This window comes from Hyla sarda, chromosome 6 (assembly GCF_029499605.1).
Source record: "Hyla sarda isolate aHylSar1 chromosome 6, aHylSar1.hap1, whole genome shotgun sequence".
NCBI classification, from domain to species: domain Eukaryota; kingdom Metazoa; phylum Chordata; class Amphibia; order Anura; family Hylidae; genus Hyla; species Hyla sarda.
Genome location: NC_079194.1, coordinates 278,890,835 through 279,023,981, shown reverse-complemented (window position 1 = coordinate 279,023,981; position 133,147 = coordinate 278,890,835). Strand labels below are relative to the sequence as shown.

At 44.7% G+C, this 133,147-nt stretch overlaps 2 protein-coding genes across 7 annotated transcripts; both read left to right on the top strand.

The window, feature by feature from the left end:
* Nucleotides 1–11,921: 11,921 nt before the first annotated feature.
* MEN1 (menin 1) lies at nt 11,922–46,692 on the top strand. 3 transcript variants are annotated; one of them, XM_056527447.1, is made up of 13 exons: nt 11,922–12,079; nt 12,902–13,131; nt 13,458–13,723; nt 15,287–16,061; nt 17,146–17,354; nt 21,115–21,270; nt 31,137–31,265; nt 34,228–34,268; nt 39,164–39,251; nt 40,847–40,983; nt 42,534–42,639; nt 42,715–42,867; nt 46,232–46,692. In XM_056527447.1, exons 2-13 carry the CDS (start codon nt 13,089–13,091, stop codon nt 46,589–46,591), a joined length of 2,463 nt encoding a protein of 820 aa, XP_056383422.1. In that variant the 5' UTR covers nt 11,922–12,079; nt 12,902–13,088; the 3' UTR covers nt 46,592–46,692. The 3 variants fall into 3 exon arrangements, with proteins under 3 accessions (XP_056383422.1, XP_056383423.1, XP_056383424.1); XM_056527449.1 differs by lacking the exon at nt 21,115–21,270 and having other exon boundaries at nt 11,930–12,079; XM_056527448.1 differs by lacking the exon at nt 21,115–21,270 and having other exon boundaries at nt 11,925–12,079; nt 42,534–42,867.
* Nucleotides 46,693–53,328: 6,636 nt separating this feature from the next.
* Nucleotides 53,329–99,841, top strand: SF1 (splicing factor 1). 4 transcript variants are annotated; one of them, XM_056527443.1, is made up of 12 exons: nt 53,329–53,952; nt 60,082–60,207; nt 70,788–70,863; nt 77,539–77,691; nt 79,829–79,918; nt 80,008–80,191; nt 85,804–85,919; nt 85,999–86,106; nt 92,094–92,286; nt 94,287–94,470; nt 94,734–94,904; nt 98,721–99,841. In XM_056527443.1, exons 1-12 carry the CDS (start codon nt 53,913–53,915, stop codon nt 99,047–99,049), a joined length of 1,770 nt encoding a protein of 589 aa, XP_056383418.1. In that variant the 5' UTR covers nt 53,329–53,912; the 3' UTR covers nt 99,050–99,841. The 4 variants fall into 4 exon arrangements, with proteins under 4 accessions (XP_056383418.1, XP_056383419.1, XP_056383421.1 ...); XM_056527444.1 differs by having other exon boundaries at nt 53,901–54,036; XM_056527445.1 differs by lacking the exon at nt 53,329–53,952 and adding an exon at nt 54,074–54,197.
* The last annotated feature ends 33,306 nt before the right edge of the window (nt 99,842–133,147 follow it).

Genomic DNA, 133,147 nt, shown 5'->3' with positions numbered 1-133,147 from the left:
CCGGAGTGAACATGCTCCGGGGACTGATTATAACGGGGTGCTACGTGCAAGATCACGGGAGTCCCCAGCGGCAGGACCCCCGCCATCAGGCATCTTATCCCCTATCCTTTGGATAGGGGATAAGAGCGCCGGAGTACCCCTTTAATACAGGTATCCCCTACCCAGTAAATAGGGGATAAGTGTCTGATCATAGAATTTCCAAACACCCCCCGCCCCCCCCCCCCCCCCCCCCTGAGCTCAGGAACTGGGACCAAGTATTTTCATTTGGAATGAAGTGGTGACACATGTGTGCTGCTGCCCCCCTGCTATCTTCAGCATCTTCATAGACAATGAATGGCGGCAGAACACATGCTCCAGAACAAGAACAAAACGCACGTCTTTATTCTCATGATCTTACACTTATCTTGTGGCTAGGAGATAAGTATTTTGGTGTCACTTAAAAAAAAATGTTCACATGTCAGACACTGACGAGAACACAGGCCCCTCTGTCCTCAAGAAACTGGAATGGCTCATCCACAGAAATATGTCATATTTAACGTTGTCCCCCTCAGAGGTTGTGTTACATTCTTTCCACTTATATAAGGAATAGAACATTTGCTTTGACAAGGGGAACCTCACAATTTACATTAGACTGTATTGTATATAGCTCAATTCAAAACTATCTTTTCAGTAGATAGACCGTTGTTAAACATTTTATCTTTAACTTTTTATATTAAACGTGTTTTTTTTTTAAATATGCTTTTTTTTTCCATATCACTCTCTATAAAAATTAATTAAATTAAAACCTTGAAAGATTGCAGTTTTGTCACTAGACACTGAGCCTCAGAATAAGCTGTTGTATGCATTTATCTTATTATCATCGTCATAGGCAGAATTAGGGTACATTCGCATTGAGGAATTTGAGCTGAATTTCTGCATGCGGAATTGCACATTGGAATTCCGTGGACCTGTCCGCTGCTGAAATTGATCCATGAAAAGAATGAACCTGTTGATTCTTTTTGCAGAATTTCATGAGCACTGCATTACCACGCAGTCTGACCGTAGAAGGGTTTTGGCAGCGCCGGCAGCAGTAGCCAGACTCAAATTGCTCAATGTGAACATACCCTTACTAGAAGAGATATCACAAACTGTAAGCAAAGGATCCACCATTGACAACAGATGATAGACAAAGCTCATTTACTTTCACTCCCTTACACAACAGTGAACTGTGCATAGGTCACAGAGCATGCCCAAAAAAGTAATTGAATGTGAAAAAGACAAAAAACAAGGTGCGCTCCTAGTGTGGATGGTACAGCAGAGTGGCTTCAATGTGCACAAAAATTGAAGGCTTACCAAATCGTGTTGTGCTAAGAGCACAACACCTCAGCAGGCATATAGACTCGCAGGAAGAAACGGAGGTCAGCAGCCACGGTTTCCTTTCCAGGTTCCTCTCGGTCGCTGGATGGGCAATGAAAAGTGGTGGATAAAATCCAGGAAAACAGGAATTACCATACGGCGCTTTTACTCCTTGGACAGATGCAGGCAGCAGTCCATATGGCAGGTTAATTCTTTATTGTGCAACTTCAAGTTTCGAGCTCGTGCTGAGCTCTTCGTCACGCATATGATCAATAACATTAAAAACAGGTGATTTAAAAGCCCGGGGAAGGAACATCTTCCGGGCCACCTCTGACCTGGTGACCCGGAAGATGTTCCTTCCCCGGGCTTTTAAATCACCTGTTTTTAATGTTATTGATCATATGCGTGACGAAGAGCTCAGCACGAGCTCGAAACTTTAAGTTGCAGAATAAAGAATTAACCTGCCATATGGACTGTTGCCTGCATCTGTCCAAGGAGTAAAAGCGCTGTATGGTAATTCCTGTTTTCCTGGATTTTATCCACCACTTTTCAAAAAGTAATTGAGTCATCGCCAGACAAGAGCTTCTTATGTCCATGTGGCTGCTATAAAGCTAATCTCTTAAAGAGGTACTCCACCCCTAGACATCTTATCCCCTAGTGCAAAAGATGTGTGATAGCGGGGGTCCCGCCGCTGGGGACCCCCGCATTCTACGATGCGGCACCCACCTGTAACGGCTTCCGGAACCGCTGGAGGCCCTCAGGCTAATACCATCCCGACCATGGGGACGTAAGATCGTGACGTCACGACTCTGCCCCCGTGTGCCGTCACACCCCGCCCCCTCAATGCAAGTCTATGGGAGGGGGCGTGACAGCTTTCACGCCCCCTCCCATAGACTTGCATTGAGGGGGCAGGTGTCAGATCACACGGGGGCGGAGTCGTGATGTCACAATCTTACGTCCCCATGGTCGGGATGGTATTAGCCTGAGGGCTTCCGGCGGTTCCCAAAGCCGTTACAGGTGGGTGCCGCATGGTAGAATGTGGGGGTCCCCAGTGGTGGGACCCCCACGATCAGACATCTTATCCCCTATCCTTTGGATAGGGGATAAGATGTCTAGGGGTGGAGTACCCCTTTAACTCCTATTTACAGAGCTCAGCCAAGACCCGGCCTCCATAATTATGTACAAAATATCAAATCTATCATCATATTATAATAACTGATAAAAGAATGTTAGGTCATATATCCCCTTCACCAGATTTAGTCAGAGATACAGAGCATTAAGGGACAGCAGTTTTGCAGCTTAGCTGTACTTTGTCATAGCCCTATGTGAGTTAGTTCCTCCCCCGTTTTCTTTATTAGAAAATTATAATAGTGTTAATACTTACAAAAATGTATAATAAAACCAAGAGAGGAAGGAACTATACAATGTTACTAATGTGTCTGTTTGGAATCCCAAAGAAATGATCACATACTCCGGTAAAATTGTTTCTACTAGTATAGAGCTTTAAGATTGCTCTGGCCTGAGGTATCAACTGTGTTATAATAGTGATTTACAGTATTAAATCACTATTAGGAGCATATTACCTTCAGGAGGAGCATATTACCTTCAGGCCTGCATAGAAGCAGGCTAGCCTTGATGTTCTTGCTGGATGTGAGCTATTAATCTTGGGGAAGGTGTGCACTTTGCAGCCATGACAGTACCATGTCTCAGCAGGAGGGGATGCTCATAATGAATCACTATTGAAGCAAGCGGTACAATTGAAACTTCAGACTGGAATGTTAGGCCCATTCCTTCTAAACAGCCACCACGCCCCCTCCCATAGACTTGTATTGAGGGGGCGGGGTGTGACATCATGAGGGGGCGGGGCTATGACATCACAAGCTCCCAGCGCTGGCTCTAAGTGCTCGGAACATTTTGTTCCAAATGCTGAGCAGCGGGGTACACCTTTAGTGGTTGTATCCATTTGCTGAGTGCCGCGAGCTTCTATCTTCTTATGCCATTTGAATCAAAAGGATACGGTCCTCAAAGTTATGTGTGTATAAACAAAATTGAGGATTGTATCCTTTTGATATAACGTCATTTATTTTTTACTCCTTGGGTAAAGGTTTTATACAGTAACCTTAGTTATATGTGGGTGTAGTGAGCTGCACTCTATTTTCTGCCATATGTATTCTTCTGCCATTTGTGATACTTGTTCTCTTGCCTCCCCGAGGATCGGAGTCATAGGAGGTAGGCTGTACAATCTGTCCCTGACCTAATAAGTGGTGAGAGTAGTTCACATCTGGTTTATCTACCTGCACATATGTTGGGCTGTACGTTGGCATCCCTTTTTGAAATCTTTCTGATGAACAGCCTGAAGTAGACCTTAAAACATGGTCGGAATACAGTCTTACCTGTGTAACTGTTATTAGAGTTCACATAAATGATTTTGCTAAAAGCATATTAATTTGAATAGCAATATTCATATTGTACTAAACATTTGATCTGCAAACAATAATCTCTAAAATATACTTATATGTTTAAAAACACTTGTTCAAGGAGAAAAACATTTGACAGAACTGGATTTTTTGTAATTTTTTTTACAGATTTACAAAAAGGACACGTTGGCATACAATAAAAGTCTAGGGCCTTGTTTAAAGGGGTATTTAGGATTAAAATATTGTATCCCTTATTCTTGTCTGATTGGAGGATCAACCGCTTTCCAGAATGGGGCCCGACTCCAATGTTTTGAATGGAGTGGGGACTCAAGTGTGCTACTGCTCCACTTATTGTCAGTGCTGAAGTGAATCAAGTGCAGCACCTGGCTCTCTTTGGCAGTTCCATAGACATTTAATGGAGTGGCGCCACATATGCTCGAGTTGCTGCTTAGTTCATAACAAGGCAGTTGTGGCCCATTGTGGAGATCACGGGGGGTTTAAGTAGGACCCCTATGATCTGACACATCCCCTATCCTGTGGAGAGGAGGATTAGATCATTTAACCCAAATACCAATTTAAAGTCCTGTTATATCTACAGAATGTTTATCCCAAGCATGATTCTTACCTAGTCTAAGACATCTTTAGTTTTTTGGGGCCTGTTATATCAAATTGACAATGGTGCTGTGCTCACTGATTTACATTACAAATGTTGTTTCATTGGTATTATATAAAAGCACTACTTATTGTATTACTTGTGTGACATTCATGTGTTGAACTTAATAAAAACACATATATTTATTATTATTATTATGCAATGTAATGATGTCATAGTTATGATTTATTAAGTGAAATGCATAGTGAGACAGGTTGATCAACTTTTTTTATACATAAATCAGAATATGTTACAATAAAACATGCTAATATTCAATGATAGTATAACATTATTTGACATTTTTTCATGGTACCGTATTGCAGTGTTTACTTTGATAAATGATCCATTTAAAGTAGTTTTTTCCCTTTGTATGTGGGAATGTACAAGCAGGTAAAGAAGTATTTCATGAGCAGGCGCTGTCTGGCTTCAGTCATTGTTTAATGTAATGTTTTACTACATTTTATGTTTGTTTATTAATTATTCCAATTCCTTTTTTTTTTTACCTGAATGAAGGTTACATGGTTACAAAAATAGTAACATATTTGTTATATATGACTATGAAAATGTTGTTATTGATTTAAAAAAACAAACAAGAAAAAGACAAAAAAAAAACTATAGGCAGCTTTGGAATTCTGACATATTTGTAATCTTCTAAACTTCACACTTGTGGGTACTCACTGAAGGGGAGACACTGGAAAATGAGTGTTCCTTATAAAGTTTTGGGCATTAAAATAAAGACAATTTTACATTGTTTCTATATGCTTCCAAATTTTCTTCAAAAAGAACAAAACGCTAAATAAAGGTATGTGGTTTTTCATCTGCAGTAGTCAATAACTATTTAAAGAATCTCTTATTTCTTTTTTAATATTTACAATTATACTAGCCTGGTACTCCTAAATGCAAAATAAAGCAACTTTCAAAATAGTCTTTGTAGTTACCGATTCAGAAGGAACATAAGCTGCAGCGACAGCTGGAGAAGAGACCTGCAGGATGGCTGGGCCTTGTAGTGCACTACAGCCTTGTAACCATTATGTCACAGGCTTTGCAAGTTTCTCCCAGGAAGGCCAGCACCAGTCATGAGAGGGCTGCACAGATGTTGTGAGGGGTTGTCAATTCCCTAGGGCACAGCCTGGTGGAGCAGTGTTAGGCTGATGGATGTTGGGGTGCCCTTGATGGTGTGGTGCAGAATATCCAAAACAGGGAGATGAGAGGATAAGATGCAACAGGCCTTCCAGGATTATTCCATGTTAAATCACTTAACCTCTACCCATAGGATACTAAATAAGTGTCAAAACATGTGGGGTCTTACCACTATTTACGCTCCATTCATTTTTTATCTCCTAAATGCTCCATTCATTTTCTATCTCCTAAATGATGCTGTCATGTTGGGCAGGGATAGAGTGAAGCCCTAATCTTGCCCACATCCTCACCTTCTTGCATACTCGTCCTAAACAACGGGTCCACTACCACAAGGATGGTCCCTTCCTATGTACGTGCAGGGGAATACAGAGTCAAAACAATAAAATACAAAACAGTCGGAGAACAGCTGGAGGCACACAAAACTAACAGAACTAAATCTAGACAAACACACAGTAAAGCGAGGTCAGACTAGCCAGGATCAATAACAGGAGTAAGCAGAGAACCAGAACACTAAGCAGGAGAGTAGTCAAAACGCCGAACCAAAGATGAAAACCTGAAGTCAGAAACACTATAAGATTGTTGGTTACTTAACAAAGTATTACACTGGCAAGGACTAGAAGCACACTGCAGGCTTAAATAGCCAGCTACACAGGTGCGATCTCAGCATGGTCAGCTGCCCAGCCCAGATAGCCATGGCGTAGTCAGCAAGCAAACACGGACGAGTCATTACAGTACACCCCCCCTTTTTACAAGAAGCCTCAGGACCCTCAACAACCTGAGAGAACAAAGGAACCGGCTTGGATACAGATGGACCATCAATCTCCTCATCTGTGTCCTCATCCTCAATGTCACACCACTCATTGGTGTCCACACAATCCTCCTCAGTAACCTCCCTGCTTTTCACAGATTCAGATACTACTTGCACAATATCAACTAGCTTATTAGCACCCCCAGATGGCAAATCAGAAAAAAATACGGATAAATGAATGCCATCCAAAGAGATGCTGCCAGGCTTAGATACTTGTGAGGCAAGACATACCTGTGTGCCCAAGTGGCCTCCACAATAAAAACTTGAACGCAGATGCTTGACACAAGACCTGATGTAGTGTGTGTCCTCTCCACAGTAGAAACACAGCCATTAAGCTGGCAAAATCTCCTGCACTCCTCTGGGGTATGGATAGACCCTATTGGCATGGGCATCACCTTGGACACAGGTTGGTGATGAGAAACAGGAGAAGAGTCAAGTAAAAAAGGAGAGGTAGAGAAAGAAGGACATTCTCATCTGTGTTCACGCAGACGTCTATCCAAGTGCACAACTAACATCATTGCTTGGTCAAGGGTGTCAGGAAAGGGGTAAGTAACCAACATGTCCTTTAAGGTGTCAGATAATCCCAGTCTGAACTGGCAAATCAAAGCTGGTGTGTTACATTTGGAGGCCACACACCACTTTCTGAAGTCTGCACAGTACTCCTCAACTGGTCTGCGTCCCTGTTTTAACGTACGCAGCTGAGACGCAGCATACGCAGCTTGGTCAGGTTCTGCATACAAAAGACCAAATCCCACAAACAATGAATCCACAGAGGACAACTCAGGAGAGTCAGGGTCAATGGGAAATACCCACTCTTGGGGACATAATAATTCCTACTCTCTGGGCCTCAGTACCAGAAGAGTAAGATCTCAAACGAAAGTATAGCTTACAACTTTCACAAAATGTCTTGAACGCTTTCCGGTTTCCAGAAAAATGATCCAGGAGTTTAACCTGCGGTTTCAAAGAAGCTGAAACAGGAACGGATGATACCAGAGTATGGACAGACTCCAGCTCCTGGATTCTGGTAAGCAACCACTGAATTAGCTGCTCCTGGTCTGTTCGGTCAAGTTCTGGATTAAATTTATCTGGGACTGAGAAGATTCATGCTGCTGAAGTCTCCCAGCTAAATCCTGCACCTGCTGAGTGAGACCCTGCATTTGCTCCACCAGAGAAGACATAGCTTACATAATGCAGGAGCAAGGCAAATGCAGGTATGTGGGCCAGTGAAAATGTCACGTTGGGCAGGGATAGAGTGGAACCCTAATCTTGCCCACACCCTCTGTCCCTGCCTACTCGCGTACCTGTCCTAAACAATATGTACACTACCACAAGGACAGTCCCTTTCTATGTACATGCAGGGTCAAAACAGAGTCAAAGTCAGAGTCGGGGAACAGCTGGAGGCACACAAAAGTAACAGAAATAAATCTAGACAAACACACAGTAAAGCGAGATCAGACTAGCTGGGGTCAATAACAGGAGTAAGCAGAGTACCAGAACACTAAGCAGGAAAGTAGTCAAAAAGTCGAGCCAAAGATGATCAAAACCTGTAGTCAGAAACACTATAAGATTCCAACAATGCAGAGAAGAATAAAACACGGTAACTCACCCATAGGACTTCTGTAACAAGGATGATTTATTCCAGCACCAGAGCAAAATCAACAATGGTGTAACACGCTACAGCATGGAGCAGGGGGAGAGTGGGGCAGGTGCCGAGACTGGCAACGTTTCACGTCAGATGACGCTTCTTCTGGCCATTCCTTCTCTTCAGTCTACGTGGATTATATACACCTTAGTGGGGGAGGTGCAGATGGGCGGGATTACTGACACCAGGCCACAGGTGAGTGAACAATCAAAAAATAGTAAAATACAATAAAAGATACGTAGATCAAAGTTGCAATTCAAAGACAGTCATAAGAATGCGCTTAACCCCTTAAGGCCAAGGACGTACCGGTACGTCCTTGGTCCTGCTCTCCTGATATACTGTGTAACCCCGCGTCATATCACGGCGGGCCCGGCGTCATAGTGAAGCCGGGACCCGCCTCTAATAGCGCGCAGCGCCGATCGCGGCGCTGCGCGCTATTAACCCTTTAGCCGCGGCTAAAAGTGAAAGTTGCCGGCTAGCTCAGTCGGGCTGTTCGGGATAGCCGCGGCTAATCGCGGCATCCCGAACAGCTGACAGGACAGCGGGAGGGCCCCTACCTGCCTCCTCGCTGTCCGATCGCCGAATGACTGCTCAGTGCCTGGGATCCAGGCCTGAGCAGTCATGCGGCAGAATCGTTGATCACTGGTTTCTTATGAGAAACCAGTGATCAATGATGAAGATCAGTGTGTGCAGTGTTATAGGTCCCTATGGGACCTATAACACTGCAAAAAGAAAGTGAAAAAAAAGTGCATAGAGATCATTTAACTCCTCCCCTATTAAAAGTTTGAATCACCCCCCTTTTCCAATAAAAAAAATAACACAGTGTAAATAAAAATAAAAATAAAACATATATGGTATCACCGCGTGCGGAAATGTCCGAATTATAAAAATATATCATTAATTAAACCGCTCGGTCAATGGCGTGCGCGCAAAAAAATTCCAAAGTCCAAAATAGTGCATTTTTGGTCACTTTTTATATCATTTAAAAATGAATAAAAAGCGATCAATAAGTCCTATCAATGCAAAAATGGTACCGTTAAAAACTTCAGATCACGGCGCAAAAAATGAGCCCTCATACCGCCCCATACACGGAAAAATAAAAAAGTTATAGGGGTCAGAAGATGACAATTTTAAACGTATTAATTTTCCTGCATGTAGTTATGATTTTTTCCAGAAGTCCGACAAAATCAAACCTATATAAGTAGGGGATCATTTTAATCATATGGACCTACAGAATAAAGATAAGGTGTCATTTTTACTGAAAAATGTACTGCGTAGAAACGGAAGCCCCCAAAAGTTACAAAACAGCATTTTTTTTTCAATTTTGTCGCACAATGATTTTTTTTCCGTTTCATCGTAGATTTTTGGGCAAAATGACTGGCGTCATTACAAAGTAGAATTGGTGGCGCAAAAAATAAGCCATCATATGGATTTTTAGGTGCAAAATTGAAAGAGTTATGATTTTTTAAAGGCAAGGAGCAAAAAACGAAAATGCAAAAACGGAAAAAACCCCAGTCCTTAAGGGGTTAAATCATTACGTTCGTTAAGTCCTAATGGACTCAAAGCGCAGCATCTACTAATCCATTTATATTCTTGTTGGAGCAGATGTACTTCGACTGGAATCGAACTTCTTTTATACTCTAGCCTTTCTATGCCTGCAAACTTGAGGCAAGAGGGGTCGGAGTGATGGACTTCCCTCATATGTACAATGAAACAGTTAACACCTTTGCCTGTTTTTATGGAGTATAAGTGTTCTCTAAAACATTTAAAGAGATGTCTTTTGGTCTTACCGATGTAAAAGAAGCCGCATGGGCAAATGATACAGTAAATTACGTCTATACTGCGGCATGTAATAAATTGTCTGACTGATATGGAGAAACCACCTAGTCTGAATGAGGATGTAGCTAATTTTTTTTGCAGAATAAACAGTTCCCACAGAAAAAATTACCAATGGGAGCAGTTTTGTTAAGCCAAGTGGAAGTACTATTGTTTTGGATATGCTTGTTTCTTTTACGTTTTATCATTTCACCGATTGTTGTATTTTTCTTGTAAGTTACAATAGGTCTGTTTATGGCTATTTTTTGAAGATCTTCATCTCGTTCTAAAATATACCAATTATTTAGAATAGCAGTTTTAACTGCTGTATTCATAGGAGTATTATCAAAAGAAAAAACAAAACGTTTATTTTCCTTCTTGTTAATCTGAGTTTTTTGTTTTAACAGTGTAGAGCGATCTATAGAGGATGCTTTATCAAATGCTTGTTCTATTACTTTATTAGGATATTTCCTATTGTGAAATCTAGTTTTTAATTCAGACGCTTGTTGGACAAACAGTTGGTGGTTGTTATTCACTCTTTTCAGGTGCAAGAACTGACTAAAAGGTATTCCATCCCTTACATGACGGGGATGGGAACTATGGTAATGCAATAATGAATTTTTAGCAATTTCTTAGCAGTAACCAGTAGTTACGATTTTGTTGTCTTGTATGTCAATCTTCACGTCTAAAAAGTCCAACTGTTTGTCACCGAAGGCAGAGAACATATTGCAGTCAAATTTGTCTCTTCCACCTTCCCAAATAAAAAAACATCGTCTACATAACGTAAAAACATTTTAATGTGACGACAAAATGGGTTGTTGGTGGAAAAGACAAACTGGTCCTCAAAGTTGGCTAAAAAGATATTAGCATAGGTGCAGGAGACGGGCATACCCATCGCTGTCCCCTGCACCTGTTTATACCAAACTTTGTCATGGCAAAAAGTGTTTTGGGACAATACAAACTGTAAGGCATCTGAAATAAAAGTGACAAAATCAACTTTTATCAGTCTTGGACAAGATGATGCACCAAGCCTCTACACCCGCATCATGGGGGATGCGGGTGTAGAGGCTTTCAACATCAATCGATGCTAAATGGTAGTCGTCTTGCCAGTGAAAGCCATAAAGTGCAGAGATTAGTTCTGTGTTTTTAAGATAAGAAAAAATATTCGGAAGTAAAGGCGACAGTAGCCATTCTAAGTAGCTAGATAGAAATTCCGTAACGGACCCGATTCCTGCCACGATGGGGCGCCCTGGGGGGTCAGTAAGGGAATTATGGATTTTAGGAAGTATGTACCACTTGGCAGGAACCGGAGCCGCTGGAATTAATTTAAAGCAGTTTTTTCATTAATTAAAACTATATCAACTTGCTTATATAGGAGAGAGCGCAATGAGGTCAAAATTTTAGCAATTTTTGCAATTTGAACACTATAAGATTGCTGGATACTAAACAAAATCTTCACTGGCAAGGACTGGAAGCACCCTGCAGACTTAAATAGCCAGCTACATAGGTGCGATCTCAGCATGGTCAGCTGACCAGCCCCGATAGCCAGGGTGTAGCCAGAAACCAAACCAAACCAAAGCTTCAGAAAGTTTAACCCTTCGGGTCAGACACAGACGAGTCATTACAGACGCGCTTCAAAGCCAGTAAATAATAGCTGCTATCAGCAACCAGGACTCATAGCTAATGCCAGAGATCGGTGATCATGCTGATATTGGGTATAACCACTTACTTGAGACAGTTAGTTTGGGGGCGGGGGCTGATCATGACCTCTGCACAGTGATTGCAGGGTCCAGATCAGCTAGAATGAAACCTGGAGGTCCCTTACTTGCCTCCATGCTGTTGAATCAGTGCTGTTGGATCAGGCTGCCGCGGAGCGCCAGTAACACTTATCAATGCTAAAGGGCGAACAGAAGTTAAACAATATCTAACTTACAGAAACTGATGAAGGAATTCATAAGAGACTTGCCCCCCCCCCCGTTGCTGTGAGACACTGGATGTAACTGCACTGTAATCATTTATATAGAGTGTCTGATTGGGTACTTATTTCTTAGGCAGTTACTATGAGAGGTTAGAGGTGTGGCCAAGCAAAACTGCAGCACACCACTGACTTCACTGACCCCTATGACCTGCAGGTGTTGGCTGGACACAGATGTGAAATGCAAGGCAGTCAGAACAAGGAATGCAGTAAGAAAAGGATACCAATGTGTACTGTGGCGTATCGCAGAGGGGGCCATCCATTTCACATGGAATGGAGTAACCTAGTTACTCAGGTAAGGGCTCCTTTACATCAATGTTCAGCTCTGCTCAGGGAGCTCAGTCACAGGGTCCATTTGGTGACACAACAGACATCAACGTGTCCTGACGGATTCCATTGACTTGAATGGGGTCCGTTGGTTTTCCATCTGTTGTCTTTCAGGAGTTGCACGGAGAAATTAACAGACCTGCAGTATTTTTTTTCTCCACTCAAGTCCCATAACTTTAACAGATGAATGTACCTTCCCTGAACAGTTTTCTGCTGGTATGCACTAAGTTAATAAGACTTAATAGCACAGCTCTCATATTATCATATATCAGTGGAAAGCACATGTTCAGTTTTGACCTGTATGTGGTTTTGGACAGGACCTAAAACCGGTTTTAGGTCCGGTCCAAAACCGGATACGGGTCAAAACTGAGCCGACCGGAGTCACCGTTTGACTCCGGTCGGCTCATTAAAGTAAATGGAGTCACGGTAAAAAACGTGTGAAGTTAGCCTAATAGATAAACCGCTACAACCGTATTTTTAAACAGTGTATATATGACTATCATATACAGCAGCGGGCTCCAAATCTGCGGACCTCCAGATGTTGCAAAACTACAACTCCCAGCATGCCCAACAGCTGTCTGGGCATGCTGGGAGTTGTAGTTTTGCAACATCTGGAGGTCCACAGCCCGGAAACAACCAATATCTAGGTATACAATACACTATTATGGTACTGTTATACCCTGCAGGTTTTCTGCCTGATTTTCAATAGAGTGCGTCATTTGTATTTAACTTAAAATATCAAAATGTGCTTATATGTCCCTTAATAACTTCCCCATTAATCTGCGTATAGCCCCACGCAATATGCACACGTCAGAGAAGCCACCCCCGTCGTGCTGTGAGGTAACACGCTGAAGCTGCGCAAACTGTTTATAAAGGAACAGCGAGCCGCGCGCCGTTCCCGCCTTTTACGCCCCCTTCCCATCCAATCAGCTACTTGTATTCTTATCGGCGGTAGAACGCCAGAGCACTTCCGGAAGATGGAACGCACACACCGGAAGTTATCTCCTGATTGTGTGGAAGGTGAGTGAATAGAAGCGCAGCTGCGTGTGAACTGCAGCCTGGGCTGTGTATATCGCGTCTGCTGCGCCTGCCTATAAGGCTTATTGTGAAGGAGCCTGTGTGCAGCCATACTGCCTGAGAAAGAGCTCCGTGTATACAGCATGACAGTGAGGAAGGGGGAGGGGGTGTGTGTCTTCTATGCATCGCGTGTAGTCATCACTGATTATATGAGGGATCTTAGTAACTATTATAAGCTTAGAGCTGAGCTTTGGCTCCTCACAGTAACATAAGGACATTATCAGGTGTAATATAAATAATAATTATAATAATGGTGAAACCTTTAACAGACGATGTGCGGCAGAAAGTGATCGAAGCAGCGCGGAGCGGCAAGTCGCAGTATCAGATTGCGGATGAGCTGAACTGTAACCAAAGCACCGTGTCCAGGCTCATAAAGAAATACAAGCACCTCGACCTGACAGATGAGAACAAAAGCGAAAGTCCAGAGAAGACGACCAATCAGAGCAAGCGGACCGGCAAACCCAAGACGCAGTCGGATGCCAAGAAGACGTCCGCCAGCCCATCTGGTGAATTAAATGATGAACACGGTGTAGATGTGAGTCACGTATTTTTAATCTATTGGTTAAATGTGATATTGATTCGTTCATTTATTTATTTTAAAGTAGAGCCCAATAAACCACAGCTCGTCATGACAATTAAAGATTTTTTTTTTTTTTTGTGGCACCTAGTTTTTTGACAGCCCTTTCCATTAGGGATTGTCCATCCTTAAAAAATTGTTTTACTTACCTTTACCTCCATTCCCGCGTGGATTCATTGTACTGCCAGCTGTGGGTGCTCAGATGACGTCCGCTTCTCATGTACCATCGGAGGCAGAACGGGGGACCAGTGTGGGAATGGAGGTTTAGGTAATTAAAAAAGTTTCCTTTGGTTGTTTTTAAAGATGAGGGGACACTATTGACCGTGACACGGGGAGAGATGAGGGGACACTATTGACTGTGACACGGGGAGAGATGAGGGGACACTATTGACCGTGACACGGGGAGAGATGAGGGGACACTATTGACCGTGACACGGGGAGAGATGAGGGGGGCACTATTGACCGTGACACGGGGAGAGATGAGGGGACACTAATGATTAATCGTATGACATGCAGCATCCTGGCTCCTTATTTATTTTTTGCTGACTCCTAGATTTATAATTAGTCAAGCTGTGTTTAAGAGTTACTTTCATTTTAGCTGACGGCAGTATACGGGTGATTCCAGAGGGGGCCAAGAGACACACTCGTAAACCGGCCTGTATGAACATACCTTAAAGGAGTTCTCTGATTCATATGACAAACTACCTGATAGTTTTATAAAATAACTGCAGGATATTCTCATCCTCTGGTCCAGCATCTATGCTCCAGATTGCCTGTGTTTATTTACCACACGGACATGTTCTCCCTGCTGTGGCAATGATCTTCCAAATCCACTGCAGCTACTAGACACAGTGGATTCAGAATGACATCAGGAGAAGGCGCATCATTGAGGTACGTAAACTGGCATCAGAGCATCAATGCTGGACTGGGCAGGGTGAGACTGAGTTTTTTAATTTTTTATAGCACTACCAGGCAGTTTGTGATGAAAGTTGCAGAATCTTTTTAAAGGAGTAGTCCAGTCCTGAAAAACGTATCCCTTATCCTAAGGATAGGGGATAAGTTTCAAATAGCAGGGTGGGGGGGGGGGATCTCTCTTATGGGGCTCCCTGCTCTCTGGCCCGATATCGTGTGTCGGCCACCGCATGAAGCGGCGGCCGACGCACACCCTCAATACAGCACTATGACAGAGCCGGAGATTGCCGAAGGCAGCGCTCCAGCTCTGCCATAGAGTTGTCTTGAGGGGGCGTGTCATCTGCCGCATTGTGCGGTGGTCAACACACCCCTTCCCATGGGCTGAGATTGCGGGGGGTCCCTGCGGTCGTACCCCCTGTTATCTGAAATCTATCCCCTATCCTTAGGATACTGCTTTTTTTATTTATTTATTTTTTTTCTCACTTATTGAATTGCATTGCATCACATTGATACTGAACTTTTTGTTATATACCGTAATTTATATAAATTTGTAAAAAATAGTTTTGTCACCCCCATCCCTTCTTTTTGTTCACATCTATACTCACACAGACTGACTTCGATAATATGGGTCTTCTGCCTACTCAAAAATCCTTTTTCCCTCTTTCCTCTTTGGAGTCACTCATCAATCTGTTCCGATGGGAGTTATCTCGTCCTGAGCCCGATCTTGCTCTGCTGTCTCTTACATTAGGCTTTGTCGAACACTTTTTAGCAGTTAATCGTGTTGTTCCAACAAATGTGACCAGCATACCAGGGGGACCCGATTTATTGCCTAAAGTAGGTGGAAAAGGAACAAAGGCAAAACGTGGGGATTCCTCTAACCAGGGGGCACGCGGTGCTGCTAAGGCAGACCTTGGAAAGAGGAGCGCTAGGAATGACCTGGGAAGGAAGGGAGTTTCTGGGGCACAAGCGGCTAAAGAAAAAGAGACCAATCCTAAAGGAACCTCAGGAAAGTCAACTAAAAAAGAAGCAAACAAATCGGTAAAAGGATCTGAGGTTAAGAAAGACAAGGAAGTAAGTGAAGAGAGCAGCAAAGAGGAGGCATCAAGGATTGGAACTGGAAAAGCTGACGACAGCGCCAAACCAGACTCCTCCCAACAAGGACATCCATATTTCCCTACTCTAGAGCTAGCTGTTGTCCAGGCACTGTATGCACGATTCACAGCGCAGACACGAGGGGCGGTGGATTTGTCTTGTTATCCTCGTGAGAATGGCGGATCTGGTCGGGAGCTAATTCGTAGGGTGTCTGACGTCATCTGGAATGGCCTGAGTCGATCATACTTCAAAGACAGAGCACATATTCAGTCCCTCTTCAGCTTTGTCACAGGTGAGATCAAAAAATGTGCACTTCAATACATAACACTATATTGTATCCAATAAATAACACTTTATTTACTATATTGTTTGTGCTTCATAGACTAATATATACAGTATATTTTTTTGCATATGTAGTGATGGTGGGAGCATATACTGTACATGCCAGTGTTTCCCAACCAGGGTGCCTCCGGCTGTTGCAAAACTACAACTCCCAGCATGCCCGGACAGCCTTCGGCTGTCCGGGCATGCTGGGAGTTGTAGTTTTGCAACAGCTGGAGGTGCCCTGGTTGGGAAACACTGGTATATGCATTGACATAAAGGGGTATTCCAGGGAAAACCTTTTTTTTTTTTATATCAACACTGGCTCCAGAAAGTTAAAGACTTGTAAAATATTTTGATAAAAAAATCTTAATCTTTCCAATAATTATCAGCTGCTGAAGTTGAGTTGTTCTTTTCTGTCAGTGCTCTCTGCTGACATCTCTGCTTGTCTTGGGAACTGCACAGAGTAGAAGAGGTTTGCTATGGGGATTTGCTTCTACTCTGGACAGTTCCCGAGCCACGTGTCAGCAGAGAGCACTTTAGACAGAAAAGGAATAACTCAACTTCAGCAGCTCAGAAGTACAGAAAGGAATAGGTTTTGTAATAGAAGTAATTTACAAATCTGTTTGGAACCAGTTGATATATAAAAAATGTTTTCCTGGATAACCCCTTTAAGACAAATTGGGCACATAATGAATGATATTTTAATAAGCAAGTTAAAACAAATCTATCTAAGGCCCCTTTCACACTGCCGTTGCTCCCTGTCGAGAACGGCCATTAAAGCCTTTTAAAAATTTCTATATATTTTTTTTTTTTTGTGACTTTAATGTCCGTTATCGTGACTGGGAGCAATGGGCAACAACTGATCTCGACGGGTCCCATTTACTACGGGAATAGCAGGAGAAACACTGCTTTTGTGGTAATTTTTCTCCCGCTATTCTCCCCAACTCCGCTGACGCCCGTCAGTAGCCTAAAAGAATAATTTACTGAAATAGTTTCTACTATAGATACAAAAATGCTAACACTTTGATGTTTTTCTCTTCCTCCTGTCCTAGGCACAAAGCTGGACTCGCCAGGTGTGGCATTTGCCGTTGTGGCTGCCTGTCAAGTACTTGGTCTTTCTGATGTACATCTAGCGCTCTCTGAGGACCATGCTTGGGTAGTGTTTGGAAAGGATGGTGAAGAGACAGCGGAAGTAACATGGCATGGGAAGGGCAATGAGGACAGAAGAGGACAATCTGTGACACCTGGTGTAGCAGAAAAGGTGGGTCTCTCTAGGACATACTCCTGGTTAGATAAATGTCAGTAGTCACTGTCAATGCCATTGGTTGTAGAGATGAGCGAACTTACAGTAAATTCGATTCATCACAAACTTCTCGGCTCGGCAGTTGATGACTCTTCCTGCATAAAGTAGTTCAGCTTTCAGGTGCTCCGGTGGGCTGGAAAAGGTGGATACAGTCCTAGGAGACTCTTTCCCTCTCTTTTCCAGCCCACCGGAGCACCTGAAAGCTGAACTAATTTAAGCAGGATAAGTCATCAACTGCCGAGCCGAGAAGTTTGTGACGAATCGAATTTACTGTAAGTTCGCTCATCTAATTGGTAGTATGCTGCAGTTTTCTGGATTGTGAATGGCTTTGTTGCTTGGCCACTAAAAATGTTAATCTGGTTCCTGGAGCAGTCTTAGGGTGCACTAATATCATGATTTTACCCTCCTACTTTTTCTCACAATTTTTTACCTTCCAATCGTACAAATTTGCATGCCAAGTCTTATTCATTGACTTCCATTCAGTAGTCGTATCCAACACATGCATCAGTTTTTATCCGCATCCAAATTTGCACAATTTTAGATCGGGGGTAAAATCGTGGTTGACCAAGATTTTTCGCCCGGATTCAAAATCGGATCGAAATAGTGTTCAATTTTTTATTATTATTATTATTATTATTATTATTATTATGGCCTATGTAAATCGTATTGGATCATGTGACTGTGCGATTTCATCAGATTTATCGCACACCATTTCTTTTTACACATGCGCAGTTCAGTCTTTTAAATAAACTTTAATACTTTTATGAAATTTTCAGCTGTACGATTTTTTTTATACAATTTTAAATTGGATGCCAAATAATAATTTAAATACGATTGTATACAATTTCAGGTAATCGGATTTTACTGTCTGTTAATCGGATGGTAAAATCGTGATTTGAACCAGGCCTAACACATGATGCATGAATACTGCTGCTTCAGAGCAATGATCTTAAAGGGGTTATCCACCATAAGGTGATTATAGTACTTACCTGACAGACAGTAATGGACATGCTTAGGAAGGATCTGAGCTTGTCTTGGGGCTAAATGGCTATGTTGTGAGATTACCATAATTCTATGACTAGCTTTTTGTTAACTGGTATTTCCTGTTTGAGTTTTTCTTTTTTGCCTACAAATCCCATAATTCCATTTTCCTCCCTCCCACACATCAGCCACCCCACCCATTGAAACATAAATGAGCTGCATCCATTCAAAAGACCTGTGGTTTTCAATCAGGGTGCCTACAGCTGTTGCATTAGTTGCAGATTAATCTCTCTCCCACCAAGCGATCGCTCCACCCATTGGAACAGACAGGCTCCCTGTCATCAGCTGACTAGTGAGATCAGGTCCGCACTGCAACCTGGGAAAAATCTGAGACCACAGTCATTTTGTATCATGTTAAAAATAAATATTGGGGTGAAAATCACATAAGAATTGTGAGAAAACCGTCACACACCGGTACAGACACTATATTATGAACTGCACTAACTTTACAGCCCCTGTAGCATAGTCAAATGAAGAAAATTCCTGGAATACCCCTTTAAACCTGAGGCTCTGAAGCTGGTGCAGAACTACAGTTCTAGTTCTGCAGAGCCACAGGATAAAGATCACTGCTATGGATGATGCCATATAAGTCCGGTGCCCTAACTAAAAAGTAAGACTTGTCCCCTGTAGCTGCACCTGTAGGCACTGTAGTCAGAGAAGTAAAGTAATGATGAGAAGTCAGCAGTAAGTGCTGCCGGAGATCGGGTGGTCTCAGTGCCAGTCCCTGGGGAGGCAATGTAAGAGCCTTCCAGCTGTAATGTGTTTGCTAATGGTGAGTACTTTCTCTGTGTGTCCTACTGGCTGACTAGCCACGCCCCCAGTATTTTGGGGCTTTTTCTTTTTTTCGGTGCATCTCTAGTTATTTTCATCATATATAAAAACCTTGACAGAACCCAGGACGCTATTGTAAGTTATACCAGTGTTACCCAACCAAGGGGCCTCCAGATGTTGCAAAACTACAACTGCCAGCATGCCTGGACAGTCCAGACATGGCTGGGAATTGTAGTTTTGTAACACCTGGAGGCACCCTGGTTGGGAAACAGTGAGTTCTACACTGGGTCTAGCACAGCGATATAAATAGAAGCCATGATGCCAGTGTGAACAATGCATAACTGTGTAATGTCAAATTATCGTTTGTACATTGTTTCATAAAACCGAATAACAAAGTGGAAACAAATTTTAGTCTGTTAAAAATAAAAAGGAAAAGTTATATATTATAGAGAGATCAAAAATGCTCTGTGTAGAAAAACAAAATTTAGTATTAGAATTGTGCATACTCGCAAAATAAAGTTTAGCTTTGTTTTATACCTCACAGCAAATGCCATGAAAAAGTATTTCAGAAATATTTGTTTTCTTTTTAAGTTCGTAAAGTTGTATTTGTGTTGTACCCCTAAATGAAAACGTATTTAATAGAAGAATAAAGCTATGACTCAATTTATGGTGACATTGCAAAATGCAACTCATCCCTTCAAAAAAAATAAAATAAAAAATAAATTAAAAAAAAGCCCTCGCAAAAAAAATAACCCTCAAACACAAAACAAATCACTGTATCATAAAGACTAAACTGGCTGTGGTGGTGAGGGGGCTAAAGTGCTTATTCCCTTCTGAACACCATTTTATGGTTTATACCTCCATTCCCTGCTGCCTCAGGGTTTCGCTAGTGATTTGCGTTCTGCAAAATGTCCTTTTGCACCATATGCTCACAATAAAAGCTGTTGGATGTCTAACAAGTTTGTCCGCTTGTTTTCAATGTCAACCAGAAAAATGATGAATAATCTAGGCTGTACATCAGTACGCGATAAATAATACAATCTTTATGTAGAGTACATTTATACATATAAACAGTGAATTGGGCTTAAAAGGGTACTCCGGCGCTAAGACATCTAATCCCCTATCCAAAGGATAAGGGATAAGATGCCTGATTGCTGGGGTCCTGCCACTGGGGACCCCCTTGATCATGCATGCAGCACCCCGTTACAATCAGTCCCTGGAGTATGTACGCTCCAGGTCTGATTACTGGCGATCATGGGGACGGAGCATTGTGACATCACTGCCCCGCCCCCGTGGGCATGACAGCTCCGCCCCCTCAATGCAAGCCTATGGGAGGGGGCATGACAGCTGCCACACCCCCTCCCATAGTCCTGCATTGAGGGGGGTGGAGCGTGACGTCACACGGGGCTGGGGCCGTGACGTCACAATGCTCTAGCCCAGTGATCGCCAGTAATCAGACTTGGAGCGAACATACTACGGGGACTGATTGTAACTGGGTGCTGCGTGCATGGTCAAGGGGGTCCCCAGTGTCGGGACCCCCGCGATCAGGCATCTATCCTTTGGATAGGGGATAAGATGTCTTAGCGCCGGAGTACCCCTTTAAGTTTGAAGAAGTTTAAAGGGGTACTCCGCTGCCTAGTGTATGGAACAAACTGTTCCGAACGCTGGAGCCAGCACCAGGAGCTCGTGACGTCATAGCCCTGCCTCCTCATGATGTCCCGCTGTCAGCTCCAGCGTTCCAAATGCTGAGCAGCGGAGTACCCCCTTTAAGTTCAGATGAGATGTGTGATCAAGTATACGCAGTGTGAATAGACCTTTTTAAAAGCCATTTTAAACAAATTCCTTCCCTGTGATTCCTAACACTTTGTAAATTACTTCCTTTACCAAAAATTACTCCTTACCCCAGAAAAACAACTGTAAAATCTCGGCCATGAGATGTATCTCTTCCCTGAAATCTTATGGATGCGATTGCCATCTGGCTGCATCCGACAGACTGGGGACCGAGGGAGCGGAGCCTCCTCCTTATGCAAATCAGGGGCAGAGGCAATCTATACTGACACTAGTAAGTGGCTTATTATTATTACCCCATCTTTTAGAAAAAAACATTAAATAGGCACTGTCATTTTAAAGGGGTATTCCAGGAAAAAAACATATTTTTTTTTATTTATATAATCAACTGGCCCCAGAAAGTTAAGCAGATTTGTAAATTACTTCTATTAAAAAAAATCTTAATCCTACCTTTAGTTATCAGCTGTTGAAGTTGTTCTTGTTCTGTCTGAACAAGTTGTTCTTGTTCTGTCTTGTTCTGTCTGACTACAGTGCTTTCTGCTGACACTCTTTCTTTTTATTAGAAAAATACAAAACTTATCAAATACAAAGCACAAAGCAAGCTTAACCAGCTATAACATAAATAAGAAATACTCTAGAACCAAAAACAAAACCTCATAAACAAAACCCTGCCTAACCGGCCAGCCCAGCTTTACTAAGATACTAAGATATTAAAATATGCCCAAAATATCTAATCAAACACTCACACGCTTACCGAAAATGAACATAAGAAAAATAAATAAACAACTTGGCTTGTCAAAATATAAACCTAAAAGTTATCATTACCCGACTATAACTCAAAACCATCCATACTTGGGAACACGCAAAAAGAAAACTAAACAGAAACGTAGCAAGCACACCTCACAAAAAAAAAAAAAAAAAAAACAGCAAAAATGTATTATATATTTTTTTTACATTTTTGTATATTTTTTTTACATTTTTTATATTTTTTATATATTTATATATATATATATATATATATATATATATATATATATATATATATATATATATATATATATATATATATATAAATAATATAAATTTTTATTTTTTATTTATAAAAAAAAAAAAAAATAGTAATAGTCAAAATAATCATATCACACATACATTCACTTACAAAACGTCCAAATTAACTGGATCCTCTATCCGGGACTAATGAAAATACCAAAGAAAACAACATAAAAGAGACCAAATAACTGAAAGAAACTAAATAAACCACATATCAACACAACAACTGGTCCGGCTACCATAACGCTTTAACATGAAACAATATAGATATAACACAATATAGGTACAAAATCACTAAATATACTATATAAATAAAATATAATATAAACAAAATATATGCACTACAGAAAACACCTACAAAATCAATAGAAAACCATACACTAAAACTGTACCCTCACCCACACCACCCCTCCTGTACATGGGTCAGAGTCCATACCGTGCTTACAGTTCACAAAGTCCAGTCCTTAACTGACCCATGTCAGGTCCCCCAAAGATGAACACCACCACCCACAAGCACACCCTCCCCACCTAGCACTCCTCCCAACCAACTTTTACACAAACTTACACACACTGAACCACAACCCACTTTAGGCCCAAGTTTGGTCGCCTGTAAGCCCTTCATACCATATCAGCTTAAAAACAAAACAAAAAGCTAGCGTGCGCATTCATTAGCCCACCACCAGGGAGAAGGATGGCAGACTTGATACATTCAAAATAACTTTACACTCTTTCCCGAACTCCCCCTACAATTCTCCCTAATCCTATCCCTCCATTCAAACTAACCCTGTTCTCATCCTATCTCTATCCCTATAACACTGTCCCTAACCAAAATAATGGTACTCTACCCAAAAGGTCTAGTACCTAGGGCACATCGAAAGAAAACCCTCTCCATAGGAGAGAAGCCCTACTGTTACCAAGACTGCCATACTCCAAAGACCTGATGTTCCTACAGACCTCCACCTCGGAGAGGATTTTCTGTTGGGTCGACACTAAACACCGTGCATTCCACGTGTAGTACCTAACCACTAAACTAACTAAGAATAAAGTGCCCCGATCTCGGCCACCCAGGTTCCTGAATGCCCACTCCGGATAGGTAAGGCCGGCAAGTTGACTCCAGCCGATGGAAGCACCCACCCTGTTGTAAACCCCTATATTAAAGGGACAATGAAGCAGGAAATGGTCCATGCTTTCCAGCGTGTCCCCGCACTCTTCTCGGGGACATGCCCGGTCATCAGAGTTCCTACACTTCAAATTGTCCCTCACATATAGCTTCCCCTGAAAGCAGCGCCAGGCCAAAACTTCTGGGGGATCCTTTTCATGTTTAAAAGGTACAACCCCACCCTCAGATCCCAACCTGGGCAGTCCCTGAGCGCCAGAGGCTTCTGGAAGTGGGTCAACAGAACCCATTTGTCAAGGAACTGCCTTGACTGGGTCCTGATCTCCCACACTCCCAGACCCCACCGACTTATCGCCTTCAGAGTCGGGGTAGCGTAAGCCGGAAGATATCCATGGGGCGTACGGAGGTCCTTCACTTGCCCTCCTGTCTCCCATTCCTGGAAGAAAGGCCGAAACCACTCCCTGCAGGAGAGTACCCACGGAGGAGCCCTCTCTGACCAGAGGTTTGAGATGTTAGCTTTCAAGAAGGTGTTCGTTAAGAACACCACGGGGTTTACCATAGATAAACCCCCTAGTCTCCTCATGCGGTACGTAACCTCCCTCTTGACTAGGTTCATCCTGTTCCCCCATAACAGTTGGAAAAACAGGCTGTAGACCCTAGTATAGTAAGCTTCTGGCAAGATACATACACTGCCCAGATAGATAAACAAGGGGAGCAGGTACGATTTGATCAGGTGTACCCTTTCCCTGAGGGTCATAGACCAACCCTTCCATTGGTCCACCTTCTGAGCGGCATCCTGGAGCTTACCATCCCAGTTTTTGGTGGGATAATCATCCTGGCCGAATATGATGCCCAAAACTTTTGCTGACTCTTGGGGCCCTGGAAGGGTGTCCGGGAGATCAAACGTGGGATCTCCCCCTCCCAGCCAGAGACTCTCACACTATTCCCGGGTGATCTTAGACCCGGATGCCTCCGAGTAGTGGTCCACTTCCGACATCACCACATCGACCCCCTCTCGCGAGGAGACGAAAATAGTGACATCGTCAGCGTACGCCACCACTCTCTGGGCGACATCCAGCTCCGCCAGACTCATCCCGACTCCCGCCAACGTCCCACAATCTACCCTTTGGACGAAGGGATCGATCGCAAACACGTATAAAAGCTGGCTCAAAGGACAACCCTGACGGACTACGGACCCCACCTCAAAAGAGCGGCCAGATCAACCGTTCACCAGTGGGAAACTCTCTGCCCCTGCCAATTAACAAAAGTACTCGGTAAGCCATATCTCAGGAGGACGGACCAGAGGTACTAGTGGTTCACCCGATCAAACGCTTTGGCCTGATCCAGGGACAGCAAGTACCCCTTCCAGAAACCCGCACTACTCCGCTCCACTGCCTCCCTGACGCTAAGGACCGCACTTAAGGTGCTTCGGCCTGGAACAGAGCAGTGCGGAGCCCCCGAAAGGAGCCGGGGTGCAAACTTCACCAGCCGATTAAACAGTATCTTAGCCAGAAGCTTCCTATCCGTATTGAGAAGAGCTATGGGCCTCCAATTCTCAATACGGCTGGGATCTTTACCCTTTGAGGGAAGAATCAGGGCTGACCTCCTCATTGACTTTGGTAGAGTGCCCGAGGAGAGACACTCATTGAATACCTCAGTCAAGAGGGGAGCTAAAGACTCCTTAAAGGTCCTGTACCACTCGGATGTTAAGCCATCCGGACCTGGCGACTTCTTAGGGGCGAGCCCCTCGATCGCCAGTCTCACTTCCTCTTCCCTGATTTCTTCTGCCAAAACATCAAGAGAGGGGTCTACCCCTGGCTCAGAAATGGTTTCAGCCAGGAAAGCCGACATCTTGTCTCGATCTAGATCCTTCCTCCCCAAGAGGTGTGAGTAGAAGGATCTGACGACCTCCAAGATCCCTGATCTGGACCGATTCAGAGATCCTGTACTCTCAATCAGTCCTGAAATGACTTTACTACTCACTGACATCTTACAGTTTCTGTAAGGGTCGGGCGAGCGGTACTTTCTGAAATCCCTCTCAAAAACCAAAGATGCGTGCCTATCGTACTGACACCTCATCAGCAAGGATTTCACTCTGGAGATATCCTCACGGCTACCTCCAGTCGAGACAAGAAGCTCGAGTTTCCTCCTCAGACCCTGATACAAGCGGTACCTGTTCAGGGACCTGAGGCTCCAGAGCTGGCGGAAGAACCCCGCAACCCTCTTCTTGAATATCTCCCACCACTCTGACTTACTACTACATAGGCCCAGTAAAGGTACCTGACTGAAGAAAATCCTCAAAGGACTGTCTTATCTCCGCTTCCTCCAGGAGGGACGAATTCAGCTTCCAATAACCTTTTCCCATCCGGGGGGTCTCTGAAACATTCAGGGAAAACAAAATCATACAGTGGACGGAGAACTCCACCTCAACCACGGACACTGCGGAAGAGACGGCTTCCTCCTTTAAATAAAACCTATCTATCCTAGACCTGCGACTACCTTGATAGGTGAAACCCGCATGGCCTGAGGGGCTCCGGATGTGGGCGTCCTCTAGGCGAGCTTCTCTAGCTATGCTAATCAGTGCCACACTATCGCAAGTCAGCGGCCCATTGGAGCCTCTCCTATCTTGGGACCTTGTGACATTATTGAAGTCCCCTCCAAAGATCACTTGCCGACTTGTAAAAAGAAAGGGCTTAATCCTCATAAAGAGATCTTTACGGCCCCGCTTAGTTTGCGGGGCATAGATGTTAATGAGCCGGAGCTCTTGTCCCTTCATGAAGACATCTAAGATCAGGCACCTCCCCATTTCTAACTCAATAACCTGTCTGCATTCAACAGGAGCGGTAAAAAGGACCGCCACCCCGCTATACGGCTCAGCCGCAAGAGACCAGTGGGAGGGACCGCGCCTCCACTCTCTTCTGGCTTTTACCAGGGAGGCTAGATCTGACAACCTGGTCTCTTGTAAAAAGAAAATGTCGGCTTCAACACGGCCGAGAAAATCAAAGGCTGCGAATCTAGCCGTATCTGATTTTATGCTGGCACAGTTAATGGATGCCAACGTCAGTGGGGTGAGTGCCGCCATCCTGGGTGATTGAGTTAGATGGCCTCACCCCTTTAAACCTTTTTCCTCTCCTTCCCTCCACCCCCATCTGAATCGGAGGAAGACCCTTTGTCTCTTTTTAAACTCAAGGATATATCCATCCCAGGATCTTTACCTCCGGCATCTGGTGTTACCTCAGCCCCTGAGGAAACTGCCCCATAGGAAGGAGGCTCGGCACCTCCTGGAGGCCGTACTGCCTCCTGACCCTCGAGAAGAGGAGGGGAGATGGTATCCCCGAGGGCCTCATATCGATTCGAAAGGACGATCAGAGGGTCAGAGACTGAGTTGTTCCTTCTATGGTCTGAGGTTACAACTGAAGAGGAGGACGGCGCTGCCTTACTCTTACCCTTCTTCCTCCTCTTCTTCTTTTTCTGGCCACCATTTACTGTCTGCCCATCCTTCTCCTCCTCAGCCACAGTTTCGGATTCAGAGGCATGACTGGAGGAAGGAGCATCTTGACCTTCTTCCCTACGCAGTCTCCCTATCTCCTCATCCAGTTCGGCCCCACCCAAAGCCTGAGTTATTCTGACCTCCTTCTGAGCCAGTGTCTGGAGTGGGACCCCGAGCCACCCCTGGCACCTGGGCATTCTCAAGGGCCCTCTCCAACCTGCGCTTCTCCTCTCGCCTCCGCATAGAGGGGGTCTTATGTTTTTCCTTCACTGGCTTTGGTGCCCCCTCTCCTCCACTAGTCCCCTCCCCCGCTGGGGCAACCTTTAGGCTCTCCCCAGCCGGGGCGGTCACAGTGTCGGAGAACGAGCGTGGACACCGGCTGAACGGGTGACCTAAGTCGCCACACAAGTTACACCGAATCTGCCCACAGGTGGCCGCCAGATGACCCACCCCACAGCAGAGGGCGCATATCTGCTGAGTGCAGTTGGCACTAAAGTGGTTTGGGTCACCACACCTGTGACACAGCCTCGGCTGCCCCTGGTAGAAGATCTGAATCCTGTCGCGTCACAGAAAGGCGGCCGAAGGGATGTGGGTGACCGTGTTCCCTGAACGCCTGAGACGAACGGAAAACGTCCAGGCCCCAGACCATATATTGTGCTCGTCAAAGTTCTTCCGGGGGACGTCCGTCACCTCCCCGTACCTGCCCAGCCAGGTCATAATGTCATAACAAGAAAGTGACTCGATACGGGTCAAAACGGTCACTTTCTTTACCATACTCTGGCGAGATACCGCTTTTACAGTGAAATCTCGCCATCCGGGCTCGTTTTTCATCAGCTCCTAATTAGACCAAAAGAGATCTAGTCCTTCCGGCCTAACAAAGCTGACGTCAAACTCGGAGGAGCCGAAGGGGTGAATCAGGGCAAAGATGTCCCCAGCCCTGAAACCCATCTGGAAAAGAAGCTCCACCACCTTGCCCCTTTGGGGGCACGCATCTTCGCCTTTCCAGACCAAACGGGCCACATTCCTGCGACCTACCTCCTGCCCGGGTGTCTGGAGGGACCATACGGTCTCCCCATTCCTCTCTCGGAACGCTCCCAGACCATGTCTCTCCACCCAAAAAGACAGGTCCATCTCCTTTCCCTCTACCTGGAGCGTCCTTTCTCCTCTCTTTAGTGCCTCCAGGAGGCGCCGTTGCAACTGACCTTCACCAGATGCAGGAGGTAAAGATCCTACTGAACCCCCAGCCGCCACACTTGCATAACTCCTGACGACCGGGGGGGCAGCCGGACCAGACACAGTCCCTACATCCCCGCCTAGGCCACCTGTACTGCCACAAAAGCCACTCTTATTCCTACCATCCACACCACTACTACTACTCTCATTCACACCACTACCACCCCTCCTATTCACTCCACTATCACCACTTTTATTCACTTCACTGCCACTCCTCCCGATCACTCCACTACCACTCCTACCATCTGCACCACTACCACTCCTCTCATTCACTCCACTATCACCACTCTCATTCACACCACTACCACTCCTCCCATTTGCACCACTGCCACATACACCCCTCTCATCCACAGCACTACCACTCCCATCTTTCACACACCTTGTATTAACACTGCTTTTATTGACAGTATTTTTGGGATCAGCAGCTGCTTCACCCACTACCTCTGGGCTGGCCTGGACATGCTTTAGCTTGGCCTTTTTGTACATTCTCAGGTCACCGGCGGCTGCCATTGTCGGCGACGCTGACTCCTCCTCCGTTCAAGATGTTACCGCCGACATCACCTCCCGAAGCTGAGGCTGCCCCTCCGAGCGCACCTCCACCACTCCTCCTGCCACTGATGTGCAGGGACTCCCCTCTCTCACATGGGAGATCCCTGCAGTGCCTGCGCCACACACTGTGCCCAACCGCACGGGCTCAGCAGCAGGTTCTGACACCTGGACGCTCCCCCCCCCCCCTCTCAGAGGAGTGCCCCGCAGCACCGACACTACTAGCAGCGCCCAGGGGACCGCCCCCCGAGCAAAAGATCTCACCACACACCTCAGGCGCCTGGACACTTCCCCTCCCCCCCCTTTTAGGGAAGTGCCCCGCAGGGCTAGTAACATTGCCCACAATACTCGGGGAACCGCTCCCCTTGCAAACTGCCGCATAACTATTGCCCACCATTAGCCCATCCTGCTCTTCCCTACCAGCAGGACGCGTGACTGTAGCACTGCGGCCATGTTGGATGCAGCACTGTACCCCCTGTGCTGGTCCCGTTCCACAGCAGAAGCGGGATCTGGCAGGGTGGGGGGCCCAGCAGCCTGAACCAACTTTTCAGGTGGCCCAGACTGCTGGATAGGAGAGAAAACAAACTTTATTTGCTCCTCAGCCTTTTTCTTCCTCTCCTCAGGGCCCAGGTCCTGGCCAAAACTGAAATTTTCCAGACGAGTGGGTGACTCCTGCATCACTATGGCCTGCAGGAGCCCCCCACAGACCAGTCCACTGTCACTGCCATCACTACTGTCACTTTCCTCAGAGGTGGCTGGTAAGGCGACTTGGGCAGGGTTGATGTAATCCGCACTCGGGGTGACAGAGGTCTTAGGGGTACACGGGGTATCACACACATCCCCCTCACTCTCATCACCCTCACTGCCGCCATCTCCCTCACCACCTTCCTCCATCTTCTCCTTTGTGACACACTAGCACTCTTCCTCCCCCTGACTATCCTCTTCCTCCTTCACAGGGGTCCACATGGTTTTATAGCGGTCTTCATTCTTTAATTTTTCTTTAAACATGCCTGCTCCCTCTACAATCAGCATTCGGGCTCTCACCACCTCCTGCTCCTCTGCCTTCAGCTCACACACCCTGGCAGCAAACTTAGCCCTCATAGCCTTGGCAGAGTTATCTGTTTGGTAGCGAGCAAACTTCAGGTCTTCCCTTATGATTTTCAGCTTTTTTCCCAGCTGCTCATATTCTACTAGATTTGCCTGCATGCGGGAACCGAAAGTAGCTAGCAACTCCCTGGGACCCTTCACCCCCGATTGCTGGGGTTCCATAGTATCAGACACAGTCCCCGAAGACATAACCATGAGCTTCTTACCGGACGCCTTGCGGTTTCCAGCGACCGACGGGTGAGTGGGCTCCACATTACTGCGGAGCCTGCTGGATCTTCTCACCCTGTCCTGGGAATCAGCCGTAGCTCTCTCACTCCCACCCCCCGCCGGCCTAGTTCGAGGGGTGGAAGTCTGGGGCTCCATAGCAGGAGGCTCTCCCAAGGAAGCTGCCACCCTCCTGGGGAAAAGGCTGTAGGAAACACTGCTTCAATCCTCTCTCTCTCTGGAAAACTCTGGAAGTCAGACACACCCAACAGCTGCTGTGTTCCACAGGAAGTGCTCTCTGCTGACACCTCTGTCCGTGTCAGGAACTGTCCAGAGTAGGAACAAATCCCCATAGCAAAACTCTCCTGCTCGGAACAGTTCCTGAGACAAGCAGAGGTGTCAGCAGAGAGCACTGTGGTCAGACAGAAAAGAACAACTTGACCTCAGCAGCTGATAACTAATGGAAGGATTAAGATATTTTAATAGAAGTAATTTACAAATCTGTTTAACTTTCTGGAGCCAGTTTAAAAAAAAAAAAAAAAAAAAATATATAATAATTTTCCTGGAATACCCCTTTTAACAACCTTCCCCGCTAGAGTGTCTTCACCTCTGAAAATCAGCTCAGTTTTGTCCTGTGTCTGCTCAGTGTTTATCCTACAGATAAGTCAAAGATCCAATAACAAGCAAAACAAGTCTGTGTGGGGGAAGGGGGTACCTGTAAACATATGAACAGACTACGGAGAGACCGTAAATGACCAGTTCTGTAGATTGTGTAGTGTAAAGTGTAGATTGCTCACTTTATCACTGCTCACTACAAACTGCTGTAAGGCAGACACCATAGACCAGTGTTTCCCAACCAGGGTGCATCCAGCTGTTGCAAAACTGCAGCATATGGGCCTATGCAAACTACAGAAATTCTGCCTTTAAATATTCAGAGAGGAATGGCAGAATCTGTGCTTAATGGGCACATGGGCAACAGTGCCATCCTATTGACTGCAGTGCAATTCTGGGTTTATTTCCACCTACAGTATTGACTTGTTCATTCAGCGGGATCCGGATCTGCCTGGGAAGTTCCACTACAGAACTTCTGTAGTCATCACACTTCAGCAGATGGGCCCTTAATCTGCTTTTTTTTTAATTTGTATTTATTTTTTTATAAACACAAAAACAAAAAAAATATAAAAGTTAAATAATGGCAGAAATAGTGCTTCTCTTCATATACACACAAGCTTAATTATTCTGAAATGACAGGTAGGCTATATAAGTGGCCAACCCCTTGTATAAATCAGGAGCAAAGTATTGGCCCCCAGATAACTAAAGACTGGTGTGTAAAATGCTAGTCTTTAGTAAACCTTGGCATAAGTGTATTTATATCTTCTTGTTGTCTTTCTAGAGCTGGTTGTATCTAAATGGAAGATACCTACGTTGTGACCGTCACATGGAAGTTGCTTTTATGGTCTGTGCCATTAATCCTTCAATAGATACCCACACGGACAGCCTGGAATTGCTGCAAGTACAGCAGGTAAATTATCTTAAAATGTGTGTGTATGTAATAAATATATTATGTAATAAATATATACATACAAAATGTGTGTGTATGTATGTATGTGTGTGTGTGTATATATATATATATATATATATATATATATATATATATATATATATATATATATATATATATATATAATGTGTGTATATATGTGTGTGTATATATTGTGTGTGTATTATTTTTTTTTACACACACATATATATATATATATATATATATATATATAATATATATATAATTAGTGACCCCGACATACGATAATTTCAACATACGATGGACTCTGAGGCCATCACATGTTGAAGGCAGCATCAACATACGATTCTTTTGTCGCATAAACGGCTATCCGGCAGCACAGACTGCTTCAGCTGCCACCGGATAGCCGTTTTAAGGTGCCCCATGTGGTCCGGTGATGATCACTCACCTGTCCCTGGCACTCCGGACCGTCCTCTTCAGGATCACCTGCATGGCCATCGCTCTCCTTCGTCGTCATCACGTCACCGCGCACGCCGTCCCGTCATCCAATAGTAGTGGCGTGCGCAGCAACGTGATGACGGCGATGAAGAATGACGATCCCGGGCAGCAGACACGGTCCGGAGCAGCGGGGACGCAGCGACAGCAATAGAGGGTGACATCCAGGGCAGCGATGACGGTCCGGAGCGGCAGGGACAGAGGAGTATAACTTCCTATACTTATCATTGCACCGATCCCTCAACATACGATGGTTTCAACTAATGATGGTTTATTTGGAATTAATTACCATCGTATGTTGAGGGATCAGTGTGTGTGTTACTCCGGTGAAAAACTTTTTATATTTTTTTTATTTATTTTTTAAATCAATTGGTGCCAGAAAGTTAAACAGATTTGTCAATTGCTTCTATTAAAAAATCTGAATCCTTCCTGTACTTATTAGCTGCTGAATATTACAGCGGAAATTCTTTTCTTTTTGAAACACAGAGCTCTCTGCTGACATCACGAGCACTGTGCTCTCTGCTGACATCTCTGTCCATTTTAGGAACTGTCCAGAACAGCATACGTTTGCTATGGGGATTTCCTTTTACTCTGGACAGTTGCTAAAATGGACAGAGATGTCAGCAGAGAGCACTGAGGTCATGATATCAGCAGACCGCTCTGTGTTTCAAAAAGAAAATAATTTTCACTGTAGTATTCAGCAGCTAATAAGTACAGGAAGGATTAACATTTTTTAAGAGAAGTAATTTACAAATCTGTTTAACTTTCTGGCACCAGTTGATTTAAAAAAAAAAAAAAAAAAGTTTTTCACCGGAGTACCCCTTTAATGCTTGAACAATTGGTTCTGAGAAGCGTTTTTGCTTTTTGTCCTTTCCTCAACACTGTCCAAGTCTGTCTCGATCTCCTTCTGCAGTCTTCTTGCCCGGACCTGTGCTCATCTTCTTGTTTCCCTGAACCCTGGCTGCAGATCTTCTGCTTGTTTCAGTACAATTCTGCCTACTTATTCTATACTGTCCTTCTGGTTTTGTGAGCTGTTGCTCTTGGAAACAATTCAGGAAATTGTGACTTAGCGGTTCCATATGTCAGTGCCAGGATTAAAGGGGTACTCCAGTGGAAAACAATTTATTTTAAATCAACTGGCTCCGGAAAGTTAAACAGATTTGTAAATTAAGCGAAGTAGAGGAGTAGTCGGCTCACCCGGCCTGATTCCTGGAATTTTATAGGTTTGTCTTATTGAAGTCTCTCCATGTCGATGATTTTACGTGGTTCCAATAAAGGTGAAGTTTCATAAATCGCTGGCATCTACCTGCTTTCTTCGTAGATTTGTAAATTACTTCTATTAAAAAATCTTAATCCTTCCAATAGTTATTAGCTTCTGAAGTTTTCTGTCTAACTGCTCAATGATGATGTCACGTCCCGGGAGCTGTGCATGATGGGAGAATATCCCCATAGGAACTGCACAGCTCCCGGGACGTGAGTCATCAGAAAGCAGTTAGACAGAAAACAACAACGCAACTTCAGAAGCTAATAACTATTGGAAGGATTAAGATTTACTAATAGAAGTAATTTACAAATCTGTTTAACTTTCCGGAGCCAGTTGATATATAAAAAAAATTTGGGCCTGGAATACCCCTTTAATCTTTCCAGTACGTTTTAGCTGCTGTTTGCTCCACAGGAAGTTCTTTTCTGTTTGAATTTCCCTTCTGTCTGACCACAGTGCTCTCTGCTGACACCTCTGTCCATGTCTGGAACTGCCCAGAGCAGGAGAGGTTTGTTAAGGGGATTTGTTTCTACTCTGGACAGTTCTTGACATGGACAGATGTGTCAGCAGAGAGCAGTGTGGACAGACAAAAGAAATTAAAAAAAATAATTTCCTCTGTAGTATACAGCAGCTGACAAGTACTGGAAGGATTAAGATTTTTTAATAGAAGTAATTTACAAATCTGTTTAACTTTCTGGCACCAGTTGATTTAAAATAAATAAATTTTCCACCGAAGTACTCCTTTTTAAGGTTGAAGAACATATGATCCTTTACCTTCTGCACTGCTATCTAGTCATAAGAAAATACCGTAGGCACTAGAGATGAGCGAACTTACAGTAAATTCAATTCGTCACAAACTTCTCGGCTCGGCAGTTGATGACTTTTCCTGCATAAATTAGTTCAGCTTTCAGGTGCTCCGGTGGGCTGGAAAAGGTGTATACAGTCCTAGAAGACTCTTTCCTAGGACTGTATCCACCTTTTCCAGCCCACCGGAGCACCTGAAAGCTGAACTAATTTATGCAGGATAAGTTATCAACTGCTGAGCCGAGAAGTTCATGACGAATCGAATTTACTGTAAGTTCGCTCATCTCTAGTATGCACCTTTTTGGAATAAGCGCTCAGTGAGTCTAGGTTGTATTTAATTTTTCTGTTTGTAATATATATGATTATTATTATTATTATTATTATTATTATTTATTATTACAGAGCTTACTTTGGTTGCTGTATGATGGCGGACACCTAGACAAGTAAGTTTCAGTGCACAAGATCTTTTCAAGCAAACAATTATGTAATCCTGTTAAGCTTCTCTACATACACAAAGCACCGTGGTAAAAAAGAGCCTGTCTGGTCCCTGTGCCCCCCACAAATAGCTCTAGGACCTGAAAGGTGGGGAGAACAGCGTTCTGATTCTGTTCTCCTGTCTTCTAGGCGATGCTGCAACCAACTGAAAAAGCAACTCTGAATGCTGCTCTGCGAATGTGCTCCAGTCCAATCGCAAAGGATAGGACAGTGTTTTCCAACCAGGGTGCCTCCAGATGTTGCAAAACTACAACTCCCAGCATGCCCGGACAGCCGTTGGCTGTCCGGGCATGCTAGGAGTTGTAGTTTTGCAACAGCTGGAGGCACCCTGGTTGGAAAACACTGGTATAGGATGTGGGCAGCTTCCAGTCACTCTTGCAGCACTCTCCTAGATTGGCTTAATAGGTCACTTTGAAGACAGAACAGTGTCAGAATGCTGTTCCCTTCATCTTTCAGGTCCTGGGGTATGTTGTTTGAGGCACAGTGGCCAGACGGGTCCTCCTTTTTAAAGGGGTACTCCAGTGGAAAAGTTTATTTTAATTTTTTAAATCAACTGGTGCCAGAAAGTTAAACAGATTTTGTAAATTACTTCTATTAAAAAATCTTAATCCTTCAAGTACTTATTAGCTGCTGAATACTACAGAGGAAATTCTTTTCTTTTTGGAACACGGTGCTTTCTGCTGACATCTGCTGTCCATTTTAGGAACTGTCCAGAGCAGCATATGTTTTCTATGGGGATTTTCTCCTACTCTGGACAGTTCCTAAAATGGACAGAGGTGTCAGCAGAGAGCACTGTGCCCATGTCTGCAGACAGCTCTGTGTTTCAAACGGAAAAGAATTTCCACTGCAATATTCAGCAGCTAATAAGTACAGGAAGGATTAAGATTTTTTTAATAGAAGTAATTTACAAATCTATAGCAAAAAAATATTTACCCAAAACCTCAAGGAAAGTGTATATTGAATAATAAATTAAATAGACCGTGCTTCAATTAACAGTATTATTTAATATAATATCACATCAATTATAAAAAAGAGATTAAGATGATCCCCTCACAGGGCCCTATGGGGGGATCGAAAAAATACAATAAAATACACTAAAATAATTCCTGATGCTTCTAGTGTGCGTTCATATAACAGATAAAAAATATCTTAACAATAGATGATACCTTGTGAAAAAATAAGTATGGTAAATCACAAAATAGAATAAATGGTAATGAATACTAATGGCCGTTATAATGAAACGGTGTTGCAGTGTTATCCTTTTGGTATAAAGATATCAGAATTGCGGTAATTCCGCCAAAAGCAGAGATGTTTAAAAGTTCAGATGTTAAAAGTTCCAGCAGTGTTGAGTATAGTAAAAAAGTCTGTGGACTAAATGCCAGTGTTGGTCTGCGCTGGCGGGCCCTGACTAGCGATATTGCCGATGGTAGTGGCAGCTGGTCCGGACAGCACCGGACCCGTTGTATTAAGCTGCCCGTCTGTATGCACAGGATTGTAAAAGCGCTTTAAAGGTGAAAATAATGTGCTCACCGGTATCTGATGTTTAGGCAGTCCACGTTGAGATCCGATCAGGGGCAAGGGCTGTTTGCCGGTTCTCTGATGTACTCCAGTGGTCAGCCTCGTGGAGTTGGCGTGTGACGTCACTGGGAGCTCTGCTGGGACAGGCCATTGAGGCCTCCGGTGAGGCCGTTGTCCCAGCAGAGCTCCCAGTGATGTCACACGCCAACTCCACGAGGCTGACCACTGGAGTACATCAGAGAACCGGCAAACAGCCCTTGCCCCTGATCGGATCTCAACGTGGACTGCCTAAACATCAGATACCGGTGAGCACATTATTTTCACCTTTAAAGCGCTTTTACAATCCTGTGCATACAGACGGGCAGCTTAATACAACGGGTCCGGTGCTGTCCGGACCAGCTGCCACTACCACCGGCAATATCGCTAGTCAGCGCCCGCCAGCGCAGACCAACACTGGCATTTAGTCCACAGACTTTTTTACTATACTCAACACTGCTGGAACTTTTAACATCTGAACTTTTAAACATCTCTGCTTTTGGCGGAATTACCGCAATTCTGATATCTTTATACCAAAAGGATAACACTGCAACACCGTTTCATTATAACGGCCATTAGTATTCATTACCATTTATTCTATTTTGTGATTTACCATACTTATTTTTTCACAAGGTATCATCTATTGTTAAGATATTTATCTGTTATATGAACGCACACTAGAAGCATCAGGAATTATTTTAGTGTATTTTATTGTATTTGTTCGATCCCCCCCATAGGGCCCTGTGAAGGGATCATCTTAATCTTTTTTTTATAATTGATGTGATATTATATTAAATAATACTGTTGATTGAAGCACGGTCTATTTAATTTATTATTCAATATACACTTTCCTTGAGGTTTTGGGTAAATATTTTTTGCTATGGAATCCTCTCTTTTGCACCTAGGGTATAGGTGCCTACCCAATTTAACCTCGGATTAGTGTATTAATTGTGAGCTGCACTTATTCCTTTTTCTTTTAATTTACAAATCTGTTTAACTTTCTGGCACCAGTTGATTTGGGGGAAAAAAACAAAAAATTTCCACCGGAGTACCCCTTTAAGGTTACAAATCTGCTTTTATATTGGGTTTTCTGCACAAACAATTCTATCAAATCACTACAATATGTCATTGTCCTTTTGGTGAAAGGTCCAATTCCTGCAACGTCTGCCAATCACAAGAACTAGTGGCAGAAGTATTGAACTGGCACAACACTTTCCTCTCTGCCAGCTCAAATTCACTTTTTCGGGAGGCTGCATTGTTTGCCCATTGTAGTGGTTGATGTTTGGACCTTCTAAAAAACCAAGTTGAGGCCACAGGAGACAATAGCACCATGTGTATATGAGCATAGTTCTGGCCAGATAAATGCTCCTTTAGCCTGCTTATGTCCCCTTCAATCTTCCTTAGCAGGGGATCTCTTGCAGACTCTTCTGCCCTGTCTGCTATGTGCGGCGCTGGGAGCCCACACAAGACAGCGGACGAATCAGTGCAGGCTGGTCTGTAATCCCCCTCCTCTCTGATTACACTGCGCATGGTACACAGAGAGAAGGAACGCTGGATCTGCCTTAATGGGTCTTTGTCTCTCAGCGTGGCTACATGGACCTGGGTGATGAAGCTGGGAAATTAATATGAAATTGGCCTCTATGGGGACATCTAGTGGCCAGAATTAGAACGGCCAAATACAAGATAAGGTTTTGATAGAGAGAGAGATATATAGATATAGATAGATAGATAGATATAGATATATATATATATATATATATATATATATATATATATATATATATATATACGGTATATATATATATATATATACGGTATATATATATATATATATAAACGGTGTGTGTATATATATATATATATATATAAACGGTATATATATAATTTTTTTTTATTTTATTATAGAGAGATATGTAGATAGATAAAATATATATATTTCAGTAGAGAAGCAGCACATCCTTGAAGCTTATAAGCTTATATAAATAAAGTGATGCACCCAGTGTCCAGACCTTGGTCCCTGACCATGTAGCATACGGAAAAAGGAATATCCGCAGCACACAATTCCAAGAAAAATTGAAGATTTATTCCATAAAAAAAATGTGTCTATAAGCTAATGGAATGAACTTTTTTTTTTTTTTTAAATGGAATAAACCTTCTATTTTTCTTGGAATTGTGTGCTGCGGATATTCCTTTTTCTATATAGATATGAGTGTTCTAATTTCTATATCTGCAACATAGCAATATTTTACATTTTACACAGGCCGATTATCAGGAAAATGAGCTTTCCTAGGAACACTCGTTCCCAATAACTGTGCCTTGTAAAAGACCCATAGATAAGCTGACTAATGAGAAAACAAAAACATTTAATTTATGTGGACATTTAAATGATCGCTACCACCTGCACGTCTTCCTATGCAAACAGTTGACAGTGCTTACTGTGATGAATCTTAAAGGGGTACTCCGCTAGAAAACATTTATTTATTTATTTTATTCAACTGATGCCAGAAAGTTAAACAGATTTGTAAATGACTTCTATTTAAAAATGTTAATCCTTCCAGTTTTCTGCTTTTATGCTCCAGAGGAAGTTGTTTAGTTCTTTCCAGTCTGATCGCAGTGCTCTTGGCTGCCACCTCTGTCCATGTCAGGAACTGTCCAGAGCAGGAGAGGTTTGCTATGGGGATTTGCTCCTACTCTGAACAGAGTATGGACAGAGGTGTCAGCAGAGAGCACTGTGGTCAGAGAGAAAGGAAATTAAAAAATGAGCTTCCTCTGGACATACAGCAGCTAAGTACTGGAAGGATTAAGATTTTCAAATAGAAGCCATTTCCAAATTTCCAGCGGAGTACTCCTTTTTAAAGGGGTACTTTGGTGAAAAACATCTTATCCCCTATCCAAGGAATCTCTGGCTCGGCAGCAGTGGCATCCAGAACACGGGTGCCTGAAGCTTCCGTGTTCGTGACATCACGCCACGCCCCCTCCATTCATTTCTATGGGAGGGGGCCTGGTGGCTTATGTGAGTTTTAAGGGCACTGCAGAGGCACTGCCAGACTGACTACTGCGGCCAGGTAGCTCTGTTTGTCAGCTTGTGAGTGCTGGCAGGAAATCTGCTGCTACAAGTGAACACACAGAGCTGCAGGGAGCTTGCATTTATGTGGCTCTGTGACTGCCAGAAACGCATCCGCAGCGTCAAATATTCTGCGAATATGCTGTGTGTGACCCTAAAAAGGATATCTCACCAGTCAATTCAACATACAAATCTAAAAACAAAAAACTGTGTTTGTCCCCTTAGGTACCCAATGGCACTGGGTAATTTGGCAGACCTTGAAGACCTATCGTTAACTTCTGGACGTCCAAAGCCTCTTGAACTCTATAACAAGGTGAATGACCACTGGCTTTTGTTGTTGTTCTCTTGGTGCTATTACATTGTGACTAGAGATGAGTGAACTTTCAGTAAATTTGATTCGTCACGAACTTCTCTGCTCGGCAGTTGATGACTTTTCCTGCATAAATTAATCAGCTTTCAGGTGTTCCGGTGGGCTGGAAAAGGTGGATACAGTCCTAGGAGACTCTTTCCTGGGAATGTATCCACCTTTTCCAGCCCACCGGAGCACCTGAAGGCTGAACTAATGTACGCAGGATAAGTCATCAACTGCCGAGCCGAGAAGTTTGTGACAAATCAAATTTACTGTAAGTTCGCTCATCTCTAATTGTGACAAAAATCATCAGAATAATAATTATAATAACTTCTCCAAAAGTGGTTTGCAGAGTTGCATGTTTATATAAGTTTAGTATTGAACCTTAAGAAAAATATTGGCGCAAAAAAGGTACAGCACTCGGCCTTCTAACTTTTTTTTTTTTTTTTAATTAGAAACAGGTGAATGTCCTGTCCCAGGCCTCTATGATCAAAAATGATTAAAGGAGTAGTCCAGGATCTGAAACTTATCCCCTATCTCTAGGATAGGGGATACATTTTCCAATCGCTGTTGTCCGACCGATGGGACCCGCCCATGCCCCTCCCTCCCCTGATAGCGTGTCACCCACCGCATGAAGCAGCCGCTGACACGCCCCCTTAATACAGTGCTATGGCAGAGCCGGAGATTGGAGAAGGCAGCACTTCGGCTCTCCCATACAGTGGTATTGAGGGGGGCGTGTCAGACGCCGCTTCATGCAGTGGTCGACGCGCCCCCTTTGCGTGGACTGCCGGGTCCCGTACAGGAGATCGCGGGGGTCCCAGCAGTCGGATCCCCCCCCCCCCCCCCCCCCCTGCAATTTGAAACTTATCCCCTAGCCTTAGGATAGGGGATACGTTTTTTCAATCCTATAGCCCTCCTTTGTTCTTTCTTCTTACTTCCTTCTGCAACAGTTAATGAGTAAAGGCCCTGGCATATTTTGAATTGATTCATGGCTCAGCTGAAAAAAATAATTCATAAGGGAAAGCTTATGTTCCATAGGTCTTCAACTAATCCGACAGATGCCGAAAGGGTGTCATGTTGGTATTGGAATCTCTGTTCTCGTCATCGATTGTAGTCTGACTGTTGGGGCCCTTATCGTTTAAGATTCTTATCACCTATCCTGTGGATGGTTGATGAGTTTGGCCAAGTTCATACTACAGAATTTCAGTCAAAGATTCCGATGCAGCAGAATCACATTGTTGGCAATGGGATTCCGCTTCATAGTGCACACTGCAGAATTTCAGCACAGGCATTCTGCCACCAAAAAAATGGCGGCAACAATGTCGGCTCTAGCCGCTCTCAGAATCTCCGGCTAGAACGTTGTTCGACCGGAGATTCTGGGTGTGAACCCGGCCATATAATTAAAGCCCCTAACGCCCGTGTTCATGAAAAGGATTAGATTCAGATAATATGCTGGTAAAAATATAAAACCACATGGGTTTTGTGTAGCTACATGTTTTATGTGGTGTTTACAAAATGATTAAATCCAGTTTTTCAATGCTTTTCCTCTTTTGTCCCAGGCTATACAGTCTTCTCGTGTTCATTATGAAAATCAGCATTTGTATCCTCACATTTACTTAGCTGCTTATCACTGCCGGAACAAGAATGTGCCAGATGCACTAAAAGCTTGGGCAGAGACGGCTGCTGTTATACAAGAGTAAGAATTTATATTGGTTATTGTCAGATTTTATTATTTTTTTTGCTTTGTGCCACTGATTATTTATTTTTTTCCAAAGTAAGTTTTTATTAATTTGTAACTTAGAGCAGACACACATGGGTCATCTAGAAATGGTAGAGTAACGTCATATACAAACTTTCTGCATAAGCATTGCAAAATAGTACGTATATTGTCAGGCATATAACGTGACTATGTAGGTAAGAGCAACTCGGTAATGGGTGGTATGCAGAGCCCAGAGGGCATGTGGGAGACAAGGGTCTCGTGGATAGTATGCGACAAGTAGACTCAGGATAAAGGGAGAGCCTGGGGTATGTCCACTTGTGTTCAAATTGAGAAGCATGAATGAAAAAAAAAAAGGCAACACATATAAAAAGTATGCAATCCTGACTATGGGCATCCATAGTAAAGATGCGAATCTCAATAATCAATACCAAACTGAGGGTGAAGGCGAGAAGGGAAAGGAAATGAAGAGTGAGAAGAGGTGTGAAAAAAAGAGAAGGAAAGGAAGAAAGACCAAAAGAGCCAGGAAAGGAAGAAAACGGGAAAAAACATACCAAAGTAAGGGTACCTACCACGGCAGTCAGTGACGTTCCAGACCTCAGACACCCATACATTACCAAATCGTCGGAACAATCAAGAAGCAGCAAGGCACTAAGGAGGTCGGGGAGTGTGGGGCAGTGATAGTCTTGGTGGGGACGTGTGGGAGCCCGAACACATGATGGGGTGAATAGTTTCAAATTCCCTAGAGGAGATTATTTCTAACCCAACAACCATTGAACATAATTTGGCTACATGCAACTTTAAAAGGAGTAGTCAAGTCCTGAAAAACTTATCCCTTATCCTAAGAATAGGGGATAAGTTTCAGATTGCGGGGGGTCCGACCGCTGGGGCCCCCCACCATCTCCTGTACCTTTTTATCAGCCTGGGGGAAGGGGGGCGTGTTGACCACCTCATTACACCTCTATGGCAGAGCTGGAGCGCTGCCTTCGGCAATCTCCGGCTCTACCATATCGCTGTATTGAGGGGGCGTTTCAGCTATCGGTTTCCTGCGGTGGTCAACACGCCCCCTTCCCGCTGCCGGGGCCCCGTACAGGAGATGGCGGGGGGCCCCAGCGGTCGGACCTCCTTCCCCTGCGATCTGAAACTTATCCCCTATTCTTAGGATAGGGGATAATTTTTTTTTTTTATTTTTTTTTCAGGACTGGACTACTCCTTTAAGTTGTACCGAGCCATAATGTGACACCTGAGGCCATATTATACCACTGAATACTTTAGATGTCATATTTGACACATTTCACGTGATTCGTACCACGTTCCATTGGATACCGTATTATAGCGCTGTTGCTTCTAGAGCAGAATAGTTTTTTAAAAAGGTTCCATATGGAGCATTCAGATGCGCGCACACACACACACACACACACACACACACACACAGCTTATGGCTTATTCATTAGTCTTTATACAGTCCCTGTGAGACCTTACACTTGTCTGTCATATTAATTGTATTTAAACATTTTTTTTTTTCTTAGATACAATTATTGCCGTGAAGATGAAGAGATCTACAAAGACCTCTTTGACATTGCTAATGATTTATTACCAAACTTATTAAAAGAAGAAGCCACATCAGACAATCCAGTGAGTAACACAGTTCTGAATACCTCCATATCAGACAAGAATAGTAGTTGTGACCTTTTTTTGTTTCTTTCTCAGACTGAATCTGCACTTCAGGACCCTTCATGTTTTGCAAATCTTCTGCGTTTTTATGATGGGATATGTAAATGGGAAGAAGATAGCCCCACACCTGTGCTACATGTGGGGTGGGCAACATTCCTTGTCCAATCACTGGGCAGATTTGACGCACAGGTAAGCAGTACTGAATAAATCAGATGTATACTACAATTTGCAGTGTCTGAAATCTCCCAAGATCGCATACAGAACAACTGTGTGCTATAATGTCTTTCATACAAGTATTATTGTACAAGTATGTTATGGCTAAAACTGTAATGTATGTTTAAAAAATAACTTTACGTACGGATTTATTTCAGTTGATCCAGGAATGATTGTGAAGATTTATAAATATTTGAGTGTACATATATACCTATATTTAAAACGCACAGACATGGCAAAAGTTTTGATTGGTCTTAGTTCTGAAACCTAATGGTAAACATCAGAAGTAAGGAAACGGATAACGCACTCACCAGAGGCCCCTCGGGAATATTCAGGCTTTATTCAGCATGTAGACGATACACAACCCAGGAACACTGGGAGCTCGTGGTGGAACAGGCAGGGGGCGTTACGGGGGCGGCAACTAGTTTGACACACAGGTGCTTCTTCTGGCCCGCACAAGCGGCGCCATTAACCTTTTTAGATGCGAAGTTCAAAGTTGATCGCCGCATCTAAAGTGAAAGTACACTACTCCAGGCTAGCTCAGTCGGCTGTTCGGGAATGCCGCAGTGAAACCGCGGCGTCCCGAACAGCTGGAACACACAAGGAGGGTCCTTACCTTCCTCCTGTGTGTCCTATCACTGAATGACTGCTCAGTGCCTGAGATCCAGGCATGAGTAGTCAAGCGGCAGAATCACTAATCAATGTTGTCCCATCAACAATGATCAATGTAAAAGATCAGTGTGTGCAGTGTGTGGGGGGGGGGGGGGGGCTATAACATTGCAAAAAAATTTTTAATAAAGATCATCTAACCCCATCCCTAATAAGTTTGAATCCCCCCTCTTTTCCCATAAAAAAAATAAATAAATAAAACAGTGTAAATAAATATAAACATGTGGTATCGCCACGTGCGGAAATGTCCAAATTATAAAAATATATCGTTAACTAAACCTCACGGTCAATGGCGTACGCGCAAAAAAATTCCAGAGTCCAAAATAGCGTATTTTTGGTCACTTTTTATGTCATGAAAAAATGAATAAAAAGCATCAAAAAGTCCGATCAATACTAAAAACTTCAGATTAAGGCACAAAAAAATTAGCCCTCAGATCGCCCAGTACGCGGAAAAATAAAGTTTTAGGGGTCAGAAATGACAATTTTCAACTTATACATTTTCCTGCATGTAGTTATGATTTTTTCCAGAAGTGCGACAAAATCAAACCTATATAAATAGGGGATCATTTTAACCGTATGGACCTACAGATTAATGATGAGGTGTCATTTATACCAAAAAATTTACTACGTAGAAACGGAAGCCCCCAAAAGTTACAAAATGGTGGTGTTTTGTTTTTTTTTTTCTTAATTTTGTCGCACTTTTTTTTTTTTCGTTTCGCCGTTGATTTTTGGGTAAAATGACTGATGTCATTACAAAGTAGAATAATTGGTGGCACAAAAATAAGCAATCATATGGATTTTTAGGTGCAAAATTGAAAGAATGAGGATTTTTTATAAAGGTAAGGAGGAAAAAACAAAAGTGCAAAAAAACGGAAAAACCTTGAGTCCTTAACCCCTTAAGGACCACAGGTTTTTTCCGTTTTTGTACTTTCGTTTTTTCCTCCTTACCTTTTTAAAATCATAACTCTTTCAATTTTACAGAAGTACGACAAAATCAAAACTACATGCAGAAAAATTTATACATTTAAAATTGTCATCTTCTGACCCCTATGACATTTTTATTTTTCCACATATGGGGCGGTATGAGGGCTCATTTTTTGCGCCGTGATCTGAAGTTTTTATTGGTACAATTTTTTTGTGGTGTTCGGACTTTTTGATCGCTTTTTATTCATTTTTTCATGATATAAAAAGCGACCAAAAATACGTTATTTTGGACTTTAGAATTTTTTTGTGCACACGCCATTGACCGTGCGGTTTAATTAATGATATATTTTTATAGTTCGGACATTTACGCATGTGGCGATACCACATATGTTTATTTTTATTTACATGGTGTTTTATTTTATTTTTTTATGGGAAAAGGGGGGTGATTTGAACTTTTAAGGAAAGGGTTAAATCATTTAACTTTTTTTTTTTTTTATTATTATTTTTTTTTGCAGTGTTATAGGTCCCATAGGGACCTATAACACTGCACACACTGATTGCCAGCACTGTTCACTGAAAAGCCATAGCTTTATCGGCGGTCGATTGCTCAAGCCTGAATCTCAGGCTTGGAGCAATCAATTGCCGAGGGGACACGCCGGAGGCAGGTAAGAGGACCTCCGCTCGTGTCCCAGCTGATCGGGACACTGCATTTTCACTGCGGTAGTCCCGATCAGCCCCGCTGAGCAGCCGGGCAGCTTTCACTTTCGGTTTAGACGCATCGTTCAACTTTGAACACTGCATCTAAGGGGTTAATAGCGCGCGGCACCGCGATCGCTGCCGCAGACTATTAGCCCCGGGTCCTGGCTTCAGATACATGCTGGGACCGACCCGATATGATGCGGGGTCACCGCGTGACCCCGCGTTATATCGCGGAATCCGGCCAAGGACGTAAATATACGTCCTTGGTTGTTAAGGGGTTAAATTAGTTCTGAAACCTCCCATGATCATCAGAACAATGGGGAAGAAGCATGCTTCACTTCAGCGATTTCTGTTCTCCTTCATTGGACTGCACCATTATAAGTCTGCGGGGCCGTCCAGTAAATGAGAATGAAAATCTTCCCACTTGTTTGGGACGTGTCTCTGTAACATGTAAAGTTTTTTTTTTTTTTTTTTTTTAATATATATTTTTTTATTCATTTGTAACAGAAAAAATATTTGTAGCTTACAATCGTACTGGTAATGGGACAAATGCATATATTTAATACACTGAGCCTATACAAGGGGCATGTATAAACTAGTGTCATCATCTTCGCTCCCACCGGACGCCCTTCTGGTTGCCAGTACCTGATCCCACTATATGACCTTCACAGAGGATATGCTGCAGTCTTCCATTGAACATGTTGGAGTCTTTCTGATGTATACCTCAGATGGAAGGACTATAAAGTGGTATTTCCATCTGGGACATTCATGGCATGAAATGCATTCAGAAATTTTTCAGACCCTTTTACGTTTGATGTTTCGGCCTTTGCTAAAAAAAAAAAAATAATAATTATTATAAATAAAAATCTAATTTTCCCTGATCACTCTGCGTCAATACCCCATAATGACACAGTAATACAGATTTTTTTTTAAACAATGCATGGACATTACATTTTCATATCCTAGGACACTCTAAATTTAAATTCTGGGGCCCCCATTTCTCTTGATCCCCTCTGAGATGTTCCCTCTGACATTATTCTCATTTCAGGTGAGACAGCAGGTGACATTAGTGAACTCTGACTCTGCGAATGAAGATGAGGACTCTGATGATAACAGAAGAAGGGCGGCTCGCAGGGAGTCCAGGCCTGGGGAACCTGTTCAGCCTCTTCAGCGACCAAACCCAGAACAAAAAGAGGAGGAACCAGAAGGTGCCCAGGATCTCACTTTAAGTTTCCAGAGCCAGAAAATGAAAGGAATGAAAGAACTTTTAGTAGCTGCAAAAGTGAATTCAAGTGCTATAAAGCTGCAGCTCACTGCTCAGTCACAAGTGCAGCCTAAGAGAGCAAGAGGACCTGGGGCAAGAGACTACAACCTGGGATATCTTAAAAGGCAGCGCAAATCAGTTTAACAAATGGATGACTGAAATGTTTTATTTTTGGTACTTTTTTATTTTTTCATGTAGAAGTAATGTATTTAAGACTTGGCACATTAAACGGTCAGTCATTGGAAGTCACTTTGTCTTATTGGATAGATTATGTTGTTTGTGAGCAGCGTTGCACTATACAGTTCTTGCCACTAGGGGTCTCCCTTTCTGCTTATCTGTGATCCTCTGCAGGTTGTCAGAGCAAATATGTATCTAACAACTGTCTGTGTGAGACAGAATACAGCAAGTTAGGGTGGTCCCTGTCATCTCCTGTCTAAACGTTCTGCTCTCGTTCACTGTGCAGATTGGAATACAGAGCTGAACAGTGTAATCTCTGCTATCTAATGGCACAGCAGTCTCAGGTACAGCGCTGAAGCTGTGTCTAATATTATACTCCTATAGTATGAATTAGCCAAAAGAAGTTCTGTATCATTGATCTATCACTTAGATAAGTCTTAGAGAAGCAGCAGGACCTTATCACACTGTACTTTTCTATCTTTGCAAAGCCAGAGGCATCATGGGAAATTTAGGCTGTATTAGAAGCACCAAATCAGAGGGAAATAGGAATTAAGATGGCAGAGAACTCTTGCATTCCATATCAACCATTTATAAAGACGACCTACACAGGAACCTTTACTTTATTTAAAGTGTAGCTTTTCAAGATAAGCTGTTCTGTGTCTGTATGTGAGGAGTAGGGCTCTTTTTGGCAGTCAGACCCCATTGATAACTTGAATTGGGAAAATACCCCTTTTTTTATTTTATTTTAATCAACTGGTGCTAGAAAGTTAAACAGATTTGTAAATTACTTCTATTAAAAAATCTTTACCCTTCCAGTACTTTTTAGCGGCTGTATGCTACAGATAAAATTCTTCTTTTTTAATTTCTTTTGTCTTGTCCACAGTGCTCTCTGCTGACACCTCTGTCCGTGTCAGGAACTGTCCAAAGCAGCATAGGTTTACAATGGAGATTTTCTCCTGTTCTGGACAGTTCCTGAGACGGGCATCAGGTGTCAGCAGAGAGCACTGTGGACAAGACAAAAAAGAAATTCAAAAAGAAAATTTCCTCTGTAGCATACAGCTGCTAAAAAGTACTGGAAGGGTAAAGATTTTTAAATACATTTACAAATCTGTGTAACTTTCTAGCACCAGTTCATTTATTTAAAACATTTTCCACCGGCGTACCCCTTTTAAGGGTCTATTCACACGTACAGTATCCTGTGCAGATTTGATGTGCAGGATTTGTAACTGCAGATTGAAAGCTGTGCTCAGGCATTTACTTTACTTTACATTGCAATCTGAAGCAGAAAATCCTGTGCATAAAATCTGCGCAGGATACTGTACGTGTGAATACACCCTAAATATTTTTTTCCCAACCAGGGTGCCTTAAGCTGTTGCAAAACAACAACTACCAGTATTCATACACAATAGGGGAAATTTATCAAGTTGCCCATAGCAACCAATCAGATTGCTTCTTTCATTTTCCAGAGGCCTTGTTAAAACTGAAAGAAGCAATCTGATTGGTTGCTATGGGCAACTGGGCAGCTTTTCCTCTATAGAAACATAGAATGTGTCAGCAGATGAGAACCATTTGGCCCATCTAGTCTGCCCAGTAATCTGAATACTATGAATAGTCCCTGGCCCTATCTTATATGAAGGATAGCCTTATGCCTATCCCATGCATGTTTAAACTCCTTCACTGTATTTGCAGCGACCACTTCTGCAGGAAGGCTATTCCATGCATCCACCAGTCTCTCAGTAAAGTAATACTTCCTGATATTAATTTTAAACCTTTGCCCCTCTAATTTAAAACTATGTCCTCTTGTGGTAGTTTTTCTTCTTTTTATATATGGTCTCCTCCTTTACCATGTTGATTCCCTTTATGTATTTAAATGTCTCTATCATATCCCCTCTGTCTCTTCTTTCTTCTATACATGTTAAGGTCCTTTAACCTTTCCTGGTAAGTTTTATCCTGCAATCCATGCACTAGTTTAGTATCTTCTCTGAACTCTCTAGAGTATCTATATCCTTCTGGAGATACGGCCTCCAGTACTGTACACAATACTCCAAATGAGGTCTCACCAGTGTTCTGTACAGCAGCATGAGCACTTCTCTCTTTCTACTGCTTATACCTCTCCCTATACATCCAAGCATTCTGCTAGCGTTTCCTGCTGCTCTTACATTGTCTTCCTACCTTTAAGTCTTCTGAAATAATTACTCCTAAATCCCTCTCCTCAGATACTGAGGTCAGGGCTGTGTCAAATAATTTATATTCTGCCTGAGAATTTTTACGCCCCAGGTGCATTATCTTGCACTTATCCACATTAAATTTCAGTTGCCAGAGTTCTGACCATTCTTCTAGTTTGCCTAAATCCTTTTCCATTTGGCGGATCCCTCCAGGAACATCAACCCTGTTACATATCTTTGTGTCATCAGCAAAAACACATACCTTACCATTGAGACCTTCTGTAATATCGCTAATGAAGATATTAAACAATATTGGTCCCAGTACAGATCCCTGAGGTCCCCACTAGTGAAAAGACCTTGCTCTGAATATTCTCCATTGACTACAACCCTCTGTTGTCTGTCAATCAGCCACTGCCTAATCCACTCAACAATATTGGAGTCCAAGCTCAATGACTGTAGTTTATTGATAAGTCTTCTATGTGGGACAGTGTCAAAAGCCTTACTAAAATCTAGATATGCGATGTCTACTGCCCCTCCGCCATCTATTATTTTAGTTACCCAGTCAAAAAAATCAATAAGATTTGTTTGACATGATCTCTCTGAAGTAAACCCATGTTGTTTTTCATCTTGCAATTCATGGGATTTTAGATTGTTCCACAATCCTATACTTTAGTAGGGTTTCCATTAATTTCCCCACTATTGATGTCAGACTTACTGGTCTATAGTTGCTTGATTCCTCCTTACTACCTTTCTTGTGAATGGGCACAACATTTGCTAATTTCCAATCTTCCGGGACGGCTCTTGTTACCATTGATTGGTTAAATAAATCTGCTAACGGTTTTGCTAGTTCACCAATAAACTCTTAATAATTTTGGGTGTATCCCATCAGGCCCCTGTGATTTATTTGTCTTCACTTTAGAAAGCAAACGTAGAACCTCTTCCTCTGTAAAGACACATGCATCAAACTATTGCTTAGTTTTTCTCTCTAATGGAGGTCCTTTTCCTTTTTTTTTTTTCTTCTGTAAAAACTGAACAGAAGTATTCATTAAGGCAGTCGGCTAGCCCCTTATTCTCTTCTACATACCTTCCTTCCTTTGTTTTTAATTTAGTTATTCCTTGTTTTGATTTCCTTTTTTCATTTATATATCTGAAGAATGTCTTATCCTCTTTTTTCACAGACTTAGCTAGTTTTTCTTCTGCCTGTGCTTTAGAAGTTCTTATAACTTGCTTGGCCTCTTTCTGCCTAGTCTTGTAGATTTCCATATCTTCATTGCTCTGGGTTGTTTTAGAATTACGAAATGCTAGTTTTTTGTTTTTTATGATTTTGGCCACTTCTGCTGAGTACCACAGTGATCTCTTCCTTTTTCTGCTTTTACTGACAAGTCAAGTGCAATTTGCCTTCAATAAAGCGTCTTTTAAGTAGTCCCATTTCTCCTGAACTCCATGTAACTTGTTCCAGTCTGATAGGGACTCATTTATGACTAATCTCATTTTTGAAAAGTCTGTTTTTCTAAAATCTAAAACTTTTTTGTTTTTGTGTGGTGTGACTCCTTCACTGTTCTTATATTAAACCACACTGATTGGTGATCACTAGATCCCAAGCTTTCGCCAACAATAACATCCTATACCATGCATGGGTTTTGATAAATCTCTCCTCCACCCCCCTCCCCCATGACTGTTAATATCAATTGCAAGTGCTACCATGTGACAGATCAGTCCTGTGCATGTGAGTGTTGCAAAATAAATGTATACAGGTAGTGCATTGACCACACACAGTCACTAGTCGGCTATGTTTGGGACATTTTAATGGGTCTGTTTCCAGTATGCTGCACTACCTGTCAGCAATTTATCTTTAAGGTGCTCATTTCTCCAAATTACTGATGAAGTAACTAGATAAAGATTTCAGTCTCCTTTGGGATGATGCCACAAGGTTTGCACTCCTGGATTTGAGGATTTCCTGGCATTCTTCTTTGTAGGTTCTTTCATGCTCAGTCAGGTTAGATGGGGTCCATTGATAAGACAGACATTTTCACGTCTCATGAGTCTCCACGCCCCCTCAATGCAAGTATATGGGAGGGGGATGTCACGCCCCCTCCTATAGACTTACATTGAGGGGGCGTGGCTGTAATGTCACTAGGGGCTTGACCGACCCCGCAGCACGAAAACAGCCTACGGAACATTTCCTTCCGAACACTGGCCAGTGGAAGACCCCTTTTAACCCCTTAAGGACCCATGACATACCGGTACGTCATGAGTCCGCTCCCGTTCTATAATGCGTGGTCACGGGTCGGGCCTGGCCTCTAACAACGGCCGGGACCCGTGACTAATAGAGCGCGGCACTGATCGCTATTAACCCTTGAGACGCGGCGTTCAAAGTTGAACGCGTCTGAAGTGAAAGTAAATCATTGCCGGTTAGCTCAGGGGGCTGTTCGGGATGTGCGCTGCGAAATCGCGGCATCCCGAACAGCTGTGAGACAGCAGGAGTGTCCCCTTACCTTGCCTCCTGGTGTCTGATCGCTGAATGACTGCTCAGTGCCTGAGATCCAGGCATGAGCAGTCAAGTGGCAGAATCATTGACCATAGCAGGAGAGGTTTTCTATGGGGGATATGATTCTAATCTGGACAGTTCCTGACACAGACAGGGGTGTTGGCAGAGAGCACTGTGGTCAGACAGAAAAGTAATTCACAACTTTCTGTTTTATACAGCAGCTAATAAGTACTGAAAGGATTAAGATTTTTTTAATAGAAGTAATTTACAAATCCGTTCAACTTTCAGTCACCAGTTGATTTGAAGTACATTTGTACTTGTTTCCACCGGAGTTCCCCTTTAAGGGGAAATGAAATAGCACAGGGGATGATGAACTGGAAATGATGTGGCACAGGGGATAATAAATTGGGGGGATCAGCAAAGAAGGGGGGTGAGTGATGAGGCCAGCGGACGTACGGAAGAAAGAGACCACTGTTTAAACATCTGCTTCTGTGCTGTGGCTTCTGTAGGGGGGTGCAGTGGGGGGCCTGGGCCCCTTACTGGGGTATTGGCTGTACCCCCTGATGGTGGTTTTATCTCTCAATAGGAGTGTTTTGTCCCTTAACTCCTTGCCACAAAACGCCATTTATAAACGGCACTGCGGCACGGGAGGATTATGGAGCGAGCTCAGCAGCCAGGACCCGTGGCTAATACCAAACATCACCGTTCCGGTAGATGTCCTGCATTAACTCTTTAGACGTGGCGATCAAAGTTGATTGCAGCGTCTAAAGTGAAAGCTTCCCGGCAGCTCAGTCGGGCTGATCGGGACCATCGCGGTAAAATCGCAATGTCCCAATCAGCTAGAACGCATCGGGAGGGTGCCTTACCTGCCTCCTGCGCGTCAAATTGGCGATTGATTGCTCCAAGCCTGAAATCCAGGCTTGAGCAATCAACCGCTGATAACACTGATCAATGCAATGCAATGGCATTAATCAGTGTATTGAATCAATGTACTGCATGTTATAGCCCCCTATAAGGTAACATTCCCACACAACGTATTTGCTGCTGCGTATTTTATTTTCTCTGTTGAAGTCAATGGGTAGGAAAATACGCAGCAGCAAATACGCAGCAAAATACGTCGTGTGGGAATGTACCCTAAAACTATATAGTTAACTAATCTGCACGGTCAATGGCGTATGCGCAATTTTTGGTCACTTTTTATACCAAAAAAATTATAAAAAGTGATCAAAAAGTCTGATCAAAACAAAAATGGTACCAATAAAAACTTCAGATTCCGGCGCAAAACAATAGCCCTTATACCACCCCATATGTGGAAAAAAAAGTTATAGGGGTCAGAAGATGACAATTTTAAACGTATACATTTTCCTGCATGTAGTTAGGATTTTTTCCAGAAGTACAACAAAATCAAACCTATATAAGTAGGGGATCATTTTAACCATATGGACCTACAGAATAAAGATAAGGTGTCATTTTGACTGAAAAATGGACTGCGTAGAAATGGAAGCCCCCAAAATTTACAAAATGGCATTTTCTTCCGTTTTGCCACACAATTATTTTTTTTTCCGGTTTTGCCGTAGATTTTTGGGCAAAATGACTAATGTCATTCTACAAAGTAGAATTGGTGGCGCAAAAAATAAGCCATCATATTGATTTTTAGGTGCAAATATGAAGGGGTTAAGATTTTTATAAAGGAAGGAGGAAAAAAACGAAAGTGCAAAAACGGAAAACCGCTTGGTCCTTAAGGGGTTACTCCGCTCCCCAGCGTCTGCAAAATTCCACCTCACACCGGAACATTGAGTTCCTGGACGCTGTGTGCGGGCTTCCGTGTTCAGGCCCGCCCCCTTGTGATGTCACAGCCTGCCCCATCAATGAAAGTCTATGGGAAGGGAGCGCAACGGCCGTCATGAGGGGGGTGGGACGTGACGTAATGAGGGGGCGGGGGTGAACATGGAAACACGCACACAGCATTCAGGAACTCAACGTTCCAGACGCTGGGGAGCGGAGTAACCCTTTAATGGGTTAATAGGAGTGTTTTGTCCCCTATTAGGTGTGTCCGCTATTGGGAATGTCCCTTATTTGGAGGGGGCAAATACATTAAGTCTTATGGGACTCTGCTGGGGAATTAAAAATTGTCCCCTATTGGGAGGAGTCCACTAAGGGAGATTCTACTGTTCTAGGACATGGCTGCTTCTTTTTCTCCTCCATACAGAATAGACAGAACTGACTTGGGACATAAAAAGTGAGATGTCTCCAGTGGCAGGCCCGTACAACCCGGCCTGTTATGATATCGTTAACGTTTGCCGCCATTTTCACTCCACACAGTCGCAAAAAAAATAATGCGTTTTGCAAAATGGCGGCAACAGGCAGAACCACATGTACACAGGGAAAAAGAAAAGGGCCGGACAGGAACCACGCGCTGTGACAGGTCAGGACGCTAGGGGCCGCCACCACTTCCTCCTTTCTTTTATTCTCTTTCTTCGCATCAAACACCGCACGACCATAGAGCTGCGTCACAGGCGCGCGCGCCAATCGCGACACCGCCCCCCGCTTTCCGGCGGCGCTGACGTCACGTCCTTTCTTCGGACTCTCCGCCGGCGACGTTTCTAGCCAATCAGCGAACGCTCTTTACGGACCAATGTACGACGAAGTGGGCGGAGCAACCGAGTTTATAAAAGGTCCAGCTGTTAGCGTCAGCGCGCAGTCATTTTGGGTGAACTGAGAGCGGCTGAGGCGCGTGTGTGGACGTGACTGCGTTATGGGTAAGGAGGAGGCGGCCTGCTGTGTGTGTGTGTGTGACCTTTACGGCTGAGGGGTGACGGTAAAGCGGGGGTTTAGGGGTCCCCCCGCGGTGTATGCTGTAATTTCTCCTGTGGACGTGTGCTGCAGCCCTATATACAACACGAGCGGCTGTTCTATACCGGTACTAGGCCCGAAACGTGGCATAAAGTGGTTGCTATGGTGCAGACGTCTTTTCTGGAGGCTTCAGGTTCTCATCCAGTGGTCTCCACTATGGCCCTAAAAAAAAGTATAAAAAAAACCCCACCCCCAGCACCGAAACTGACCCTCCAGATGTTAAAGAACTACAACTCCCAGCAATGACTGTGTGGGCTTGCTGGGAGTTGTAGTTTTGCAACATCTGGCTGGGGGCAAAATTTGCAGATAGACTGTGTAGTAGTGCTTCTAAACCAGGGTGCCTCCAGCTGTTGCAAAACTACAACTCCCAGCATGCCCGGACAGCCGAAGGCTGTCCGGGCATGCTGGGAGCTGTAGTTTTGCAACAGCTGGAGGCACCCTGGTTGGGAAACACTGGTGTTGTAGAACCACCATATATATGTTCCTTCAGATGCAATGGGCCACAGGCTGCGCTTTCCAGATGATTGTTTCCCAACCAGAGTGCCAAAGGCTGTCCAGGCATGCTGGGAGTTGTAGTTTTGCAACAGCTGGAGGCACATTGGTGTAGTAGAACCTGCATATATATATGTTCCCTCAGATGTAATGGCCCACAGGCTATGCTTTCCAGATCATAGTTTCCCAAAAAGGGTGCCAAAGGCTGTCCAGGCATGCTGGGAGCTGTAGTTTTGCAACAGCTGGAGGCACCCTTTTTGGGAAACACTGGTGTAGTAGCTCCAGCACATATGTGCCCTCAGATGTTATGGGCCACAGGCTGCACTTTCCATTAGATAAGTGTTTCCCAACCAGCCTGCCAAAGGCTGTCCAGGCATGCTGGGAGTTGTAGTTTTGCAACAGCTGGAGGCACCCTGGTTGGGAAACACTGGTGTAGTAGATCCAGCACATATATGTGCCTTCAGATGTAATGGGCCACAGGCTGCACTTTCCATTAGATCAGTGTTTCCCGACCAGGGGACCAAAGGCTGTCTGGGCATGCTGATAGTTGTAGTTTTGCAACAGCTGGAGGCACCCTAGTTGGGAAACACTGCATAAGATCTATGTTCACTCTTGAAGAACCTGTTAAATTAGCCAAACCTGAGCGGACACACACACTAAAAATGCTGCAAGAGATCCTATTAAATAAATCGATGTCAGGTGAAAACCAGATTCAATGGGATCTGGCGCTGTCTGGCTAATTTTTTGCCTCCCATTGCGGATATGGACCCAACAGCAAAGAGCACCTTCGTTTTATTGTTTTCTTTGAGATGTGACCTTCATGCATGACTGTAGGCAATAGGTGTTCTGCTAAAATGACAATTTTATATTTGTCGCCCTAATACCTGAGCTGAGGCGGTCGTCTCCCCTCAGTAATTTGCTATGAGTGTTCGCCCGTCTCCAGTGCCCTAAAATAAATTGTGCACAGTGCTGCAAAATCTTACATTTTTATATTTTTTTTACAAATAAAACTTTATAGGTACAGGCTGGTGGGTGTCTCTGCTGGGATCCACATTGTTTCTGAGGCTTTGTACCGATTAACCCCTTAAGCCCTCCAGCCGATTAACCCCTTAAGGACCATGGACGTACGCGTACTTCTAAGCACCCTGGTAGTTAAGGACCAAGGACGTACGTCCGTGGGAATTTCGGTCCCTGCCGAGCGGGGACTGAACCGGGGCGACTGCTGATATCGATAAGCAGGCACCCCACGCAAATGCCCAGGGAAGTCATTAGACAACCCCCCCCCCCAATGTCGGCGATCTCCGCAAATCGCAAGTGAATTCACACTTGCGATTTTCGCGATTACGGGTCTATGGTGACCCGGAATATAAGGGGGATCGCGGTTGTCCAAGACACCCACAATCCCCAAAAGGGATAGGAGTGAGGTGGCAGGGGTGCCACCCCTCCTATCCCTACTATTGGTCATATAGACAGCTGTTTGGGCATGCTGGGATTTGTAGTTTTGCAACAGCTGGATGGCTACAGTTTGAGATCTTGCAAAACTACAACTCCTAGCATGCCCACACAACTGTTTGCTGTCTGGGCATGCTGGGATTTGTAGTTTTGCAACAGCTGGAGGGCCAAAGTTTGCAGTGGTCTCTACTCTAGTTCTCCAGATGTTGCAAAACTGCAAATCTCAGCATGCCCAAACAGCTGTCTTGGCATGCTGGGAGTTGTAGTTGCGTGCCTCCATCTGTTGCAGAACTACACCTCCCAGCGTGCCCTTCGGCGATCAGTACATGCTGGGAGTTGTAGTTTTGCAACAGCTGGAGGCACACTGGTTGGAAAATACTGAGTTAGGGTGGGTTCACACTACGTTTTCTCCCATACGGGAGCGCATACGGCAGGGGGAAGCTAAAACCTCGCGCTCCCGTATGCCTTCGTATGCGCTCCCATATGTCATTCATTTCAATGAGCCGGCCGGAGTGAAACGTTCGGTCCGGTCGGCTCATTTTTGTGCCGTATGCGCTTTTACAACGGGACCTAAAACTGTGGTCAACCACGGTTTTAGGTCCGGTTGTCAAAGCGCATACGGCGCAAAAATGAGCCGACCGAACATTCACACGGACAGGTTTACAGTAAGTTCCCTGCTACAAGTTTGGGCTGCGGCAACTTTTTCGCCGCAGCGCAAACTCCTTGCGGGGAACTCTCTTTAAACCTCCGCCAGTCCGAATGTACCCTAAAAACACTACACTAACAAATAATAAAGGGTAGAACACTACATATACACCCCCTTACACTGTCTCTCCTCCCCCCCCCCCATTAAAAATTAAAAACGTATTGTACGGCAGTGTTTCCAAAACGGAGCCTCCAGCTGTTGCAAAACAACAACTCCCAGCATTTCCAGACAGCCACTGGCTGTCCAGGCATACTGGGAGTTTAGCAACAGCTGGAGGCACTCTGTTTGGGAATCACTGGCGTAGAATGCCCCTATGTCCACCCCTATGCAATCTCTAATTTAGTCCTCAAATGCGCATGGCGCTCTCCCATTTCGGAGCCCTGTCGTATTTCAAGGAAACAGTTTAGGGCCACATATGGGCTATTTCTGTACTTGGGAGAAGTTGCACTACATACTTTCGGGGCTTTTTCTCCTTTTACCCCTTATGAAAAGGAAAAATTGGGGTCTACACCAATAATAAAAATTTATAATAAAAGTTCATTAACTCCTTCCCTATTACAAGTTTAAATCACCCCCTTTTCCATTTTTTAAATGATGTAATAAGAGTAATCATATGTGGTACCGCCGCAGGCGTATATGTCCGAGCTTTTAAAATAAAAATATTAGGTTAGCTAAACCACATGGTTGATGGCGTATACGTAAAAAATACCAAAGTCCAAAATTGTGCATTTTTGGTCACTTCATATACCATAAAAATATTAATAAAAAGCCTTGTACACAGAAAAATTAAAGTTATAGGGGTCATAAGATACCAATTTTAAACATACTAATTTTGGTGCATGTAGTTTATAATTTTAAAGTACAAAAATAAAACCTATATAAAAGTGGTATCCTTGTAACCGTATAGACCTACAGAATAAAGGTAAGGTGTCAATATTACCAAATATTGCACTGCGTAGAAACGGGAGCACCCAAAAGTTACAAAGTGGCAGGGTTTTTTTTTTCCATTTTACCCCACAAATAATTTTTTGGGGGTTCTCCGCAGGTTATTTTATAAATTATGTGATGTCATTGAAAATTACAAATGGTGACACAAAAAACAAACCCTTATATGGGTCTGTAGGTGCAAAATTGAAAGCGTTATGATTTTTAGAAAGGAAGGAGGAAAAAGCGAAAATGCCAAAACGAAAATTTGCGAGTCCTTAAGGTGAAAATAGGATGGGTCCCTAAGGGGTTAAAATCATCTTTATTGGGGACAGGTAAAAACATTAGACGTGCCGAAAAACACATGAAATCCAGTGGAGTGAGATAGCAATGTAGTTTACGCGTTTCTGATTGTCCAATCCTTAAAGGGGTACCCTGCTTCTTAACGTTTGGAGCAAACTGTTCCAAACGCTGGCACTGGGAGCTTATGACGTCATAGCCCCGCCCCCTATGACCACGTCCCACACCCTTTATTCAAGTCTATGGGAGGGGGTGCGACGGGATAGACTTGCATTGAGGGTTGGGCTATGACATCACTTGCTCCCGGCTCCAGCGTTTGGAACAATTTGTTCCAAACTCTGAGCAGCGGAGTACCCCTTTAAGGACCTTGATGCACACACAAGGCTGTCGCCGGGTAGCCCTGTATGTTCACTCATAGGAAACTACGCAGCGTATATGTTACATGGGACCCTACCCTAAAGGGAGTTATTGAAGTGTAGAAATTCAGAGCTGAATAATTAAAAAGAAATCACACTTGTTCCCAGATTGTGTGTGGTTTTGCACCTCTGTTACATTGAAGGGAATAAAGCAAAGTTGTAATACCATGCAACCTGAGGTCAGGTGTGAAGAATTCACTAGAGATGAGCCAAGTTACGGTCATTTGATTTGTCACGAACTTCTCGGTTCAGCAGTTGATGACTTTATCCTGCATAAATTACCGTATTTTTCGCCGTATAAGATGCACTTTTTCTTCCCCAAAACGGGGGGGGGGGGGGGGGGGGGAAAGTTGGTGCGTCTTATACGGCGAATACACACCTATCGCCGCGGTCCCTGCGGCCATCAACGACCGGGACCCGTGGCTAATGCAGGACATCACCCATCGCGGTGATGCCCTGTATTAACCCTTCAGACGCGGCGATAAAAGCTGACCGCCATGTCTGAAGGGAAAGTGACACTAACCCGGCTGTTCGGGACCGCCGAGGTGAAATTGCGGCGTCCCGAACAGCTTACAGGACACCGGGAGGGACCTTACTGGCCTCCTCGGTGTCTGCTCCGTGCCGGGATCCCCTGCATGGCCGGCGCTCTCCTTCGACATCATCACGTCGTCACGCACGCCATCCCGTCATCCAATAGGAGCGGCGTGCATAGCGACGTGATGACGGCGACGGAGAGCGTGGATCCCGGGGAAGAAGACGTCCGTAGCGTCGGGGATACCACGGGGACGCGGCGACAGCGATCGAGCGGTGACTGGTCCAGAGTGGCGGGGACACGTGAGTATTACCTCCTATACCAGTGGTCTTCAACCTGCGAACCTCCAGATGTTGCAAAACTACAACTCCCAGCATGCCCGGACAGCCAACGGCTGTCCGGGCATGCTGGGAGTTGTAGTTTTGCAACATCTGGAGGTCCGCAGGTTGAAGATCACTGTTGGGTTCAGAATCTTTTTTTTTTCTAGATTTTGCACCTTTAAAATTCGGCGCGTCTTATATGCCGGTGCGTCCTATAGGGCGAAAAATCCAGTAGTTCAGCTTTCAGGTTCTCCGGTGGGATGGAAAAGGTGGATACAGTCCTAGGAGAGAGTCTCCAGCCCACCGGAGCACCTGAAAGCTGAACTCATTTATGCAGGATAAAGTCAGCAACCGCCGAGCCGAGCCGAGAAGTTCATATCGAATCACTGTAGAAATGGGCTAAGGCACCATCGGGATATTGGCAGATCAAACAGACGGTATCTTCGTTTTCTTTTGCCCACAACTTGAAAACTTAAATCCGTGGCTTTCGCATCTTCAACCAAACAACCGGAGAGGCCTGCCAAGTAGCAGTGACATGCCTTGTCCCCCGCCCTGACCTGCTCCCAGCATGGAGCCCTATACGTCAATCTTGCAGGTCGCTGCTATTCAGCCGACCCTTCCAACTATTTGGGTATAAGTAAAACAAACATAGTATGACTAAGGTATGGTGTGTTTAATCGTCATGTGCCCCAACACACGAACTTCGGGCTTTACTCAAAAACCTTATGAAAATCATTTTTTAGTGTAATGTGTACATTTTGGTTCCAATGTTTTTGAGCGAAAAAATAAATAAAACCTTGTGTTCTCAGATTTTTCCCGGAAGCGAAAGCGCAGTCGCTGGAACGATGAAGCTCCAGACCAAAAGACCATTATCCCTGGGATGCCGACAGTGATACCTCCAGGACTCAGTCGTGAGCAGGAGAGGGCATATATAGGTAAAGTCAAGTTTCCTCTTTTATGTCGACTGGTTTTCGGAGAGTTAATCTTTTTAACGTGTCATTGACAGTTAAAAATTGTCATTTTAGTCTTTTTAATTTGCAGACGTTAATGGTATTCATAAGAACAGGTTTTGTTAGCCACCAAACGTTTTCTCTATTCTAAAATGATACCTTGTGTTGTGTCAGAGTTAATAGCACAGATGCTTAATATGTTACTAGTGTCGAAGTTGGATCAGTGAGAACGTGAGGGAATCCAGCACCAGAAGATAGTCGTCATGTATTGCTTTGACTTGGTTCAGGGAAACCTGCCTTTAGTACAGTAATTGAATCGATAATTCCAATTCCTATGTGTAGTACAGGAATCATGCAGGCAGCATATCAGATCAATGGGTCTAAGGTAGTGCTGGGCGATATGACCAAAAATGAGTATCATGGTATTTTTCTAAAGTATCACGGTATTTCACTGTATTTTTATTTTTTTTTACATTGAGACTTGCATTGAGGTGGCGTAGCGGAACTAAATGGGCTTTTGGAACTAAATGATCTGAACACTGGGGCAGTGGAGTACCCTTTGAAATAGATGTAACAAACAACCCTACAGCCTCCAGCTGTTGCAAAACTACAACTCCCAGCATGTTGGACTATATAGTAGTGTATAGGTCAGTGTTTCCCAACTAGGGGTGCCTCCAGCTGTTGCAAAACTACCACTCCCAGCATGCCCGGACAGCCGTTGGCTGTCCGGGCATGCTGGGAGTTGTAGTTTTGCAACAGCTGGAGGGCCTACTGTAGGTATAGTATATTATACAGACCCCTGTCCATCCCAGAACCCTGACTCCCCTTCCCAGTTGCTGCAGGGACCGTCCGGGGAGGGTGGTCCGGGCCATCCATCCATCCTTTTTTTTTTTTGGCGGCATTCCGGGTGGAGGGTGAACCGGTCCGGGCTGTCCTTCTCTGGGGGTCCTCTTCTCCACTCCGGGCAGGCTCCGGCCTAGTAACGCTGCATAGACGCCGCTGCGCAGTGACGTCTGTACGCAGCGACGCACCTGACATCACGGCGTAGCGGCGTCTATGCAGCGTACTAGGCCGGAGCCTGCCCGGAGTGGAGAAGAGGACCCCCGGAGAAGGACAGCCCGGACCGGTTCACCTTCCACCCAGAATGCCGCCAGACACTACAGGAAGGATGGATGGCCCGGACAACCCCCATTACGGGTAAGTTTAATTTTTTTTATTGACTCGGAGGGTGGGGGAGGGGCCCGACCGGTATAGTGGTATGGGCAAAAATCCATACCGTGGGAGAAAAAAAAACGGTATCCGGTTCATACCGGTATACCGCCCAGCACTAGTCTAAGGATTGTGCTCAGTTTGCCCTAGTGATAGATGCTCTTTAGGGGCAATCCTGAGCAGGGAACATCTTTCCACCTCTATAACCATGTGCTTGAAAGCAAAAACTTTCCAGGGTACTTCTCCGACTGGTGCAACACCTATGATAACTCCTATTTGGTGCTGTGCTGTCTTAGTAAATGATGCTCCGCACTGCTATAGCAGATGGTGACCTATTAAAGGAGAAGTATCATGGGGGAAAAAAAACTTACCCCCTATCCAAAGGATCTCCTGTACGGGGCTCTGGTTCTTCCCGGAAGCGACTGTTCGCGACCCCTGCACAAAGCTGCGTCTGACACACCACCTCCTTATAACAATATGGGAGAGCTGTTCAACTATCTCAGACACTTCCATAGAGATATATGGAGGCCCCCGCTCCCAGGGAGAGCCAGAACACCGTACAGGAGGTCGTGGGGGTCCCAGTTGTTGGACCCCACACGATCTAAAACTTATCCCCTCATCTTTTGGATAGCTTTACCCATTCATCTCACTACCAGCCATGTAATATTACATGTTTTCTGACCTCTGAAAAGTTTTCACCTTTCTGAAGCTTTATGGGGGTATCTGCCCCCATAAATCTATCTGCCCCTAATGCCATTGGTGTCAATGTGCTTTGATTACCTGTATGCTTTTTTTCTTTTAGATTTTTACGCCTTGAGGTTTAGCCTTCTTGTGCCCTATGGATTATTGTCGTCTCGAGCATTTTCTGTCTTCCTGTACTGATCCAGACAACAGCTGATCACAGGGGGCTTGGCTGCTTCTCGTCTTCCCTGACAAGCCAACCCTCTGATGACCTGTGCGGTTCATCTGTACGCCGTGCCTGCGGTCAATGTGTCCCCAGCTATCCGCAGGCTGCTGAGATCCCGTGACGGGAGGAAAGGAAAGCCTAAAAGATGCCAAACCCCCTGTGATCAGCTGTTGTCTTGAGCCACACAGGAAGATGGGAAAGGCTCCAGATGAGTTATCCATAGGGCACAAGAATGCAGAACCTCAGGGGGCTTAAAAATCCAAAAAAGCACAATCTACCCCTTTCAAGCACATGTGCACCATACTTAACCCCTTAAGGACTCAGGGTTTTTCCGTTTTTGCACTTTCGTTTTTTCCTCCTTACCTTTTAAAAATCATAACCCTTTCAATTTTCCACCTAAAAATCCATATTATGGCTTATTTTTTGCGTCGCCAATTCTACTTTGCAGTGACATTAGTCATTTTACCCAAAAATGCACGGCGAAACGGAAAAAAAAATCATTGTGCGACAAAATCGAAAAAAAAACGCCATTTTGTAACTTTTGGGGGCTTCCGTTTCTACGCAGTGCATATTTCGGTAAAAATTACACCTTATTATTATTCTGTAGGTCCATACGGTTAAAATGATACCCTACTTATATAGGTTTGATTTTGTCGCACTTCTGGAAAAAATCATAACTACATGCAGGAAAATTTATACGCTTAAAAATGTCATCTTCTGACCCCTATAACTTTTTTATTTTTCCACGTACGGGGCGGTATGAGGGCTCATTTTTTGCGCCGTGATCTGAAGTTTTTATCGGTATGATTTTTGTTTTGATCTGACTTTTTGATCACTTTTTATTCATTTTTTAATGTTATAAAAAGTTACTAAAATACGCTTTTTTGGACTTTGGAATTTTTTTGCGCGTACGCCATTGACCGTACGGCTTAATTAATGATATATTTTTATAGTTCGGACATTTACGCACGCGGCGATACCACATATGTTTATTTTTATTTTTTTTTACACTGTTTTATTTTTATATGGGAAAAGGGGGGTGATTCAAACTTTTATTAGGGAAGGGGTTAAATGACCTTTATTAAAACTTTTTTTTTACTTTTTTTTTGCAGTGTTATAGGTCCCATAGGGACCTATAACACTGCACACACTGATCTCTCATCCTGATCACAGGCGTGTATTAACACGCCTGTGATCAGCATTATCGGCGCTTGACTGCTCCTGCCTGGATCTCAGGCACGGAGCAGTCATTCGTCGATCGGACACAGAGGAGGCAGGTAAGAGCCCTCCCGGTGTCCGATCAGCTGTTCGGGTAGCCGCGATTTCACCGCGGCGGTCCCGAACAGCCCGACTGAGCAGCCGGGATACTTTCAGTTTCACTTTAGAAGCGGCGGTCAGCTTTGACCGCCGCTTCTAAAGGGTTAATACCGCACATCGCCGCGATCGGCGATGTGTGGTATTAGCCGCGGGTCCCGGCCGTTGATTAGCGCCGGGACCCACGCGATATGATGCAGGATCGCGGCGCGATCCCGCTTCATATCGCGGGAGCCGGCGCAGGACGTAAATATACGTCCTGCGTCGTTAAGGGGTTAAAGGGGTATTCCAGGGAAAAACTTTTTTTTTATATATATATCAACTGGTTCCAGAAAGTTAAACAGATTTGTAGTAAGTTACTTCTATTAAAAAATCTTAATCCTTTCAGTACTTATGAGCTTCTGAAGTTAAGGTTGTTCTTTTCTGTCGAAGTAATCTCTGATGACACGTGTCTCGGGAAACGCCCAGTTTAGAAGCAAATTCCCATAGCAAACCTCTTCTAAACTGGGCGGTTCCCGAGACACGTGTCATCAGAGATTACTTAGACAGAAAAGAACAACCTAAACTTCAGAAGCTCATAAGTACTGAAAGGATTAAGATTTTTTAATAGAAGTCATTTACAAATCTGTTTAACTTTCTGGAGCCAGTTGATATATATAAAAAAAAGTTTTTTCCTGGATAACCCCCTTTAACTTGGCAAGTTCCAAAATCCTGGCATACACTGTTATAACTGCTCCTAAACTTTGATTCGACTTCTGACATTAATTTGTGACGACTTCTAAGGTGTCGTACGAACCCCAGCGATTGCTAAAGTGAAGGGACTGAAGCTTTGTCACTTTGTTCCTGCACGACTTTCCCTGGAAAGCTGAGAGCACAGCGTGTAGACACCATGGGGGGGGGGGGGGGGATTTATCAAAACCTGACCAGAGGAAAAGGTGCAGAGTTGCCCATAGCAACCAATCAGATTGCTTCTTTCATTTTGCAGAGGCCTTGTTAAAAATGAAAGAAACGCGCTGATTGGTTGCTATGTGCAACCTTTTTCTCTGGACAGGTTTTGATAAATCTCCCCCCCCCCCCCCCCATAAGTCTCTGTATCTCTATAAAACATCGTGGCATCCAGAGTCTTTGTTCTTAGCTTCTTGAGGAAGGCCAATAAGAAACAAAGGGACAATACACTCAGCCAGGCGCTTCTGTCACTTTGTTCTAGTGAATGATGGGGGTCTCAGCAGCCGGAACATCCACTGATCACATCAGTGTTTCCCAACCAGGGTGCCTCCAGCTGTTGCTAAACTACAACTCCCAGCATGCCCGGACAGCCAACGGCTGTCCGGGCATGCTGGGAGTTGTAGTTTTGCAACAGCTGGAGGCACCCTGGTTGGGAAACATGGGATCACATAGGGAAAGATTTATCAAAACCTGTGTAAAGGAAGAATGGTGCAGTTGCCCATGGCCACCAATCAGATCGCTTCTTTCATTTTTCACAAGGCCTCTGCATAATGAAAGAAGTGATCTGATTGGTTGCTATGGGCAACTGGGCAACTTTTCCTCTGCACAGGTTTTGATAAATCTCCCCCATGATTTGTCAGAAGATGTGATCGATGGGGTGTCATGACTAGTGATGAGCGCATAGGCCATATTCAAATTCGTGATATTTCGCAAATATATGGACGAATATTCGTCCTATGTTTGCGAATTTCACATATTCACTTTTTTTCCCCATATGAAATTTGCGAAGTGCGCATGCGCGATTATGATATCTTTCAATTAACTTCTTTCCTATTGGTTGCTAGGGATGTTGATAACCTCTGACAACTGTATATGCATCCTTCTCATTGGCCCACAAGCTGAAAGAAGGGAGGGATCAGTGTCCTGGAAGTGACGATATTCGCAAATCTTCGCATATTCGCCTTCTTTGGACCACAAGCTGGAAGCAGGGAGGAATGGTCATGTTTTATTTACACAGTACACATCATTGTGATGTGTACTGTGAAAAAAAAGTGTTTGTCATAATGAAAAAAAATGTTTTCGTTATTTTTTAAACATTAGAAAAATAGCGAAGTGACGATTTTTGCCATAAAAATTCCGCTGTTCGAATATTCGCACTCAAGACTAGTCATGACATCATAGCAGTGTCTATGTATCTCTATAAAACTGTCATGGTGTCCGGACTCTTTGTGCCGAGCAGAAACGACGGGACAATGCGCTCATTTCGGTCACTTTGTTCTTTCAATCAGTAGGGGATCTCTGCAGCTGGACCCCCACTGATCACTACATCTGACATTTCACTAAAAGATTAGGAATAGGGATCGACCGATATTGTTTTTTTACGGCCGATACTCTGTGGAGGTTAGGATCGATAGCCGATAACTTATTCCGGTATTAGTTAACGGCTATTTATCCCCCCGGCGACACCGCTGCAGATCATTGATTTAAAGCGGGCGGCAGCGGCTTTTGCAGTGCCAGAGACCGCCGCCGCCACTCGCTTCTCTCCCCCTGCCTGTCCGGAGTCCTATCACCGCCACCGTTACGGAACCCCCCCCCCCCCTCTGTGCCTCTGACCCGTTGCCTCCCCCATCCCCGGTTTTATAATGACCTGTTCCCGGGGTCCACGCTTCTACTGGCTCCTGCGGCGTCCTCCTGAGCTGTCACTGTGTGCACTGACGGTGACGCCACGTTGAGGAAGTCACTCGTCATTGCACTGCGCAGCGCACATCATAACACAGGACGTGCAGGAGCCAGAAATAGTGCAGACCCCGGGAAAAGGTAATTATAAAACCGGTAACGGTGGAGGCAATGGGGCAGCAGCGGAGGCGGTCTCTGGCTGGTGGGGGTGGGGGATTATCGACAAGGTAATTGCCGATACCGATAACGTCCAAAATCGTGAATATCGGCCGATAATATCGGCCAAACCGATAATCTGTGGATCCCTAATTAGGAACACTTTAAGAGACAACTATCGTGTTTAAAAGCAGATAGAGCGCTGAGAAGCCGGGTCATCCCAGGATATTCTCCAGCTCCGTGTCCATGACAACCAATCTTTTCCTGCAGCACAGATTCCCCTCCATAGCAGATTGAAATGTTGTGTTTTTCAGATATTTCTTACATTTTCATCTGCTTGCAAGTGTTGCGGAACTTTCAAAGGACTTGTTTTTACAATGACTACCATTGTCATATGTCCTATTGGGCACATACTTGTCATTGGGGATCTCTTTCCTACTCTGGTGGGCTATGAATTACTTAGTTGGCATTTAATTCTAGAAGCAATAAAACAAACATAACGGATGTGCTGGTTCCCTAAGGCCTCGTCTCACATCTCCAAACCCGCACCTGCACAATTTTTTCCGCTTTTCTCCTGAAAAACAATGGAGCCCATTCACAGTTATTGGGATCCAATGGACCGTCCAGGTTTTGTTTTTATTGGACTCTGTGACTGAGCTGCCAAATGGAGCTCTGAGACAGATGTAATTCTTAGGCTCCTTTCACTGAGTATTTATCCATAATTAAACATCCGTTTTCTGTGTAAAAACGGATGTACAATAACGGATGAAATAACAGGTGCTAACGGCTGAATAACGTCCGTCAAAATAACAGGCATATTCATCTCTAGTTAAGACCCGTTATAACATCCGTCATGTACGGCCGTTTTAACACCCCTTCCTACAGACTCTCTCAGCTGGGATTACTTCTACTCCCATCACGGAACAGACTTGTTTGCACATTGGGAGTAGTAGTTCCCCTGCTGCGGGAGTCTGCCGGTGGCTGGGGATGCTACATTAGTGTTTGTACTACTACCCCCATCATGGAACAGACTCTGTTCCATGATGGGGGTTGTAGTACAGGGGCTGAGGGAATGATCGCACCGGGTCTCACTTCTGAGACCCAATGCGATTACAAGTTATTAAACGGGAGCGGGCTGCATGCTGCGGCTCTCCTGTGATGTACGATGTATTTTACTTTCATTTTTTAATTCCCTGCCGGGAGCTCTGAATGTATGGATACGGTACGGATGAGCCATTCGGGGCTCCTGGCGGGGTTTTTAAACTTCAGTGTTCCTTACTGTATAATCACATTCCCCCATTTTATTCCCACCATGTGTATATGTATGATTCCCCCCCCTGCCTGCTGCCCGGTCTTCTAACGCTGTCACAGCGCACAGCAGGGACAATGCCATTCCATTCTGCTCATCTCTGTACTTGACAGATAAGCAGCGGAGAATGGAGGGACCTCTCTCCGCTGTGCGCTGCTTCATTCATTCAGTGTTGCCACCGCCGGTTCCCAGAATGTCTGTATCTGACAGAGAGGAGCAGCAGAGAATGCCGCCGTACCTGACCTGTACCCCCAATGCGCTGCCTCATTCATATATTACCCACTGCCGCCCGACATGTCCGTCCTGCTCCAAGCGCAACCAGAGCGCACAGCGGGGACATGTCAGTCTATTACCCACTGCCAATCTACGTCGGGTACAGAGATGAGCAATGGGGAGTAGACTGTCCTCGCTGTGCGCTCTGATTGCACTTGGAGCAGGGCGGACATGTCGGGCGGCAGTGGGTAATATATGAATGAGGCAGCGCATTGGGGGTACAGGTCAGGTATGGCGGCATTCTCTGCTGCTCCTCTCTGTCAGATACGGAGATGAGCAGAATGGAATGGTATGTCTCTGTGCGCTGTGACAGCGCTAGAAGACCGGGCGGCAGGCAGGGGGGAATCATACATATATACACATGGGGGGATGTGATTATACAATAAGGAACACTGAAGTTTAAAAACCCCGCCAGGAGCCCGGAAAGGCTCATCCATACCGTATCCGTACATTTAGTGCTCCCGGCGGGGAATTTAAAAATGAAAGTAAAATACATCATACGTTGTAGGGGAGCCGCAGCATGCCGCCCACTCCCGTTTAATAACTAGTAGTCATTAGTAATTAGTAGTAGTTTAGTAGTCCCTCAGCACTGCAGGAGTCTGCTGATGTCAACTCTTCTGAGCATGCTCAGAAGTAATAACTGATATTATAAACCAGGTGCAAACGGATGACATAAAGGCTCATCTGTTTGCCATAGACTTCAATGTTAAAATAAAGGCTGTTATTTTACCCATTTCTTGTGATGGAAGAAAAATTAGTGCATGTGCCGTTTCTTCTTCAGTCACAAATAACGTCCGTTATTCATGACTGACTATAACGGGTCATAACGGATAATGAAAAAATCCCATAGACTTTAATGAGATTTTGTAACGGCCCTTAAAAATCCCTTTTTAAGGCTTTTATAACGGGTCTTTTAACGGAACAACTTTATAGTGTGAAAGGGGCCTTAGCCTAGTAAGACATAGGGGGAGATTTATCAAAACCTGTGCAGAGGAAAACTTGCCCAGTTGCCCATAGCAACCAATCAGCTTGCTGCTTTCATTTTTATGAAGGCCTGTGGAAAATGAAAGAAGCGATCTGATTGGTTGCTATGGGCACAGGTTTTGATAAATCTCCCCCATAGTGATGAGCGGCATCGGCTATATTCGATTTTGCGTTATTTTGCCAATATATGGACGAATATTTGTCCTATGTTTGCAACTATCGCATATTCGTTCACTTTTTCCATGCAAAATTTGTTATAAAATACTCAGTGTGCATGTGCGATTATACCTTTCAACCAACTACTTTCCTATTGGTTGTTAGGGATGTTGATAACCTCTGACAACTGTATTTGCATCCTTCTCACTAACCCACAAGCTAAAAGAAGGGAGGGATCAGTGTCCTCTGGAAGTGCTGATATTCGCAAATTTTCGCATATACAAAATATTCACACGGACTCACACAGTAAATAATATTGGAGCCTTCTTTTGGACCACAAACTGGAAGCAGGGAGGGATGATCACTTTTTATATACACAGTACACATCATTGTGATCTGTACTGTAAAAAAAAAAAACGAATATTCGTCATAACAAATATATAGCGCTATATTCTAAATATTCATGAAATCGCAAAGTGCCGATATTTGCAGTAAAAATTTGCAATTCAAATAGCCGCACTCAACACTAGTAGGACACACATCAGCTGTGCATTACAGACCCTATTGATAATGTGGGGGAGGGGTGTCTGTTAAATAGGTATGTGATAACAACTTTAGGGGAAACCCCCAAAGGGGTGCCCTAAACTAGGTCCCTCCCAACTAAAATATAACTTTTATTAATACCTGTTTAAATTTAAATGTAAACTACTAAAGTGCAGTTAGCAAATTTGTCCACTAGATGTCAGGACCACTCAGTGATTAAAAACACAGCCCCAGTCCTCATATAGTGTAACTGGCAACCAAGCTGCTGATTCCGGGTGCACTATTATAGTCTGGCCCCTACTTTTGTTGGTTGCGAGTGAGGAGACTGTAAAGCTGCAATTTAAAAACTAACATAGCCTATGCCTTTAACGTTTCGCTGGACCCCCAGCTTCATCAGAAAGGACTATGTGGCTAAATAGGTATTCCCATCTCAGCTTATCCCCTATCCATAGAATGGGGGATAATAAGCTGATTGTCGGGGGTCTGACTGCCTGGACCCTCATTGATCCAGTGAATGGGGACATAATTGACCCTGTGCACCCACCATTCCATTCATTTATCCTGCTGGCCTTGAACTTGTCAGGTTATCTGAATGTTACTATTATCAGCCGATACATGATAACTTCTTCTGGTGTTGGTATTCTAATGTGTTTTTTCTTAATGTAAAGTAAGTTAGTACTTTGTAAAGTTTAAATGCTATAGTGTTACTGCCTGTTTATATTGGGGATTGACTTTATAGTCTAATGTACTTGTGCAGATGTTATTTTACATAGTCTTTTTCTATGGAACTTGTATGATGTAAATTCAACCCCTTTATTGTCCGGAACAATTACTAACCAAATTCTAGTTTATTGGGGTGTAAAGTTCCTGTTCATAGTTTCCTGTTTATGATATACAAAAAAAAATGCGTGAAACAGGTAAAATAACCCTAACCTATTGACAGCCGTGTATTGAGTTTTGTCAACTTAACACATTCTCTTCCGGTTATAACTTGTATTGAATCGAAATGTTATGGGTTTGTTTTTTCTCCTTTTTGGGTTTGTAACAACTTTCTCCCGTTCCTTTTTTGTTTTCTAACCTGCTTTCTTCCAGTTCAACTTCAAATTGAGGATCTGACTCGCAAGCTTCGCACGGGAGACCTGGGAATACCCCCTAACCCAGAAGACAGGTTGGGATACCCCCTCCACTCGCTTGTCGCCTGACAGTAACAGTTTCATCTTCTCTTGGGCTTGTTAATATAGTAATCTGTATATTTTGTGATCTATGGCATGTAAGCAGGGTTCCAATCTTCACTTAGTGGAATTATCTTGTGCTCTCCAAACATGTTTGCTTATTGAATTCTTAGACTAAAAGTAGAACAGAGAGCACCTGTGCGCACACAGCCTCATGACATGTACTCCTCATTGACTCATTACATAGCCTATGGCCTCATCCATGTAAGTCTGATAATGATGTTACAGACATCTAATTTTATTTTTATTTTTTTTATCGGTCTGAAAGCTTCTCTTGCTTTTTATGGCTTATTTTTCCTAGATCATTAGGTGTTACGTTCAGGACACATTTACATCTGTGCCTACTTTTCTGGCTTTCAGCTGTGCAGCTTTAGATAAGTGAATGTAAATATAAACATAACCTAATTTCTCAGTTAGGGGGGGTTCACATCACGTTTTGTCCCATATGGGAGCGCATACGGCAGGGGAGAGCTAAAGACATGCGCTCCCGTATGTAATTCATTTCAATGAGCCGACCAGTGAAACTTTCTGTCCGTTTGGCTCATTTTTGCCCCGTATCCGCTTTTTCTCCGGACCTAAAACTGTTGTCAACCACTGTTTTAGGTCCGGTTGTAAAAGCAAAAATGAGCCCACTGAACATTTCACTGCGGTCGGCTCATTGAAATGAATTACATACGGGAGCGCATGTTTTTAGCTCCCCCCTGCCGTATGCGCTCCCGTATTGGACAAAACGTGATGTGAACCCAGCCTTACAAAGGTGGAATTCTCTTTACAGTCTAATCCGCTCATGCTGGGGTAAAAATAATAAATGTGGTGTCACCTGCCCCAATTCCTACTGTTTAGGTCAATGTTTTCCCAATCGGTGTGCCTCCAGCTGTTGCAAAACTACAACTCCCAGCATACATTGCTATGTACTGTATGCAAAAATAACTACTACTAGCCAGGTCGTATTTGGGGAATTTTTTATAGCAGCCGGACATTTGCCTTGAACCTAACAAACCAGAAAGGTTAGCAGTATTTTGTGGTAGTAGTGCACCCTCAGGCTTTGTGTCTGGAGCAAACACTTATATCTTAGTATATGGGCTGTGAAAATGTGCACTCTCTGTACTGACATGCCTATCATAGCATAGTCTATTGCACTACTGTAAATATATATATATGTAATAATAAACATAATAATAATAAAAAATAAAAGTAAAATATCATTTAAAATAAAATAAAAAGCATGTGTAAATCGGGTCTTTAGGGGAAGAGGCTACCACTCCAGTGTGCACAGAGGCTATTCCTGGTATTATGTATGGAGAGCAAGAATATATCCACTATGTGAGTCATCTCTTATGTCTACACCAGTGTTTCCAGATCAGGGGGCCTCCAGCTGTTGCAACACTACAACTCCTAGCATGCCCGGACATCCTTCTGCTGTCCGGGCATGCTGGGAGTTGTAGTGTTGGAACAGCTGGAGGCACCCTGGTTGGGAAACACTGGTCTAAAGTTTGGCTTTTTTTTTATATATATATATACTTTTAGGCTGTGTTCACAGGTTGTGGTTTTCTTGTGGCTTTACCCCCACTTTCCCAAAATCCTATTTTTTTTTTTATTTTCTTAAGAAACCGCCACATGTGAACACAACCTCAGTTGGACGAGCATTCTATCCAGTAAAGTCCAGCTTTTACTACAGACAAATGTTGTTCACTCTTCTTCCCAGTACATGGGTCTGAGGGGGATGGCTGAATATATGTGATGCACCTCTCTCTCAGCCCCAGACTCTTGAGTTTTGCCTGTAGTGTAGTTAGATCACTGTTCTCACAGCTTTGTCTGATAACTTAGTCTTCATGTAGGCTAGTATATTAGGGCGGGTTCTCATCACAATTCAGCTCTCATATTGCACATGTACGTCGGCATCCTGTTAAAAAAAAGTTTGGCGACATACATGGGCATTGGAGAGGTGCGAGCCCCATTTACTTTAAAGGGGTACTCCACTGGAAAGCCTTTATTTTTTATTTTTTTATCAACTGGTGCCATAAAGTTAAACAGATTTGTAAATTACTTCTATTAAAAATGCTTAATCCTTCCAGTACTTATTAGCAGCTGTATACTACAGAGGAAATTCTTTTCTCTTTGGTTTTCTTTTCTCTCACGACCACATTGCTCTGACACCTCTGTCCATTTTTAGGAACTGTCCAGAGCAGCGTATGTTTGCTGTTGGGATTTGCTCCTACTCTGGACAGTTCCTGACATGGACAGAGGTGTCAGCAGAGAGCTCTGTGGTCAGACAGAAAGGAAATTAAAAAAGAAATGGAGTATACAACAGCGAAGTCATGGGAAGGATTAAGATTTTTAAATACCGGTAGAAGAAAATTACAAATCTGTTAAACTTTCTGGCACCAGTTGATTTAAAAAAAAAAATGTTTTCCAGTGGAGTACCCCTTTTAATGCATGGACATAGTCAGCTATTAATTTCCTGCCTGCCCACATGTTTTTACTTGCAGCAAACCATGCATGTGTACGTGCAGGATATAGTAACTAGCTGACCACATTTGGGCCATTATAGTATATGTTGCTTGTATATGTTCAAATGATCCAAATCATGTGAACAAGCCCTTACATTTAGTGTATTCTGAACGTTGCCATTTTGTTTGGTTCCTTTACTGTAATGCACAGTGCCCCGGCCTTCATGAAAAGGTCTTGTCCACAACCCTTAGAGAGTAATGTGTATTCCCAGGTTACATCCAGCTACAGATCCCACGTTGTCTGTTTTGGCAGGAGTGCTTCTCGAGATCACCTCTTAAAAACACTCGCACCTTTTATATAGTATAAACCATAGAACCTGCCAAGAAGAATGGATATTTTGTCATCTTCCTACATTGTCTTGTATATTATTATCCCCATGACTCGAGGATTTATTGAAGATTTCCATCACATACGATACCTGATATCTTGACATTAGTTGAGCGCTGTCCAGATATCGTGGTAGTTCGGTGCCGGTCAGATATATGGATCCAATTAACCAATAACCATTTTCTTATATTTTTATTTTTATTTTTTCCTTTATGTCCCAATTTCTTTGGAAATGTCTTCAGCAGCCTTTTCTTTTCATTGTCACTTGTTATTAGATGGACAATTTATAGGGCAAATATTCCATATACAGCTGGTTTCTGTTATACGACCTTAACCAACCCTGTTCTCTCAGCTCCTTGTCAATTGGTTTTGCTAAGAAGCAGGTATTAGAGGACATAACCTTGATCTACTTTTTAAACAGGTCTTAAAACAAATATTGCGCCCAACTTAAAAAGGTTTGTGAGCGGAAATGGATTAATGACGCTAACGTTTTTTTGTTTTTTTCTCAAAGCAGCCCTCAAATAATTTGTATTTTCGGCTGAATATTTAACCATATTTACAGATTTAACCTGCTGACTTTCTCTCTAGCCCATAAAGTAATAATTTTTTTTCTCCTTTTGCCCAAGAATTCCTTTTTAACCATTTTCCTGCATATCACAAGTCTAGCAGGTGCCATGGGCTCCATGGAAAAAAAAAATCTTATTTTGATTGCTTTCATTTTTTATATAAAAAAAATAAATAAAAATGAAAGTATATCTTCACTATGGAAGAGTAATGGAAAGGAGTCTGCCAGTTTCCTTACTCTTTCAAGTGTTTATGCCCTTTTTTAGATTGGACATATCAATGTGCACACGTAAAATAGACATGCCAAATTACATTATAACTAAGAGTTCTTAGAAGGCAGAGATAAGTGATATCTCCTCGACCTGATTACTCCAAGGACTTAAGCAAGGTTATGCAGCGATGGAAACGATTTTATTTACACAATGCAAGAAAGATGGCGTACACTCATTGCTGGGATAGTGTCTGGGCGTCCAAAGGTCTGGGATCACGGGGCAGCATGCAGAGTGGGCCAAAGTGCTCAGAGGCTACGCCGGTCGTTTCACACGACTAAGCGTGCTTCTTCCGGCCGGCATGCGGACAGCATGCAGGCCGGAAGAAGCGCGCTTAGTCGTGTGAAACATGATCCCGGACCTTCAGACGCCTAGACACTTCAGGGGTGTGGAATTTTTTTTTTAAAAAGCTACTTGTCCAAGGGACTAAAACGGAGCGCAATCTACTTGTCCCTCATGACAATCCACTTGTCCTTGTACATAGAATAATTTCAACCAAAATAGTCTTCAAGGTCTTTATGAATAGAAACTTAATAGGCAGACCAGTATGTCACCCCATTTGGTGGATAGGGCCCCTTATAAGAAAGTCCGTCCCATGAAGTAGGTAGTCCCCCCTTCAGGAAGGTATGTCCCTTTTATCAGGTAGGTACGTCCCCTCATCAGGTAGGCAGGTAGGGTTCCCCTAGTAAGTAAATAATGCCCCAGATAGATATGTCCCACCAGATGGTAGAAACGGTGGGCTCTCCCAGTAGGCAGACAGAGCACCAGATAGATATGTCCCCTATTAGGTAGAGCTCCCCCATATGTAGACAGGTCTGCAGACACATATGACCTCCATCAGGAAGGGCTCCCCAGTAGGTACACAGGCCCCAGATAGATATGATCTCCATCAGGAAGGGCTCCCCAGTAGGTACACAGGCCCCAGATAGATATGATCCCCATCAGGTAGGGCTCCCCAGTAGGTACACAGGCCCCAGATAGATATGATCCCCATCAGGAAGGGCTCCCCAGTAGGTACACAGGCCCCAGATAGATATGATCCCCAACAGGTAGGGCTCCCCAGTAGGTACACAGGCCCCAGATAAATATGATCCCCATCAGGTAGGGCTCCCCAGTAGGTACACAGGCCCCAGATAGATATGATCCCCATCAGGAAGGGCTCCCCAGTAGGTACACAGGCCCCAGATAGATATGATCCCCATCAGGAAGGGCTCCCCAGTAGGTACACAGGCCCCAGATAGATATGATCCCCATCAGGAAGGGCTCCCCAGTAGGTACACAGGCCCCAGATAGATATGATCCCCATCAGGTAGGGCTCCCCAGATAGATATGACACCCATCCCTGATGGGGGTCATATCTATCTGGAGGCCTGTCCACCTACTGGGGAGCCCTACCTCATGATTAGGTAGGACTTCCCAGTAGGTAGAAAGGCCCCTAGATGGATATGACCCCCGGCAGGTAGGGCTCCCATTTAAACAACTATACCACCTGAGTCAGTGTTCTTCAACCAGGGGGCCTCCAGCGGTTGCAAAACTACAACTCCCAGCTGAAGGCTGTCTGGGCATGCTGGGAGTTGTAGTTTTGCACCAGCTGGAGGCACCATGGTTGGGATGCACTGCCCTGAGTAGATAGGTTAGCCTCTAGTGGTAGGCAGGTCCTCCCTTATGTAGTAAGTAGCCAAGTTTGAGTAGGTAACTCGCTTCTACTTAGATCTCCCTGTTCCCTGCAGGGACACGTGCGATGACGTCGCTATAGGCTGCATGATGCAGCTGCGGTCTATAGCAGTTTAGTGGTGGGGCAAGACAGTGTTGCCCCATCATATGTGAATGTTTCCGGCATTTAGCTGCTTGCCCGAAGCGGGGTTAAACGCCTGAAGAATTCACCTGCCCAACGCCCGGAACTGCATGTGTCGGGCGATACAATTCCTACATCCCTGTACTATACCAGCAGTGAGTGCATGCTATTCTTCCATTGTGTGAGTTGCTGATCCTATATCTAGATTTGCGTGCACCCCGCAGGTGTCACTTGCTGCTGGGTCCTCGTTTTGAACGGCATATACCTCTATTATGTTTGTCCTGGGAGGCTAGTATTTTATTAGTTCTCTCCCCCATATTCTTCTATCTTACTGGAAACTATTTTATATTGATGTTTACAGCGGTCAACAACTATTGAGCCATGTAAAAAAAATCTTACTCAGCAAATGTAAAATACTCCTAGCGTATGTTCACACTACAGAATTGCAAGGCGTATTCCATGGGGACTGTCCTGCAGGAATTTCACACTGATTCCGCCTTGTGGCACCGTTCCGTTGACTTCAATGGGATTTTCGCCGCTGTGTGCACACGGATCTTCAGAAGCAGATCTGAATTCCGTCTAAAGATTGAACATGTTCATTCTTGGGGCGGTATGTGCCAGAGAAGATCCGTTTGTCAGTGCGCTTATATCTGTGGCAAATTGTCACCGACATAAGCGTAGATCATCTGATCATTTCTGCGCCACTCATCATGAAATAGGAAAATCATGGATCCCCAGAGATATTCAGTGAGGAAATTTTCCTTGCGGAATTTCCTCAGTGTGAACATACCCTTAACTTTAAAATCCTTAGCCATATGTTTTCTATAAAAAAAACAAAAAACATAAAAAAAACAAACCTAGTTTATAGAACATAAAGCAGTGTAATGTTAACAAGATATTCTTATCTAGTGGCCCATAGAGATCAGCCACCGACCACATAACCATTACCATATACATAAAGTGGTGGTTTGTGGCGCTGCCAACAGCTCTTATTGTACAAGTAGCAATGTAATGATGCCGATCGCAGCCACATGTAATACCGGAAATGTATTTTTACCTGTGCAGTGAATTACATGTTGCCATTTGAGGTTTTTCTTGTGCTATTGCTGTCTTTTTTTGATCCCCTTTATTCTCCTGCTATGCAGATCCCCATCTCCTGAACCGATCTATAATAGCGAGGGGAAACGGCTAAACACACGAGAGTTTAGGACTCGTAAGAAGCTAGAAGAGGAGCGACACAATCTTATCACAGAGATGGTTGGGTTGAACCCAGACTTCAAACCTCCAGCGGATTATAAGTATGTGAACGGGGTTGGCAGCATTTGCTTATCTTTTGTCCCTACAATAAAGTTTCAATTAAATATAAAAAAAAGTGTATACAAATTGCATAGGGTGGGTTCACACTGCATTTTTGTTCGCATTTAACATATATAGTTTATACACTTAAAGAGGAAAGAAAGTTATTTATTAAAGGATATTAATACACAGGCTGCTGTATGCTGTAAAGCAGAATTTGTTACCCAACCATCTCCATTATAAAAAATAAACTAGATTGGAACATATACTGTCGTAGTTGACTACTCATTGCAGCACCTTTTTAAGTGTGCCTCTCATGAAACAAACTTTTTATGTATTAAAAATAAAGCCCTACTGAACAAATTTTTTATTGCTTTCATTTAAAAAAAATTCCTCCTTTCATGTTTTTTTTTTTTTACTTTAAAAACTTCTCCACTAGGGGTCTCCCTAGCAATCCTGTCAGCAAGCATATCGGACTCAGTGAGTGAGTCTGAAATCAGCTCAGTGCAGCTCTCGCCTGTCAGATAGGCAGGTGGGAGGGGAGGGAACAGAGCTTATACATTCCCTCTTCTCTTTTTCATGTTCCTCTCCCCTCTGTCCACTTTCCACATGGCTAATTATATATGCACTGCTTATCTCTCTCTCCTTGGACTTGCCGTTGCTATGACAACCTCCCCTGCTCTGTGCTTACAACTGAGCTACTGAATTGCATAGAAAAAGGGTATTTTTAGGGGGTTTTAAAGCAAAATAAATGCAGGGATAGACTTTGTCAGAGTCAGGGACAGATGGGGAGGGGGATTAGGGAAAGTTTAGATGGTGGTAGGTACTCTGTAATGTATTGGAAACGGTGAAACCAAGACAAATGCAGTGTGAACCCACCCTTACTATTTTCTGTGTGATTAAAGGGGTACTCCGCTGCCGCAGTGTTAGGAACATTTTGTGGCGAACGCTTGGAGTGGGCGGGCTGACTCCACGTCACACCCCCTCATTGCAAGTCTATGGGCGGGGGCGTGGTGCCATAGACTTGCATTGAGGGGGTGTGGCGTGAAGTCACGACACCCCCACCCAGCGTTCTGAATGAACTCCATGGGCTGCACAGAGATCGTGGGGGTCCCAGCTGCGGAACCAGACATCTTATCCTTTATCCTTTGGATAGAGCAGGCATAGGCAACCTTCGGCACTGCAGATGTTTTGGACTACATCTCCCATGAAGCTCTTTCAGCCAAAATGCTGCCAAAGCATCATGGGAGATGTAGTCCAAAACATCTGCAGTGCTGAAGGTTGCCTATGCCTGGGATAGAGGATAAGATGTCTAGGGGCGGGAGTACCCCTTTAAGACCGATGGGATGGGCTTTTCCTCAAATACTGAGCACTAAAATAACCAATGTTAGTCATAGTACCGTCCTGTCCTGGATGTTAAGATCCCTAAGAACTGAGCCACACAGTTCAGTGCACAGCTTAAATATATAACACTTCAGCCATGATTTCTGTGAAAAGGAAAAAAAAATCTTATGAAATATATTAGAAAGGTTAATGTTTTTCCAAGATGCCCAAAATATTAAAATAAAAATTATATTTTGTGCATCTTGCAAAACCAGAATTGGAGCACACTGTTTGGAAAACACCGCTTTAAAGGGGTACTCTGCTGCTAGACATCTTATCTCCTATCCAAAGGATAGGGGATAAGATATCTGATCGCGGGGGTCCCACCGCTGGAGCCTCCGCAATCTCCTGCAGGACCCGGCGTTCTAAACAAACGCTGGATACGTGTGCAGTGGTCGGGACATAACGGCCACACCCCCTCGTGATGTCACACCACACCCCTTCCATTCATGTCTATGGGAGGGGGTGTGGCTGTGAAGTCATGATCACGGCCTCCAGCTTCAAGCGTTCTAAACATAACATCCAGAACACTGGAGCACCAGAGTACCCCTTTAATGGAGTGAATGAGCCAGCTAAAGAGTGCTGCTGCGCACCTCAAAGGGATTTAACGCTCGATCACAATAGGTCTCTGGACTGAGACTGTGCAATCTAAACTTTTGCTCTGTCTGGATGGCATGTCAAATTTTTTGCCAAATTACAGGCTTTGATCGATCTCTGGTGTATTTTAATGTTGTTGCATTTGCTTTTGTTTTCCAGACCACCTGCTACTCGTGTGAGCGACAAGGTCATGATACCACAGGATGAATATCCCGAGATTAACTTTGTTGGATTACTTATCGGTCCCAGGTATGATTTTTTTTTCTGTCTTGCGTTATGAAAAGCTTTATTAAAATTGTCCTGGATTCATTGTATGTTTTTTTTTTTGTTTTTTTTAGGGGTAATACCCTTAAAAACATTGAGAAGGAGTGTAACGCCAAAATAATGATCCGTGGCAAAGGTTCAGTGAAGGAGGGGAAAGTGGGACGCAAAGACGGGCAGATGCTTCCGGGAGAAGATGAGCCACTCCATGCCTTGGTAACCGCTAACACGATGGAGAATGTCAAGAAAGCTGTAGATCAGGTAAAGGGTACTTAACAAATTGATTTTGTCTTTTGATTTAAGGAGGTATTTTTTCAATATCAACTGGCTCCAGAAAGTTACAGATTTGTAAATGTGCAAAGACAAAAGGGAAAAAAGAGGGAACACGCGCCCCTAGTGTGATATGTTTATAGACAGTGAATAAGTGCAATAAAGGTCACACTTACCACAATGTGTTGCGCTAAGGGTACAACACCATACAGCGTATTAATCAGGTTAGGTTGTCAGCAGCCACGATCCTCCGGTCTATCCTGGTTCACCGGTCCAAATAGCATCAATGAAAAATAGCAAACATGGATCTTTGCAGGTGCATGGACAGCAGTGGATAAAAGTTCATGGAGTCTTCAATACATATAGATGTTTATTTTAAGCACATAAAAGCAACGCGTTTCCTGCCCGTAGCGGGCACTTCATCAGGCAAGTGTGCATGTATACAGGTATCAGAGAAAGCACATTTAAATAGACGGTCCCTACATACAATCAAAAGGTCAAATCAATTAAGCTATTCTGGACAGGATTACGGAGTCCAGGTGAACACAGTTACATAACAAAAACACCATACAAATGTCTAAACAAACTTATCACAGATAGAGGTATTATAGTCTCTAGTGGATACAGAGACACAGAAAGTTATGAAATCAAGAAAAAAGGAAAATATGATAGCCGCATAATCTCCAAGCACTGGAAAGTGGACGGGTTTAGGTTCCGGCTGCCCAGTACTGGAGTAGCCTGATTTTATGAATGAGCGACGCTACAGATACTGTAGCGAGGCTGAGAGTGGGCGGGGCCAGAATAGCTTAATTGATTTGACCTTTTGATTGTATGTAGGGACCGTCTATTTAAATGTGCTTTCTCTGATACCTGTATACATGCACACTTGCCTGATGAAGTGCCCGCTACGGGCAGGAAACGCGTTGCTTTTATGTGCTTAAAATAAACATCTATATGTATTGAAGACTCCATGAACTTTTATCCACTGCTGTCCATGCGCCTGCAAAGATCCATGTTTGCTATTTTTCATTGATACAGATTTGTAAATGACTTCTATTGAAAAATCTTAATCCTTACAGTAGTTATCAGCTGCTGAAGTTGAGTTGTTTGTGGGGGTTTTTCTGACAACAGTGCTCTTGGCTGACACCTCTGCTTGTCTCAGAAACTGTCCGAAGCATTAGAGGTTTGCTGTGGGGATTTGCTCCTACTCTGGACAGTTCTTGAGTCAGACAGACAGGTGTCAGCAGGGAGCACTGTTGTCAGAAAGAAAAGAACTCAACTTCAGCAGCTGATAACTACTGGAAGGATTAAGATTTTTTAATAGACGTAATATACAAATCTGTTTAACTTTCTGGAGCCAGTTGACATATAATTTAAAAAAAAAATTATTTTTTTGAATACCCCTTTAACTTTCTTTTTGGATGGTGTGTCATATACCATGGCAAAATCTATCCATGTTGCAGGGTGATTGTTGTCATTTGTAATATATGTCCATCGGTATGCACACTTTTAATCCAATTACCCTTGTCTGTGTTAGTTTAACATTTCAAAGAATCCCTCATGTTTTGATCCAAGCTGCCAGGAGACGACAGTCTAAGCTATGACTTCCAGTGGCCATTTGGGGGCGATTAACATAACTGTGCTAATTAATGGACACTGCTTGGCTGGATGGTAAATTTGACGCCTTCACAGCCAAGCAGACTCCTAGGCCTGATGTCAATAGATCAAAGAAATGTTTGGGACATATTCCCCCTGTGTAAATGCCATGTCTTCCAATATGAAATATGGCGGTCAGGGTAGTATGTATACAGCCCTATATTATACGGTTAGATTCTCCATCATAATACCTTTAAAATGAGTCCTCACATGACCCTTGTGTATTGATCCCTGCCCGAACTGTATGCACTGGGTAAATTATACACAATAAGGGGGTCATGTCAGGTACCCCTAGAAAGAGGATTTGATGGAGAACCCAAATATAACAAAATGACGTGGGTGCCGGACCCATGATAAAATTTAGGGGTAATTTCCTATTCTTTGGGCATAAAGTTATCATGAGGAAGTGGGCAGCATCTATCTCTCCTCCTTGTCCTGCCCAGGGGCTGAACATAGAGGGGTCTCCTGTCCATAACAGGATATAAAACTGCAGACCATAGAGTGTAATCCCCGCTTATGGTCTTTAAAAACAAGGGAGAAAAAACCTTCTCAAATTGCAGTCATAACAACGTACCTGATGACCTTTGGAAACATGGGGCCGACATTCCACAAATAGCATGTTCCGCCCGGCAGTTGGACTGCTCAGAAATGAGCTGTCTCCATAGTTCACAATGCATTTCCAAGCGGACACCACCAAAGGAATGAACATATAAATTCTTTCAGGGAAGAGCGGGATCGGAATTTCTGTGGTGTAAACATCTGCCGCAGAAATTCCGCTGTGTGCACGGTGCGGCAGCATCCCATTTGAAATCAATGAGACTCTGCTGCAATGGAATTTTCGAGCTGAATATTTCAGAATGGTTATGCCCAGAAATTCCTCTGTGTGAACATAGCCTTAGAGCAGAATTTCCCAACCAGGGTGCCTCCAGGTGTTGCAAAACTACAAATCCCAGTATGCCCGGACAGCCTTTGGCTGTCCGGGCATGCTGGGAGTTGTAGTTTTGCAACACCTGGAGACACCCTGGTTGGGAAACACTGCCTTAGAGCATATACAGTCCCTTTCTATAGTGATAAATTTAAGTTTTGGTACCATCTGAACACTTTACCTTTTTTCTTGTCCTATTCATATTGAGAGCCACATTAAAGGGGTACTCTGGTGAAAACCTTTTTTCTTTTAAATCAACTGGTGGCAGAAAATTTAACATATTTGTAAATTACTTCTATTAAAAAATCTTAATCCTTCCTGTACTTATTAGCTGCTGAATACTACAGAGGAAATTCTTTTCTTTTTGGAATGCTCTCTGATGACATCACAAGCACAGTTCTCTCTGCTGACATTATTATAATAATCCCTATATTATTATAATAATAATGCTTTATTTATTTATTGTTGTCCTTAGTGGGATTTGAACCCAAGTCCCCAGCACTGCAAGGCAGCAGTGCTAACCACTGAGCCACCATGCTGCCCTTAGCATACATCTGCTATGCATGGTTGCTAAAATGGACAGAGATGTCAGCAGAGAGAACTGTGCTCGTGATGTCATCAGTGTTCCAAAAAGAAAGGAAATTACTCTGTAGCATTCAGCAGCTAATAAGTACTGGAAGGATTAAGATTTTTTAATAAAAGTAATTTACAAATATGTTTAACTTTCTGCCACCAGTTGATTTAAAAGAAAAAAGGTTTTCACCGGAGTACCCCTTTAATATCCGCTATGTAGCAGTTTCCAGTGCCCCTATCGGCCGCAGTGCGCTGGAGAACTAATCATACATGACCTGCCGGCGCTGCTCTGCCAGGTTTGAAAAAAAATGTCCCCTGGTGCGTAAGAGGTTATAAACAAAACTAAGATCTGTGGTATTGCCATAATACCAATAAGCCAGAAAATACATCTTGACCTGTAAAAACACCAAATACATCTAAATTGATAGTAAAAAAAAAAAGTGCTGGGTTGGGGTAGGACAAAGGAGTTCTTTGATGTTTTAGGCTCGTGTCACATTTTAAAGAAAACCCATATACTTAACGTCCTATGAGGCCACTGTGTCTTCATCCTTTTGCTTACACAATTGAGAATTGATGCTGCCTTTTTTGGCCACTAGGTGTCAGTACAGCATAGATACTTTAATTTGTAGCTCCTGTGAAGTAATGTACTGTCCTTAGTGATATTTATAATAATAAATGCCATTTGTACTGTATGGTCCCGTCTAAAAATTTTACAGTGGCAGCAACTAATATGAGCAATACGGTGTTATGTAGGAAATATCGTGGCTCGACTCTATCGCACTGTGTATGCCCTCAGTCTAGAGCTGGTGTAGTGTCTGTGCACCATTACAGGTTAATAGAAAATTAAGTGTACATTGCTCTTCTAAACTGTGTCTAAGGATATATAGAAATTTTTAATTGTATGTGCAAAACAGTATTCAAATATACTGAGGACTGTGAATTTATGGAACGGTCTACCTCAGGAACTGGTCACAGCAGGAACAATTAACAGCTTTAAAACAGGGTTAGATACATTCCTGGAACAAAATAACATTAATGCTTATGCAGAATTATAAAACTACATCCCTTTCCCTTATCCCCTTACACCCTTCCCTTCAATTCCCTGGTTGGACTTGAGGGACGTATGTCTTTTTTCAACCATACTAACTATGTAACTATATATGTAATAAAATGATAAAATAGAATATATACCCAAGTAGCCTTCTGTTGGCCAGACAAGGGATTTTTCCGGGCTTAGTAAACGATGCCTATTCTGCTATACATAAAGGAAAATAAAGCCCTACCTCCAGTGTCCTCTGGTCACAATCCTCTTCCTGCTTCCAAAGTCAAAACATCATGCTTGCAGCTTAGCTAATTGCTGGTGGCAGCGATGTAGCACCGAGGCCAGTGATTGGCTGAGCAGCAGCGTAACACCGCTGTGCGCACCGAGGACCACAGCACAACACTGGAGGCACCGTGGAAGCACTGGAGGAGAGGGTTTTCATGTAATGCAGAATAGGCATAGTTAAAGGGATGCTCCGCCCCTAGACATCTTATCCCCTATTGGATAGGGGATAAGATGTCTAAACGCAGGGGGCCCCCGCAGTCTCCCTGCTCCACCCAGCGTTCGTTTAGAGCATCAGAAGGCTCGTGACCTCATTGTCACGGCCGTGCCCCCTCAATGCAAGTCTATGGGAGGGGGGGTCACGCCCCCTTGCATTGAGGAGGCATGGGTGTGACCATGAGGTCACGAGCGTCTGCCCCACATCGCCAGTCATCCATCACGGATTGAAGTTCGCTCTGTGCACCGGATGTCTGGGGTGCCGCAGCTGAGATCGTGGGATCCTCAGTAGCGGCCCCAGCAATCAGACATCTTATCCTTCGGATAGGGGGATGAGATATCTAGGGGCAGAGTACCCTTTAATAGACTCCCAATCTCCAACATCACCCACCACCGGATGACACCTTTCATTTTATAGTGAAATGTAGATGAAGTTCTCAAGTAAGTGTTCTGCAGCATGAGTCACATTACTGTTCTTTGCACAGGTGCCGGCTTGTACCCCAATCTTATTCTGCCAGATAACCCCTTAAGAGGTCAACCTCCTTTCTAAGCTTCTCTGCACTAGCATCAGCATGTCAGTGCGGTCTGCATAGGACCCAACTGTGGCTCCATAGCAACCAGAATAATTATTCAGAAGTACCTGCTGTAATCTACTCTCCACACGTCAGTGATCAACCTGTCACTCTCAATTGATGGGCTCCTGACCCCTGGTCTAAATCCTAATCTGTCTGCCTGCCTTTGTGGGGTCAGGAAGAATTTCATGTTACATTTGCATTTCCCACTTATGATGTTTATTCTACATTGTGTAGTTATCTATCGATACTGAATTGATCTAAACCTGTGCTATTGTATTCCAATTCTTAGGGGCTAATATTGTTGGTTGTTGCATTTTTATTTTTCCTTTTGTAGATTAGGAATATTCTCAAACAGGGAATTGAAACGCCTGAAGATCAGAATGATCTCCGCAAAATGCAACTGCGAGAGCTTGCTCGACTCAATGGAACTTTACGTGAAGATGACAACAGGTTTGCATTTTTCTCCTAAAGTCTCAAATTACAAATATTGGATTATGTTCTATATTAAGGTCTTTTTTTCTTTTCATAGGATTCTGCGACCCTGGCAAAATACAGAAACTAGAAGCATCACCAATAACACCCTGTGTACAAAATGTGGAGGAGCTGGACATATTGCATCTGACTGCAAATTTACGAGGTAAAAATTCAGTATAAACCAGTCACTTGTTAATGTTAACATGCATCTGTCACATGAAACCACCAGCACAGCCAAATAAAGTGTGTGAATATTTGCATAGCTCTCTAGATTGTTTTTGCATTTATTTTGCTAAAAAGAAAACATTTATGAGGCTCAGAGGGGCCACAGTGCCTTTCCTGTGATGTCATGCCTGCTCCTTGCGGTGCACATGTAGTGAGTCAGAAAGGTTTGGTATCCAACTCACCGCATGTGCAGCTCAATCGCCATTCAGTATGCACAGCGTCTCAACATCAAAGAATAGGCGGGGGTGATCCGGGGGCTCAGCTGACTCCCTGGCCATGCCTCTTTGACATTCAGGACCCCATTAAAAGGTTTTCTCGTAGTCTCCATTGGGGGCCACAGACCGTGGGTATCTTGCTTACACTAGGCATACAAAAAGGCCCCTCCTGGCAGGATATACCCGCCTACAGACTCTGAGCTAATCAGTTTTAGCTTAGTGTCAGTAGGAGGCAGATACAGTTCTCCAGACCTGGTTTTCTTTTTTTTATTTAGTTAGCTAGGGCGCATCTCATTCGAGCATCAGTGTTACAGGCAGCCCGGTCCTCCACATAAGTGCTCTGGTGCGCCAACCGTGGTCCCTACCTTCTGTGCTGCGGCTGCGCCGCTGGTCCTTTTTTACTTTCTCCTCCGTTCGTGCGCAGCGGTGAGGGCATTAATTGAGGCCACTACCTGTTTCGGGAATTAGCTCCGCCCTCTCCCAGCTCCACGTGCCCGCTGGTGGCGCTCCCCGCCCCCCTTCTCCCCGCTGGCCAATAAGTTTTTGCGCGCTTACAAAGGGGTCACTGATTATCCCATCAGCACGGTACGCGTACTTCTGAGGGGTCAGCTTCTGGGGGCCGCCTCCTCTCCCTCCAATGGGGCACTGTCTAGGTCCCTGAGCCACCTGGTGAGTGCAGCTGACACCTCCCTCTTCTCCTCTTCCTGCTCAGCGTGCAGGTTCTCCTCTGCTGCCGCCCGCTTCCTCAGCTCCGGCAACAGGACGTGGTGCAGCTGCAGGACCTGGGTGAGATTGCTCTATTTTCTTGGCTGTCTGTTTGCTCTATTTTCTTGGCTGTCTGTTTCTTACTAGCACCTATGTCCGACCCCAGACCCGAACCGCCCCTTTTCCCCTAGATAGGCGACCACATCCTTAGTCACCTACTATTCTTGTGTGGGCTGCAAGACCAAAATGCCCAGTGGTTCCACTGAATCAATCTGTGTTGCCTGTTCCACCACGCACTCCATCCCCCCTGTGCCTTCTTCTCAGGATGTCCCTCCTGATTGCGCAGTGTCCGCCCCTCCCCCAGAGTGGGTCTTCTCTCTTTCCCAGTTGATCTCCGACCTGGCTAGGGTCTCCAGATCAGTGGCTTTGGCCTTGGAGCAGTCTTCCCTGCGCACGAACCTCAGGGAGTCCTGCTCTGTTTCTCCTGACGCCCCACCTCACACTCCCAGCGCTCACAAGCACCCTAAAGTAATCTCGCCAGGCTCTTCTCCGGAGTCGCATGTTTGCTCACCAGCAGCGCCCCCATTCTAGGGGCTGCTCCCCCGGTGACATCCCAGGTCCCCGACTCCGGAGTCGCATGTTTGCTCACCAGCAGCGCCCCCATTCTAGGGGCTGCTCCCCCGGTGACATCCCAGGTCCCCGACTCCTCTTTCTAGGTCTCGCATGCCTCAGTCTAAGGCTTTCACTGCATGCTCCCGATCTCCAGGGGAAGTAATGGATGATGGGTTGGAATCCACCTCGGATCATGAGGACCACTCTGCCGTGTCTGATATGGTGGACAGCTTGGTGTCAGCCATTAAGGACCATTTTCATCTAGAGGACCCAAGAACTTCGGATCCTGATCCAGAAGTTTCTTTTTTCCGCTCTCGGCATTCTCCCAAGGCTTTCAGTTCTCATGCTGAATTTGACGCCTTACTGGATGCGGCTTGGAAGCATCTGAACAAGACGTTTCCAGGGAACCAAGAAGATTCAAGCTCAATTTCCCTTTCCTCCAGATCTGGTTTCCAAGTGGACAGGACCAGGATCCTTTAAGGATGCTGAGGACAAGATCGAGAACTTGGCGAAATTTGTCTTTGAAGCGGCAGTTTTGTCCTTGCTACCCACCTGCGCTTTTGCTTGGGTGTCCAAGGCAGTTTCGTTTTGGGCTTCTCAGCTACGGCAGGGCATCCTGTCAGGCGCTGCTTGGAAGGACTTGGCAGACCTTGCTCCTCCACTCTCTCAGGCTGGGGACTTCCTCTGTTTGGCGGCTTTGGAGTCAGCCTGATGCACGGCCTTTGCCTCAGGTAACTTGGTTGCGATTCGTCGCTCCATGTGGCTGAAGGTGTAGGATGCAGATGCTGCTTCAAAAAAATCTCTAACAGAGTTGCCTTTCTCCGGTACTCGGCTCTTTGGGAAATGCCTAGATGAAATTATTTCCCAAGCTACTGGAGGTAAGAGCTCTCTGCTGCCACAGAACAAACCTCTTTGATCACCATCGGAAGACTGCTTCCTTTTGGTCCTTTGCTTCGGGTCGCCCTACCAATCATGCGCCCTCCCACTCTCGGAATGCCCCTTCTTTCAAGGTGCGTCCTTCCTGGAAGCAGAACAACCGTTTTTGCTGTTTCGCGGCTAAGCCCGGTAACCGTAAGCCTCTCTCCTCCTGAAGGGACGCCTCCACCCTTGTCCTCTTCTCCGGTGGGTGGCCGTCTGTCTCTTATCCAGGAAGTTTGGCTGGCGCAAGTTCAGGACGCCTTGGTCCGGGACATCATATCCGATGGTTGCCGGAGAGAATTTGCTTCCTTTTTCCTGGGATCGTTTCTTCCGATCCCGCCCTCCTCGTTCCCCTTCTGGCGACGGCTTTTCAGGTTGCTTTAAGTACCCTCCTCGCTCAATGAGTTATTGTGCCAGTTCCTCCGGGGGAGCGTTTTTTGGGGTTCTACTCGAATCACTGTAGTCCCCAAGAAAGGCCTCATTTTGGACCTCAAGCTACTCAACGGCCACTTGCGCTCCGTGGTAGCATCCATGGATCAGGGGGAGTTTCTTTCCTCGGTGGATATCCGGGATGCCTATCTGCACATCCCCATTTTCCCCATCATCAGCGTTTCCTCCGCTTCGATGTCCCTGCGGGTCATTTCCAGTTTGTGGCTCTTCCTTATGGCCTAGCTACGGCTCCCAGGGTTTTCACCAACATCATGGCGGTGGTGATTGCCATCCTTCCGGCTCGGGGGATCTCGGTCCTCCCTTACCTGGACTATCTTATGATCAATGCTCCATCCCGATCCCTAAACTTAAGTCTTCATCTCACTGTACAGACTGTCAGCCTTCGGTTGGGTGATCAAACGGGAAAAGTCCAATCTTTCTCCCTCCCAGTCCCTTGCCTTCCTGGTTCTCCTGTTCGACACGGCAGCTGCCCGTGATAGTCTTTCGTTGGACAAGCGGCACTCCCTGCAGGAGGGTGTCCATCGCCTACGGCACCCCTCTCGTTCTGATTCGCTTCTGCATGGAGTTGCTGGGTTGGATGGTGGTGGCCATGGAGGCAGTCCCTTTCGCCCAGTTCTGCTATCACCTTCTTCAGCTGGCCATTTTGGCCCGGTGGAACAAGTCACCGTCCACTCTGGATCACCGAATTCTTCTGCCTCCCTTTGTTCGATGGTCTATTCTGTGGTGGCTCCACTCTTCCTTCCTCCAGGGGCAGTCGTTTCTTCCCCTCCACTGGCAGGTCATCATGACCGATGCGAGTCTCCTGGGTTCGGGGAGGTGTGTTTAGGGACCTTAACGGTCCAAGGTCGCTGGTTTCCTCACCTCCCCATCAATCTTCTGGAGCTCTGTGCCATCTTTCTATGCCTCCTCCACTGGGAGATTCTCCTACAGGGTGGTCCTGTTCGAGTTCTATCAGACAACGCCACAGCAGTAGCATATATCAATCACCAGGGCGGCAGTTGTTTGGCGATGGAGGTGGTCTCCAAGATTCTGCTCTGGGCAGAGACTCGGGTTTCCACTCTCTCCGCAATCCAGATTCCAGGTGTGGAAAATTGGGAAGCTGACTTTCTCAGCCGCTCCTCCACGGATCTGGGGGGAGTGGTCTCTACATCGAGGGGTGTTTGCACAGATCTGCATCTTTGGGGGACCCCGGACATGGACCTCTTCGCGTCTCGCCACAACAGACAGGTTCCTTGCTTTGTTTTGAAGTCATGAGACCCTCTGGCAGTGGACGCACTCGTCATGCCGTGGTCATCCTTGAGTCTCCCTTACCTCTTTCCGCCTCTCCCTCTCCTGCCCAGGATTCTGGGGAAACTCAAGGCGGAGGCTGTTCCCGCCATTCTGGTGGCCTCAGACTGGCCCAGGCGTGCGTGGTACGCCGACGTAACCCTGCGTCTTCTAGTTCGCTCCAACCTGCTCTCCCAGGGTCCTCTCTGCTACCCCAATTTACTATTGCTGCATATGACGGCGTGACGGTTGAAACCGCGGTTTTGAGAGCTTGGGGGTTTTCCTCCGGGCTGATTAGCACCATGCTTCGGGCTTGGAAGCCTTCCTCCGCTAGGATTTACCACCGTGCTTGGTGCGCTTATTTCCAGTGGTGTGAGGCTCAGTCTTTCTCCCCACGCCTTCTTGCTTTCTTGCAATCCGGTCTGAATCGGCGATTAGCACTCATCTCCCTTACGGGTCAAGTGTCAGCTCTCTCTTCTTTCAGCAGCATTTAGCTTCCAACCCTCACGTCCGCACCTTGCTGTAGGGCTTGGCCCATGCGGCTCTGCCATCCTCCTTGGGATCTCAACCTGGTGCTTGGCGCCTTGAAGGGAGGCTCTGTTCGAACTTCTCCGGGAAGCTTCTCTTTGCGTTCTTTCTTGGAAGGTTGCTTTTCTCATTGCCATTACCTCCATTAGGAGGGTCTCTGAGCTGGCTGCTCTGTTGTCGCTCTCCCTTGGTTCTTCATCAGGACAAGGTTGTCTTTTGGCCATCTCCCTCCTTCTTGCCCAAGGTGGTTTCCTCCTTTCACATGAACGAGGAAATTGTTCTCCCTTCATTTTGTCCGGCTCCATCCAACTCTAAGGAGCGTTCCCTCCATTGTCTTTATGTGGTTCGAGCTGTCCGGATCTATCTTTCAGTCACCTCTTCTTTCCGGCAGGGTGACTCCTTCTTTGTGATTCCAGAGGGTCATCGCAAGGGTCTTCCTGCTTCCAAGGCGACCATCTCGCAGTGAATCCGTTCCGCCATCTCGGAATCATACTGGCGTAAATGGAAAGTCCCACCTTTTCGGGTTACTGCCCATTCCACGCGTTCCATTGGGGCTTCTTTGGTGCTACGCCATAGGGCTTCGGCCTTACAAGTCTGCAAGGCGGCCACCTGGTCGTCCTTCATATTTTCACAAAGTTCTACCAAGTGCACACTTTTGTATCTGCGGATGCCAGTTTGGGTCGCAAGGTGTTGCAGGCGTCAGTGGCTCAGTATTCTGCCTGATTCTGTTTTGGGTATTTTTCCCACCCCAGAGATTGCTTTGGTACGTCCCATGGTCTCTGTCAACACAGCACCCACTCGTTTGTGGTTATGGTTCAGTTTTCGGTCCGAGGGGTGGTGTTTGGTTCTTTTTGTCTGGTTCCCTCGGACACCTGCTGGTTTTCTTTTTCTGTCGGTCCTCTCCTACTGCTTTGGGACTAAACTGATTAGCTCAGTCAGTAGGCGGGGTATATCCAGGATATGCCAGGAGGGGCTGACTTTCATTCATATATATATATATATATACATATACATACCCGCGGTCTCATGTGTCCTCCATTGGCTCCTCCGAGAAAGAAAGATTATACAGTAAGCATAAAAAAACTACTTTTAGCCAACATCTATAAAGGTATACAAAATATCCATACATTAACATGTATTTGGCAGAGCTCTGAAGTGTAAAACATGAGATGCACTTGAAGTATTACACTGCCTTTCTGCGATTATCTAATATCCTCATATTTCTATCTAGTGTCCCAGTCCGGCCTGGCGAGCCCCAGTCAGCTCAAGATAAAGCAAGAATGGATAAAGAATACCTTTCTCTTATGGCAGAACTTGGAGAAGCACCGGTACCTTCTTCTATGGGAGCTCCAACTATTCCAACACATACGCCTATTCAAGGATCACCAAGACCAGCTGCCATTACTTCAAGCCAGCCACCTGTGGTACGTAGGCACCATTGACCTATAAGCCAGGCCGTCTAACTTACTGCATGGTTAGACAAAGAAATGTCACGTACATTAGGACGCCTATGAGTCTTTGTTTTAAGCAGGCAAAAATAGAAACCAACCATCCTCTGAATGGTGAGAGATGCATACCATTGAACGTTATAGCTATTGAACTTTGTTAAAGAATGGTTGTCAGTCTTACTTCTCCTTTGCTATAATTACTAACTGCTGAGATTCTATAAGATGTTTGCTCAAGCAGATGCTTGTACTTGCTAATATCAGTCTTATGCTCAGCAGGTTCTGGACATTTTGCTGGTTTGTTAAAGGGTACCTTTCATCAAAAATTTTTTTGATATATTCTAGATTAATATATGCAGAATAACTTTCCAATTGCATGCTATTTAAAATATATATATATATATGCTTCTTTCTATTTAATTTTCCACTTTGAAAAAAATGACCACTAGAGGTCTCCCTACCAGTCCTGGCTGCAAGCCCTTTTTTTTTTTTTTTTTTTTATAGATTTCAGACTCATGCTGGAGTCCTAAATCTCAGACTGCAGCCGGGACTTAGACAAGCTCAGCTGGCAGCTCTGAATCTTCTCCTTTCTGTTTACAACTGCATGTGCAGAGAGAAGAAATATCGGAGCTCAGATAGTAAAATGAATCAGGGCATGCAGTAAGGCAGAGTCAGGAGTATGCCCTGCTGTGCTATGAAAACAGTGCTGGCTCCTGCCTTTCTGATTGACAGGCAGGGAGCAGTGCTAAGCTTGTCGGTGTGCTGGCTGCAGTCTGAGGTTTAGAACACCAGCATGAGTCTAAAATCTATAAAAAATAAATAAATTGGGCTTGCGGCCAGGACTGGTAGGGAGACCTCTAGTGGTCATTTTTTCAAAGTGGAGAATTAAATAGCATGCAATTGGAAAGTTATTCTGCATACATTAATCTATAATATATGAAGTTTTTTTTAATGAAAGGTACCCTTTAAAGGTATTGATCCTATTGAAAGATTTCCTAGAGAGCTTACCAAAGACATCTTTATATTGGAGCAGAAGAGTAATGCCATAAAAAGGTTAGGCTAGGAACCACCTACATTTATGGTTTCAAAACAAGTATCCCTTGACATTCTGCCAAGAACTAGATGCTGGTGTATATTGTGGTGGACAGAAGGGGGTGCCATTAATTTCAGTAAACTGAATGGAAACACAGTGATGAAGTTTGGGCCCCTTTCCATAGGTATGTCATTTTATTGGAACTTCATAGCACGGCGGACTTTGTTATTGAGTCCTGTTAACATAGGGTATACTACGGGAAGGCTGCCTGAACTAAGTCACGAAGTGATGCCTTTCAGGCCATTGAAACCTGCTGCTGTATACTCTGGCATTCTATTCTTGGTGGGATGCAATAGGTACCTGTGAGGGGCACTATTATGAATTGGTACAGGTGCTTGTGGGGAGTCACAAGGTGTCAGTGATCTAATAAAAAAATTGTACAATAATCTGCTATCAATTTCTAATGATACATTCTATTTAATGTTATAAGTTCGGGTATGTCCCCATGTTGGGTTCCTTTCCTGCAAGGTTTGTTTCATGGTTGAAACCCTAAGACAGTGTTTCCCAAGCAGGGTGCTTCCAGCTGTTGCAAGACTACAACTCCCAGCATGCCCGGACAGCCTTCGGCTGTCAGTGCATGCTGGGAGTTGTAGTTTTGTAACAGCCGGAGGCACCCTGGTTGGTAAACACTGCCCCAAGATGTGTAGTATACTGTATATCATCTTTCAATAGGGAATCTGCAAGTACTGTAAAGAGAAGTCTTTAATCCTTCATTGATTTCCTTGACCATAGGGGCCACTTTGCTATTGGACCTGATAGCGGTGTTTCATAGAGCTGTTATTTTTATTTATTTTTTCTCCAGATGGGCACAGAGCATAATATCTGGCTCCATCCATTGGAAGATGCGTATCCTATTTTAATGTTTGATTTGGTTTTCTCTTTTCAGAACCGACCGCCTTGGATGGCAACTGATCGGCCTTATCCATCCATGCATGCTGCCCCTCATTCCTTTCCTCACCCAATGGGAGGTGCAGGAAATGGTCCCCCTCTACAGCCCAGTCCTGCAGGACCACACCATCACTGGATGCAGCCTCATCCAGGAGCGCACCCACCTGGTCCTCATCCTATGGGTAGGCATTTGGACTAGTAGTTGAAAGAACTGCACAAAGACATAGGGGGAGATTCATCAAAACCTGTCCAGAGGAAAAGTTGCTGTGTCGCCCATAGCAACCAATCAGATTGCTCCTTTCATTTTAAAAAAGGCCTCTGAAAAACGAAAGTGATCTGATTGGTTGCTATGGTAACTCAGCAACTTTTCCTCTGGACAGATATTGATGAATCTCTCCTCCATTGTTCCTACGTTTATTATAATTCTTAAATCCTTCCTTTCCAGGTCTCTTGCACACTCACCCTATGGGTTTGATGCCTCCACCACCACCACCTCCTCCTAGTGGTCCTGCACCGCCACCACCTCCACCATCTGCACCCAGTTTGCCTCCTTGGCAGCAGCAGCAAAGTGCAGGTGCACCACCCCAACCCGGGGCTCCACTACCTTGGCAGCAAAGTAAGTATTTGTTAAGGAGGTCATGTCACAGGATACTAGTGAAATAATCGCAATTATATTTAATAAAAATGCTAGTCATGGCAGACTCGGCTTGTATCTGTCAATGGTTATGCATACTAAGCAAATCTCTTCAAGGTGGTCATACATGCTCAGATTGGTCAGCCATGGGGGGGGCTGTCTGGGCATGCTGGGAGTTGTAGTTTTGGGGCATGCTGGGAGTTGTAGTTTTGGGGCATGCTGGGAGTTGTAGTTTTGGGGCATGCTGGGAGTTGTAGTTTTGCAACAGCTGGAGGCACACTGGTTGTTAAACACTGAGTTAAGGTATAAAACAGACTGTACCTTTCCTTGAATTGATGGTTGTTGCCAAACTTATTTTTCAACCAAGTGTCAAGGCCGTGGAACCAAGCTGTTCAAATACTACAGCCTGGAGCATCTCCTCATTTGCCTGCACCTCCCAGCCCCTTCTTGATTGATATTCAGAGCTCTGTATGTCAGGGAAACAAAAAGGGTGTAGTGAAACCATACCTTTTAAAGAGTACCTGTCACCATCTCCATTGCGTTATATTATGCTCCTGGTATGTTGCCCTCCTCATTACCTTACCACCACCACCCCCTGCAGTTTTTATTTCCTTGTCGCCCTGTATTTCATTCATAATCTTCTTTCAAAGCTTGCTCACTCCCACCTGTCTGACAGTAGAGCAGGGCCACGCTCATGTCCCGCCCCACCCTCACTTCCAGACTTTGGACTTGTGCCAGTCCGGAGTGCAGAGAGACATAGAACAGAGACCCCCAGTGGACCGAACTTCATAGGTGAAAAAGACATATAAATTGTGATTTTTTTATTTTTTATTTTAAGATACATCACAAAGATTCATTACTATACATGAGGAACAAGATATAAAAAGTTTTAGTTGATGACAGGTACTCTTTAACCCCTTAAGGACCAAGCGGTATTCCGTTTTTGCACTTTCGTTTTTTCCTCCTTACCTTTTAAAAATAACACTTTAAATTTTTCACCTAAAAATCCATGTTCCTTTTTTTTTTATGCCACCAATTCTACTTTGCAGTGACAATTAGACATTTTACCTGAAAATCTACGGTGAAACGGAAAAAAAATCATTGTGCAACCAAATTGAAGAAAAAACACCATTTTGTAATTTTGGGGGCTTCCGTTTCTACGCAGTAAATTTTTCGGTAAAAATGACACCTTATCTTTATTCTGTAGGTCTATATGATTAAAATGATACCCTACTTATATAGGTTTGATTTTTGTATTACTTCAGAAAAAATCATAACTACATGCAGGAAAATTTGTAAATTTAAAATTGTTCTCTTCTGACCCCTATAACTTTTTCATTTTTCCACGTATGAGGGCTCATATTTTGCGCAGTGAGTTTTTGTCGGCACTATTTTTGTTTTGATCGCTTTTTATAAAAAAAAATTTCTTGTGCAAAAAGTGACCAGAAATGTTATTTTGGACTTTAAACTTTTTGCGCGTATGCCATTGACCGTGCGGTTTATTTAACAATATATTTATATGGTTTGGACATTTATGCACGTGGCGATACCACGTTTATTTTTTTACAGTTTTATTTTAATTTTTTTATGGGAAATGGGGGTGATTCAAATTTTTATTAGGGAAGGGGTTAAATTACATTTATTAACTCTTTTTTTTTAACAATGTTATAGCCCCCATAGGGGCTAGAACATTGCACACACTAATTGCAGGCACTGGTCAATGTTATGCAATAACATAGCATTGATCAGTGTTCTCTGCACTTGATTGCTCAAACCTGGATCTCAGGCTTGGAGCAATCAAATGCCGATCGGACAGCGTGGAGCCAGCTGAGTCCTCTCAGCTGTTTGGGATTTGGGACTTCTGCTTCCCTTAACCCCTTAAGGACCATGGACGTATATTTACGTCCGTGGCAGTATCCCGTCTCGCGGTGACTGCGTGTCATGTAACTGAAGTCGGGACCCGGGGCTAATAGCGTGCTGCAGCAATCGCGGTGCCGCGCACTATTAAACCTTTAGCCGCGGCGTTCAAATTTGAACGCCACGTCTAAAACGAAACCTTCCCGGCTGATCGGGACCACCGCAGTGAAAATGCGGTGTCCTAATCAGCTAGGACGCAAGCCGAGGGTCACTTACCTTCCTCCGGCTCGTCCGATCTGCAATTGATAGCTCTAAGCCTGAGATTCATACTTGAGCAATCAATCACCGATAACACTGATCAATGCAAAGCTATGCAAAGAAAGTTAATAAATGTGATTTAACCCTTTCCCTAATAAAAATCCAAATCACCCCCCTTTTCCCATAAAAAAAAAAAATGTAAATAAATATAAACATATGTGGTATCGCCGCGTGTGTAAATGTTCGAACTATAAAAAAAAAAAAAAAAAATCATTAAACTGCATGGTCAATGGAGTACGCGCAAAAATTTTCCAAAGTCCAAAATAGCGTAGTTTTGGTAACTTTTTAGATCATGAAAAAATGCATAAAAAGTGATCAACAAGTCCGATCAATACTAAAATGGTACCGATAAAAACTTCAGATCATGGCTCAAAAATGAGCCCCCATACGCAGAAAAATAAGTTATAGGGGTCAGAAGATGACAATTTTTAATGTATACATTTTCCTGCATGTAGTTATGATTTTTTTCCTGAAGTACGTCAAAATCAAACCTATATAAGTAGGGTATCATTTTAACCGTAAGGACCTACAGAATAAAAAGGTGGAATTTTTACCGAAAAATGTATTGCGTAGAAACAAAAGCCCCTCAAAAGTTACAAAATGGCGTTTTTTCTTCAATTTCGTTGCACAATGATTTTTTTTTTCTGTTTCGCCGTAGATTTTTGGGTAAAAAAACTGACGTAACTGCAGAGTAGAATTGATGGCGCAAAAAATAAGCCATCATATGGATTTTTAGGTGCAAAATTGAAAGGGTTATAATTAGAGATGAGTGAACTTACAGTAAATTCGATTCGTCACGAACTGCTCGGCAGTTGATGACTTTTCCTGCATAAATTAGTTCAGCTTTCCGGTGCTCCGGTGGGCTGGAAAAGGTGGATACAGTCCTAGGAGACTCTTTCCTAGGAATCTATCCACCTTTTCCAGCCCACCTGAAGGCTGAACTAATTTACGCAGGAAAAGTCATCAACTGCCGAGCCGAGAAGTTCGTGATGAATCGAATTTACTGTAAGTTCGCTTATCTCTAGTTATGATTTTTAAAAGGTGAGGAGGAAAAAACGAAAGTGGGAAAACCCGTGGTCCTTAAGGGGTTAAAAAGCAAGTGTGTTACCTAAATTTCTTTCGCTCCCGACAGTAAAGATGTTTACGTTTTTGGTCCTCATTTATCAGAAGTCGAATAATTTTCGCTAGGTTGTTGACCTCACGTGCCCTAAGTCAGTCACTACATACAGTGCTGCTTTTACTTTGTCAGTGAATAAAATTACAGCGCTTTTTCCACACTTGGGCCTGTGTGAAGCAGAGATGTGAATTTACATCTACTTTGTGACTTTTTGTCTAGATCCCAGGCAGGCAGCAACGCTCCTATTTACTCCATTTGTGCAAACTCTGCATGGCACAAATTTCTCTAGATTGTGGCATAGTTGATAAATGTTGCCCAGGTGGTTAAACTATTTTGGACTAAAATGCACCATAAAAAAGGGTGCAAATTTATCTTAATACATTTTGTCTACATCTGTACTTGCTATGTTTATTTTTTTTTTTCCTGTGATTATTCTTGTGTATTATACAATAGTATACATTTTAAGTTGATTTTTCTTTTTTTTTTTTTCTCTTTTCCTTATTTAGGCCCTCAAACCACCAGCGCTGGTTCAGCCTCTCTTCCTCCATGGCAGCAGCAACAAGGAGCTTCCCCTGCTTCATCCAACAGTGCTCTCCAGTCCAGTGCCTCACTTGTTCCCCCTCCTCCTGGTGTTCAGCCGCCTCTGCCTCCAAGTGCTCCGCCGCCGCCTCCACCTCCTCCTCCCGGAACCTCTGGGCTTCTTTATGCTCCACCACCACCTCCCCCTCCTCCCATAGATCCCTCAAATTTTGTCACCATGATGGGGATGGGTGTACCTGGAATCCCCCCATTTTCTATGCCGCCTGCCCCACCACCACCTCCTCCTCAAAACTGAATTTATTCATTAAGTGATAAGTGACCAGGGCGCATTGCCTTCATATCAGAACTCCATACAGTGAACTAATGCCTCCTCCCAAAAAAAAGGCAAATGAGGATTGGCAAACAGATCTTAACTTCGTCTAAAGATTTTGCTCCTAAAGTGAAGACTAACAATTCAGCAGAGTTCAGTAACTTCAGTATGTCCGTAATACTTGTAGTAGACTCAAGGAAAGCTCTTAGGTTTTCTATGTATTTTTCAGCATCTATGAATTTTGCGGTTATATTACGGCAGCTCTTTTTAACTCATCATTCAAATCAATGTTACAAACTGAATTCAGCGGTAGTGACTAGGATGTTTAATGTGAAAGTCTTCAGATTTAACAGCAAAAATATCATTAGCTTACGTAGACTGCTGTAGGTGATCCCACCCTGTGGAAACACATTTCACTGATGTTCTGTTAATGTCCCCACTGCCCCAAAGTGCTTTTTTTTTTTTTTTTTTTTTTTTCTATTACATTGTCTCCAGACACATTTGGTCCTTGACCACACTTAATTCTCTAGCAACTACGTAACCTTTCTGATATTGTTTACTTTCGTACTTTGGTGGTCAGAATACCTATAGTATGTATGTTCTCCTCTCCCCATACTGATGTGATTTACAATTGGATGCAGAGTTGTGTGTCACTGGAAGGCAGATGTTGTAGCATATAGATAAAGGGTCTGAGCTTTTTGCACCCTTTGCTTGCTTTTTTTTTTGTCTTTATGATTCTGTATAAAGCTTATCTTATATTAAAACCTTTTTAATGAATGAGTCCTAAAGGTGTTAGATTTCACATAACAAAACATTTAAAACATATCAGAATTTGCAGCTAGAAGTAGTGAAGGAAAAAAGTTTTTTCGTTGTAATTAAGGAATTGTCCAGAGATCTCCAGTTACAGAAGATTGTATTTAATTATCACCCCAAGATATAGAACTTACTAAGTGTTATCACGATTTGTACTGGCTTCAGCATGTTTTTATACATGATTTACACCTGATAGTATAGTTCTTTCATTGTCAGTGTAGTGACATGTCCAGCTCCTCTACTCCTTCCTTTTTCCAGAGAAAACGCATTAGCCTCTTCTGTCTCAGGAGGTGGCTAGGTCTTTTTTCTGAGCTCAACCAGCCACTACAGCCTACATCACAATCTTCCTGTCCTGTATATATTCATATATATCTTTTATCGGACATTTAGGGAGAATTACAGCAAGCTGCCTTGTGCTTAGCAATGCCCCAGGCAGAGGAGCAGGCAGTGAATACAGCAGGTGCTGCAACCTCACTGTGTGATAGTCCTCTGTAAAATGAGATCCTCTGCAACAGCTCTGAGTGGGGAACTATCAGGAGTGCTGGGGAGGAAAGTATGCATGGTAGGAGGACTGAGGGAAAGCAATGCATTCTGGAAATTGTACTAAAACCCTGAAAACAAATCGGCTTTTGGTGGTTTCAGAACTGGGCCATTTTTTTTGTTTTTTTTTCCGCTATCTGCTCCATTGGGGGGGCACAGACCGTGGGTGTATCTTGCTTTCTCTAGGAGGTGTGACACTATGGTAATAAAAAAAAGTCAGCTCCTCCCAGCACGATATACCCGCTCTGGTAGTCAGTCTGAGCTAGTCAGTTTAAGCTTAGTGTCTGAAGGAGGTTGACATGGGCTGGATTCTTCAGTCCAGGTCTTCTGTTTTTAATTTTTCTAGTATAGGGACGTGTTAGTTTTTTATTCCCTTTCTTTTCCGTTTTCAGGTGGGGACTCAGGAACTGCGGTTCACTGTTTCCCCATTGCGAGTAAGGGGGCACAGACATTGCGTATATGCGCGGTTAACCTCCTCTCGCCAACGGTCAGCGTCTGGGTGGTACCTCATGGGTCCTGGTCCCCCTTTTTTCTCTGCTCGCCTTGCTCGCACATAGCAACCAGGTGTGATGCAGGGAGAAAAAGCTGACTAAAGTCTTCACTGAAGACTCCATTAGGTAAGTTCTTTTCCCTTTTTTCCCATAGGTATGGACTCGCAACCTCTGGAGACCCCCTGTTTTGGCCCACCTTCAGTGTATGGGGCTTGATTTTACAGGGGCTCCACTTATGCTGGGGGAGCAGTGACACCTGAGGGGGCATATTTTTATAAGGCACCTTACTTTTGTGGGGCATGTGGTTTGGAGCTCTTTAATATGTGTGTGTGTGTGTGTTGGTGCAACTACTCAGCGCCTTATATGCAGCTGTAAGCCGCGGCGCTGCTTCGGATCGGGCGATTTCAGCGCCGGCTTCCTACTTATGCTTGCAGCGCCTTATACGCGGCTGCAAGCTGCGGCGCTGTTACGAGCCGGGCGCTTCAGTGCCGGCTTACTTTCGCCGGCAGCCCGCTCTGTTCCCCCGAGCGCATATACAGCTAGGCAGGTGTGCTCGGGACAAGAAGCGGGCGCCATGAAAGTTCTTCTTCGGCCGGTCTGTGGCTCCGCCCACTGGGCTGGGAGCTCTTAGAGGCGCGAAGCAGCGTCCTATCAGCGCTGTGGGCGCGATTTTCTTGGGTAGGAGTCGGTTACTGTGTGCCCTGCTCCAGGCACGCCCCTCCCTCCCTATTGGCTGTCTTGTTCGGTCTCTTTGGCTGCACGGAGCGAGTTCTCCTCACTGCAGCTGACAGGGGACACAGATCTGGGTGAGAAAGTGACTGTCTTCTGTTTTACCCCATTATGTCCGTACCCAGGGCTGTTCCTCCCTCTAATCAGAAACCTGGGAATTCAGTGACTTACTATACTTAATACCAAGATGCCTGGCTCTGCTGAGCCCGCTTGCTCTGCCTGCTCCCCTGGTGCCCCTTCGGTCCTGGTGGGTTCAGCCGCTCCTCCGGCTTGGGTTTCTTCCCTGACCCAGTATATGGCTGACTTGACCCAAGTCTCCCGTTCGGTGGTTGAGGAAATGGTGTCCGCCTTTAAGGGGTCTTCCCTGCGCAGGACCTCTGAGAGGGCCCGCTCTTCATCTCCTCGTACTTCACGCTCTCACAAGCATGCTAGGGGTGCCTCGTCTGACTCTTCTATGGAGTCTTCGGATAGACGTGAGCGTTCCCCTCGCTGGTCCGGCCCCCCTATCATCTGGGCATAAACGTCGCTCCTCCAGAGGACGTGCTCGGAGTAGCCGTTCTGCCACGCCAGAGCCGCGTACCCAGTCTGGATCGCCCCCCTCCAGGACTGCCTCTACTCCAACCAGAGACCAGACTCTGGAGAATCTGGACCTCACTCCACACTCTGACTCGCTTCGGGTGGCTGGTCAACCGGGACAAGTCAGTCCTCCGGCCTACCCAGTCTCTAACCTTTCTGGGGCTTCGATTCAACACTGCCTCTGCCCAAATTTGTCTTCCGCCGGAGAAAAGTCTGGCGCTCCTGGAGGATGTCTGCTCCCTGCGTACTCAGTTATCAGTCTCCATCCGCACTTGTATGGAAGTCCTGGGTCGGATGGTGGCAACTATGGAGGCCGTACCCTTTGCCCAGTTTCATTACCGCCCCCTCCAACTGGCGATTCTCTCTCGATGGAACAGATCTCCTCTGTCCCTCGATCGTCAGATTGTTCTCCCTCTCAGGGTCCGTCAGTCTCTGCACTGGTGGCTCCGCTCCCCCCATCTTCTCCAAGGGCGGTCGATTCTTCCCCTTCATTGGCAGGTTGTTACAACGGATGCCAGCCTGTCGGGCTGGGGCGGCATGTTCAGGGATTGGACGGTTCAGGGACTCTGGTCTCCCCAGGAGACCCTTCTTCCGATAAACATATTGGAATTACGGGCGATTCTTCTTTGTCTTCTTCATTGGGAGCCCCGTCCTGTCCGCGTTCAGTCAGACAACGCCACGGCCGTGGCGTACATAAATCGACAGGGCGGCACTCGCAGCTCGGCAGCCATGGCCGAGGTAACCAAAATTCTCTCCTGGGCGGAGAGCAAGGTTCCGGCCATTTCGGCGATCCACATTCCGGAAGTGCTCAACTGGGAAGCGGACTTCCTCAGTCGGTCCTCACCCGACCCCGGCGAGTGGTCTCTTCCTCCGGAGGTCTTCACACAGCTCTGCGACCTCTGGGGCGTTCCGGACGTGGACCTCTTCGCGTCCCGGCACAATGGGAAAATCCTCCCGTTTGTGTCGAAGTCCCGGGACCCTCAGGCTTTGGCCGTGGACGCCCTAGTGATTCCTTGGGTGGGGTTCGCCCTACCTTATCTGTTCCCTCCTCTTCCACTCCTTCCCAGGGTGCTGAGGAAGCTCAAGGCAGAGGACGTCCCCGCCATTCTGGTAGCTCCAGATTGGCCCCGAAGGTCGTGGTACGTCGACGTAGTCAGGCTCCTGGACGACGCTCCTCTGTGCCTTCTGCTCCGCCCGGATCTACTCTCTCAGGGTCCTCTTTGCCACCCCAATTTACAGTCGCTGCATTTGACGGCGTGGCGGTTGAGACCGTGTTTTTGAGGGCTCGCGGATTCTCTTCCCAAGTCATTCGCACTATGCTCAAGGCTCGTAAGCCCTCCTCTGCAGGGATTTACCACCGTACTTGGCGGTCTTATTTTTGTTGGTGTGAAGCTCAGGACTTCTCCCCGGTGACCTTCTCGGTTCCCCGTCTTCTCTCCTTTTTGCAGTCGGGGTTGGAGCTGGGGTTGTCTCTCAGTTCCCTTAAAGGTCAGGTTTCGGCCATTACTGTTCTTTTCCAGCGGCCCCTGGCTTCTAATCCTCATGTCCGGACCTTCCTGCAAGGAGTGGCGCACGCTGTTCCTCCTTATCGGTCACCCTTGGGACTTGAATTTGGTTCTGAGTGCCCTCCAGGGTGCACCCTTTGAGCCCCTTAGAGAGGTGTCTCTCCGCCACCTTTCTTGGAAAGTGGCGTTTCTGGTGGCTATCGCCTCCATCCGGAGGGTGTCTGAATTAGCAGCTCTTTCCTGCCGTTCTCAGTTTCTGGTGATCCTCCAGGACAAGGTCGTTTTCCGGCCAGACCCTTCCTTTTTACCCAAGGTGGTCTCGGCCTTTCATCTCAATGAGGACATTGTCCTCCCGTCCTTTTGCCCGGCTCCTTCTCATCCTAAGGAGTGCTTACTACACAAGCTGGACGTAGTTCGGGCTGTTCGGTCTTATCTCTCCATCACTACTTTGTTTCGTCAGTGTGATTCCTTTTTCGTCCTTACGGAAGGTCGTCGCAAGGGACAACCTGGCCACCATTTCTAGGTGGATTCGGTCCGCCATTTCGGAAGCCTATCGCTGTAAGGGGAAGATTCCTCCTTTCAGGGTTGTGGCTCATTTTACCGTTCATTTACCGTTCGAGGTTTTACCGGGTTCATACTTTCGCATCGGCTGATGCAAGTCTGGGGCGTAAAGTGTTGCAGGCGGCAGTGTATCGGCCATCTGCCTGATTACTTATCTGCCCACCCAAGGGACAGCTTTGGTACGTCCCACGGTCTGTGTCCCCCAATGGCGCTGATCGAGAAAGAGATTTTACGGTAAGTGTTTAAAAAATCTCCTTTTCTCTAAGGATCCATTGGGGGACACAGCTCCCGCCCTTTGTTTTTTTTCCTTTGGTTCTCTGTCCGAGGGTGTGTTAAGTTATGTTTTTTCTTCTGGTTCTCGGACAGTTTGGGGATTTTCCTTGACCTATTGGTCTCCTCCTATTGCTCTGGAACTTAAGCTCAGAGCCTGAAGGCGGGTATATCCTGCTGGGAGGAGCTTTTTATTACCATAGTGTCACACCTCCTAGAGACAGCTAGATACACCCACGGTCTGTGTCCCCCAATGGATCCTTCGAGAGAGATTTTACGGTAAGTGTTAAAAAAAAATCTCCTTTTTACCTGATGTTGGAGTACTCTTTTAAGGAGGTTTTCTGGGGTTCTAAATTTTTGAGTCATCACTTTCAAGCCATCCACTTCCATATCTGCAAATACCCCAGCGACACGGCCCATGACTATCAAGTATTTAAAAAGAAATCGGTATTTGAAAGGAAGACTGTTTGCATGGAAGCAGAGGGCTTGGGAGAGAGGATTGCCATATGATTTTAGAGCTGTGGACATTAGGTCTCAGCAACTGCCCAAGCCCCCAGTGATTAGTGCATCTGTATTCCAACATGCAAGGCTTTTCTCACCACATCTGCAAAATGGCATGCCAACATGTACAGTGGCACATGTGCCATTTTTAACAGCCTAAACGTAGTCAGTGACTGTATTCAAATCATTTTCAGGTACAGGAGCTTCAACTCAAAAAAACAGTGCTGCAATACAAAATTTTGTTGAGTCCTAGACAAAACTCTTGTGTGGAAAATTACCTAAATGTAGTCGCTAGCTGACTACGTTTGGGCCATTAACCCCTTAACGACCAAAGACTTAAATGTATGTCCTGGTGCAGCGGTACTTAGCGCACCAGGACGTACATTTATGTTCTATACATGACCGCGAGCATCAGCGCGATGCTCGGGTCATGCACGGCAGGTCCCGGCTGCTGATAGCCAAGGACCCGCTGGTAATGGCCGACATCTGCGATCGCGCAGATGTCCGCCATTAACCCCTCTGATGCCGTGATCAATACAAATCACGGCATCTGCGGAAGTGCGGTCAGAAATATGGATGATCGGGTCGCCCGCAGCGCTGCCGTGGAGATCCAATCATCCAGAACAGCACATGGATATCCCCTCACCTGCCTCCGCGGCCTTCCATGGGTCTTCTGCTCTGGTCTGAGATCGAGCAGACCAGAGCAGATCCTCATCGATAACACTGATCAGTGTTATGCCCTATGCATAGCACTGAACAGTAATAGCAATCAAATGATTGCTATAAATAGTCCCCCCCCCAATAAAAATGTAAAATTTCCTTTTTTCCCATTTTACCCCCATAGTGTAAAAAAAATAATAATAAACATATTTGGTATCGCCGCGTGCGCAAACTATTAAAATATAATGTTATTGATCCTGTAGGGTGAACGGAAAAAATGCAAAATTTGTGCATTTTTTTGTCACATTTAATTGAAAAAATTTTATAAAAGTTTTATATACATAAATGTATCAAGAAAAAGTACAAATCACGGCGGAAAAAATTAGCTCTCATACCGCCGCTTATACGGAAAAATGAAAGTTATAGCTCGTCAAAATGGAGGGATTTGAAACATACTAATTTGGTTAAAAAGTTAGCGATTTCTTTTAAGCACAACAATATTAGAAAAGTATGTAATCATGGATATCATTTTTATCATATTGACCCACAGAATAAAGAAAACATTTGTACTGTAAATTGTACAGCATGAAAACGAAACCTTCCAAAATTCGCAAAATTGCGGTTTTCTTTAATTTCCCCACCCAAATAGTTTATTTTTATGTTGCGCCATACATTTTATGGTATAATGAGTGATGTAATTATGAATGACAACTGGTCGTGCAAAAAACAAGCCCTCATACTAGTCTGTGGATGAAAATATAAAAGTTACGATTTTTAGAAGACAAGGTGGAAAAAACGAAAATATAAAAAAATTAAAATAAAATTGGCCTGGTCCTTAAGGTGTTAGTCAATGGCGCCCATGCTTTTCTATGCACAGATTTGTCCGCATCCCATTTTGCCATTGAGGGCACAAATGGGGTTTGAGTACACCCTTTAGGGCAGTGGTTTGGGTGCCTCCAGGTGTTGCAAAACTACAACTCCCAGCATGCCTGGACAGGTGGGGGGTCCCGCTGTTCTGGCTCCCTAGGCAACAATGCAAAACTCAAGGATCCTGACTGCGCTCCCGCTCCTCCAAAACCTGGTGTGCACCATCAGAGCTGCCTACATCAAGAGATGAGGTATGTCCTTACTCCAAATAAATGTATCTACACACTTACGATGACATTTTCTCCTTTTACCACTTGTGAAAATTTGGGGTAACCCCAGCATTCCAAAATAGTATGCCGTGTTTTTTTTTGTAGTGCGCCCGCAGTGCACTTGATGTCCACACATGGGGTATTTCCTTACTCAGAGGAGATGGGGTTACAAATTTTGGGGGGGGCATTTTCTCCTATTACCCCTTGTAAAAAAGTAAAATTTGGGGGAAAACCAGCATTTTAATGGAAAAAAAATTTACACATCCAACTTTTAAGGAAAATTCATCAAGCACCTGTGGGCGTTAAAGCTCTCTACCCCTTGTTACGTTCCTTAAGTGGTGTAGTTTCCAAAACAGTATGCCATGTGGGTTTTTTTTTTGCTGTCCTGGCACCATAGGGGCTCCCTAAATGTGACATGCCCCCAAAAAACAATTTCAGCAAAATTTGCTGAAATGTGACTCCTTCTCTTCTGAGCCCTGTAGTGCACCCGCAGTGCACTTGACGTCCACATATGAGGTATTTCCTTACTCGAGAGAAATTGTGTTACAAATTTTGAGACAATATTTTTTCCTTTTACCTCTTGTAAAAATTCAAAAACTGGGTCCACAAGAACATGCGAGTGTAAAAAATGAAGATTGTGAATTTTCTCCTTCACTTTTCTGCTATTCATGTGAGACACCTAAAGGGTTAACACACTTACTGAATGCCATTTTGAATACTTTAAGGGGTGCAGTTTTTATAATGGGGTCATTTATGGGGTATTTCTAATAAGAAGGCCCTTCAAATCCACTACAAACCTGAACTGGTCCCTGAAAAATGTAGATTGAACATTTTGTGGGAAATTGCTTCTATACTTTGAAGCCCTCTGATGTCTTCCAAAAGTAAAAACATGTCAACTTTAAGATGCAAACATAAAGTAGACATAGTGTGGGATATTTATCAAAGGATTTAGTCTGGTTTTTCCTGTCTAAATTTGTCGCACAGAAAGTCGCAGTCTAAATATGTGCGACTTTTGCTCTAGAGGATTTTTAGAACATGATGCATGTTAGTCTATTTTAGACGGAAATCCATTGAAAAATGCATTGGTGCTGAATTTATCAAAAGCGACTTTACAGCGACAAGTCGCATCGGCTGAAAGTACGCCGAAATGTCAGACCATGATGGAGCAGGTTTAAATACAGTCTAAAGCATAGATCTGTTGTCGGTCTGGTCAGTGGTTGCTTCAATGCCGAAGTACCTCAGCAGGGTGCTTGTCCTGCTGTTAAAAAATGGTGACGTGTCAATGGGGCGCCTCAGAGGATTACTGTTTTCTATCCCAGCTCTGGGTTTAGGAATGATGGTGCAGGGACCATCATTCCTAAACCCAGAGCTGGGATAGAAAACTAATCCTCTGAGGCGCCCCCTGGAAGCATCACCATTTTTTTAACTGCAGGACAAGCACCCTGCTGAGGTACTTCGGCATTGAAGCAACCTTTTACTGAGGCCCGAGCATATGGTATAACACTTGCAGAGCAGAGTAGAAGGGATGCAGTGTAACCCAGGGGAGCCCTGTAGCCTCACTGGGTCTTATGGTTCGTTTCACTCACTTGAATTTACTCTATTGAATATGACAGACTTGAGGGATATTCCACAGGGTTCTGCAAAGGTCCAATTTCACTGACACTGCCAGGGTATGAACTCACCAACTGTAAGGGGAACACTTGCAGAATGGTGGGGTTTATGTAATGACAGATTTTCTTTAGGCTTCCCTCAGAATCACCTCACACTTCTTCAACTTCTTTTCCACACTGCAGCTCACATGGAGCTCTACACACAGCAGAAACTGAAACTACTCTGGGGCAGCTCCTCCCCCCCCCCCCCTACACTATATACAGAGCAATTTGGGAGTTCTCATTGGGTAACAGGGTCACCTGGTTACTCTCCATCTCCTTAAGGGTACAGTACACATATAATACAGCAAATTACAATATCACAGTAAACAATATAGTAGTGAGTCCCACACAAGTAGAACAGGCATACCCAAGGCGATCTGCAGCCCACAGTACAACCTTTGGGGCTGGGACACCACAAACTCCCCCTCTTAAGAACAGCTGTCCTCGGTGTCAATCCTGGAGGCTGGGGATTGATGAGGGTGGATAAATTGGAGAAGCAACTTTGGGTTAGAACACAGTTCTTTGGTATTAGTGAAATATCCAAAAATTTAAAAAGTTTCTTCTGTGTAGTTGATGCCATTGAAGCCGATTGCTCGCATTTGAGGTTGAGTTCATTTAGAATTTACCTGAGAATTATATTTAAAATTCTATAGCTATGTAGCTTTTTGTGAGATTAAAGACGTACCTACAGATAAGAAGAACAAACATAAAACGTACAGACATAAAAGATGTAAAAGCGCTTCCTTTGGTTGCAGCATTTTCACAAACAAGGTGGAAGGCGGGCAGGAGCTGCCATAGGCTATCCATCACTACCTGTCCTGTGCCACGGGGCCCATCGGCTTATAGCATCTTCTTCCCGCGACTGAAGAACATAGAGAACACCTAATGTCCACACCTAAGGGACACGACAATAGACATACAGACTCCTTTCTTTGTGCAAAATTCAGCTAAGGTATCCCCTTAATCCCTTAAGGACTCAGGGTTTTTCCGTTTTTGCACTTTAGTTTTTTCCTCCTTACCTTTTAAAAATCATAACCCTTTCAATTTTCCACCTAAAAATCCATATTATGGCTTATTTTTTGCATCACCAATTCTACTTTCCAGTGACATTAGTCATTTTACCCAAAAATGCACGGCGAAACGGAAAAAAAAATCATTGTGCGACAAAATCGAAAAAAAAACGCCATTTTGTAACTTTTGGGGGCTTCCGTTTCTACGCAGTGCATATTTCGGTAAAAATTACACCTTATCATTATTCTGTAGGTCCATACGGTTAAAATGATACCCTACTTATATAGGTTTGATTTTGTCGCACTTCTGGAAAAAATCATAACTACATGCAGGAAAATTTATACGTTTAAAAATGTAATCTTCTGACCCCTATAACTTTTTTATTTTTCCACGTACGGGGCGGTATGAGGACTCATTTTTTGCGCCGTGATCTAAAGTTTTTATTGGTATGATTTTTGTTTTTATCTGACTGTTTGATCACTTTTTATTCATTTTTTAATGTTATAAAAAGTTACCAAAATACGCTTTTTTGGACTTTGGAATTTTTTTGCGCGTACGCCATTGACTGTACAGCTTAATTAATGATATATTTTTATAGTTCGGACATTTACGCACGCGGCGATACCACATATGTTTATTTATTTTTTTTTTTACACTGTTTTATTTTTTTTATGGGAAAAGGGGGGTGATTCAAACTTTTATTAGGGAAGGGGTTAAATGACCTTTATTAACACTTTTTTTTACTTTTTTTTTGCAGTGTTATAGGTCCCATAGGGACCTATAACACTGCACACACTGATCTCTCATCCTGATCACAGGCGTGTATTAACACGCCTGGGATCAGCATTATCGGCGCTTGACTGCTCCTGCCTGGATCTCAGGCACGGAGCAGTCATTCGTCGATCGGACACCGAGGAGGCAGGTAAGAGCCCTCCCGGTGTCCGATCAGCTGTTCGGGACGCCGCGATTTCACCGCGCCGGTCCCGAACAGCCCGACTGAGCAGCCGGGATACTTTCAGTTTCACTTTAGAAGCGGCGGTCAGCTTTGACCGCCGCTTCTAAAGTGTTAATACCGCACATCGCCGCGATCGGCGATGTGTGGTATTAGCCGCGGGTCCCGGCCGTTGATTAGCGCCGGGACCCACGCGATATGATTCGGGAGACGGCGCAGGACGTAAATATACGTCCTGCGTCGTTAAGGGGTTAAGGACTGAGCCCTTTTTCACCTTAAGGACTGAGCCCTTTTTTGCAATTCTGACCACTGTCGCTTTAAACATTAATAACTCAGGAATGCTTTTACTTATCATTCTGAGATGGTTTTTTCGTGACATATTCTACTTTAACATAGTGGTAAAATTTAGTGGTAACTTGCATCCTTTCTTGGTGAAAAATCCCCAAATTTGATGAAAAAAATGAAATTTTAGCATTTTTCTAACTTTGAAGCTCTCTGCTTGTAAGGAAAATAGATATTCAAAATATATATTTTTTTGGATCACATGTACAATATGTCTACTTTATGTTTGCATCATAAAATTGACGTGTTTTTACTTTTGGAAGGGGGGCTTCAAAGTTCAGCAGCAATTTTCCAATTTTTCACAAAATTTTCAAACTCGATATTTTTCAGGGACCAGTTCAGTTTTGAAGTGGATTTGAAGGGTCTTCATATTAGAAATACCCCACAAATGACACCATTATAAAAACTACACCCCCCAAAGTATTCAAAATGACATTCAGTCAGCGTTTTAACCCTTTAGGTGTTTCACAGGATTAGCAGCAAAGTGAAGGAGAAAATTCAAAATCTTCATTTTTTACAATGAAAAAGAGGTAGCGTGCACTCACCGCGGGTAAACAGCTGCAGGCCCAAGGTCCGGGATCACCAGGGCATAGACGAAGACGGTAAGGGGCGCTCAGAGGCTACGCCGGCTGTTTCGGACGTAGGAACGTCCTTCTTCCGGCCTCAACGTTCACGTCATAGCGTTGCCCTTTTATGGAAGTCCGTGGATAACGGGAGTAACCATAGAAACATGTAAACTATGGGTAAATGTGTGGATCAAAAAGGAAGATCCGGAAAAGCGAAAGAGAAAGAAGGAAATAGGCTCCATTGCCAGGTAATGGAGAATAGAGCTATTAATGTAAACTATACATAAATAGTGTTAACTATAATGAAAGTATAGACTTCAATAGCAGCAAGTTGCTAGACCCAAAAAGTGGACAAAATAATAAGTAAATAGTGATTGAACAAATGATAATAAAGAAGGTAGAAAAACAGAAATGTGTATGATTGAATATCTTAATATAATAAGGTGCAGATAGAGACTAGTGTAATTAACTTAAGAAGGGAGACATGTCGAGCCGCTCATTAAGCCCAGCCGGGCCCTGAGCGCTACATCTGAGAATATAACGTGCTTCACATTGGAGAAGAATATTCTCTCTATCTCCTCCTTGGTTAAGGACTGGAATTTTTTCGATTCCACCAAAACGCAAAACATCTGCATCGTTGTTGTGCATTTCGTGCAGATGTTTCGCTAAACGTGGGGGACCTGTTCCTTTAGAGAGCGTGTATTTATGTTCGCGAAACCTAGCACAGAGTTGTCTCTTGGTTTTTCCTATGTAGTATCTGTGACAAGGGCAGATTATGTAATAGACGACAAAGGTGGTTTTGCATGTGATTAATTGTCTAACAGAAATAGAATAGCCACCGAGGGTGAGATGTTTGGCTCCTGTGTTGAATTTGCAAAATTTGCAGGATCCGCAGCGATGGTTACCTACTGGAGAAAGGTTCTGTAACCAAGATTCATTAAGTGGTGAAGTATGTTGCTTAAGTTTCTCACCAATAGTTTGATTCTTCCGGTAGGTAATTAACGGACATAGAGCTGTGACTTGTCTCAAGTCTTCATCAGTAGATAATATATGCCAATGGCGTCTGATGGTGGAATTTATGACATCGTTCATTTGAGTATTCTTAAATGAAAAAGTAAATCTACGTACTGTATCTTGATTCGTGTTTTTCTTGGATCTTTTGTACTGTATCAAATCATTTCTGTTCATTTCTTCAACTTTATTGAACGCTGTCTGGATGATATTGACAGGGTATCCGCGAGCCAACAAACGTTTTTTTAAATCTTCTGCTTGCGCTAAATAAGAGACATGTTCACTATTTAGCCTTTTTAGACGCAAGAATTGACTAAAGGGAATAGCACGCTTAGTGTGTGCAGGGTGTGAACTCTTAAAATGAAGTAGACTGTTGCGGGCTATTTCTTTTCTATAGCCCTCTTCATTTTTTACACTCGCATGTTCTTGTAGACCCAATTTTTGAATTTTTGCAAGGGGTAAAAGGAGAAATGTTATACTTATATTTGTAGCCCAATTTCTCTCGAGTAAGCACATACCTCATATGTCTATGTAAATTGTTCGGCGGGTGCAGTAGAGGGCTCAGAAGGGAAGGAGCGACAAGGGGATTTTGGAGAGAACATTTTTTCTGAAATGGTTTTTGGGGGGCATGTCACCTTTAGGAAGCCCCTAGGGTGTCAAAACAGCAAAAAAAAAAAAACACATGGCATACCATTTTGGAAACTAGACCCCTCGGGGAATGTAACATGGGATAAAGTGAGCCTTAATACCCCACAGGTGTTTCATGACTTTTGCAAATGTAAAAAAAAAAATTTACCTAAAATGCTTGTCTTCCCAAAAATTTTACATTTTTAAAAAGGGTAATAGCAGAAAATACCCCCCAAAATTTGAAGCCCAATTTCTCCCGATTCAGAAAACACCCCATATGGGGGGTGAAAAGTGCTCTGCTGGCGCACTACAGGTCTCAGAAGAGGAGTAGTCACATTTGGCTTTTTGGAAGGAAATTTTGCTCTGGGGGCATGCCGCATTTAGGAGCCCCTATGGTGCCAGGACAGCAAAAAAAAAAAAAATCCACATTGCATACCATTTTGGAAACTAGACCCCTTGGGGAATGTAACAAGGGGTAAAGTGAACCTTAATACCCCACAGGGGTTTCACGACTTTTGCATATGTAAAAAAAAAATTATATTTTTTACCTAAAATGCTTGGTTTCTCAAAAAATTTACATTTTTACAAAGGGTTAAAGCAGAAAATACCCCACAAAATTTGAAGCCCAATTTCTCCCGATTCAGAAAACGCCCCATATGGGGGTGAAAAGTGCTCTGCTGGCGCACTACAGGTCTCAGAAGAGAAGGAGTCACATTTGGCTTTATGGAAGCAAATTTTGCTCTGGGGGCATGCTGCATTTATTAAGCCCCTATGGTGCCAGGACAGCAAAAAAAAAAAAAACACATGGCATACCATTTTGGAACTAGACCCCTAGGAGAACGTAACAGTGTTACAATGAGTACTTATACCTCACAGGTTTTTTGAACAGTCTGCCATAAAAGTGAAAATGTGATTTTTTTTTTGCACTATATTGATAGTGTTACCCCAAATGTTTCATTTTCACATTGGGTAATAGGGCAAAAGGCCACCAAAATTTGTAGAACAATTTTGTCTGAGAAAAAAAATATGTTGATGTAAATTGCTCTGTGGACGCACTACAATGCTCAGAATAGAAGGAGTGAAAATTTTGTTGAAATTGATGTCGGGGGTCATGTGCATTTATAAAGCCCCCAACAGCAAAAAAAAAACAAAACACATGTGACACCATTTTAGAAACGACACCCCTCAATGAACGTAACAAGGGGTACAGTGGGAAATAACACCTCACAGGTTTTTTGAAAAGTGGGCCATAAATTGAAAAATTTGATTTTTTTACAGTAAAATGCTGGGGTTACCCAATTTTTAACATTTTCACAAGGGGTAATATGAGGAATTGGGTTACAAATTTTGGAGGGCTTTTCCCCCTGACTATAAAAATACATCCACATATGGGATAACGTGCTGGGCGGGCGCACAACAAGGCTCAGAAGTGATAGAGGTCACTTTGGCGTATGGCATATCAGTAGCTGACGGTTACCGTATTTTTCGCCGTATAAGACGCACTTTTTCTTCCCCAAAACGTGGGGGGGAAGTTGGTGCATCTTATACGGCGAATATACGCCCGAGGCTGCTGCGGGCGAGAGCGGGAAATCAGCGGTAAGTACAGAGGCTGCGGCGGTGCGGTACAGCGCTGACTACCCGCTCCCCACCCGCAGCAGCCTCATGACCGCCGGTGAATTTTTCACCTCACACCGGCTATGTTTATTGCCCTAGGACTGGAACATACAGTTCCGGGCGCCGGGCAGGTGAATTACTAATAACTGTATACTAAAAACCAGGGTGCCTCCAGCTGTTCTGAAACTACAACTCCCAGCATGCCCGGACCAGCAAAGGCTGTCTGGGCATGCTGGTAGTTTTAGTTTCACAACAGCTGGAGGCACCCTGGTTTTTAGTATAGATGAATTAGTTTTTACCTGCTCTGGCCGGCCCCCGCCTGCAGCCGCACACAGGAGCCGGCTCGGGCAGATAAAATCATAGGTTTTCCTATGCCGGACATCCCTGTGTCCCGAAAAATCTTTTCGGGACATAAGGATGTCCGCGGGTCACTAACCTTTCCCCGGCCGATGCGCACCCTCCTCCGGTCTTCCTGCGATCCTCCGCCTCTCTATGGTTGTACGCACGGGACATCAGTGACGTCCTGTGCGTACAACCATAGAGGCGCCGGAGGAAGACACGCGCCGACCGGGGCCTGGTGAGTGACCGGCGGCGCGTAATCTTCAGTGTTCCAGTCACCGCTCCTCCGGTCCCGGCACCTACTGCTATGGTCCTTAGGCCATAGCAGTAGATTGTGACACCGGGCCAGAGGAGCGGTGACCGGAACACTGTGGGGGCAGCATACAGCCTCCAGCCGTACACTGTATATGGCTGGAAGCTGTATGTCTGTGGGGGGGAGCTGCCTACCATTGTGGGGGAACTATACTGTCAACTATTGTGGGGGGGGGGAGCTGCCTACCATTGTGTGGGAACTATACTGCCAACCATTGTGGGGGAACTATACTGCCAACCATTGTGGGGGGAACTATACTGCCAACCATTGTAGGGGAACTATACTGCCAACTATTGTGGGGGAACTATACTGCCAACTATTGTGTGTGTGTGGGGGGGGGGGGGCTGCCTACCATTGTGGGGGAACTATACTGCCAACCATTGTGGGGGAACTATACTGCCAACCATTGTGGGGGAACTATACTGCCAACCATTGTGGGGGAGCTATACTGCCAACTATTGTGGGGGAACTATACTGCCAACCATTGTGGAGGGGGGGGGAGCGCTGCCTACCATTGTGGGGGAACTATACTGCCAACTATTGTGGGGGAACTATACTGCCAACTATTGTGGGGGAACTATACTGCCAACCATTGTGGGGGGGAGGGGGGAGGAGCTGCCTACCATTGTGGGGGAACTATACTGCCAACTATTGTGGGGGAACTATACTGCCAACTATTGTGAGGGAACTATACTGATATAAAATATTTTACTACAGTATTTGGTTCAGAATCTTTTTTTTTTTCTAGATTTTCCTCCTTTAAAATTGGGTGCGTCTTATATGGCGAAAAATACGGTACATACATTCTGAGGAAAGTACAAAAATGAAACACCCACATGTGACACCATTACAGAAAGTACCCACCCTGGGGAATGGGTATAGGGGTAAAGAGGACATTTTGAACGCACAGGTGTTTCCTACATTTATTTTCCAGGAATGGATGAAGGGTAGCTTTTGAAAATTGCAATTTTCAACCTATGCTCTGCTTCATTTTTCTGGAAACAACTAACATGTGACTCCGAATTGTTGCCTGGAAATACGACAGAGCTCAGGGAGAACTCTTCGCATTTGAGGCCGATGTTTGTTACGGACCTAACAGTTACATACATTCAGAGGAAAATACAAGAAAGGAACACCCACATGTGAACCTATTACAAACCGTACACCCCTTAGGGAAGGTGTATAGGGTGAAGTGGAGATTTGGAACAGATGGGTGTTCCCTTCATTTAATTTCCAGGAATGGATGAAGTGTACTATGGGGGGAAGAAAATTGCAATTTTAGTACTGATATGCCAATTATTTTCCCAGAATGATGACCCAGAGTACAGCCAAAAGTAAAAATGATGCCCGCCCCAAACCCTATACTCTGAATCATCATTCTGGGAATTGGATGTGTGGGGCCGTCCCTATTCTGTTACCTCAAATGCGAAACCCGCTCAGGTGGGGAGAGAGCGTTGCGCATGTGAGGCAACTGCAAACCTCCAATGCTGTTGACTGTGTCCCATGACCCATTTTTTAGGGGGAAGAAATAAAAAAAGATATTGGGAAAAAGTTTTTTTTTTTTTTTTTGTTTTGTTTGGTTGGTATAAAATTTGGAAGACAATGTACTCTGGACTGGTACATTGGAGTCGAATTTTGGGGAATGAAAAGTAGGGCAAAGGATGGAAAATTTAGTACTCCATGGAAGTGTGATACTCCCTGAAGCAGCCTATGCAGAGGCCCGGATGATCGGGGCAAGTGTCGCATTGAGTGGTGGTGTCCTTCCGAATCCCCCTCTTGCGACACACTCTGCATTTCTTCTCAGATCGTCCCTTCTTTCCAGTGTGGGGGATCACACCTGGAAAGTGTTGGCCAGGGACGATCCGGGCGCCCACAATTCCAGAGGTGCTCTGACCCGCTCTTTGGCGGTCACCATAGATGAGGGCCTTTGGAACTTCCTCTTGGAACTGCAGGTATGTCCCTGTTTTGCCAGTTTACTTGTACAGTACAAAAGCGTTGTACATGGCAACCTGTACCATGTAGACCGCAACTTTTTTGTACCATACCTTTGTTTTCCGCATGACATTATATATCTTGAGGACTTGATCAGAAAGATCAACTCCCCCCATATACCGATTGTAGTCCAGAATACAATCGGGCTTGAGGACCGGTCCCACGGTACCTCGCACAGGGACAGGGGTGCTGCCGTTCCCATGAATAGTGGTGAGCATAAGGACATCCCTCTTGTCCTTATACCGGACCAACAACAGGTTCTCATGGGAAAAGGCACGGGACTCACCCCGGGGGATAGGAGTCTGCAGGGGATAGTAAGGAAGGCCTCTTTGATTCTTCCGGACTGTCCCACAAGCGACCGTGGATCTCGTGGCGAGGGATGGGAAGAGAGGTATACTAGTATAAAAGTTATCCACGTAAAGGTGGCAACCTTTATCTAGCATTGGGTGCAAAAGGCCCCAAACGATTTTCCCGCTAACACCCAAAGTGGGGGAACAATCTGGGGGTTCAATGCGGGAATCTCGTCCCTCATACACCATAAACTTGCAAGTGTACCCGGAGGTACTCTCGCAAAGTTTATACATCTTCACGCCATACTGCGCTCGCTTGGTAGGGATGTATTGCCGGAAGCTGAGTCTCCCCTTAAAGCTGATGAGAGACTCCTCAATAGCGACCTCCCTTCCAGGGACATAGGCCTCCCAAAATCTGGCCCCGAAGTGATTGATGACCGGCCTGATTTTATACAGGCGGTCATACGCTGGATCAGTTCGGGGGGGACATGCCACATTATCAGCATAATGTAAACCTCTCCGAATGGCCTCGAACCGGGGACGTGTCATGGCCATATTGTAGAGCGGGGTCTGGTCGAAAATGTCCCCACTCCAATATTGCCTGACACTGTTTTTTTTTAACTAGACCCATATGCAGCGCAAGGCCCCAAAAGGTCCTCACTTCGGCTGCATCGACTGGAGTCCAGCCGCCAGGTCTAGCTAAAAGTGAGCCCGGGTTAGCAGCGACGAACTGTTGGGCATACAGATTCGTCTGTGTAACCATTAGATTAACAAAGTCGTCACTGAAAAAATGACCGAAAAAGTCCTTTTCAGTGAACCCGGCGATGTTAATCTTGATTCCTGAGTCGCCAACAAACTCAGGAATCACGGGCTCGTGGTCCGCTGGCTCAGCCCAGACAAGTTCTCCGGTACGAGGTACCAGTGACCTTGGCAGGGGGGCTTCACTAGTATGAGCGCCAGGGGAACTCATACTAGCATGGGGCACAGGGTCAAGGACAGAGGAGGTTTGTGGCGCCGCACGGTGGCGTCTCCGCCGCCTTGGTGGCTCATCATCGGAACTATATGATGAGGAGGACGATGAAATAAGGAAGGTGGGGTCTTCATCGTCCTCTGAGCCGCTCTCTGTGTCGGAGGCAAGTATGGCATATGCCTCCTCTGCCGAAAATGCTCTGCGGGCCATTTCCCTACTCTAATGGGGATACAGGTGTGTGTGTGTGTGTGTGGGGGGGGGGGGGGAACTTTATTGGTGTATGTGCTGTGTGTGGTGTGGTGCGGGACTACCTCCCTAACCTAACTAAACTAACCCGCCCTAACAGAAAAAAAAAAGGGGGACTTTAAAAAAAAAAAAAAAAAAAAAAAAAAAGGGACTTCTAGCGCAAAAAAGCCCTGCGCCAAAAAAAAGCGTTTATCTAATCAGTGGTGTGTGCACTGATTAGCGCTTGTGGCGATAGGGGGCGCAGAAGTCAGTGGGGGGTCCGGACACTCAGCCCAGAACAGTGGCTGGTGGCTTGTACACAGACCCCCACACAAAAAACCCGGAAAAAAAAATCTTAACCCCGAAAAAATGCACCCGCCTGAACCCAAAAAAAAAACGCTGACCAGTGATAAATCACTGACAGCGGTGGGACAGGCTGCACACACAGGTACGGTCCGTCCACACAGTACACGCCTGCTACTGGTGGCACGGACCGCCTATGGGTGCAAAAAAGCGCTAGAAAACGCGGGGGAAAAAAACGCCGGCACCACAATAAAAAAAACGCTGATCAGTACTACGGGACTGATCAGCGGCGGGTGGGCTTTAACAAACAGTGGCGGACCGCTCTTTTATAACGCTTAGGGGAAGAAAAAAAAGATCTGCGCCCCCAAAAAAAAGGCTGGCGGCAGACCGCAGCGACCCAGCAGGGCCGGGGTCACGCAGCTAAAGGTGCTACGGACACCCACTGAGGTACGCCTTAAAAAACATATATTTTTTTCTTTTTTTAACCCTAACCTGTCCCTACCTAAATCTAAAGCTATCCCTGGGGATTTCTGTGCCAAGGAGCCACAGAAAAGGGGCAATAGGTAGAGAGAAGATAATACATCCTGACTAAAAATACAGTTCTGAGTAAAAGGAGAAAATGCCCCACAAAATGTGTAACCCAATTTCTAGAGGGCTCATAACCGAAGTAGCGACAATGGGATTTTGTAGAGTGAATTTTGCTGAAATGTTTTTTGTGGGGCATGTCGCACTTAGGAAGCCCCTATGGTGCCATAAAAGCAAAAAAAAAAAACACATGGCACACTATTTTGGAACCTACACCCCTCAAGGCACGTAATAAGGGTACAGTGAGCCTTAACACCCCACAGGTGTTTGACGACTTTTCGTTAAAGTCGGATGTGTAAATGAAATTTTTTTTTTCACTAAAATGCATTTTCCCCCCCAAATTTACATTTTTTACAAGAGGCAGTAGAAGAAAATGCCCCCCAAAATTTCTAACCCCATTTCTTTTGAGTGTGGAAATACCCCATGTGTGGAGGTAAAGTGCTCTGCGGGCGACCTACAATGCTCAGAAGAGAAGGAGCCACATTTGGCTTTTTTAAAGCAAATTTTGCTGAAATTGTTTTTGGGTGCATGTCGCATTTAGGAAGTCCCTATGGTGCCAGAACAGCAGAAAAGCCCCACATGGCACACTATTTGGGAAACAACGCCCCTCAAGGCGCATAACAAGGGGTACAGTAAGCCTTTACATCCCATAGGTGTTTGACAAATTTCCGCAAAAGTTGGACGGGACAATGAAAAGTTAGATTTTTTTCACAAAAATGCTGGTATTACCCCAGATTTTTCATTTTCTCAAGAGGTAATAGGAGAAAAAGCCTCCCAAAATTTTTAACCCTATTTCTTCTTTATGAAGTATGGAAATACCCCATGTAAAGTGGATGTAAAATGCTCTGCGGGCGAATTACAATGCTCAGAGGAGAAGGAATGCCAATGGGCTTTTGGAGAGAGAATTTGTTTGGAATGGAAGTTGGGGGCTATGTGTATTTACAAAGCCCCCATGGTGCCAGAACAGGGAACCCCCCCCCCCATGTGACCCAATTTTCGGAAACTACACCCCGCTGGTGTTTGACAGATCTTTGGAACAGTGGGCCGTGCAAATGAAAAATTTAATTTTCATGGATCACTGTTCAAAAAATCTGTCAGACACCAGTGGGGTGTGAATGCTCACTGCACCCCTTATTATATCTTTGGAACAGTGGGCCGTGCAAATGAAAAATTTCATTTTCATGGATCACTGTTCAAAAAATCTGTCAGACACCAGTGGGGTGTGAATGCTCACTGCACCCCTTATTATATTCCGTGAGGGGTGTAGTTTCCAAAATGGGGTCACATGTGGGGGGGGGGTCCACTGTTCTGGCACCTTGGGGGCTTTTGTAAACTCACATGGCCTTCAATTCCAGACACATTCTCTCTCGAAAGGCTCAATGGCGCTCCTTCTCTTCTGAGCATTGTAGTGCGCCCGCAGAGCACTTTACGTCCACACATGGGGTATTTATATACTTAAAAGAAATCGTGTTACAAATTTTGGGGGGCTTTTTTCATATTACCCCTTGTGAAAATAAAAATTTGGGATAACACCAGCATTTTTGTGAAAAAATCACCTCAAATGTACATGGCGCTCTCACTCCTGAGCCTTCTTGTGCGCCCGCAGAGCATTTTACGTCCACATATGAGGTATTTCCGTACTTGGGAGAAATTGCATTACAAATTTTGGGGTCTTTATTTACTTTTACCTCTTGTGAAAATGAAAACTATGGGGCAACACCAGCATGTTAGTGTAAACATTTGAATTTGTTAGGCAAATACCCCAAATGTGACCCTAAACTGTTGCCTTGAAATACGACAGGGCTCCGAAGTGAGAAAGCGACATGCACATTTGAGGCCTAAATTAGGGATTTGCATAGGGATGGACCCAGATGCAAGAATTACACTTGCCTCCGATTCCAAAATCGTGTTTCCCACACAGGGTACCTCCAGCTGTGGCAAAACTCCCAGCATGCCTGGACAGTCAATGGATGTCCAGCAATACTGGGAGTTGTTGTTTTGCAACAGCTGGAGGGTCCGTTTTGGAAACAGTGCCGTACCAGATGTTTTTCATTTTTATTGGGGTTGGGGGGGAGGGGAGGGGGGTAAATGTGTAGGGGTTTGTGTATATGTAGTGTTTTACTTTTTATTTTGTGTAGGTGTAGTGTTTTTAGGGTATATTCACACAGGCGGGGGTTTACGGCGAGTTTCGCACTGGGAGTTTGAGCTGCAGCCGAAAATTTGCTGCATCTCAACCTAGCAGCATGAAGCTCACTGTAAACCCTTGCACGTGTGAATGTACCTGTACATTCACATTGGGGGGGGGGGGGGGGGAAACCTCCAGCTGTTGCAAAACTACAACTCCCAGCATGCCCTCTGGCTGTCCATCCCTTTGGGGGTTGTAGTTATGCAACAGCTGGAGGCACACTGGTTCCAATACACTGAGAGTTTGTTACTTAACTCAGTGTTTCTCAACCAGTGTGCCTCCAGCTGTTGCAAAACTACAACTCCCAGCATGTACGGTCTATCAGTGCATGCTGGGAATTGTAGTTTGCAACAGCTGAAGGCTCACTGGTTGTGAAACACTGAGTTAGGTAGCAAACTCAGTGTTTTGAAACCAGTGTGTCTTCAGCTGTTGCAAAAGCTACATATCTCAGCATGCACTTACAGCTGAAGGTAGTTTGTGCATGCGGGGGTTGTAGTTATGCAATTGCTGGAGAGACACTTTTTCATAGAAAAAATGTGACTCCAGCTGTTGCATAACTACAACCCCCAGCATGCACAAATTACCAAAGGGCATGCTGGGAGTTGTCCTAGTGTGCCTTCTGCTGTTGCATAACAACAATTCCCATCATGTCGTTTTGTTCATGATGGGAGTTGTTGCTAAGCAACAGCAGGAGGCCAGCCTTACTACCTGCTGCTGCTCTGCTGGATCCTGCCTGCCGCCATTGTTTCCGCTCTGGGGGCCCCGATGCCGGGGATCAGGGGCCCCGATGCCGGGGATCAGGGGCCCCCACTCCAGGTACATACTCCCTGCTCTCGTCCTCCGGAATAGGGGTGGAGCGGGTGCCATTAGGGACGCCCCCACATCAGGAGTCCGTTACCGGACGACAAATCAGGACAACCAGTTCCACCTCACTTCTGCTGCTATAGGGTGATAGGTGCCGTGTTGGTTGGCACCTATCACCCTTTTTTTTTCCGGGGACCTGATTGACCCCTAATCGCCACAAATCGCTGATCTGAATTGATCGTCATTTGCGGCGATCATCGACATGGTGGGGGGGTCTCAGGACCCCCCCCCCCCCCTGGGGGTTTGCATGGTGTGCCTGCTGAATGATTTCAGCAGGCATCCCGGTCCGGTCCCCGCCCGGTGAGTGGCGGGGACCGGAATTCCTATGGGCGTACAGTTAAGCCCTTGGTCCTTAAGTACCAGGATGTCAGGGCGTACCCGTAAGCCCGTGGTCCTTAAGGGGTTAAGGCACTTTGGTGGTTTTTGGCACTAATTCAGAAAAACATATGAAGAATTAGGAAATTCACAGAATATTCCGGGTACTAATGCTTAGTAGTTAATTCTTGGCTAAGTGCCAGGCACGTACTCTTGAATGGTTGCAGAACTTGTAAACTGGAACTGTAGCAGTCCTGGTGCATTGCACTTAATGTCCTTTACAGGCTGGATATGGGTACACAAGGTCGAAGAGAGTTTATGAAGCATTAGTAATGTCCTTTTATACTCTGGGAGGGTTTAGGGTAATGGGTAAACCAACATATGTACAATAGTCTCTGAGATAACCCAGTATAAATAGTAAATAGATAATATATACACAATATGGACAAAGAAACAATTAGTCCCTGCGTCGACCTCTGCGATCTTAGCAACATCACCTCTGCAGGATCAACTTCTGCTGGCAGGTAAGGTACAGGTTCTGATTTCACAGCAGCTTCAGTAATTATAGCTGGCTGTCTTGGCATAGGCACCATGGTTGGAACCATTGAGGTCAAGGAGATGGCTGGGGCCAAACAGAAGTACATTGTTTGGTTGGGAGAGATCATAGGAATGTCCATGGAAGGGTGGACACCTTCATATGAATGCCTGATTGGAATAGGTTCTGGTACAGGCAGAGGTGGTGAGGTCAGATTTGGCAGATCCTTTTTCGCACATAATTTGATCCGGTCACGGTGAACCACTTGAGGAACTCGGTCTCTCTTTTGTACCTCGTACAAATATGATTCTGGGTACAGAAAAGCTGTGATGGTATACGGCTCTGTCTCCAATATCAAATCCAGTATGTCTGTACGTGGGTGTTTCTGCAGCCAGGCTCTATCACCAACTTTCAAAGGCTGGGCGGCAGTGTGCTGATTGTAGTCTTCCTGCTGTCTTCGGCTTGCTTCATCCATTTTCTGGTTCATAATTTCTTGCACTTTCTGTATTGGCTTTTTGTGGTCTTCAACCTAGTCGTTTTTTGGTAGTGGATTGGTATCATCTGGAATTTGTAGACCAAAGGTTCTGTCCTTGGGCAATTGTCCGTGCCTCCCTATCATTAGATAGAGGGGGGAATAGCCCATAGAGCTGTGAGTGATATTATTGTAGACTTTGACCAATTCTGGCAGCAATTGGGGCCACTCTTCTTGCTTTGTCACCAATGCTGTCCGCAACATGTTTATGAAAACTTGGTTAACTCTCTTACACAGTCCATTTCCCTGTGGGTGGTAGGCTGTGGTTCACAGCTTCTTGCAGTCGTGAAACTGGCAGAGCTTTTGGAACAGCTGAGCTACAAACGCCGGCCCATGGTCAGTAAGGACTGATTCTGGGCAACTGAAATTCTGGACCCATTTTGTGTAGAACACTTGTGCAGCATTCTTGGCAGTGAGATCCTTGGCTGGAACAAAAACGACCCATTTTGAATAATGGTCAATCATCGTCAAAGCATAGGTGTACCTGGCATGGGTAGGAGCTAACTTTACACGGTCCAATGCCGCAAGCTAGTTCGGTCTCTGATTGTGGATGGGATGGAGTGGTGCTCTGTCATTCTTTTGTCCATTTTCTGTGACAATGCAGACGGAGCATTCGTTACACCAATGCTCAATATCTCCTCGCATTCCAATCCAATAGAACAGTCTTCTGATGGTGGCTTCTGTCTTGTGGACCCGGAAGTGTCCTGACTGGTTATGATATGCGTCAAGACCCATATTGGCATCCCTCCTGAGGATCAGAATTTGAAACAGCCTCTTGTCAGAGACAGGGTCTTGAGTGTGGCGATACAGCATTCCTTTCTGGACGAACAGTTGCCTCCTCTGTCACCAAAGACAATGGAGTTCATCGTTAGGCAGAGTTCGACATAGTTGTATGGGTACTCTGCCCTCTGTGAGGTAGTCACTTTGTTTACCCAAGACTCGACTCTCACTTTGGATAGTTCTCCAGGTGGACAGGTCTTCAGAGTGCTTCCCTGGCCTTGATTCCCCTTCCACTACGGCAGGAAGAACATTTTGGTTCACAAACCGGTTGTAGAACAGTGGCATTTCCACATCCTCCCACTGGTCTTCCTCTGGTGGTTCTTCGCATCAGTCATCCTTGAGAGGGTGTCAGCATTGACATTCGGCTTGCCACTGGTATTTTATCTTGAAGCTGTAGTTCGCTAGTATGGAGGCCCATCTTTGCTCTATGGCACCAAGTTTTGCAATGTTGAGTTGCGCTAGTGGGTTGTTGACAGTGCAGACAGTAAACAGCGTAGCTGCAAGATAGTCCTTGAATTTATCTATCACAGCCCACACAAGAACTAGGAGCTCCAGTTTGAAGGCACTGTAGTTATTGTAATTTTTCTCTGCTCCTCGCCCACTTCAGCTGGCATAGGCAGTTACACGTTCCTGGTTGTCCTGTACTCGGGATAGGTCGGTTCCCAGGCCTTGAAAACTTGCATCAGTGTAAAGCCGGAATGGTTGTGCATAATCCAGATATGCTAGGATTGGAGGTTGGGTAAGTAGGTGTTTCAGGGCTCGAAAGGCAGTTTCCTGTTATTCAGCCCCGGCGATGGGAAGTCTTCCATTAGAGTTCTCTTTCGTACTTCCCCGCAATAGAGTATTCAGTGGTTCCGCCACTTGTGCAAAATGTGGTATAAAGCTGCTATAATAGCCAGCAAACCCAAGAAAGCTTTGGACCTCTCTTATGGTGGTAGGAGTAGGCCAGTTCTTGACTGAAGCCACTTTTTCGGGATCTGGCTGGACTCCTTCTGTGCTTACCACATGGCCGAGATATTGGACCTTAGACATTAGCAGATGGCACTTTGATGATTTAATCTTGAGGTCGTGCCTTAGTATGTCAAAGACGTCAGACAGATGTTTTAAGTGTTCTTGATAGTCTTCCAAAAAGACAATGACAATGTCCAAGTACAGGAAGACGCTCTGGAAGTTCAGATGGCCGAGACACCTCTCCATTAAATGCTGAAAGATTGCTGGGGCATTACATAGCCCAAACAGCATACTCTTGAACTCATATAAGCCCATTGGAGTAGTAAAGGCTGCTTTCTCTCGGTCCTCTGGCGCCATGGGTTCCTACCAGTAACCGCTGGTTAGGTCTATAGTGGAGAAATAAGTAGCAGAGCCCAATTCCTCAATCCGTGGCAGGGGTACGCATCCTTGTGCGTGATGTTATTGCGTTTGCGGTAGTCAATACAGAATCGGATGGTCCCATCCTTCTTCTTGACCAATACAGACCCTGGCTCTCTTGTATCACATCGGCCTTTCCACCAGCATTTTCTTCAGGTTCTGGTACATGGCTGGCGCCACCGGCTAGTATCTCTCCTTGATGAGCGGATTTGCACCTGGTGTCAGGCAGTGGGGAGAGAAACAAGCAATGCATCCATAATTTCCATGAAACAATTTCTCATAATATTCATCCCCAAAACAGCTCCCTCATCTTTTACATTTGTGACAATAACACTTTGCCCAGCAAACACATTACTTTCCACCTGAACTGAGGGTTCCCAATACCCCTGACAGGGTATAGGTTGCCCATTACTCGCTAACAGACTGAAATCAACATCAGATGTTGCAAACAAATTATCAGAGTCCAAATGTTGGTTGAACACTATCTTGGGGATAGTTGACACCTAATAGGGGAACTATCTGCATACTGGGAACGGGGGTATGTTTACTTATTGGGGGACCTATTAACCTGCCTACTTTTTACTGTGAGGGACACTAAGGGGGGGGGGCATTATTAAGTTTTTTTGGTCCTAAAGATGGGGAGATTGTGTAGAGGTAAGGAGAGCACTGGAAAAATGTCTAGTCTAACTTGTTGGTCCTGCAGATGCTAAAGAGATGAGGTTTGGCTGGAAGACATCATCATGGCGGTATAAGACAGATGGAGAAGAAAAAGAAAGAGGACAACGCTGATCAGAAAAGATGTGACCTGTGAGTCATTTAATTTATGGGTATGTACGTTACTGTGTGACAAGACTTCTTGGGGGGTAAAGCGTAACCACGGGGGTGTTGGCAGGGCGGATATGCTTCCGTGGGGGGGGCCCTAGGTAAGCCTCTGGAAGCGCTCAATAATATGCAAGAGAGGCGGTGGCGAGAAGTGCTACTTACCCCTCCGGCCTCCGCCTCCTCCCTGGTCTCCTCCTCCCTGGTCTTCACAAGACTGACTGCGTACAGCGCGCACTATGACCTGATGCTATACGCAGTCAGGTCATGTGACTGTGCAGCGCGGGCAGAGTCAGATCACGTGACTGTGCAGTGTGGGCTGTTGGAGACCAGCAGGGAAGGCGCTCACTTTGGGACACACCGACGGACATGGAGAGCAGCAGAGGTAAGGTAAAAAGAGGTTCTCTTTAATATTGCACCTCTAGCGACCCCTCCAACTTTGAGGAGAGGAGCCAGAGGGATCACTCACCTAAACACTGGAGGGTTTGCTGAAGAGCGCCAAGTTTATATGTGAACAGACCCTTACTTCTGTTACAAACAAGCAATAAAGTGTGTAATATAGATTTGTCCTTGAAGTCTTTTTTTTAACAAGATATATTTTATTTGCATTTATATGTTTATTATATATATTATATCTGTATTTGTGGTTTCAGGGAGGGGGGGGCACATTCTGTGCACAGGGGCCCTCTGCTGTCTGTGTCCATCCCTGCCCAGGGATATATTGAATGTTAGACAAGCAGGTTCAAATTAAAAAAACACCTAAATACAGAATTTAATTGCTAATGGGAAAATCAAAAGAGAAACCAAAGAGTGCAGTGCAGTACAAAGTCAGAACTAAAGACAGAACAAATTACAGTCAGAGGGAACAAACCAGGAGAGTAATGTCAGGTCCAAATCAGAATGCAAAATCTGAGTGAGGAAACAAGACAAATGGTCAGTGAATGATCCAGGAAATCCTAAGTGCAGGAAGAATGCTGGTGAAGGCTACTAAAGACTAATAATGGTGGTCAACAGATGCTCGTGTATATACACCCTCAATGGAGGCACGGGGTACCAGAGCCGGGACAGATTGGAATGTCACTGCAGGTTCCTAAACTCCTCCTGCCCATCATATTCCTCTTGCTACTAAGAACTATGTGCAGCAAAAGAAAAGTGTGGTATCGGGGACTGGAGAAGATGTAGCAATGGAACATGGTTTGTTGATATGTCCCACGGTTTCTGAGATATAGGGATTTTACTATTTGGCTGACTATCTGTACTCTTCCCTAAATTGTCAAATGGGCATAAGCTTTAATTAAAAAAGTGGCATAAATCAAGTTCGGGGGTATGTGAATAAGAGGCTTAGGGGTGTGTGAATCAGTCTGGGGGGGGGGTGAATATGAGACTAAGGGGTAGAATCAATCTCAGGGGGGTGAATATCAGGCTGAGGGGGCATGAATCAGGCTTTTGGAGGTGTAAATAAGATGCTGAGGGCATGTGAATCAGGTTACACCATTCTAAGCCTATCATTCTCACTCTTTTTAGGAATAAAGTTCCAGACCATCTCACTTTTTATACTAACCACAGGTCCACTTTACATACAAAAAAAAGGACCCTGAGCAAGAGTGCAAATGTTTGGGAGGAAGAGGTGATATACTGTCTATCTCCAGGACTATCTAATACCTGGGAAAACTCTGGAAGCTGCCAGTAAGGAACCATGCTTGATGGACATGCAGGCTATATGTACAGCAATGGACGCTACAATGTGTATGTGAGGCTCAAAACGGTTATATAAACAGGGTCTAAGGCGTAACTAACATTCACGGCAGTAGTGGATCCGCTGTACCTGCGGGATGGATTTTCTGCGGCAGGCGGCACCCAGGTCGCTACCCCTGGTACTCAGGTTGCTAAGACTAAACATAGCACAGGAGGGATATGACAACTTGTAGTCAGGATAGTAAAAGGTCAGGGCAGGCGGCACAGGTGCGTGGTCAGGAACGGAGCAGGTAGGTCAGAAACACGGGTAGGGCTACACAAAGAACGCTTTCTCTTCTGCACAGGGCACACAAAGATCCGGCAAGGAAAAGTGGGAGGTACACATACTTATAAGGGAGGAACAGGTTCAAATCATAATCAAGGGCACACTGACCTTTTAAATCTTAGAGCACCGGCACGCACGCCCTAGGAGGTGCGGACACGCGCGCCAGCGATGCGAGAGCACAGGAGACAGGGAAGGTGAGTGACGGACCGAGATTCGCATGCGGGCGCTTCCGCGCAGAGGTGGACGGAGCAGGGGAGCGCTAGATATAACAGTAACATTTTTTTGCTAGAGAGGTGTTGTTGGATATGATATCACTGAGATGTTTCCTATAGTTGTTTCATGTTGCAGAGATGTGCTTTTATTTTGTAAGTTGCAGCAGAATTTCCGCTGCCCCAAGTCACATAGCATTCATTAAGCACGATGTACACAGCGAAGGAGAAGACTGCTTTTATCTTCTCTTTCATGTTCCCAACTGTCTCCAACAGCTGAAGAGATGACCTGCCTCTGCTAGATGGCAGAAACATAAGCTTTAAACCAGCACTGTACATTTCCAATAGGGCAGGTCTAAAACCAAAGACCATGTGCCAAACAAGTACTGTGCATGGTCAGTATGGGATTAAACAAGAAGTCTACCAAAGTTTATTATTCTAGGGGCTGTACCCATTTATTCCTCACCACTCCAGGCACCGCCAATCCTATCCTACCTGCTGGCTTTGTTTACATGGCTGCATCACTTTTTGAGGATAGACCCTTAAAGTGAACCTACATACAAGGTCCCTGATATGTTCCTCAGAGAGGTAATATATTAATATGCTGTTCCAGAGACAAAGTCTGTATGAACGAGACAAATATTTTGGGTACCTCATTCCTTAAAACAATATGAAAATGTGTAATGGAAAAAGTAGAATAAACTTTCTTGGTGATGTATAGACACAGGGGCAGATTAACACATTTTCCTAAATATACCAGCATTCAGGCTAAATTTTCACACAAAAAAAAACGGGTCTACATGCCTTTTACCACATATTTATTATATGTTTTAGGCACTTTTTGTGGAAAGACACTTTGGTACCACGGGTGGTGTAGGGAAATACCTTATCACTTTGTGACACCAGGGCACCGTTGTCCTATACACAGTCTGAGGTTGGAGATCGCTTCTCCTGGGCCAGACACGGGGAGTAAAGGAACACACCAGCGTCAGGTTATGGAGAACTGTCTTTACTGAGTAGGGTGCAGATGCTATTGCACAGACAGTCTGGTGCAGAGTGAGAGGATGCAGCATTACCCCTTGGGAGCCCTGTTGCCTTGCTGCAACTTGTGCTGCTTTCACCAAATGAATTGATACTGACTTGTGAGAGTAGATGATTGATCCTGGTGGCTAGGGTTCTGTCAAGGTCTTTTAGCTTCTTCCGCCAGCGCAAGAACTTCCACTGTGTGGGTGATCCTTGCAAAATGAACGGTAGATTTGATCTGGGCCTTCCCTCAGAGCACACAACACACCTTAACCACACTGATGCTCAACTTACCGTATTTTTCGCCGTATAAGACGCACTTTTTCTTCCCCAAAACTGGGGGGAAAAAGTTGGTGCGTCTTATACGGCGAATACAACCCTATCGCGGCGGTCCCTGCGGCCATCAACGGCCGGGACCCGCGGCTAATACAGGACATCACCGATCGCGGTGATGCCCTGTATTAACCCTTCAGACGTGGCGATCAAAGCTGACCGCCGCGTCTGAAGGGAAAGTGACACTAACCCGGCTGTTCAGTCGGGCTGTTCGGGACCGCCGCGATTTCACCGCTGGTTAGTGCCGGGTTAGTGCTTACAGGACACCGGGAGGGACCTTACCTGCCTCCTCGGTGTCTTCTCCGTTCAGGGATCCCCCCTGTATGGCCGGCGCTCTCCTTCCTCATCATCACGTCGTCGCGTGCGTGATGACGGCGACTGAGAGCGAGGATACCCGGCCGGCAGCAGGAACGTTCAGCAGCAGGCCGGCAGCAGAGCGACGGGGACACGGCGACAGCGATGGAGCGACATCCAGGGCAGCGGTGACGGGTCCGGAGCGACGGGGACACGTGAGTATTGCCTCCTATGCAGTGGTCTTCAGTCTGTGGACCTCCAGATGTTGCAAAACTACAACTCCCAGCATGCCCGGACAGCCGTTGGCTGTCCGGGCATGCTGGGAGTTGTAGTTTTGCAACATCTGGAGGTCCGAAGGTTGAAGACCACTATTGGGTTCAAAATCTTAAATTTAGGGTGCGTCTTATACGCCGGTGCATCACAGTGGCTAGCACTGGACTCTGAACTGGGGCAACTCCTCCCCCACTACACGATATAGCTAAGAATTTAGGGTTTCCCATTGGTAGGCAGGGTCGCATGAAATTTACACTGCTCTCTCTTAAGGGTAACATATAAAGAACATACATAGGCATAACAGCAACAAAAGACATAAAATATATATTAATTCGTAATAAAATGCAAAACATAATTAATGTGGCAAGCGCTGCTAGTCTGCCCGAAGCAGTCTGAAGCCACATGAGACATGGGACACCACAACACAAGTGAGCGCTTTGGTGGAAAGAGCGCATGGTTTAAGTTGCAACAAAATGCACCAAAATGGCATCAAACATTCCCTCAAAATATATGTGTAATATAAGCCAACCAATGGTTGGTATAAAGAGTTTGCCAAATTTGATGCATCCAAAGTCGACATTTATCATGTCTAAATTTTAGACAGGATTAGTAAATCCGTCCCTAAGTCTTCCATGTTTTCTAGAATCTTTTTTAACATCTTAATTAGTTTATTTGTATTCTTCTTCTTTTTCTTTATCCAGAATGTATCTTCTGATCTACCAAGGTCGGGGTCTGATGATTCAGAAGCCGAGTCAGAACTAAAGATGAGGCCGTAGAAGCTAAAGCAAGGGAAGAAGGACTATGGAGGAGATTTATCAAAACCTGTGCAGGGGAAAAGTTGACCAGTTGCCCATAGCAACCAATCGGCTCACTGCTTTCATTTTTTAAAAGGCCTCTAAAAAAGGAAAGAAGCAAGATGATTGGTCACTATGGGCAACTGGTCAACTTTCCCCCTGCACAGGTTTTGATAAATCTCCCCCTATGTGGTTTCTCCTTTACATGATCATGAAAATGTTAAACCTTAAAGGGGTACTCCGCCCCCAGACATCTTATCTCCTATCTAAAGGATAGGGGATAAGATGTCAGATCGCCGAGGTCCCGCTGCTGGGGACCCCGGGGATCGCTGCTGCAGCACCCCGCTATCATTACTGCGCAGAGCGAGATCGCTCTGCATGTAATGATGGGCAATACAGGGGCCGGAGCATCGTCACGGCTCCGCCCCTCGTGACGTCACGGCCCGCCCCGTCAATACAAGTCTATGGGAAGGGGGCGTGACGGTCGTCACGCCCCCTGCCATAGACTTGCATTAAGGGGACGGGCCGTGATGTCACGAGGAGCGGAGCCATGACGTCACGCTGCTCCGGCCCCTGTATCGCCCGTCATTACGCACAGAGCGAACTCGCTCTGTGCAGTAATGATGGCGGGGTGCCGCAGCAGCGATCCCCGGGGTCCCCAGCAGCGGGACCGCGGCGATCTAACATCTTATCCCCTATCCTGTGGATAGGGGATAAGATGCCAGGGGCGGAGTACCCCTTTAAATTTTATAAGTATATGTGATTCCAGTAACAAAAATGCAGCGCTTCAGTGTCAAAAATTTCAGATGAAAATTTGATTCTAAAATGTTGCGAATTTTAAATACATAGACTCTGCCTTAATATTTTTCTTTTCTACAGGACTCTCATTAGAATGTACACTGATTAGACATAAGTTAAAAACCACCTATACACTATTATAGAAGCCCCTTTATCCCGCCAAAACATGGATGCCCGAGACCTCTGAAGGTGTCCAGTGCTAGAGTTTGCAAGGTTGGGCTTTTGTGTTGACTCAATGTAAAACAAGATGGCGAACCAGGGCCTGTAGATACTTGTAGTGGAAAAAGTCACAGACGGCTAGAGTAGTGAGGTAGATCGCAAGTATCTTCTTTAGAGTCACTACAAATGTACAGTTAAAAGGATGAGG

What these genes read in the sequence shown, in the direction of transcription:
- MEN1 (XM_056527447.1), top strand. Translation starts at nt 13,089, where the DNA reads ATGGAACGCACACACCGGAAGTTATCTCCTGATTGTGTGGAAG. An exon ending in GGCAATCTATACTGACACTA is followed by an intron (nt 21,271 to 31,136) that starts GTAAGTGGCTTA and finishes TTGTCTTTCTAG; the next exon opens with AGCTGGTTGTATCTAAATGG. An exon ending in AATTGCTGCAAGTACAGCAG is followed by an intron (nt 31,266 to 34,227) that starts GTAAATTATCTT and finishes TTATTATTACAG; the next exon opens with AGCTTACTTTGGTTGCTGTA.
- SF1 (XM_056527443.1), top strand. Translation starts at nt 53,913, where the DNA reads ATGTACGACGAAGTGGGCGGAGCAACCGAGTTTATAAAAG. An exon ending in AGCAACCGAGTTTATAAAAG is followed by an intron (nt 53,953 to 60,081) that starts GTCCAGCTGTTA and finishes TTGTGTTCTCAG; the next exon opens with ATTTTTCCCGGAAGCGAAAG. An exon ending in GCAGGAGAGGGCATATATAG is followed by an intron (nt 60,208 to 70,787) that starts GTAAAGTCAAGT and finishes GCTTTCTTCCAG; the next exon opens with TTCAACTTCAAATTGAGGAT.